Source organism: Lingula anatina, chromosome 2 (assembly GCF_051362555.1).
Source record: "Lingula anatina isolate TDL-2025a chromosome 2, LinAna3.0, whole genome shotgun sequence".
NCBI classification, from domain to species: Eukaryota; Metazoa; Brachiopoda; class Lingulata; order Lingulida; family Lingulidae; genus Lingula; species Lingula anatina.
Genome location: NC_141768.1, coordinates 17,406,879 through 17,535,199, shown reverse-complemented (window position 1 = coordinate 17,535,199; position 128,321 = coordinate 17,406,879). Strand labels below are relative to the sequence as shown.

Here is a 128,321-nt window from a genome sequence, read left to right as displayed (position 1 = left end):
GGATTCATTTTATGAGCGACTTGAAATAATTGTTCTAAATAATGTTTCTTTAAAATCATATCTGCAGATATGCTTACATTTTGCAAGGAAAACGTAGCTCATAGGTTGCTTAAGAGGATAGGATGAAGACAAAGATAAGATTAAAAGATGATCATAGATGATTCTTGTGTCAAGTTTCCAGTCTAGTTGATCGAACCTAATTTGATACGTCCTATCCCAACAGGTAATCCGATTACAATAAGCTTACTACTGGGATAAAATCTCCCATTGTTGTCCTGCCTACCACCACTGTAATAACGGTAAATCATCTAATTGCATTCTCACGGTACGCTTCTCGCACCCGGGTGTTTTATGCAACGTGGCAGTAAACAGGATGATTCTAGTGTCACTTTCATTATATGATCAGATGTTGCCAGATGCTTCAAGAAATGCAAATTGTTAGAAGAGGGGATTTAGAAGATCTTTGAGTACCTCACTGAATATCTCTCGACTTTGATTGCTACGTGTGCTTGTGCATTTCATAATTGTAAGAAAGGGTGACCTTGATGGGCCACGATTAAATTGAGATTAGATGGACTGGCGTGTTAATTCGCCCTACAGACGAGATGATACTATAAATATCACGTAACTGCCAACACAATAAATGAACAGAGTAATTGGCTACTTGCGTCATCGCTTTTCATAGAAAATCAAAATGGATTTCAAATCACAGGTTTGAATATTCTTTAAGTAGACAGAAACAAAATATTCAGTTTCTCTCATCATGTGAGAACTACACCATAAAAGGAACATGTAATGTTCATCTGGCAGATATTAGTCTCTGTAACTTTAAATCTACCACCCCAGTTTGATAAAAAGATCTGGATGTACATGTACACCTTAGATGTACACCTATAAATTGTGTATACAGTATGTAAGCATACATAATTGATCTCCGAGGTCTCGATACAGTTCATGGAATTCAATTTGTTCAGATGTAGACTTTTAACTTTAAGGGGAAGTAAAAAGCTTTCATCCAGCTGCTACATCTCTTTTGAATAGGAAAGATAATGATTTTAACAATTGCTCTTAACCTTTATTTTTATTTTATTTTTTATCTATTTGATCTTAAACCGGAGATAATAAAACAATTTCCGTTTTCTGTATATTTTATATTTTGTTACACACACACGCACGCGCGCGCACACACACACACACACACACACACACACACACACACACTGACTGAATAAACTTGTACCGAGACTGTATCTCCAATGAGGAAAGAATTCAGCAACCATAGGTCCCTGCGAAGACCCACAAAAGGTCATTAAAAACTACGCAAGTCAAAATGGTACGGGCATATGTGACAAGATCTTTGGGGTTTGCCAAAGCCGGGCTGCAGACATTTAAGACTTTTTAAAATGTACCTAGAAGTACCACTGCTGTGCCTAGACATTTTATCCTCATGTCACACACAGCTAAAGCAGGTGATGCAGCAGGCTGCAGTGAGTGTGGAGGAGAGGCATAGTGAGACAGACACTGGCGACTGGCAGAAAAGAGACACATATCAGAGGACAACGTCCAGGAGTGAGCAGAAATGGAGCTGGTTGCAGCCATGTGGAAGACAGAGAGGTATTGGTTGTCAGGTGATGCCACTGAAGGTCCAGCAGAATATGGAATAGATCGATTGAAATCATCGATGACGTCATGCAGTGCCACGGGTCTCGTTTTAGGCTATCCGTGGTGAATCCCATCGGCAATATATATCAAACAACAATAGCTCTTGAATTAAGTTCGGAAATGCCCGTCTTTGAAACACACTAATTATCAGTCTTATCGTATCGGTCTTACGATCGACATACTGGTATGTACAGGTAGAGACTACCAGATCGATAAAGTCGTCCCAACAGGAAAACGCAGTGATCGGTTCATGTTCTGAACGTAAAATAACTCAAGTTAGAAACAAATAGCTAATATAATATGGAACAGTGAGCGATGACGAAATCGGAACAAGGGACTGTGACGTTGCTTATTGCAATAACGGCAGTAATATTCGTTAGCATACTGAACACTTGACTTTCGATTTGTATCCACAGCGATTATACTTGTCTTGACTTTTCATTACCCTCTACCAGGGTGACAGATTGACAACAGACCAAAATGACCGTCTATTTATCTAGAGACATATCTGTGAATATCTGTGGAAAATCAATCTGTCACCCTGGTAGAGGGTAACTTTTCATTGAGCCAACTTTTTGTTCCAATAGCTTTTGCTGTTTCACATATTTTCCTTGATTAATCTTGATTGCACTCAGGGGCGGATTGAGGCGGTCTTCTGGGTCTTCCGGAAGACGGTCAAATTTCTAAGTTTGCATTGATGAGTACCTAAATTTTTCTGTCGGAAGACGGTCAAAAATTTTAGATGGATCAACAAAGATAATGTGGAAGACTGTCAGAAAATATCTCTGGGTCCGCCCCTGGCACTCATCAATCTACTTTGTTAATAATAAATTATGGCAGTTATATAGTATGGGGGGTATGATAATCCCCCATTTTTGTTACTTTGTATCTTATGATTTTTTTACCTTAATAAATGACAATTCAGTCATATGGACTTTATCTTATTAACCTTTGAGCAAAACAGAGCCTCGTTACGCTTGTGAACATTTGGCTAATTTTCAGCTGCTCCTACCGAGTTTAAAAACTTGAAAAAAATCTATAATAGCTAATAGGTAATTTCAATTGTACTTTTATCTACGTCTTATAGAAGGCTGTGGGCCTTTCAACATCAAATGACAACGTTTGAAACAAAAATGATTTTTATTTATCTGCACGACAACCGGGTATGGCTTTGTTGTTGAAATTCTTTGTTTGGGAATGTTGTCGATTTTAGTAGAATGAAATATTCTGCTTTTAAGAATGACAATAATTATCACGTAAGAGTAATTTCATAATTGAGCTTTATGCTTAATTTCATTAATGGCTATACAATTATCATTTCAAAGGAAGAAACAAACCGCTTCAAAAGGGACACATATTGGAATCAAACCTGAAAAATACATTTATGTCATGAAAATTTGATATATTTCTACAATGTACTCAGCACCGTGGACTCTCAAAGAATACTTGTATTGAATGGAATGATATTCTGTCCACGTGATGAATGTCTATAACACGATTTTTTAATAATGATCAGGTATTAAGATGGAGTATGAGCTTGGCTCATTGTTGCTTCTCTATTCTTTTTTTATTTGTACAGTGTGCGTCCCAAGCGCAACCTTGACTGTCAGTAATTTTATTTATTTTTCAGATGTAATTATAACTATGTAGGTTTAAAGAAATCGTATATATATATATATATATATATATCGAGAGAGAGTGAAGCTCGCAACAGACTAGCGTTAATACCAAGTGGACAACCGCCTTTATTGTAGTTCGTTTACTCGAGCAAATACGCTCATTAGACAGAAGTATTGAGTTTGTCATATATCCGATAGCTGTTTTAATTGTTTTTGGCTGCAAGTGGTAATTGTCAGTGGTTTGATTGAAAGAAAATATTCACAATTTCCGTATTTCTGATAGGAAACCTCCATAATTTGATAGCTTAATGGCAGCTTTGTGTATTCTTGTTGCCAGCTGCCGATCTGTCCCAAGTGGACACGGTAAACTGTTTGCTTCACTGATCAAAACAACAATGGATGATACATATAACAGGTAAAATGATTTCAACAAGACAAAAATGTAGTTTGAAACTCAGTATCTTAAAAAGAAGCCTTCGTCAAAATAATTTGCATGGGTGTAACTTTAATTGTTCTTCATTTCAATGTCATGTGCCGTTCGTCACGTTTCCAGTTACCACAATGTGGGGAATGATATACGATGTAAGTGGAAGACACATGTGCGTTATGAAATTTTTAGTGAATCATCTTCACATATCTTTCAAGAACGAATATTTTTTTATGTTCCGGAGCAATCCAAAATTTGACTGCAGCAACACTGCACCATCCTTTTTCTGTCAATTTCACGTGATAGACGAGTTATGGATGTTTAAATTCAAAGGAGTTGAACTCCCAAGCCTAAAATATGTTGAGTAGAGAGATAATTCTGGCATTTCACACACAGTACACTTTAAATAATAACGTGCAAGGCACATATATGGCACATGTGCTGAGCTTACATGTACATGTATATCCCGATTTTAACATTTTAGCGCCAAATGTCTCCGAGTCACGGACCTCACACTGTACCAAAACAATAATAGATTGATCTCAGTCCTTTCAAAATACTATACGTGTACGTTTCCATTAGATTGTTCATTTGTTACTACCTTTCCTTGTTATGAATGACGTAAGATATCAATTTTTGACTGAGGACACGAAGATCTACAAGCCGTAAATACACTGTCTAAAAATTCTATCAACGGCATATAAAATGCCAAGATGATTCAACTGAAATGCGTGTTTCACAGATTAAATAATTAATAAAAAATTGCAGTGAAATAATGACAAACCCGTGCTCTTGGAGCTTTTCAATGCCTTTTGAACCATTCCCTGGTCTGCCTATTCCTCAATTTCAGCACGAAGGGCACTTAAGTTTTCGTTGTTCTGAGGGTGATTTGTGTCGTCTAATTATTATTTCTGCCATTTCCTTAAGTGGAAATGGCCGACATTATACAAGATTTAAGGAAATTGGCGGATTCACAGGAGAGGGGTTTACTAAAAAGAGACCTTATTGGTGAGAATTGATTGTAACTTTGGCTCACCCACAAGTGAAGTTGGGCAAATAATATAGGATAATTGTTCTCCGGAGGACCATTACTGAGAAACGGCTTCACATTAAAACAGAACGATTCAACTTGAACATATCCGAAAGCTTGATGCGTTTGTTAAAAGCTTTCCAGGAAACGCATGATTAGGTTTAAAAAGGTAAATGCCGTGTCATTCTAAAATGACAGCCATTAAAATGCATCATTTTACCCAGTTGTAGCAAGCACTACATTGAGACTTCGAGAGCTAACAAACCGCTTAGTAAGAGTGATCCAATCCAATCCAATCCAATCCAATTCAATGAATACTTACAGTTGTATTTATATTACATTTATATTTCTCATTGTATTTCCCTTGCTGCATCACAGCATTTCAAAAATACTTGAACATTATTATATAGTAAATATAAAGAAATTTGACCGATAAAAAAGACTTTGAAAATGAATAGGAAACTAATACCCATTACAAGCAGCTGCACATACATGCATCAAGCTACGGTAACGTATATATTTCAGAGCCGCACTGAGAACTATTGGCCACGCCTTTGACAATCATCAGGAACAAAAAACGGGTGAATCACACCATTACTCTGTTAGATAACCAACATCTCCCCATTCTGGCAATACGTCACCAATATCGTCACGAGCATCTTCAACAATTCTTCCTGATCAGCTTAACAAAATGTCAAAAAGCAAAGAGCTAAGCACGCTCAGCACAGGACTGCTCTGTAACGGTTCTCAGTCGTGTGTAAAGCCCCCTTTACACTGGACAACGTCCTACCTGCGTTCCGTAGTATGGCCTCGTTTGGGATTTAAAAAAATTATACTTTACGTGCAGACAACTGGGCGATCATCGAGCATTCTTTCTGCTACCAAAGCGATGCTTTTGCCTCCTTTCTACGAACAGCGATGCCAGTTTCATGGTTGCACAAAGGACGCAGAAAGAACGTCGTCCATTGAAAAAGGGATTTAAGGGACCGGTAACACTTGTACTATCGTGTACATTGTACATGCAGGTCCGTTTCACAAAGTTTTGCAATGAAGCAGAAGACAACTGGTCGCTTATTCTTCCTGGTATTATGATGGATTTACCACCCACACCTGACACTCAGTCTACCATAATTTCTAAACTTAACATGATGATTTTTTTTCAGGGAAATGAACCCTCTTTTGAGATATGTTCTCCCCCCCTCCCCCCCCCCCCCCCCCCCCATAACCCGACCTATTGCCTAACCCGCTGGAACAATACAATATATTATGCACACGCACATCTACCGGTACACATGATAAAAAAAATCACCCTTAATTCACATAGGAGATCAAACCTAATGAATTAATATGCCTAAATATATATATATATATATATATATATATATATATATATATATATATATATATATCCAACCGAGTGTCCAGTTTTACTTAGTCCGCGTCCCCGATCATACTTGGATAAATACCGGTACCTTTGCATGTCCCTATATATAGGATAGTCCGTTATGACCCCATGCCCCAACCAACAGAAGCTGATACCAACCCTCACGCATTTAATGGCATGAATGCGCCAAATTCTGATGAATGGTTCAGGTACAGGTACAAAGTAAATACGATTGGGAAATGTAAATATATTTGGAACGTCGAACATTACTTAGTCTTGTGGAAGAGCTACGCTGGGAAATGTTCTTTTAAGTAGGATACTACAGTCCATCGGCCATGGAGACAATTTATAACGAGTGATCACGGTGCTGGTCTTTTTCACTTTGTTGTTTCACGTCTCCTGCATCTGCTTTCTCACATCCTTCAAATCAATTATCTTTGTCACTCTTCTCATAAATCTTAAGATCGTCTGTAAAAGGTCAGTTAATAAACAACTCGCTCTAGTCCTTTCGCATATCATTACTTTTCTCTTCTGGTCACTAATCTACATGATTAGGTCATTCAACTAACTTTCTGATGGGAGCTTATAGAATCTTTATGTAAGTGGTTGAATCACATTTTCACGCATTTTTCAAGATATATCCTATCCACTTCCATCTCAGCTAACTTCACACAATTTGGCCAGTTTTTAAGGCGCACAAAGAATGCACAAGGGTCGCGTAAAGGTGTCAAAGCGCATTTTAAAAAAATTTTTAATTCATAATTTTATTTTTTTTATAAACAACGGAACCATTCTACGCCTGATGCACGGTTAAGTGGTCTCATAACAGTATATCGCTATCACATTCACGAATTAGTTGAGTCCAAATTCAAAATTTACAGTCGCCACATTGAAAGCTACGCAAGGAGTAATGCTTGTACAATGTTTCATTGAGGTTTGCAAACAGTTAAGAAAGGCTGACGCTTAGGTTGGGATCTTTGCTTTCACAAACAGCCCCCCCCCCCTCCAAGCAACATACATATATACCCACTCCCGCAACACATGGTGCTTTCTATTCTTAATTGCCTGCCACAAAATGATTGACTTCTGCAACTTCACATTTTATTTGAATTCTATTCATCTCCCCGTTCATTATCTTACAGCATAATCTTTTTAGTAATCGAAAATGACACATCGGTATGCCACTGCCCCTGTGATCATCAAACCTGGTCAGTCATTTGGAATCATTATATAATTTTCTTGCTGTCTCCACTGATATGGCATTCATCCGACCTCGTCCCTGTGCTTTTATTTTTTCATCAATTCAGTACGCTATGGGCTTTATTGAAATTGTCCTTGATCACTTCCTTCTAATATTTTTTTCATGTTTGGAAATCTTCCTGTATTTAGATTAAAATGATCATATCAGTCATTTTAATAATATATCCCATTAACCGTAACTTGAATGGCTTTACACGCAGACTCGGATTTCGTTACTCGGTCGCCGCGCCACCACGCGGGAGTGTCATAGACTAGATCCACACCTGTATAAGTCTGTGTAAAGAACGTATAATATTAATGTATTGATATTGATAACATGGCCAATATGTGTGAAAATTTAACCCTTTTTTTTAGTCTCAGTATACATTTAAGTTTATTTGGTGATAGTCTACTCCCAAAATAAACCAATACTGCGATCCTCCAAATTATTACCACGCAGCGTCACAACAATGATATAATTGCTCAGCGTTAAAATATAAAACCATCATGACACAAAACAAAGCCACGTGTCATATGGAGCTACTAAACGTGTTTGGGAGTTCCACACGTATAGCAGCTCCATATGTTTAGCTACTCCACGCACTTAGCAGAGGAAGTGCTTAGCCAATGTGTTTAGCCTCGTGATAAACATTATAGAATCATATACCGGTGAAGCTAAACACATAGCTAAACATGTAACACTGCCAAACATGTCTGGCATTTTCTACTGTGAAAAGCTTGAAAAGCTATACGTGTTTAGCTTTTACACGTATTTCTAATTGTGTTTAGGTGCTAAACGTGTGTTGTATGTGTTTAGATGCTAAACACTGTTTTTTACAGTGTAGACATCGAAATATTGGAGGTAAAAACTATTTCAATAATAAGCTGTTGGCTGAAGAAAAATGACTTCATTCTTAGTCTTAGTTCAGATTGTATCGTTGATAAAGCAAAATAATGTCTTTGTTTAATAAAAATCTGTAATTAGGGGTTCGTAACTCCATAACAAAAACATTCAAACCAAAATGACGGCACGGGATTGTACCCTATGCACTCCTAATCAACTCTGCCAATTTTCGTTATAAAATCTTGCTCAGGGATGAAGTAACGCCCATACCGATTGCTATCTCACCTCAAAATAGAAAGGTGTTAAATTGACGATTAAAGCTTTGAGTTGCCTATGCTTATACATTACAATGAAGAAATATTAACGCCGATATTTAATATTTTTGAGGTTTTTTTCATTGTTTTCAAGCAGTACAAATATAAATGCATTACTGAGTAATAAGAAAATAGGATACAGGAAAAACTTATTTTCGGTATCCGGATGATAATAAAGGGTTACAATATCCTTAAAGTAATGCCGTTTTCTTTTATATATAACAGACATTGATCAACACGCACACATTCAACTATATAATGTATATGCTTGAATATATCATGAAACACACCCCTATAGTAACTCATAGAAGGAACAAAATCCATTCCTTATCCAAGTAGTCCACATTTTGTGAAATGTTTGTGTAATGACAAACTACGCTTTGCTGTCTTTGCTTCCAATCAGAAAGGCTTTTAAAGCGTTCGCTCGCTGAGACACCATACCCGTTTATGTTATTTTATCATCATGATGAGGGTTCATCGCTGTTAATCTTGTCTATGGATGAAGTAGCAGACAGTTCAGTTACAGGAACTGAATTTGTTCTATCTGAAGGAGATATTTTATTGATGGACTAGAATTGAGTGATGGTTCGGCTTTTATCAGACTACCACAAAAGATTCCCATTAAAGGTTCCCCTTATTAGAGTACTTTCTTTGTCTTGAATCTCCTCGCTTTATATTCTCATATTCCCAGAGTTTTGTTTATCAAAATTAAAAAAAATTGCATAAACATTTGCATAGACAAAGTCATCGAATCTTCTGCTAAAATACACATGGAATCCACAAAATATCCAAGAGAAACTTACAACTTACATGCACAACGTACACACTCAGTAAAGACGTTTGTAGATTATTAAGATGAGGAGTGGTTGACAAACTACATACACAACGCTACAAGGGATTAAGCAGGGTCATGGTAAGCCCAATAATGCACAGAATGATTACCTAATGCGTGTGAAGAAGGTGTGTTTCCAAGCAATTGAAAAAAAATTGCCTGCAAGGTGACAAGTAATGGACATAGCCCAGTGTGTTACACACCATGCTCGGCACCCGTGGTGACGTTTTTTACCGAAGCAGTCTCAGATGATAAAGGTGTTCATGCCATACAATTATAGTCTGACAGCTTTTCTGTCAACTCAGGCACGCGCCAGGCACTCCTCCGAGACTATGAAAAAAGAACTGGATTGATGAACGAGCTTTCAGATGCGACTGTATGCTTTTTATGAAGGCCAGAGGCTCAAATTCATAATGGTAGCTGTAAATCATTTACGAGAAAAACTGAGAATGGGAATTGCGCCTGCATCATTAAAATGTATCATTAAAAACAAGTAGGCAATACACATACATACGTACATGACGATGTTCCAGAATACTATCAACCAGCTTGAAAGACGTCATTAGTGAAATAAAGTCGATAGCAAGACAAGCGGCATGTTTTAAAGTAAGAACCAATTACTATAATAACACGTGTGATCACATCTATTCCGCAAAGTAACTGGCAGTCGTTTAAGGCCTTAATTGTAGTGCATGTGTCTAAACGTGTAAATGTCTTCCTCAGTCAGGTATTTTTCCTGTAAAGGTAACGTTAGATATTATACACTTCTTTGCATCCCGCGTGATCACCTCATGCTACACGCACAACACGCATTCCTGGAAGATAATTTTTAGAAACAAGCAGACAGAATTTCAGAATAGAATATCTTTTTTGTTAGAATGTTCTACTGCCGCTCCTTTGTCCTTAACTGACAAAAAGGCTGCACTAAAGATTATTGATTTGATAACGAAACGTTCCACATATAACATAATATTTTATATGAGACCCATCACAAGAGTTGTTAGAAAAAGAGGTGTGACAAATGCAATATCAGAGGACATCTACATACAAACACACACGTACAGTGTACACACACACACACGCACACACACGCACACACGTACATATTAGCCAGCTCTTACGAACACAAGCACACATGCAGAAACATTACAATAAATACACAGACGCACACGACTCACAACCCATTTGCTTTCGATTGAGTACAAATTTTATACACTCAGTGTTCTTGATTGATAACTCAAAAAGCCCTAGTTTTTGAAAATTAAAAAAAAAAAAAAAAAAAAAAAAAAAACATGAGAGTACAGTACAGGTAGAGTATGACGGCAAATTGCAGTTATCGAATTTGTTTGGTAGGATAGATAATGAGGATAATATGTACTTGAAGTTGTCATGGGAACTTATCTGCTTTTATTACTACTAAATAATGCATGACCTTTTCCAATACGCATTAGCTCGTTGTGTTTGTTTTTTACGATTTGTGGATAAAAACATGACTTCTAAAAGAGTATGAAATGCTCACTGTTAAGGAAAATTCGGTACCTATTTTTTCATCTTTATTTTAATCTCTTACAGGCTTATTTCGAACGTCTTGATCGCGTGTTCCTGTTTTTCTGTAAAACCTTATATGGCAAACATTTGATTTTGCAGATTTTGAGCGTCTCTTCTTCTGTGTATGCGCGAACTGACAGTGATCAGCAACAAATTGATGTTGACACCGTTTTTGTGACATGTGCCATGCTACTGGACACGACTTATGATGATTAAAGACGTATGCATTATCTCCGATGTGTGTCACTTGCCTTTATGTATTTGAAATCATTGTTGACTAGGTTAGTTACGGCGACCATCACTGGATCCGAAAAGAAAGAGCTAATGCATTTTGAAATATCTCTTCATTAAGTTTTTTTTATTTTTTGAAAAGTTGTTTATTATGTTAAATGTCAACTTTTTATGCATTTCTGGGATCCATTCATCCATCCATCCATCCATCCATCTGATCTCATTCCCAGTGCTTAAACAGATCTCCAGTTTTCACTGGTATGGCGTCTTTACAGTGAGTCTTCAGGAGGTCAAGACTTTGCAGGAAAAAAACAACAAGCTCTAGTGTTAAAGATCACGTACAGCAAATTATAGGTCTCGGGGAAATAAAACCGCTTCAACCATGACCATTTTTATTTTAAAGACATTAGCAATAAGAATGCATCTGTGCATCATCAGTAAGACAGGCAAATAACAAATGCGGTGGAACAAATGCGGTGGTTGAGAAAGCAAAATGCTAATTATGCTGACGCCTTGTGCAATCAGTGTGTTAGGTGAGACACATGGTGAGTACAGGTATTGATGTGCATCATTGTGTTCGTGCATGAGTTTGATGTGGACTGAAAAGGAAGACGGGAAATGTTAAGATGGGCACTTTTTCTCTTCTAGGGGCAAGAGCATATATATATATTTCGATCTGTTGGCTATATATTTACTATATATATATATATATCAGCATGGAACAGATAAAGCACCGAATTTTTCTTTATCAGGTGAGGAGTTTATAACTTTAAAAATAAAATATGTTAAAAAAAATATATATATCATAAAGTTTGTTGTTTATTAAAGAAATGTAAATCATTGCCAAGACAGTATGGAGAGGTCTATATTTGTGTATATACCTGTATTTTTTGATAAAAACTATTTTATCCCAGAGGTTCGACATAGCGTTTACCTAAAAAGGGTGCTTTTGATACCAATATTAGACGCCTCTTACAAAGAAACAGGCTTATCAAGTTGGACTCAAATATTAAATACATTGTGTGCATGCAGGAAATGCTGATTTCATAATTTACGTTTTACGATGCAGTTGCACACTGACAGGGAGATTGCATTTGGCCAGGACGAGCTAGTAGAGCGACCTGGCCTTCAACTTTTGCTCTGAACCCATCTCCCTTTTAATGCTAAAAGTCCAAGCATACAGATCATATTCCAGTGGTCTAGTTATGTGAAAGGTGGGTGAAACATGCTGTCCATGTAAAAAATGTGGCAGTTTAAACGGCTTCATTATAGTCCCTGCCATCATTCCAAAACCATACCGACGATTTTGGCAATCTAACCTCACCGTTGCATATTCGAGTACCATGCAGCAAGTTCATTTTCTAAATGTTATATATGGAGCTTTTGCTGGTGTCTAATGAGTTATAAACCAATTAAAAAAAAACACAGTCGATAATAACTATGCTTCTGACGCGTGAATAGCTTGTGATGGTATTTGGACTTCCCCGCAGTTAACCACACACGACATCCATGGTCTTCGTTTTATTTATATCTGAACAACTTTGGCAAGACGATGATAACAAGAAGGCAGCACAAATAAGGAAATGAAGCAAGCTGAACTACAAACATGCATGCTTCACTCCGTGTTGAAGTTTTTTCTACTTTTTTGTCTACTCTAATCATATGTGATAAGTTTCAGGAATATAGGAACTTTTATACAAAGTTAATAGCGCTGTTTCAGTTTTTTTTTCCTATTTGTAGAAAAACCTGCGGGTCAATTGAGGTCCTCGTTTGCACTTCCACAACGTAGCGCCGGTTCTCGCTTCAAAGAACAAGTTGCTAAGGTGGGGTGCAATTGATCCGTGTAATGCTAAGTAAGTTAAAATTTTAATAAGTCATCTTTCTTATCAGTTTGTAATTTTTAAGTGTTTTTGATGTGCAGCGGGGGGTGGGGGAGATCCTGTGTTCTTATCAGGCAACGATGTGTGATCTCTTCACGGCGCGTTGAGCATCACCTTAGAATGTTTGCAAAGAACTAGTGAAACGCGCTGCTCGCACTGGGACAGCGCAGGTGCCTAGAAATTCACCAAGGACCCATAGGCAATAACCTTATGCAAACGAAGATAGTGAAAAGATAATTTCGCCGCAAGAATTCGATCCTCAGAGAGGAAATACTTGGTTAAATAACATGGCAGAAAAAATGTTGCTGAATTCATAATTTATTGCTTTTCCATATCTTAAGAGAGAAAGAAAGCAAAAGAGAGAGAGAGAGAGATAAAGAGAGAGAGAGAGAGATGCTGATACTTCCTCTATAAAGTTAATCACGTGGACTGAATCTCATTAAGTTAACATTCTCCCGATGGTTGTCCTTTTTTTTTTTTTTTTTTTTTTTTTTTTTTTTTAGAAAAATCCAATGGTTTTTTTTCACAGATAGCTTAATTACACCATTTGTAATGAAGCTTACGATAGTCTTCAGGGAAGAAACTGTTTATCTTTTTAATATGCTGGGGAGATGTTTATATCATGTTGTGTAAGACAAGTATTCCCTGTATGCATGAAAACTTTCCTTCTAGAACTTTTCACTGACAACTTTTTATCATATATTTTCCAAAGGTGTTTCTTCTCTGTATATTCATAACTTAAATTCCTAGGATATTAAAGGGAAATCTGAAAGAATACCCCTACACTGCGTTTATAAAACATATCGTTCGCAATCTGCGACACCCTTTCTCTTTCATCCTTTCTTTAATTTCGTTTTTTTTTTCTAATCCGCTCTTTGGGTTGCCAAGACTTACTCGATAGAAGCCCGGTCAGCAGTGTTCTTCATGCCACTAAATTGAAGGAACTGGCGCATTTAGACAGCAATTAAGGAGATGTAAATCTCGCAACAACAGCAGGTGGGCTTTTATAATAGGTAAGCATAACGGTTAACTGAGTACGTGTTATGCCCTCAATGATACAATAATTGCGCCACACCCCGACAAACACCTGACAAATCACCTGAACAGCGTGTGGAGCGTGTGCCTCGAAACACCTCAGCGTGTCATGTTATCGACTTGGGATTGGACACGATACCGTAAATATGACTTATCTGTCATGTTGGGTTGCCTTTCGGATGCATCTTTTTTTTCCGCAAGAGAATATCTTCTAGTTTATGTGTGAGCTCGAGGTTACGTATGTACCTTAACTATCTACCGATCGTAAAAAAGTAAATACCCGCATTCTAGTTCCTAGATTGGCAATGCGAGTATCACCAACAAATGTTTCTGTATTTATTCATCAAATATACCAGTTGCTTTGCCAGAAAACGGGAAAATCCATCTCAGACTTACACGCTTGTCTATCAAAGAAAAATGGTTCTTACAAATTAAAAAGGTTTAATTTAAGCAACACCAGCCGACCACTTAAAAAGTTCAATTATTGAAAATCATGATGAGCAGTTAAGTGAAATTCTTCATCATTTGATTGATTTGTAAAGAGGGAAAGGGAATTCCCATAAATAACTTGACAAGATAAAAGCACCCATTTCTCTTATACAAATTGCATCGCATACATGTGTTTTCGGGTTAATGCATAGAGTTAACCCCTCTCACACGATAAAGAGGTGTTAATGCGTCTCTGGAAGACCTATGGCGATGGATCAGAAAGTGATTAAGAGTCCAAAAAATTGTTTCTTTGAACACTTCGGAGACAACTTGGCCCTAAGTTAACCCAAATGTTACCTACCTCGCAAAAAGCGATTTACTTCTACTCCCATCCCTACGCTTGTATTCAATATTTTGTGGTATTTCTATACTGATTTTAGAGTCTTTTTAATCTTTTCAAAGTATGAAATGGAAAATATAAGTAGCTTTTCAGGATGTTTAGATACAGAATGCACGCCTTTGGGGTATTTGCAAATGCACATTTAGTCATTATTATCGTCATCATTTAGAGCCGAAAGTATTCATCCGCTGGACCAAAACCCCAGAATGCTTCGTCTAGAGTATTCTGTCTCAGGCCTCGGCTACGGATTTGTTTTTTTAGTACTCGTTTAACTCATCCTGTCATCTCCCACGAGGCTTTCCTTGTTTTCTCTTGGTGACCATTCTGTCGGCCTTAATGTCCATCTGTCACCCTTGATTCTACTGACATGTCCCGCTCATTTCATCTCTTTAATTGTAAACAGTAGTAGTGGTATACTGATTGTGACTTGCTTCCAAGTGCTAGTATCTGTTCATATAGACAGGAAGCGTTGGGACACATTTGCAGAAAAATCGAGGCAGGGTTCTCTTTGGAATGCTTTATGATATTTAATCATGTAGTGCGTTTTCGGTGCTGCCACTGGACCCTCTTTCCACAACATCTTCCGTGCGGTACATGGACGAATATCCAGTATGAATTCAAGTAATTAATTTTACATTTCAATGAATAAGACCACAGGCCAAAAGATGCATTGTGTTCAAAAGAACACGAAGTAAGCATCTGCACTGCATGATTATTGAAAATAAAACTGTTGCTATTCATGCATTGACCTAGATGAAATAACCATAACCCGCAAATTTTTGATGCAGCATACGGACTACTGATATTCATGAAATTAAAGTAAACAGCGCATTTCCATCCTTCTTCAAAACGGAATGAAGCTATAATATATCATCCACAGTTTGTTTAAATATTCATACATATCATGGTAGAAGTATGCCATCTAGTCATAAAATTTGTTAATAAATGTTTCATTGATTGTTGTTGATTTACGATCATGTTATATTTAAGAATGATATTTAAGAATTAGCTATAGCAAAACTAATCTTGGAGACGAACACTGGCTTATTTTTTCTCACTCAGCACGCAGCAGGACTTCTCTGGCAGTGACCAGTATCATAGTTAATTATGTCACTGAAACGATGCTAAAAATAATGATTGGAAATCTCCGTGTAAAAAGGCATACTTGACATGTTTTGTTTCAATAGTGCCAGTAAAACTCACATAAACGTGTATATACAGCACAAGCACATGTACATTTACTCGTATAACGACATTGATCACTAAGGAATCGTATATAGAAAACAAAACTGTACAAAAAGATACAACTGGGGGCATATGTTTATGGCTGAATGCACTGAGTGCCGTTTTAAACAATAGAACACTAAGTTCAGTGTCATCTCTGGCAACAATAAAAAACGCGGTTATTGGTTAGAGTCAAGAGAACGTAACGCATGATAATTATAAAGCATGGCACACCTGGCGCCTCTATTCAAGACGAGCTATAAGCCTCCAGTGTTCGGAAGAAAACGAGTGTAAGAACACGATTACTGGAGTATCATCTCCAGCTGCTATTACAAGAGGCCTATTTGCAAGACAGGTAGGTGGACAACTTACTTGAATCTCTACACAGCACGCGTTACATTAAAACATGTGCTTCTCGTGGGTACATCTCTGCCGAGTTCTCTCCCGTTGATTCTGGCTCATGATAAGCCATACACTAACTTGATCAGGATCAGAACCTGCCGAGAGTGAGTGTAAGGGCAAAAAGAAAGTTTGGAAAAAAGAATGGTAATAATCCCCCTCTCTCTCTTTCAGAAAACGTTATCAGTGAAAACACTAGTATTCAGAGCTTTCAGTTCTTTGTTTCGTATTATAACATGTACAAGGGGTCCGTTCCGGAACGCTCTCAGCCAAACTTAAAACCTATTGAGGCAAAATGTCTAAATGATTGCAGAGCGCAATTACAATGAATACTGCCTGAAAGCCCTTTGAAACATGATATAATTTCCTGGATATGTGCACTAAATAGAAATAGATAAATAACTTTAATTAACATACGTGAGCAGTCGGGTGGTTATGTATACGTTTTAAATACTGAAAAGGGCTCGGAAAGATAATCCCAATACAGTTTCATATTCTACTCTATTTCTGATATGTTTAATCGACACTTTCTATGTTCAAAGGTGTCAGTATAAGAATATATTTCAATTTTAAACGCGATTATACTGTTTTAGAAATCATAAGTAAAATTTTCAGCTCTCTTTGCAATATAACACATATTTTATTCACAGTTGGAAATCCAATTTTAAAAAAAACAACAACAATGGCAGTTGGTTTTCGGCCGTACCGTCAATATCTATCTGGGGGAAAACTAACTATGGCTGTTTTCAGATGACAAGCAGCACATAATATCCATGACAGATAGGTGGTGGTGATAAGTAGACGTTTTGATAGCTGAAATGTTGTTTGGTATGGGTGTTCTTTGGTCCGAAGGCTCATTGAATGTATTAATTGAATATATGCTCAGAAGCCCTTTGTTTTGATATTCAATTTGATATCCATGGTTTCTTAGCATCCTGACTTTGAGGGGAGCACCGCATGCAGTCAGAGGCAGGGCACAATACCAAGGCCTAATGTATAGTCACAGTTGTGATATTTTGTCAAAATTTTGTATCAGTTTTAAAATATATTATGTGTGGAATTAATCACTGGTAAATGGTTCTCCACTTGTCTTAACACATGAATAGCATGGACTTGACTGACCTTCACTGACCAACTGAGTAAAACGCGACCATGACAACCGTATTGTTATGTGCATGTAGGCGCCAGTTTTTATGTTGCGTGCTGTTTATATGTGGTACTAGCATACTTCCCTCCTGGTCTACATCCCTGCTTGGTATATGTATTAAAATGTGTTCTACATTTTACCCGGAGAATGCTTTGTTCTGAACCCTTAACAGTACACGGTACATGTATTAAGATATTGACATTGGAGCTAATTTCTCTTTATGATGAAGTTGTTCTTTCGTAAAATATTGGGACACACTTTGGTCTTGGGTATTCGTTTGTTAAAAGTCGCAGACCAACGAGAAAGAAGTTGTGAAAAGCATATATAACTGTGCTTGGCGTTGATTTGGTAGAGTGTACGTAATCCATTCGGCCGTGAAAGACAGAGGCATTTCCCATTCGTCGGATTCTACATTAGCAATTTGAACAGCAGGTAATGTTCAATCTCACTCTTGATGGAGAATGCTGTGATGGTACACGGATTAGATCAAGAAAAACAATTTTCGGACATAAACAACAACAGTGTACAGGTAGAAGCTATCATTCTTCACTCTAGGAAATAACTCCGGACATAACACACGTCAGAGGTAGAGGAAGGGAACAGGAAGACATGGCGAAGCAGGTGCGTGATGTTTAACCAGCCCTTATTATTTTCACTTTGAGGTTCGTTTAAACTGAGCAAAGATTTAATGAAATGCACGCTGTGTTTTGATTGATGGGTTTAACATAATGGAAGACAGCGTTTGCCAGTGGGCGGGTTAACGTATTTTTCATAGTAATTTCTTCTGAAAAGCAGTACCCCACTGTTTGGTTCACTCTTTAATTTCCGCCATGCTGTAAGTACGTCCGTGCCACATAAACCCGACCTTGCTTTTTAAATGAGTTAGTTAATGATATAGTCAGGTCAGTGACTAAAAAACTTTACCTGCATTATACGTGAGGTGCCTGTTCAATTTATGAATGTTTATACTCGTACATGAGAAGGCTATTGTTCATGAAAATTACTTTTTCGCTCGTTCAGAAACTGTTTTGATACCACATTTTACTCGCATCTATTGATCTGTTAAAGAGTATACGTTCTGTTTTACTTTCACTCGACATAGTAATTATATATAGAGAGTCAAATGTCCGACCAGAAACCGTTTTGTTACCATATCTTGCTGGCATGTATTGGGCTGTTTAAGAGTAAGTTCTGTTTTACTTTCACTCGACATAGTTTTCATAAAAAGAGTCAAATGCCCGACCAAATGTGTTTGACATGGGGCAGGTAGCTCTATCAAAAATGAAACCGAAACTTTCTAATAAAAGCTATTGTAAATCTCAGCATTTAAAAAGAGTCTGCGATATGAGGATCATGAATGCAGGAATGGATGATTAGATGAATACAATGTTCTAAGAGCTCAAACTGACACTCACATACACGAACACGTGAACACGCCAGTCGCAATAACATAAACATTCCATCTCCTGTACAACATTCGACCCCGCGTAAACCAAGTAACACAATGCCACTGAACACCAAGTCTGCTCTGATGCAATTTGCGCTGTTTTTTTTTTTTTTTTTTTTTTTTTTTTTTTTTTTTTTTTTTTTTTTTTTTTTTTAAAGAAGCCCGCGTTCATTAGTTATAATTGGTGCTTATGCTGCACTGGGACTGCACAATAATGCAGCTATTTCCTGCAGTAAGCTACCATAAAAACGGAATGTCTTAAACTTCAATTACCAAACCGCCTCCGCAAAAGCAGCGATTTGTCTATTGTCTATTGATCCTCACATAACTGTGTCTGATCATCTAGAGGTCCTAAACCAACGCCAGCAATTCCCAGAAAAGTCAATAATTGTTTGATTGTCCTTTTCGATGGGATTTGTGGCGATATATTACCTTTATTGTATATCAGTTGAAATGGATCACGATAGACTTATGAGAAGTCCATTAGAAAACAACATTAAACATGGTCACTGTGATGTATGGTTTCGTAATGGTGACTGCGTTTATTTTGTCATATACTTATATTATCGTATCGATAAATCAAAGGAGAAAAAAAAATAAATCAGCAATATTTTCAGTGGGTTTGGGAGGGCACAAAATAGATTCCACTCCTTTTCATCGCTAATATTAAGGACATGCATGTTGCTACCTGTCTTTAAGTTAATGAGTTATACTTAAATCATATATGTTAAGTTAATCGCAATCATCTTACAAATCTTTATTTAACCATTAGTTGAGTTGCCAGACAGGTAGCAACATGCGCGACACTTGTACTAATTAACAACGTAACCATTAGCAAAATATCAGTCCTGCCGCAAACTCCCTTGCAAATTTGCTGCAAACTTAAAATGCTCTTGCAAATTTACTGCAACCTTTTCATTTTGCTGATCATGAGGAAAGTCACCTAAAGAATTAATTTTTACCTTTGGATAACTGGATAAATCACAGGTGAAAATGAAGACATTGGGATCAGAGAAGAATTCCATCAGCTTTGTTATGATATAAGAGTAAGGTAAATTTTCTACAATCAACAGCTAATATTGACAGCTGATATTACAGGTTATTCACCTGGATAGCTTCATTCACTGATTAAGATGCTCTGAGAGACATCGAAATATTGGAGGTAATATTTGCTGTTGAATAAAGAAAGTTACTTTATTTTTAAGGCATTGGATTATTCTCCCAGCTATATGGCATTCTCAAAGTCCAAGATGAGTAACATGTACAGCCTTCAGATAAACGATGATAATGAATCATGAACAGAACAGATAAAAATGATGTACTAGGAAATATTCCTGATTTGAGTATACAGCAGCACCCTAGGTCTACCTGGTTTCTTTACTGCTATATTTTCTACTTCAAATTTTAATCTTTCGACTAGGGATTCCCATGGTATATGGTAGTAATCTAGAAAAAACACCCTGTGCATAAAGGCCCTGTATCAAAATAAATAAATAAATAACATTACGGTTGGTATATAACATTACGGTATATTTCCTTATATCTGAATTGATATATTTTTCATTCGATGGCAGTTTGCTGGTTTCTTTGTCATGAGATGTGTTCTGTGTTCATACGCCTTTCATGTTCAGTTATGTACTTATTCAAATCTGAAAATGGAAGTTAAGGTGTCTTGGTAAAGGCATTTTATGAATAGGAAAGTCAAATATTGGTTCACAGTGCTGTGTGAAGTCTCTTCTGTCACAAATGACAAAAGCTACACGTATACGTAGATGTATACCCGCTCATTAATGCCGCACAATTTGCTTCTATCTACATCTTCATTAGAGGTAGACGTGTATTTTGATCAATATTTACAGACAAAAGGCATATCGTATGAAGCTCTAATTACCAGTCTCACCTGACGCTGTCACTTTGCTTTTACCGGGTGACAGACACCTTTTTATATTGGCAATCGAATTCGAGAAAAATTTGCTACGCATCTCATGTCAAATTATTTGTGCTACATGTACCGGTATAAGACCATGATTATTTACAAAATATCTCCCTCCAGAAAGAAAGCTATGAGGAACCGCTTAGTATTGTTTCTATTACTTTGCTGCTAGTTGAAACCCCAAAAAATAATATTTTAGTGGTGATCTTGTATTTGCATTTTAAGAGAGACTGATTAGATCCCAATGCATTTGACTGGAGAAGACATGGAAGACCAAAGGCAAGATGGCTACACGACAAAAATATATGGCCTCTCACTGTCAATATCAACAAAGGACAAGCATTTGTGGAAGGGTTTCTGGTATGGGTGTCTCCAAAGGGAGTGACACATGTACCAGGCCTAAGGTAAAGACCATAACAAAAGGGTTTTCAAGTTTCTAATATTGCTCGAATGAAGAAAAACTGGTTTGGCGTCAATATCGAACCCGAAGATGCTTCACACTTTTCTCTCTTTTTGGAATGAAAGTGCCCTGGAGAGTCTACATGTACCTGCACCCTTAAGGTTGTAATTGGTCATATATTTAAATGCGTTTGAATAACATTTTACTGTCATCCAATGGACGGTCTGAACCCGTGTGTTCCAGCATTATCCGTTTAGAGATAGGGCAAATAAAAGGAAGATCACTCCTCCGACAATTTGTTTATGTTATCGGTGTCATCAAAACATCAGGGGATTGTTTCAAAGAACTTAGCCTGATAATTGACCCTAAGTTACTAATATATTCGTCTCTTCTGATCCAAAATACAAATGTAGTTGTTTAATAACAAGAGAGATGTTGCTTTTGTTTCAGGCCAATTATTATCTTTTTAGTGGACTACTACTAGATTTATTTTGAACGGAAGCAAACTAAAGTTTTGGTCTTAAAGCTTAGACCTAGGGCTAAACAATTTTGTGAAACTGGTATCAAAGCATTGGAAATTCTACTGAAACATTTCAAAACCGACTATCAGAGGTTAAGAGAGTTTTGTATACACTGTTCATATGCATCGTACACACAAAGTTTTAAAACGCACGTTTATTTTTGCCAATTTATTTTTCCTAATTTTTATACACTTAAAATTTCAAAATTTTTTTATAATATTCTTCCAGTTTTGGGATTTTCCTTCTGGTGTGCTAGTCCTTTTAGAATAAAAAGGTAAAATATTTTTAGCAAAAGACAGATGGGAATACTTGTGAATCTATAAAACTGATTCGGATGTCGTGAAGTCCTAGAATCTAAAGGAGGATTTCACTTCATATTTATATTCCTTCATTCGTGTGCTGTTTAGGTATATTTTTAGCCTTTGATATTTATATCTTAATAAGAAAGCCAGTTTCCATTCTAGGACAAATAATCGGAATGCAATAGATAACAACAGTTGAGAAAATATTCTAAATATTATCCTGTAAAGGTCAATGCTGTTGGAGACTAATGTCTTGGAATCGGAAAGGCATGCGCTGAGAAAAACCGAAATGCTTTGAAGTATATTTGATTACAAGTGTTTTAAAGACCGCATTTGTATTCATTCTTGTGATCATCATGTCACAGACAATGAGAGGCTTCATTAATCAATAAGAGTTTGCGGATCAAGATCCACTAAATGTTATTAAATCTACACTTTTCGGAAGGTGCCCTCGTGAGTTTTCTTCATGGATCTGAACGAGGATGCCGAGGTTATTTTTTACTATTAGTCAAAGTATGTTTTACTCAAGTCAAACTGTTTTTTCAAGACCAAGATTCGTTCGTCATCATTGCTTGAACAGTTTTCTAAATCGCCTAAATAATTGGCATTTCTTTTATTTAAAATATGGTACCTGCCACTTGGCCATGTAAAACCAGGATTTTCATGCAAAATTTGCTGTTATACTTGTTGAATAAAAATCAGGTTTTGATTTTACCTACTCTAAGTTATAAGTATTAACTCAAAATGCAGCCGTATCCGACAAAATTGATTTCTGTTTTACGTCACAACAATCCACAGTGTACGTCATATGAACACTAGCGTGTGTCTGTGCATGTGTTTGTGCGTGTGAATTGTGTTTTGATTCAATGAAAATTATTATTGCTGTCTTTCCTATAGGACCTACATTCCTAAAACGCCCATGGCTCATATTGGTAGAATCAAGGCTTGTTTGACAGAAGATTATAATTCTATCTGAAGTCGTTGCTAAGCACAGTCATGTCGGATATTTTAAAAGGACATGAAGCATGCAGTTAATATCATTGACCATCATTAATAAGAGATGATTTTCATTTATGATTACGCGTAAGTTTAGAAAATCAGCATGTTTTAGCTTGAAGCTTGGAGTATAATTCCTCTTCGTAGTGAACGAAATTAACCTTTAAAATTCAGAAATTTTAAGATATCCCATGAACACAACCGTCTCGTCTGGGGAATGGATATATCTTCACCATATATGGGTAGGCGAGGTAGCTAAATCACATAATGTGGAATACGTCACAAGTAGCCAATTTAACACGTAATAATAGTAATGTCATAATTACGATATAAGTCAATTAGCATACACGTGGCCTAAAAACTATGATATTTACCAAAGCACGCTACATGGAGCAGTTAGAAGTCATGGAGATGGTGTACTCGCATGTAGACAGCTATACTACAAGGGGATTTTTTTGATCAACGGTGAGGTAAAAATGAGATCTCGAACATTCGGTTAGGCATTTAAATGACTGGTATTGTGAAGTATTTATTTGTTTTTTCAGTGTTAGGTCGTTTGTGTGAAAGAAGTGCATGCTGTATACATGTATGTACGATACTGTATCTTTTCCCTATTCTTTCAATTATTTTGACTTCGCCGTGCACAAATGTATTTGTCTCCTCATTAACCCAAGCGAAAGGATAAGGAAAAACACAAATATAGTGTTCGAAATTTGGCCGATAGCGGCCGCTTTTATTGGAAGGTCTTTCTAGTAAAGAATGGCGTTAGTTATTATATAGCATAAGCTAATGTTAAATTAATTGAAATTACGTAATGCTATAACATAAAAATAAATATCAAAACAAATAGTGCACATATTTTCATTTGTGGGGTTGTATTATTGGATGAAATGGCAGGTAAGAGTCACGGTGTTGGTAAGTTTACACTGCTTCGCGTGCCGCACGTCTCAGGTGCACTTTGGTGTAGTACTGCAAATCTCCTACCTTCAGCAGTGCGTCTCTCTCTCTCTCTCTCTCTCTCTCTCTCTCTCTCTGGTAATTCTTTCTTGTACATTTAAGTTTTAACCATCAGTTCTACAATGTAAGTAAGTATGGACTGTACTAGAGTAGACCAGTTCACGCGATTAGATATTTGAAGCTTATAATGAAGATAAGTTTCAATTTGATACAAGTGCTTGCCATTGTCAGTGCAGCTCAATGTTACAAAGATACAAAAAAACGCATTTCTGTTAAACAACTGGGCGTATACTTTTTAAAGTACACAGTATAGTATATATCCGTCTAAGCTACGTTACCACCTGACTCCAAGAATCACTTGACATATAACGTGTTTGGACATCAGTTCAACAAAACGTCGATATAAATTATTTCTACCCATGCAATTGTGGGTTTATTAGGAGAAATGTTTACTTCTAAGAGAACTTCCCATTCATTAGGGAAATATCAGTCGAGTACTGGTTGTAACACAGCTCCAGCAATATTAGCGGTTCTTTTCGAAGAGTGGTGTTAACTGTCAGTAACCCACACATGCGCAATCAACTGGGCTTCTCCCACCTTATTCTTTTTTTTTTCCTTCTAGAACATGAATTGAGTATCCTTCCTCGTGAATTACGATCTAGTGCGGAATCCGAGCGCGCTGGGAACCGAGGCGGCCCATGCCCCTTTATCTTTCTACGTGTAGATGCAAAAGATGAAAATGTTTTACTTACATCGTTCATCTTGGGCGTGTAAACTTTATGCGACCACAAATGACCTTCATATCATTTACGGATAGTTAAATTTGCCTTCAAGCGCAGAGGGATCGTTATTCACAGCAAACTGATTGTTGTTAAGTGCGTTCTCTGTCTGTGTTTCCTTCTGGATTATTAGTAATATATATTATCTAGCGTGAACGAGCCTTTTGCAATCCAGAACCAACGATGAAACCGTTACTAGGAAATGACTCCAAAATCACGGTAAGTTTCCTCCTAGTTAATCGATTGCATCATTATAATTGCCTGATTTGCAGTAATACTGACGGGTCGAAACGATCAAAGAAGTCATCTCAATCACCATACTGTCGAGAATAACATTTTACGAGCCACGAAAGAGATTTTGCTAAAGGTTACAGATGGAAGCAAATGCTACGCCTTTTAAAGCACATGTTAAATAGAAATAACTGATAATAAATCAAATCGTTAAAAGAGTATCAGACAGGATGAGATGGCAGGTTAAGTGTGCACGATCTTTCCATTATTTAGACTTAGCATTCACAGATACGCTGTGATAACATGTACCTTAAAATCAAATCGAAAAACCGAGTGTCCAGTTATTATGGCTCACTTACCGTTTTACGCACAGAAGACTAAGCAGGAACAACAATTGGTGCGTTCATGTTGTACACCAAGGTACGTTTGCGCGCACACACACACACACACACACACACACACACACACATTTGACCACATGCATGTACACTGAGAGAGAGAGAGAGAGAGAGAGAGCACCTTGAAATCAGCACCAGATCGCCCGAAATTAATCTATTATGATATCGCAGGGGAAAATTCGGTAGTTTACAATGTCACTAAGTATAAAATGCATCCTGTATCATAAGATTAGAAAGAGAAAAAAACTGAGTTGAAAATAGGGACATTTTCAGGAAATCGGAGTCCAACAACTAAAACTATAAGAATATGTTTTTTTTTTGCCAAAAATTATTAGTTTTGGAAAGTTATGGTCACTCTTCCCAGTGTGTGCTTTTCTCTCCTTTTTGAAAAGGGTGGAAGCTTAATTCGCCATTTTGTATTGGAAAAGAAGATAAATCAATGATGAGTTTGTAACTTAGTATGACCTAACGGTATAGCGAACCACTGAAGTTTCAATGACGTTGATATCTAATTTCACGATTTCTATTTAGAGACATGATGCGTGCGTTTGAATAGATGATATGATTGGGCGTATGCTATTGAGGCAAAAATGATTTGATAAAATCAATCTTTCTACGTGTAAACCACCGTGCTAATAATATTGACAATCTCTTGTCGTGACAAATAAGATTCTACTGGAGATTACAACGCTGACATCTATATAGAAGAAAGGAGACAACATGAAAAGTGCAAATTAGCTTAACATATATATTTCTGTGGTTGGTCAAAAGACAAATTTTATGTGATAGATATTTGCCCACAGTTCATTATCATCATTTTGGCGAAATGTGTTTCTATGAATTAATGGCGCAGAATAAGCTCGGAAGAAGCATTTTATATGCCTATCTGAACATCTAAGCGCCTCGACAATTCTGAAATTGCTGAAGGTATAATACATGTTTCACGCATCTGCAGAGTTAGTTTCACGATCGAAATAAATTTTTAGCACGCCGAGCACTAGTATTTAGTATCTAGTATTTATTTCTGTTTCAACAACTCGTGACAATATAAGTTTGAACAATTACAAAGTATCTCAGTAAATAATGCAAGGTTGTATTTCACCACTACTTTTTTTCTAATTTGTAGACATATTTTTTTGTAAGAGACTTGTCCCTGTTACTATTACTGATATAGGAAGTGGACATCAATAATTGCGTAGTCAGGAAATCCGCTGACATCATTGACGCAGTGTTGGCAAATTTTAACGTTAGTCTTTACGCCATTTTCGCAATAAACCATGCGTTCCAGCATGGCAAGCTCGGTTAATCCTTCCAACTCGTTCATTAAGCGAATATCCCGTTTCTTTGTAAAGCATGGCGGTATTTAAGTAATAGGGCAGAATCAACGACTGAAAGCGTTACACTGGACGTATATTACGGCTCTATCTTGTTCCTCAAATATTGTGTGTCCAGGACGGGAAGGTCAAGGGCACTTTCACCTGTGCTTCAAAATATTACTTGTGTGGCGATATTTTAGTGCGTTTTTTTTCTGTTGTAAAGTCCATGTGGGTCAAGCTAAATTCCACCATGGAATTCAACCAAAAATGAACAAACACAAACGTTTTAATAACCAAACGTTAACGACTACCCTAAACTTTGCAATCGTAATGATTTTTTAATGTGACATGTACAACTTAAAGTAGTCCCACGTGGTGGTCGTAATGAATATTTTGCGTTCTTTCTGATTACTTTTACATGTTTATAAATCGGGCAGAATGTCAGAATTATTTTACGAAGATCCTTTATTTGTGGATTTATGTATGTGTCTTATATGGTTTCAGGTACTAGCAATATTTGATATTGATACTGCGTGATTAGAAAGTGAATGAAGACGATAGAAGAACAGCTTTCACAGACAACGGTAAGGGAGTGATGATCTTAGATAAACTTTACATAGATTGTTTTGGTTTCACTTTCTTTTTATTTGTGAAGTTTTTTCGTCACAATATTAAAAAAAACACCAGAATTTAATATCGTCTGCCATGCCAAACGGCTTAAATGTGCCTACCACTAAAACGCCGCTCTGGCACCTGCAGTGATAAGCCGAAGTTTTGATACCGTGGTTAGTTAAAAGCAATTGATTAACCCAAGAACTGCTTCTATTCCACGTCATTAGCAACTAATCACCTGCATGTTACCGGCGGCAAGGTATAATATCTAATCATTAACATTAACGTGCGGATATCCGGAATTCTTCATCCTATCGATTCTAATGCATTGAGAATGTGCAGAGACACTTTTTTCTGTTTTTCTATCTGAAGCACGGTTTAAACATTCTGTCCGTTTTCCAAGTTTCATGGAAATGCTCGAAGAAGTACACAACAGTTGGGAAATGGTTATCTGAGATGAAATAGAATAAAAAATCTTCGGCGAAAATAAGCGTGCTGTATTACAAAGCCTTTACCAGTTTTAAATAAATCTTTCTTTCTTTCTTTCTTTTTTTCTTTCTTTCTTTACTGGAACCCCTTGCCAGACATGAATGTCATCACTAAACGTTTTCTAATGTGCGTGCACAGTTTGACTGAAAAAGAAACTACCTGTAGCTGTTAATACTTGATAATCTCGTAAGAAAGGTGTGTCCGCTCTGTCATTACAGATAATGTTATTAGGCCCAATGCCAAATCATTTCTAATGAGCATGTTTCTGTAACTGTGTGTGACATATAATCTGTATTCCCGCTGATGCCAATCAAACAAGAAAGGTGACAAAACGTCGATCCAGTGCTTCAATTGTATGGATGAGTTTTCCATACCTGTTGGTTTCTAAACTTTCGTAAAAACGAAATGACGGTGATGCTATTCCAGACCTGAGCTTTTGTTTTCAATTTTGCTTTGCAATGTTGTTCTGTTCTTTTTCTTCTTTTTCCTCACGTTCTTTCGATTCTTCTCTCTCTTTCTCTTCTTCAGCTTCCATTTATTCTTTTCTTAAAAGGCCTGATTCAATGAACGGTAAGGTAGAATAGGCCATCTGAAAATAAATAAAACAGAACCTCAACATATACACCGATGGTCAAAAAGATTGCCCCACCTCCAACTGCGAATGTTTTTATTTACAAATGACCTCTGCTATCTGTGATATTAACCCTACAGACCGCCCGCGGCAGGAATTGGAGAGTGCAATGCAGAGGAGAAACAACTTCCTAATAATCTGGACCAAAGTGTGGACCAATATCCCACACAACAGAATTATAACCCTTGTTTAAGGCAGGCCGCGCCGCCTACAGGAGATAATTGCAGTACGCGGTAGACACGCGCTATAAGACAAGTGACCTTTAACAAGCACGGGTTAATATTGTGTGTAAATTTGGTGACATTTGGGGGTGTCTTTTCAATTTAATGGACATTTTTTTCTGTCGAAATCACAGTGAAACATTGGATTTGAGGGGGTAAACTAAATATGAATAAATGGTATAAAACATGGATATCTCTATCACTATTATGTATTCTTTGTACAATTAATCTTGTGTATATGTTGTCTGGGATAAAAAAAAAAAAAAAAAAAAAAAAAAAAAAACTCTGTTTATAACAATTTGCACCTGTGGAGTGATCATTTGTAAATAAAAGCACATGGTATTGGAGGTGGGACAACCTCTTTGACCAGTGGGGTATTGTAGGGAGATTGAAGCATAAAAGTTCATATGATAAGCCAAATTGTCCCATACAATTGCCTTCTGAGGTCCACTAGATTGAATAAAGTTTATTTAATAAATTAGATTGGCATCTATGCTTTCACAGAAGATTTGATTTGAACCACCTCCGTCTTAATTATAGGAGCAAATGTATTCAAAATGCATACGATACACTGTATAATGTGTTTCGTATAAAGAAATAGGCATTGGATAACCTAATCCCCCGGACGATTTTTTAGCACTCAAGATTTCGAAAACATAAAAACAAAATACAGTTTTTGTTCCAGTGTTATTATTATGAAATCTCAAGTTTCTATAACATCAGTGCAACTGCGTTACAACACGTTTTGTTGGACATCTTGTACTAGAAAAGGTTCATTTCCGCATTGTCGTCTATCAAAAGAAGAAAAGAAAGTAGAATGACTACTTCAAGTAAATTCAAATGCAAAGGTTTCAACTGACTTAATACAAAAATAAACCTAGATAACCTGCAAGTGGCCCCACATGGGGATTACTAATAGACTGGAGCCAGAGTAGGTTACGCAGAAGTCCGCCTTACGGATACCAAACACCATGGTTCCTGCAATGCTTTCTTTTGTTATCTGATGTTCATATCGGATGAAAAGACATGAGACGGGGATTTAATCGACCTATGGATCTCCTTCATTATTCTCTGTGTGTTTTATTAGATTAAACTATACGTGGAGGGTGGGCCGGAATAGTTAAGTGAAGTTGAGGCCTGACCCTTAATGATAATGTAATCAGTCCGCCCTCAATTATGTGATGCCTTCTCTTTGTTTTGTTTTACCCGTGGGGTTGTAATCCTTTTTGTGGATCAATTGCTGTTTTTTTAAAGTTGTTATGGCTTTAACTGGACTTTTTGAAAATTGCAAGTACATGATAAGATTTTTTAATTCAATACTTATGATCATTTAGGCTTAATTACATTCACATTGAACCCAAACCAATAACAAAGCTGCAAGTTCGTTAGGCCACTGTATACCAAGAGAACAACACAATCTATATAGACTGCATGAGGTAAAGATAAGAACATTTTGTAAAAAATGCTGCTTAAATGTTTGATTAAAACTAATCAGTTCCGAGAAATTGACTTAATCAGTGTATAGATATAGCTTTACGTGGGCTAATGCGGCTTAAGCCTCTTTTGTTCACACGGAAACAGGTGGGCAAATAGCGTGCAAGCGAAGGCAAGAGTTCTATGTACGTTTTGCATTTGTCTCACACCTCTCGCTTGGCTGGAATGAACAGACTTCAAAGTTAACTCTTAGAAATGCTTTTGGCGTTGCCAACGACGCTTTGTCAAAATTTTGACACCGTGGCAGTCGAGGTAAACATCCAAACAGGTCTGTAATCTACCAGGACGAGATTGCAATTGGGATTTCACGTAGATGAGACTGAAATTCAAATCTTCAAGATATCCAACTGACTTACTGTAAGTCTGAAAGTTCAAAAACTGACATTTATTTTCATTTTGTACATAACACCATCGAAATGCAATTACAGAAAGCATATTTTCCATCACAATTTAAAAAAGGGAAAAATAAGTTGAAAAATATAGCACTAGCCGCTGTTTTTATCTCCCAGTCTAAGCGGATTTACGATCAGGCCTCATTATTATTGTTATAATTTCCACTGTAACATCTACACGTAAGCTACGTGCGTAAGCTACATGTAGATCTATATAATTGTCATTTGTCATCCCTGTTTGATAAGATGATTATTCTGTGTAATGGACATGCAGGGGGAGCCCAATGTTTTCTTCAGGTTTGAATTTTGCTTATTGAATATAGAGGGAAGCCGTCATTTCCCTGTGTGCAGTCTTCCAGCAGTTAGCATGTGTACCCTTGTGAAACCCCTTTAGTCATAAGCTCAATGGTCTGTGAAGATTGTTTTTTACAACGTCCTCCATTGCGTTATCGACAAACAGCACGGTCTGATGAGACTTTGGGGGAATATAAACCTTATTTGTTTTACCGTTTAACCCCAAGGGGACATTAATTGGAAAGGTTCGCTTAACGTAAAATACATAGTTGTCATGTTTCAAAAAATAAAGAAGACATTTCGGTAGAATCAACGTTACCCAAACCTTATTTCCTTGCAGTTGATGGGATAAATTATGGGGCTGTTTGTTTCCCTGCTTTTAAATGTTTCAGATAAAAAAGTCAATTGGCGTTTGATATCGATGATGTGTGTATGTGTGTGTTGGGGGGGGGGGTATCATCGGTTTATGCCATCAGCATATACAGTACCTCTTTATTTGAAAGTTTTTATTACCTTTAGTTAGCCCTGAGGTTTTCTATTGCACGCGTTTGTCAAAATAAGTCAACTAATCGAATCTGTGGTACATTGTTTCTTCAACTGTTTATACTGGATTCTTTAAACCTGAAATTATTTATTCATATGTCCGTTCTGAAGCTTAAACATGTGCTTTACGCCTCTTAATTACACATGTTGTTAATGAAAAGAAACACTTTATGACATTGGAAAGGGACCTTCATTTTTGTTTTCATAAATATTCAGAAAAGTGTAAATTTAGTGTCGACAAGAATCTTCATCTTGGGGTCTAGATATAATATAAGGATTCCAAATTTAAAGCGTGGCGGTAGAATGTAAAATATTCCCAACAACATTTTTATTGTCCAGGAATTTCGTCTGTAAAACAAAGAATTCACGTTATAAAAATAACCATCTGCTCACATGTAAAAGCGGGCTATGGTCATAAGCAGTCCATTTTAACAAATCGTCCTCCTTTTAAATTTTTTTCAGTTTTCCTCAGTAAATCCCCACATTTCTAATGCCTGATCTAACAACATCAATGAGCTTTTGAAGTGCAATTTCTCGTTCGGAAATACCCGTCAGTGCATGCAACGGCATTGCATGGTTTCTAGTTCTTGCAAATGTAATGACCAGCTTCACAGGGTTCTTGTTCACATTCAATTGTAGATGCTGTAGTGAGATTTGATGATAAGGAATATTTAGTCGGTATTGTGGTTTCTTGTTGGGAAATCAAATCATTAAAGATGAAAGGAGCTTGGCTCACAATTCCACTTTAAAGGGCAAAACGCACAAATGCAAAATGCACGAATGCCAAAATTCCTTTTTTGCACAAAACGGTGTTTTTCTGCTATCGTTTCGACTCGGTAGGAAATTATATTGATACTGATATAATAGTTTAAGCGACTATAACCATAGCCTATATGATAGGTCTAGAAAATATCGAACAACTAGGTTTCAACATACGCCCTTGCGATATTCGTTTATGTTCTCACCCTCCTCTGGTTATGGATTCCATCCCCACCGCTCACTTTCTCCAGTCTCATGGTCACCAAGTGGCCGTCCCGCTCTGAACCAAGTCGCGCAAGATGCAGGTTTGGTGATTTACGTTTTTGACGTTGACCGTAGGAATCAAATATCCAATTTAATTAAAAGAATTATAAAGAGACTGCCAGCGGAATAATCATTTTTTTTAAAAACATGAGGTGCCTCTCTGCATAAATGTGCCCAGCATTAATAACATGGTAACCTAGTAAAGTAGGGACCAACATGTCGTGTGTATTTGTAATACAGTCTTGGCCAACCCAGATATGATCTTATTCTCATAGGCTTCAATTTTGCTGAACAACAGAAGATAGTAACGAGATCCTGATTACCAACCTTCCTGTCTCTACCGGGCGTTTTTCAGTAATACAAAGCCTAAATAATTGCGTTTACTGAAGGTTGGATACACATTGATCGCGTCTAACTCAATAAAACGCCACCCAGTCACCCTCTCCAAAGAAGAAGATTGATAGAATTTCCAACGCACCAACATAAGAAATGGAGTTTTCGACTAAAATGTAGGTTTTGCATAAATTTGATCTGTTTCATCTCCTGGGTTTGCCAGATGACAAGCAGTTAAGGAAGAATTCAATGGGCTATCTTCTGTTTCCCATTTAGATCTAACTGAGGTCTGGAGTCGCTGGGATCCCACCGTAAGTTTGACATTCATTAGCTTGAGACACCGATCAGGGTGGATTTCTAACCCATAATAGTGGACAGCACGACCGACCATCTAAACCTTTAGGTCACCTATGGTGCGGTATGTAAGGAAATTAATTATACAAAAGGTCAATGAAGCTGATGCGGTCTTGATATGGCGAACGCCGATTTATCGATCGACTGGTCAGTGCAATATCGATTGCACAAGACACCTTGAAGTGGCATCAATACCATAGTACTATTAATTAAACTGGACGCAGAGCGAATTGTTCATTTAATATATTTTCATTTGAACAATTACCAAGTCTCCCCCCATGGTCGTGTTATATAAAATCAGCTTTGCACAACAGCTTTTCTTTTCACGTAATCGTCTATTAACCACTGTTGGACGTTGGGATCAACAAGTCATTATTCATTCCAGAGAAGGTAAATGTATATCTCATTGCAACTCAAACTTTGAAAGACAGAATCCCATCAATTTTATGAAACGCGTTTGGCTATCAAATCAAATGCATGAAGACGCAGCATTACCACAGGTCCTTTTTCCCCTCATGAGTAAGAAAGTTATGCAAGTAAAGTGCTCTCATATGTCAACCATGAAACCCTACAGAAAAAGATGTTAAAATCAATCGAATCATTTATATATAGCACCGATGTCGATTTATGGGTATTTCAATGCACATAATTTGCCTTTGGAGCCTAGAGAAATGTCTGTTAAATTGTTTTCCTCTTTCAAATCTACATGTACCCTACATGCAAACTGGGCTTATGTCGGCAGTTGGCCCGTTGAAGGCTTTCTCTGAAAGTTCCGAAAAACGAGCAAGAACTTTCAGATATGCATTCAGATCCGGTGTGGTTCTGGGAAAAGGTCCCCTCTCAGTAAAATTTTATCTAGGTACATGAAAAAGAGCTTCCCTCTTGAAATTGCTGGCCACGGGCCTGGTATTATTCTGCTGTGTTGGCCAACTGTATCTTCAATGGATCAGTAGCGTACAGGAGTTTCAATGTGTAGAATATTTGACTTGAAATAAGCAGTTCCTCTATACGTTAACACATAGGTTCTACAGTATTTTAAAACGTATAGCGCCGCCATAGCCGGAGTAATGAAGCATCATTACAAACATGCACAGTCGGATCAAAGATCAGTTTCAGGTGGCCCAGTCATGCTTTGCTATCCAGCTTTGTGTAGTGAATGCATCCTCTTCCTGTATGCATCTTTATGACTCTTGTGTCATAGGATATATATATATATATATATATATATATATATATAGAGAGAGAGAGAGAGAGAGAGAGAGAGAGAGAGAGAGAGAGACCAGGTTGGGAGTTGTTGTCTTTTGTTAAAACAGACATAACCTATGGTAAAAAAGCTAGCCCTAATGAGAACTTTATTGCATTACATTTTTACGTAACAGGCATTTTTTAAAATTATTTTAACGGTGTATTCTATTTATCATTTGTTAAATATATATAGTTTAAAACAAGGTGACTCAGAAAAAATACTTTATTTTTATTACGAAAGTCTTTATGGGCTATTTGTTCGGTTTTGCAATGCGTTCATTTCAAATTACAGTGCACTTTAGTGTTTAATGTATACAGCATTCTGTATCTGTCATTGTTAGCAAAGATATACATGTCACACTAATACATCTTCATACTGCTTGCTTAATGGCGTTAGAATGGAAATTAATACATCACCCTACATAATAAATTTTCAGCCGAGGCTCACTTCAACTCTTCCTGTATGCATCTTTATGACTCTTCAAATGGAGCTATTAATAAATGATACTTATAATGCTTACTCATAAATCATCTAGATTTTTATCATACTTAGCTTTCATGGACAATGTTAGAGGGAACAAGCCTCAAATGACAGATTGCCCTTGCCAGGACAATGTCAGGAAATGTATATTCCAATTTTACTACGGTAGACTTGCGGTACTGATATTTTTAAACTTAAGGCAACGTTAGTGCATCTATAAGAAAACATGAGATATGCAGTATGTGTAAGAGCGTTTCTTTTAACATGGGGGTGATATTTATTAGAATACTGTGGTGTTTGTCATATTCGAAATGTGTTTTGATTATCCACACCTTAATGCATAAAACAGGTGTGCTGAAACAGATATGCTTTAATATTGGCCATACATTGTCTTGAAGACAAACAAGGACAAGTAGGTTGTCGATAATTGCATTCATGACATAACGTATCCAAGCTTGTTTAAGTTGCAGTTGACCCATCATCTATAATCGCTCAAGTGCTTGCATGATCTTCTCCAGCGAAAATTTTCCATGGCATGCGAAATACACATCGGTCTTACTTAAACTAACTGCAAGGATACATGGCGTAAGTGCCGCTGAGTGCTCTGCTGTGTAGAAGGCACTCTGTAGATAACATTAGCTCGAGTAATAAAATTGACGTAGCATTAACTAGTGTGTTAAACTTTATTCGCAAATACGTGTATCGTGACTGATGACAGCTGGTTTAAGTAATGAGCAATTACTGATAGGTTTTTCGGGAGAAGGCTGGAAAAATTAAAGACGCATAGTTGACTTGCATTACGTTCCAATAGGACACGTGCGAAAAGTAATGACGCTGGCCTTAGCAATAAGAATAATAGCCATTGGTGACTTCACAAATTAGCTGAAGATATATCTTATTGATTGGGCAAATTTTCGTCATGTCTTGGTCGACGGTAAGAACAAACCATTTCCATTAGATGTTATTTATAACCAAATGTGTGACGCGTGCTACACGGAAAACAAATGGTGATGATTCTATTCGCTACCTTCACGTAAATTTCATTGAAGGCCGTAGAACTCAACTTCATGCGAGTAATGCTTCATTTCCTGGATCCAGACGGAGCACTGCATGCGACGGTCATTTAAGTCCGGTTAACACGGCCGGCAAGGCTTTTCTAACATCACGAGAGAGAAAGAGCGTCCACAGTGGCACCAAAGCTGTCTAAGCGATTACTTTAGCGTCTCCCATAGAACGAGGACAGATTGAATTTGGTAGTGCATGGTGTCTTTTGCGATTCGTTTTATTGATTTATTGTGCAAAGGGCACATGGGGACTTTTGTATTAAGAAGTGCTTTCACAAAGTGCTGTTTGTTAACAGGAAAGAGTGTTTGTTGCGAGGAGTAGCCGGAACGACAACAACAGTTACGATTAATTTCATCTACATGGGGAACTCCAGTGTCATTGTAAGTAGAGATGTTTGGGAAAAGACAAAACAGATTGCACAATCTCATATTTCAAATGTAGGAAGACTGAAACATATATTTGAACGTTAAGGTATACTTCTTAGAGAATGACTTGTGAATAGAAATATTACCGGCTCAGACCATTTGCATTTTGTGGCAGTTTCACCTCGTAGAATTAATAATAAGAATTTGCACAAAGATTTCTGGAATGGTAATATAAAATGCAAAAGATATGAGAGAGGTGAAATAAGAGAAGATAGACAATTATATGAGAGAACAACATCAGTAAAAGATTGTAAACAATTCAGTAGCGCACTCTAGAAATAACGTCTTATGTGCAAAAATGTGTCTGGAGGCCAGGTCCTGGTGCCTCTCGAAATCCGTTGAAAACATCACTTAAACGCACTAAAATCGCTTTCATTTGCAGATTTAAGACTTTAGTAAAAATTGACGACGGATAAAGTATTGGTTGCAGAGAAGTATGCATGGGAACATTTGCAATTTAAAGATCAATGAGCGCAAACCACATCAAAATATGAAAAAAAAAAATCCCAGAGATAGATATGGAAAAATGTGGAAAAATAAAAAAATAATGTCATTGAATAATTACAATACAATATAAAAAGAGGGTACCAAAACCAGATTATAAGCGTATGCAAGTGCAGAGAATGTGAAGAGACAAGAAAAACAACACACATGAAAAAGTGAAATGGATGTTGATGTGAATACTTGTATTACATGTATTGCTTCATAGGATGTGCATGTGTGTGTGTGTGTGTGTGTGTGTGTGAGTGAGAGAGAGAGAGAGAGAGAGAGAGAGAAAAAGAGATTCACATGTAAGTTTCATGGTAATTACCAATTACATGGCATGTCTGTTTATTGCTGAAAGCTTTACTCAAAGAAATGAGCGCGACTTAGGTTTTGGTTAGATTAACTTTATTTGCAGGGTAGCACCTCCCAGAAGAATCGGTTGTTTTAAGATAACTCCTTAAATACTTGTTCTAGTGCAAAGATATTTATGTAGTCATTCACAGCAGGGCCATCCTGCAGCAAAGATCTAAACCCTGAACAGTTTCGTTTTACCGTAAGTGATTAATAAAACAAGTGCTTGATGTCATCTTGTTGAGACTATAGCATTTTCATTTAAAATGATTGTGGCTTATAAAAATCTATATATCACTGGTTTTAGAATGTACTGTTAAAAGATACATGCACAAAATCGACTTTTTTATAAGTGGAAATAAGCGTTCATAGGTTAGTCACACGGCACCATCATTTTAGAAAGGTAGTTGGTTGGACACAATGCACAACTGACTTATTATGTGAATATTTGCCAAAAAAAAAAAAAAAAAAAAAAAAAAAAACAATTCACAAACTTAGCCTTACTTGTTTTACGTCATACGGGAAATGAAACCCTCACGATGGGATCAAAATCTGTCCGCCCTGACTACATGGGAATATTTAATGTAAGTGATTTATTCTAAGGAAAGTATCTTCATATCAATCACAGCACTAATGTACATCAAGCGTCCCATGGGTTGAAGGCGAGGTGGGACCTACCTCCGAGCTGAAATGGATTAGTATGGCGTTTGGCTGACTAACAGCCCCATTTGCAGGAGCTCAAAATGTCACAGGATGCCGAGCCCAATGGGGCATGAGCTTGGATAACGAAATCGTGCTTTTCGAGATGCAAGCACACTTTTTTGTTCACTGCACCAAATTCGATATTTCCGCTTCTTTCACCCCTTAATGGGACACTTTGGCTTCATTGAAGCGTGATGCAGTGCCATCGAATTTTGAACATTAGCACGCGCTCAACCGCGAAAAAGTGACAACAGCATTACTGAGCTTTCGCCAAAACCCCTCAATTTCTGTCGAGTTAATTCATTTTGATTTAGAAACTTCTACAGTTTGCGGACCCTACATGATTTGATTACATGCCTATGATAACGGTAAATGTTTTTGAATGACGGGGTGGAGTGGTAGGAAATACGTGTCTGCTTTTGGAGACGATTGAGTGAAAATGGAAACCATACGAAAAAGCCCATAAATAGACTGCTGGAACTGCATCACGTCATTAGCGCGAGAATCCGCGTGAGGTGGGGTTACCTTTTCAGTGATTAGGGTAAAATGTCGTTTTAGCAAACATGAAAGACATGGTGAAATCGTAATGGTTTGAAAAAGACTGCATTTCTGCAGAACTTCAGAAAAACTAACCAGAAAAATACGATATCATAAATTCTGTCCGTTTTCATTCGTTGTCGCACTCGTTAGCCTGCCATTATTTTTGACCACACTCACCCACAAATCCCGCAAGAATCGGTAAGTCGCGAGACTTTCGGCTTTCTCTGGTGATTTCCATTTAGTTGTAATTCAGAATGATAGGAACAAATTGTTGTCGCATTTGAATGACGCTAAAGCAGACGATTATCAATTATTTCCTACACAAGCAAGGATATTGGCTATTTATATCTCATTAGTGATAGAGGTCTTTTCCAAACAAGGTATCCTACCCTATTTAAAAAGTTTTTCTACGGATGTTTCAGTCTGGTTTCAAACAATAAGATAGGAACATGAAACCACACATTTTGTATTCTTGCAACAAAATGTAATCATGTACTTCTAAGGAGAAAAAATGTTAGTGGGAATCGATCTAACTTGACTTTGGTATTTTATCAGAATTGAAGCCACTGCATAACGACCAAAGAATCCAACCTGATTTAGATCACGGGGGAATTTAGTCCGTTTGCAATGGTAAATGATCTAATAGCCTTGAATTTAGAAGACTTCTGTGATCTACTAATATAGATTTCACTTTTAAATACTTTAGATTAGACGTCCTTTGAAAACCTGGTTATATCAGGTAATGTTTGAAATCGACCAAGGGAAATTCTTGAATAACTGAGTTCCAGTTCAAGTTGACTGAAAAAAGAACTTGCTGCACATGGTGATATATGTATTTGTCTTGTATGTATATCAGAGCCAATTTTATTCTTTGTACCACAAGTACACGTTACTACATACTTTCAGTATCATATCAATTTAATCTCAGCATATTCAACTTGTATGCCTTGTAATCCAACCCAAGATTGCAGTCCTTGTAATCCAACCCAACATAAAGTAATCAAATCCAAGTTAAATCTCTTTTAATCAGTAATACTAGTGCGTCAGTTATATAGATCTTCCAATTTTAGATTCTATCTCATGACATCTAAATGACGTAACTTCGTATGATATTTAGTGGCTGTTAACCGTTTACTTCAATTGGCATAAAATGGTAGGAGGGTTCAGACATTTAATTCAATAGAGGCACCAAAGCAGAACGTCACTCTTCAGGTGTGCCGTTCATAAGATTGTGTATGGAGTTTGAGGCACGAAAGAGCAGTTAGGAAGTACACTGTGCCCCACTGAATTCTGAAATAAAATCACAGTGTGTCTACTTCCAATAAAATATGAGAAACTGCAAATGAACTGTAATGTAATAAAATGGCACAATGTCAATGACAGGGTATTTGTTTTCTAGCTTTTCAAATGCACGACCACTGCTTCATTTTGCGGTCAAATTTGATTTCATGCTGTTGTGTTAACCATGTTCTTGATTGAAAATTGAATGGAAAATCTCCATGGATATACAGCCAGCCTGCGGCAGCATAAAATTATGAATATGGATTTAAAGCCTGCCATTTGACATTAGTGCTACAAAGGCCCCGATGTGAATTACCTGAATGTAAGCCTGCTAGGTATACTTGATGACAAGTGAGTCTAAACAATTGACATGTGCATGTACAATGATGGACTTTGCTGTCGTAGTCTAAGAATTTGCTTCTTAACAGTCTCCGATTGTTTTATTATTAATAGCCTCATCATACCTTCTCTGTTGATGTATTAAACTTTTGTCATTATCCAGAAGGGCATATATACGTAACATAATAGGAATGACAGTAGAGAAATATTGTTTTCCGACACCAAGTGATCAGCTGCCGTATATTCTTCATACGAAAAAGTTAATCTGTTAGACCCCAGCAGATCAATCAGTGTGCAGCCTGTTTTTGCTGTGCCACGGCACACTTATTATTTCCCTTCAATGCATACAAATGATATCAGAGTGAGCGCGACCAATGCCACTGATGTGCCTTTTGATTGTCTCTACTTCATGCTGCGGGCTAACCTGCTGTGACACTCAGGCAGACTGGTCAATCAGTCCGACGGATTTGTTATTGGCTGTTTCCCGTCTCGCCGTCAACTGCTTTTAGACAATATAGTTAGATAGGCGGTTTTCGAAAGCACAATGGACAAGTGCTCCTACACTTAACTTTCTGTAATATCATTTTGATTCTACCCGTTTGAAGCCTCCCCCCCCCCCCCTTGTTACCCTCACTTCTGACTTAAATCCTGAATTCGTCATTTCTAGGAACCCGGGTGCCGTAATCTGTTGTCTTCCCGTCATGTTATGAGTTACCAGGTGTGACAGGAATGGTGGTCCTCTAGGAACCGTTTACTGTTCCCCATTACTTTGAACAGGTAGAATTTGCCCCATATACTAACCCCAAAACCCCGACTGACTCTAACCTATGCTAACCATAATATGGCACCCCGGACATCCATTCCTGTCACACCGGTTCTGACCCTTTCATGAAACACGCGTGACATATAAACCTTTATTTTCTCTACTTTGGGTATTTCCTTGTAACTTCCATCGCTTCGCCGCCTTTGTGAATGAATTTGATGGATTCCCTGATTGACTAATTGATCAAGCTTTTTAATCATGTCCATCCATTACAGCCATAAAATGAATCTTACACTTGTAATTTCTTCGCATTTGGGGGATGAGAGTATCCAATCGATGCCGTATGTTTCTATTGGAAGTAAAATAATGGACAATATATTTCTTTAAGGGAGATGGTTATGTCTTAAATATGTTAATTCAGCATACAGTCGAACCATGCATGCTCTCGCAGGGGCAGTGGTAAAAAGACCATGGTCATTAGGTAGGCTAGCGGAACTGGGCAATGTCCTTAAGGCTCTGGAACTATTTTCTCTTTCTTGGCGAAATGCATCTGCACCGGGGAGCAGCAGCGGTAATAACTTCCTTGCCAGTTTGTAAGACTTCAAAGCCACATCGCTAAGACTCACTGGAACACCATGCCAAGGAAATCTGAGTTCCACTAATACATTCATCGCGAATTTTGTTTGACTTAAAATAATCAGATTTTTCAAGTACCGCTGCCAGCTGAACCTAATTACTGCAAGATAATTGATGTTTTGCCAGTACATATAATCATTTTATCCTCGGAGAAATGCTGACCAGTTGGAATGATAGGAAAATAATCCGCACATTAAACATTTTTGTTAAATTACATTCAAGATCCCCTCTGGTGTTAACTGAGCTACAAACCCCTTCAGTTAGTCAGCAGGCGATTAGCAGTATTTTAAAACACGAATATACGATTTCGTCCTGCTCCGCCCCTAAGCTTTCACTAAGTAAGCAAATACGATTAATTATTCCCAGAAAAATAATTAATAGTTACTTCAGATTATAGGATCCAACGTGTCACTCGTCTGGTCAAATCCGTTTTATTTCGCGTTTTAATTTTATTTACTGTCGCCTTCATAACCTTGACTGACTTCCATATGAATTTCATAGTAATCAACATTGTCAGACTATTTTTTCAGAGAACCAATTAATTTGCTTTTAGTCCAGATGTAGGGCCGTATATGATTATGCACTGGGCTGAAGGGTAACTCAGTGCAAACGCCTACTCAACACACCTCAATGTGTGTGTGTGTGTGTGTGTGTGTGTGTGTGTGTGGTACATATTTTTCTTATTTTTTACACAAAACAAAGTAGTTGCACGTATTGAGTTATTACCTTTATGTTGTTTTGTTTTTGGTGTATGAGATTTAACATCACTACGATGGATGAATGTTTTCGTCTTGAAATTTGTTTTTGATTTATGGCTAAGTGGCAGCTGCAGCTAGGGATAACTCCGTGTCAATTGCAATAATGAGACTTCTGAACCAGTGCTACCATTCAACATAAACAACATAATTACATAAACGAGGGTAATGCTTTGCGTAGAATGTCATGAAGTATGTGTATGCCAGTATCATCGGCAAACAATGCACTAGATTTCTCCCCCCCCCCCCCCCCCCCCCATTCCATGGTTTTGGTCACAACTTCATTGTCATTTACCTAATTACCTGAAAACAGACACGAAAGTGGTTTTGGAAAAGTAGTATAAGCGACAAGTCACACAAGTCGGTGTGTAGATAATCTGTTTCCCTATGTTTTGATCAATCGTTTAAGACTATATATCAAAGAAAACTAGCTATATCAGTATGCACTGAGACATTCGTCCAGTGTTGGTTAATATTCGCGGATCAGTGAGAAAGCATCAACGGATAGGATTGGTTTGTGGTGTAATTCATGTTAAAACACCACAATTTACAGCAGTCAATACAGAAAAATTTTAGACATTTATATTTGAAGTCCACTCATAAACTTCACCCTGGAACTTCATTGTTTTACATTTGATATTACTGTTCACAAATTGTAGCAACTGAATGCCATGCGCCATTAGACGGACACAGGGACTTCATAATATGGCCGTACGTGCACTCACGCTTGCTATCTCTGTATTCTTATAGAAAAGAAAGATTATTTTGAAAAGAAGACATGTAGAAGTCATAAATCTGCTAACTGTTTCTGATGAGCATCAATGGCAGGTAGATCCTATGAAGGCCCTCAAATGTAATTTGCCTATTTGATGACCATGGAGTGCTGTCGATATGTGAAAAAGCGGCTTGGACAAATTTGAAATGGTAAAACCGTCTCTACAACACTGCAGATGCGTGTTTGTTGCTTTAGATCAATGGTTTCCGAGCCGTTCTCACATTTTCTAGTACTTTCCTGTTTTTCTGGTGTTTTCACTGCGGCACCTGGTTCCAATTAAGGGTAATGTGACAAGGTGACTCGGTCGTCAAAAGAAGGAGAATAATCGCCTAATTCATTTTCTGTTCTAGAAAGTATTAGGCTAGAATACTGAAAAGTTGCAAAAGGGAACTGTTAAAGTAATATCACTAAATCGCTGGTACAAAGTGTGTACCGCTGTAACGAAACTGAGAGTCCGTGTGACATAAAGTTATAATGGTTAGGGTTAGCCTTACCTAAGTGTGTCATAATCCAGGGCGAGGCTTACCTGTACCAGTAAGAAAACATTTTCTTGTTTAATTAAGCAGCCCAATTTTTAAAAATTGGTTTGTATTTCTGATGAATGAATAAACCGAAAGAATGTGTTTTTTTTATTTGTTTTGGATTAGCGTCACGCTGAGATGGGGGGGGGGGGGGGACAATACTCTTAACATGGGGTGGTTATATTGAGGCTCACAATCAACAAAACACATTCCACACACATATCATTGAATAATAAATGGACATTGGTTTATTTTTTTCTGTTTAGGATTAACAGTATAATGAATATACACATGAAAAAGAATACGGCACAGGAATTTATGTTGCACATGGACATAGGAGATGGGGGCCATATATATGTGTGCAAGATCACACTGTCATAAAAATGAAATACACGACGATCATTTTGGGAAAGATTTAACTAAAAACAGGCATTTGCACTCTTTAAAGTCAATATGATGTGTATTGTAACTAAGTTATGAACAGTACTCCCATCGCGTTTTTTATTCAGTTCTGTACTATGATTTATTTTGTATATATGATTGAATGCGACGAGTCAAATTAAATTTCCCGTGAGATTACGGGAGTTTTATAATTGCAGACTCGAAACGTGTATTTAAAATTAGTATTTTAAAGGTATTAGCTGGATGATATCCGTTCACGGCCCTAATGAGACGAAAACGCATATTGTGATAAGTTGAAGCCGTCACTAACTTGGTGAAATTGATGGGTTGATGTAACAGGAATGAGAGAATAACACCTCTCGTTAATTATATATCAAATAATGGGCCTTTAATAGGGATAGATTTCCTGGTATACGTGATTAAATGAGCTAGATGCGCTATAATGTCGTTTCCCAAAATTACTATTCAAAACTGTCTAACAGAGGTTCGCATTGTTCCTTTTTTTAAATAATGTTTACTATAGTTTTGAATCGAACCATTAAGCCTGAGGCCACCCTTCATGGTATCTCCAAGAGAGGTTATTCTAGAATGTATGTGAGGTAGTTTAAGAGATCTACATAGTCTAAGGATTAAGTGTTCTCAATTCCAGCTCAATTAATTGTGTTTATTGTTGGCAGCATACAAAGTCAGCTTCGTGTTTAGTTTTGAAAACAGTCATGACACTCCGATGTTGTCAAAAACAGAGATAACTGTAACTGACTGACAAACATGAAATGAAACAGATTTAATGTGTTTGACAATATTCATATATATTAGATGACATTTATTTAATTCATAGGTTTATTGAAAAAACTATTTGTGATAGAATCTTGCATTTAATTCCGTGCACGGCATGTTGTGATATGTTGAGGGTAAAGCATTTCAAATGCATTATATAAAATACAATGCAAAAGCATTAAGTGAATGATAAAGATTAAAAAAATCAGAATTGGTGAAAATAAAGCACTAGTTTGAGTCCATATCTGCCTACATTCTTTATTTCTGTATGTGTCAGGATATTAAAGCCCGTTACACTGGCGACCTGGAAACCGCTCGGAAAACGAAATTTGGCACACTCTATCAATGGTCCTACAGGGGTTTAAAACACACAAAAGCGATCATCGGATGGAAGGTCCATCAGCATATCATCATATATCCTCTCTCCCATCCAGCCTTTTTCTGTCCCTGTGTAGGTTCGTATTAAATTCGAACTTATTCTTAGTGAAAACAGCTAAGGGTGCAATCTGTTAAGAGTGTGGTACATTTAAGTGCTGAAAGAAAGTATTGGATATGTGATAATTTTTCTTATAGTAAAACGTTTTCCCTTATAATAGTTGGAAGAAATAAACCTCACTCCAGTTATGTGCCTCTTGATACATGGTATGTAGAGTAGGGATATAAAAAGAATACATTTTTCAGTTAGGGTTATTGCATTTGAGTAACAAGACATTTTGTCTTTACCGTATAAAAAGGTGCACCATAAAGATAAGTTATGCTTAGGCTAGCAATAATGAAAGTAGCATTCAAATGCATATGCAAGAGAGAGAGAGAGAGAGAGAGAGAGAGAGAGAGAGAGAGAGAGAGAGAAAGAGAGAGAGAGAGAGATCATGACTAATAACAAATATTTTGATTCTCCCAATTGACACTGACATGTATAGAGTGTTAATGTCTTTCCGATTCAAAACTTCTATTTCATATATTATCATTATCATTTTGGTTGAACTTTTTTCCTGGCCAATGTACTAATCATATAGTTCAAGTTTAAGTGCCCCATGCGCTAAAAGGATACATCTAGAGCCAAGCAGTGACCTTCATTACGGTAGAAATCGGTTTTGTAACTCTTTGACAGCCATACACCATGTACCGGATGCACGTGTATGGTCGAAATCTTCAAATCTTTGAGTTGACTGCTGTATTGAAAGGAACACAAAGAAAATTCTGTCAGCATCATCATCATCATCATTAGCGTCATCATCTGCCACTCTGTTCCGAGTCACTGAAAGCAACCTTAATGATATCAATAAATTGGGTTTTACCTTATATGTGTCATCTGAAAGTTGAGAAATAATGAGAAGCAAAGAAGGAGGTCATGGCGAATGTCATCAATCATTCCCAGAAACAAAAAACTAACCACTCGGCTGCACAAAGGTAGTAATTAATACAGCGGGGCTTATGTATGTCAGTGGCCTTTAATTTCAAGGAATTGGGGCAATAAACGAAGAAGTACTGGTACATGTACATGTAGGCAAAATACAGTGTCGTTGCAACAGATGAAAATCAATAATGAAAGCCAATGGTATCAAAACAATTTCATTGCCAAATCCTATCACGGGATATCGATGTGGAATGGAAAGACTGAAGTATTTCTATACAAACTGGAGTTTTATGGTTGCAACATTCTTTAAGAATGGTAAGATTGAATGTAATACTTGGCAAAAATGAAAATATCGTATTGGCAGAACGACTTAATTCGAGTAAATGTATTATCAATCTCGAAAATTGATAACAGTGATATCGTTTAGTTTGAATAGGACGCCTTAGGGGACCGAATGGTTTTCCTTAGAAGCTTTGTAATTTACAACGACACGAAAAATAAATCTTATTAATGTTAAAGCAATATTGTTTATAGTCTACCCACCACTCCGTGGGTCTTATATAGATATTATATTGCGCTATTAAGTGAACACCAAGATCTGTCACTTATTGTTTTTCTGGTGCACATGTTGAAGGTGCTTAGTTTTATTAACCTCAATTTTTTAAAATTTCATTATAATCTTTTTTTTGCTTGATTTACCCAAACATATCGTTTTATTACTATGCTTCCTACACCTTTACCATTGTTGTCTTCTGTGTCCTTTCAAGAAAACCCAATTATCTTTTAAAATATCATTGAGATTCTGGTGGCGTATCTCTGCTAACTTAAATTGCTATATTAATCAACTAAAAAGCACAATTTTCATCTCAGTTTCGTCTTGATTAATTCAATAACACAGTCAGCTAATCATGTAAAAACGATTCTCATTTATTCAGATTTCATAAATTCATCGGTAAAATGACTAATTGATACAAGTTGAATTGCATGTAAATTTGATATCTTCACGTTGTAAACTGGTTCATGAAGAAGTGGCAGGAAAAAGAACCGTGGTTTCTAGAAGGAGGTTGATTTATTACCATGTTTCCCGAAGCAGGGAAGCATCATTCGTCTACATCAATTATATGTATATAATTTGATAGGTTTAAAAGATCCCCATTCAGAATCAATTTGTTTCCAAATGCAAAAAACAAAAAATCATTTTGTTTTCCACAGAAGGTTTTTTTCTATGATCGGTAAATACCGTTTGTGTTATGGCAAATAACATCGAAATTTAAAAAAAGTTGCAAAATTACATAGTTGCAGTGTCTTGCTTCGTTCAAAAAGAAAGGCGGCTGGTAGGCGTCGGTCCTTCAATAGGTCCTTTCATTAACATGCTTTGTCACCACTAAGAGCTGAACTGGCTCTGTGACCACAGTGCGCGATGTAATAGCTGGGGTTATGTTAGCTTATGACTTACATTATCTAGAGGCCATGATTCAATAAACGTGTTTAATAATAGGCTAATTAAACTGATTGCTATAACATAATCGCTTGACGATACATATATAATTTGGTCAGTTTTCTCTTATAATAATGCTGTATGTTTTTAAAAAATTAAGGGAATATTCGACATTTGTATTAAGCAACCAAATAATTTGAGATCAAGATTTTGTGAAAAGTCTCAAGTATCCGAGGGTCAATTCACATTTCATGGCTATTACAGTATATCTATCGACACAACAAGGCGGTGTTGACGCATGGTACATGATTAAAACTATAAATCACTTTATTTGCCGTGGAGTGGGCGCTGTTCGATAGCGTACTCATCTTTCATATTTATGCCCCTGATGTCCTCGGTGTTGCGCCGCTATCTCATAACTTGTGTTGGATACAGGCAGTTCTGTGGGGACCAATGAGAAGCCCCCCTGGATGCGATTAGACTCCGGCTCTTGCATCGAGACCCCTGCTCCGGGGTCCTATGGGATACCGCATCCAGTAGAAAAAATGCCATTAAGGCCATCTGGTACGCCATTAGCTTCGTCTACCGTGTAATTGGGATGCGCTCGGTATCATATGTATCTATTGCAAATGCATTTTAATTTAGGTATGGAAAGAAAAAAGATTATGCTGTTTGGGGTAAGTCTTTCCTTTAGCAAGCGTACTTGTGACAACTCACAGGTAAAAGAAGACAATTAAGGAGAGAAGCTTTAGTAAGAAAAACAGCCGACGATTCCATGTATTTCAGTGGATTTTTAAACATCAGCAAGTTGAGTAATTAAGTCGTCAAAAACCTTTACCTGTTTTGCCTGGTGTGAATATAACATTAATTGTGGTTCCCTGGATACATGTGACGCGTTTCATTATATTGGATTTACCGAGTTGGGCAATTAGTTAAAAGGTAACTTCAACTCGACTAACTGGCAAGGTTTTTAATTTGGATAATTGTTTGTGAACGTGGTCCAAGATCAACGCCTTGATGATGACGTTAAACCACTGGTCGCTTTAGGAACATGCAGAGAAGCCACAACCAGTCTCACGTTGGCCAAGAATGGTCAGTAATCACAGAGTAATCGGGTCTTATAAGTTCTTCATGCTCTACAGAATACGAAATGGAGGAAACCTACCAACGGTATGCTGTCTTCGCTTACTGGGGGAAAGATGCAAACGCGCGTTATTTTGATTAAAAACGCTCCGGTAAGATTTTCTTTCCTTCCATGCGTTGAAAACACTACATTCTTGTTGAGTAGCACAAAAATATAGAAGAGAACGTCAAGAAAATATAGGTGCCATATGGTATATGATATAAAAACCAGTTTCGTTACGCTGTCAGCATATTAAACTGACGTGGTACATGTAGCTTGTCCTCTTTCGTTACTAAACATTTGCAACATTATTTCTATCAAATTTGCGGAGTCCTGCCCTGGCGTACATTACAAGCGGTGATTATTTCTGTGCTTTTGACCAAAATTGCCTGTTGCAGTGCCTGTTTGGTTTCAGGAAAAACATTATGTGTGTTATTTTGTGTTCGTTAAACAGAGAATGTGCGCCTTTTCTGCGGATGTTTACTGTGAAAAAAGGCAACCCTCGAAGATCTTAAGTGACAAAAAAAAAAAAAAAAAAAAAGTTACATTATAATCATGGCGTTTTTATCTTCAGCTGCAGACATGTATTTTGGGTAGAAGATTGCAGTATTTGTTAACGTTATGAATTTTTTCTACAGCGATAAATGCCAGTGTTGGATTGCAAAAAGGATCATTGTATATGTGTTATCTTGAACTTTGTGAAATTCCAGGACTGATATTTTTATCAAACTTATATATGTATCAACACCTTATTAATGTAAAACCATCTCTACCTTTTTTTCTTTCAGATTATCTGCAAGTTCCCAAGGGTAACACCAAGAAGTGGATTGACACAACAATTGGAATTCATTTAAAAAGTGATCACTCAGTTTAATTTCAACTTCAAGCATGGACACCTGAGAAATTCCTTCATCCCGTGTGCATCTTTATCGTAATGTAATATGCAAAGTCAATATGGCGCGCAAGATGGACGTTTGTTAACAGACGTTGACCTCTAGACGTATCAAAACTTACTTGCTTACTTGCGTTGCCAGTAGCCACATAATATACTTGCCATCCTGGCTCATACTTCACAGACTGCAATGGAGGACTACATAAATACCACTTTCTTCACAGCAGATAACTCCACGAACAACACGGACTCTGAAGATTCCTACAGTGAAACGGCGTTACATGTGGCCGTCGGTGTGGTGTTCTCTTTAATAACAATATGTGGTTTTGTCGGCAACGTTTTGGTGCTTGTAGTCGTCGCTGTCAACCAACAAATGCGGAATACCACCAATATTTTGATAATGAACTTAGCGGTGGCTGACTTATCTTTTATCATTCTCTGTGTCCCTTTTACCGCACTTTCATATATCTATAGCTATTGGCCATTTGGGAAACTTTTCTGCAGTTTAATGTATTATGTGGTTCATGTCACTGCGTGGGCCAGTGTATGGACACTCGTACTTATGTCTCTTGACCGCTACCTGGCTGTAGTTCACGCCGTGAAGTCTATGACCATTCGGACCCAAAAGAACACCATCATAGCCATCGCGATTCTGTGGGCCATTATTCTAGCTGTGAACATACCGTCATTTCTTCAGTACAACTTGAAATACTACGAGTACGAGGGAGAAGAAAGGGCAAGATGCGCGGATTGGACACTTCAGCTGTCTCCAAACGTTCCTACAGAAACAGAGGCTTTTTACTGGTGCTTCTTTATATTTGCCTACGCAGTTCCTCTGCTTATTGTGTGCACGCTTTACTTTCTCATGCTCCGCCGCTTGCTATGCGGTCGCTCCGTGGGGACTCGGTCTGCGGAATCCACCCGTGCCAAGAAGAAGGTGACCAGGATGGTGGTGGTCGTGGTGGTCATCTTCGCTCTGTGCTGGCTGCCGATCCAGATTTTATTCCTGGTACGGCTGAAGTCGGTTCCCGAAGGGAGCAACTTTACCTTGCAATTAGTGTTTCTAGTTTGGCAGATCATCGGGATATGCCTGGCCTACATGAATAGTTGCGTTAATCCAATTCTCTACGCATTTTTCTCACAGAACTTCCGAAAAGCATTCGCTAAAATCATCTGTTGTGGACGAGCGCCCGTGTCTCTCAGAGTGGAATTTGAACGGACAAGTTTTCATCGCAATGACTTAAATGACGAGGCGAGACAACAACTTAACATTGATTGCCAGAAAGACAATGGGACCTGTACAAATGGCAGGACCTATGTGACCGGCGTTGAAGACGAGGGACTGTAGTAAGCATCAGTTCAGATAATGTTCAAGAATTGAACTTTCAGAAAATGGCCATTACTCTTTGAACCGTGAGAAGTAAGTGTCCTTGTGTGTTAACCTATAACGGTTGCAATAGTCGTAAGAGACGAGATGTTTTCATTTTGAAAAAAGTAACTGCTCATCATACGCGCCAAAAGGTGTATGGATTCCATTCAGTGGAAAGAAAGTGCAATCAGCCTTCTCTTGATCAGCATTACGAAAACTGTTATCTGCAAGGAGAGGTAAATTTTATGAAAAACATTTTACGTGGTGCTACGTAATGAAGTGAAATGTTACCTCATGGAGTGCCGGAGACAGACTTTTGTGAATAAACCCAACTTGAAATAAACTTTAAACGTATCATGCGTGTGCAGGGCGAGAAGCTAATTCTGCGTGGGTGAATAGGCCCTACATTAAACGTAACAATCCATCTGTGTGACTGTGCAACGCGCAGTAACTATAACAAGATGGAATATATGCGTTCCTATTCACCGACTGCCTCAGCCAGGCAGGCATTTTCTTTGTTTGTTTGTACGTGATTAGGAATATTAACTGTTTGGATGAGGTACTTCACCATGATAATATACATGATTATATGTGTCTGAATATATGGGCATAGTTGCCAGGGACAATGGGACTTAAAAAAGATTTTAAAGTATGTTTGCCCAGACGTTATGAGTGATGTGTACTACATGTCGTCTCTGAGAAGTGTAGATGATCGAGGACGTAGACTTTTATTTTTTCCTCATTGAAACTAATAATTATACATGTATTCACCGGTGGACACAAGTAGGTTTTTTGTTCTCTCCATTTAGTTATTCAAAACACAGCTTCCAAAAACGTTCACTTTGGCCAATGGGAAAATTCAGCATGGATTTTAGTAATCTTTTTTATTTAAAGTAAACCTAATACTGGTCCTACAGTAGTCAACAACTGAATTGATTTTGTTTACTTTTTTGGATACATTGGGATGTGGTTCCAAAAAAAATTGCTAATCAACTCAGATATTACGAGATAGATAGGCAATAGGGTAGAGATTAGTTAATGCTGAACCTGGACCATTCAGTTCTTCAAGATGCATGTCATTAAAAACATGAATTGTCGTCAGAAAATAGATACTTTTTATGTGTAAATGAGTTTAGGCAGAACAAACCTGTCTTAAAATCCCATGTACATTTAACAGTGTATGGTTAAAATTGTCATGCAAATAATTTTTGATGTAATTGCACACTATTTAACGATGTTGAAGCAAGGATGTTAACCCTATACCCAGCAAACACAAAACGTTTAACAACGTTACCATAACGTTGCCATTTTTGTTATATAAACATTATGGTAACGTTTTAATAACGTTCTGTGTTTGCTGGTTAAGCGCCCAACCCCCAAAGCAATTCAGAACGCCTACCAGTACTGAAACCCCTGGTACTTGGTCACGTGTGAGCAAATAGGGCATGGGTCTCAGAACTATCTAGAACAAAATACTAAATTGTAGTCTATTACTTTTCAATACTACTTTGAGAACTTGGGGAGGGGGGGGGGGGGTAACCATCACAGTGCTGTGGAGCAACTCTCTGAAAATAAGGTTTAAATCATGAAGATATATACACATATTTCAGAGAACGTCAGGCACTAACTTGAGCAGTTTTAATTTTAGTAAAAGATAATACGTCCAAAATATTTTCCATAGGCAGACGAAGAGTATCGCTTGGTTCATATCACACAGTAGAATTCTAATACAATTATATCCTTGTTTTCCGTTTCCACGGGCTTATTCTATAAAGACATGCTGCTCATTAGCCAGCCTAAGTTGTAAGACGTTTGTGTTTAGGTAGATTGAAAATTAGTGTTTCATAACGTTCATCTAGACACACTGCCGCCAAACGTTGAGCAGAGGTAATACGGAAATGAGGTATGGTGTGCCTAAAGTAAGAATATCGGTTAATCTCGAAGAGATTTGCTGCTGGTAGCTGGTATTTAATCTAATCAATGTAATTGTATTATACTGTGGAAAGGTTGCCATGAGATGGGCGATAAACAGAGTAATTGTCTTATGATAGAAATATTTAGTCTTAGTAATTCAATCTTCACATGTTGGTATATTGCCCATTATACTCAGCGTTTATATGTAGAATATTATACATAGAAATGCACCTGTTTGTTAGCACAAGTCGAGACATCAAATGGGGTTATATTGTAATACGGTGTATATGAGTAAAGAGACATGTATGTTGGAAGTTTGCGTTGTGAGTCTTACAGACATGGTTTAAAGCGATCGTACGTGGGATTTTTTCAACGTAACTGTAACTCTTTTCTTTGTGGGCAGCACGTGCTACTTATATCACAAAAGTGACGCATCCTTTACAATAATATCCCTGTTCAAAGGCCACCAGGCAATATCATTCAAAGCATTTCTTACACCAAACCCCCTCACACGAACACGTCATAAAAAGCATCTTAACACGTCGATTTATAAATAAACGTAGTTCATTTACGGCGGATGTGGTAAAGTAACAGAACGGCACCCTTAACGATGGCAAGTGACGGGTTTTCTCTAAGTTAGAAGACTTCATTTTCCATTTTCCTACACGAAGTACAACAAAATGGATGAACATGCATTGGCATTAAGAGAAAATGCAATGTACTGTCGCAAATTAACCAAGATAATTACTCCAACGAGTATTGCAACGTGATGAAGATAAATTAATGGGTAATAATTGTTTTAGGGAGTCAATTGACAGGTAACAGCAACTTGCCATTGTTGCAGGAAGTTTCCCTTTCAATGATGAACGGCGACCCATAATACAAACAGGAAATTTTGCCAATGAGGCATAATGGTGTTATTGTATAGAAAGAAGTAATTGATTAAATGGATGCAGAGCTTAATCTGTATAGTCATGTAGACCTGATTACCCAATCCCTCCATTTTGGCACCAAGAGAGTTTGATCCGTCACACGGTTCAACGCTGATCAGATCATTTGATTTGACATAAACCATTACTTATCAAAATATCTATAGAATAAGCCAAACAAAGAAAAACAATACTCAAAACGTGAGAAATCCATATCCTTAATTGTCATGACACGCAGACGACATCAAGAACGATATTCCTAACCTATAACATTTGGTAACGGCATTTGATCTCCGAACAAAAGTGGTTATATTGTGTCTGGCCAGACATTTAGAACTGAATTTTTAAATTAGAATTCAACATTGAATCCAAGTCGGTGACAGGCCAAGCAATGCATATATAGGTTCATGTGTTGGAGAAAATTGCTTATTTTCTCGAGGGAAATTTCGATTGGGCGCAAAAATCTAGGATAGAATACCTTTAACTTCAGTGGCCTCGCCTAAGGTGAGACGACACCTGTGACGTTGACATTATTCCATATGAAGGATGCACGTAACCTTTGGTCAACTTTGAAATATGGTTCAGAAAGATAAACGCCATTTGATAATAACAACCTCACTGCAAGACGCGAGAAAAAAAGAAGCGAAGATCTTTTCTTACGTTATGAGTCAATTACCCTTCATGCGTTTCAAGGAAATTAGAAAGAAAATATATCAAGTATTTTCTATCAAAAGCAGTCTGACAAAGAGACATTTTTCAACGGTATACTTTTCATTTTGTAAAATAGATCGATAACGACACTGGTTTGAAGAGTATGATTGCCCTAATTAACTTTATTAAATTGATAACTGTTCATTATCCATGATCTATGGCAGAAAATAATGGAGTTCCTCACAAACATCTATGGCCAACTGAGGATATGCGATTGAAATTATCAGTAAGAAACCCGTTTCACTTCTGTTCAAAGACAAGACCGTACAGCCATGCGCCACGCCCCTCGCTGCAGATTTCAGTGTGCTGCCAGAACCTCGCTCACGTTTTACTACTGCTCAGCATTTGCTCACAGTCGCCAGTAAAATTCTGGATAGGCCTAAGGTATTCTGATCATAGAGATGAGGTTGTGTATTAAGTTCAGGGAGACGCATCTAGAATATGGATTTCATCTTTTTAAAAAGTCCTATCCCTACAATTGGCCAATCATTAAGGCTGATAAAACCTTAGCATGTGGCACGTTAATTTAATGATTTTCCTAATTACACAAATTACGTGGAACACACTTGGGACCCCCTCCCCTAACAGAGAAAGAAAGCCCGTTAGTTTAGTCGGAATCCCGCCTACTGCCAACCCAAATGCCAATCAAAAGTTATTGTTTTTACTTATTTCCTTTCAGCTGTTTTCGTAACCAAGCCATACATTCCAGATCCACATGAGATCGTTTGCACTAACAAAAATAATTGACTCACCTGGAAAATACACGAAGCGTGCAAGCTACGCTTAATCTTTGAATATATTAGTATATTGGACATATCATCGAGATACTTTGGTTTCAATTTTACCTGTCTAGAAAATGAGAAAAACGCATTATCGCTTTCACGACTATCAAAATAAGACTGGTTGTGGCCATCAATCTTGAGCTTCATTATATACTAGAATAAACCATCTGCATCACTGGACAGGTATGCGCAGTCAACTCATCAATACACAGGCTAAAACTTTTTTTGAAACTGAGAACAGTTTTCCCTTATAATTGCTGACAGCTAAAATTTAAATGCTGAACGGATATCTGCTTCTTCCGAGCATGTCAAGAAGCCAGGTGCCAGTGCACTGTCTGGGTCGACTCTAAACAGAATATTTGACAATAGACAATGTGCATCGGTCTCTTCTGTGAGCCAAAATACTTCTGAATTATAGCCTTTTATAACAATGTTTCACAAATTCAAATGTCATGGAAGGCGTTTTATTTGACTTTTTTACTTACTACCTATTCTCATACATGTAATACAATTTCCCTTATAGCCACTGTGATTAGAAAGCTGTAACAACTACTAAGGTCCCCACTGGTTCCAAATGACATTTTTAAAGAAAACAATTCAACGAACAATAATCAGTTCACCGTGCGCCAATAGATAGAATCCATCTTTCAAACCAACAGTTGTTAAGAATATATTTAACCGGTTATCGCGTTTATTTACAACAAAGATATCATCATTAGTCTCCGATATCAATCAGTCCCTTGAGTTCCCCTGCTCCTTGTTTCTATCTCCAAATTAGGGATAACTTGCACGTTGGTCGATATACTGTACATAGAATGGGTAATTAGTTCACAAGACGCTACAGATGTCTTAATGTTGTTTTATGAAGGAAAAGATCGAATTTATGTTCATTGAAGTTGACAGAGCGTACCATCCACTGTTAACTAGCTGGTAATTGTAAGGGACGTGTTTGCTGTAGGTTTTGCTTAAATATTCAACATTACAATAAATATCATCTTCCCCCGTTGTTATGTTTCGTCTATCCCAAAAGGTCAGGCAACAGTTGCATGAAAATGAAACAATAAAAAAGGATAAAGTCGGCAGCCTAACCTCCAAACTTAATCCCAATATGGATCAATAACGAAAGAAAAAACGAAGGGAAATGCCATTTTGCTCTGCTTTTGTTCTCATGGTGTGCGCTTTTTAGCCTCTATATTTGAGGAAATCGCTGTGAAACTTTTTGATATGAAGGAAATGGGCATAAAAGCTTTGTCATTCAGATAATTCTGCCCTTTTAAAATACAATTTCCTTGTACTCTACCTTGCATTTGGTCCACCTCTTTTTAAAATCTGAGCGAAGGTGATGCACTTCGACCGGGGAACAAGCGACAAAGGAGAGAAGGATATCAGGGATGTGGTTTTACAAAGCTATGACGTGGGCCGCACAAATCAAATGATGCAGTATTATGCACGTTCCTGAAATCCAACCGTAAAACTGGGCATTAAATGACAAATTTCGGGAAATGAACAGCCATAAATATGTTAGATAGGTTACAAACACAATTAATGATAGTTTTCGACTCTGTGCAATATAAAGTGGTAATGGGTTTTATTAGCAAAGCCTAATACAATCGATTTTAACCACAGACGGGTATATCCAGATTTCTGTACAATTTCCATTTCTTTCATGCAGCAGAATTATTAACTGGTATATCAGCTACGTATGCGACTACATGTTTCACACAAATTAACACGTGAACCATTATTTTTCTTCGGTTTTTAGACTACGGGTGGCCTTACGGGATTTACTTGAGAAACAGACAGAAACAGCATTTATTGTGGTACGTTTTTTCATTTGACAACCGGTGTATCATCAATATATATATATATATATACATGTATATATGTTTGCATCCTGGTAATATAAATCCAACCTCCTTGTTCTTTTCCTGATTAGGTTTTATATTGGTTTCTCTGTCCATATTTGCCTTTTCTTGTAAATGTTGATATTACAAGGTTTAATATCATAACGGTCCAGGCACACTATCCTATGATATCACAGTTAACCTCGTAAAACATTCATTCCATCATTGTCATTTCTTTTTCAATCAAACAGGTTTCTCTAAAAATTATCCCATCAATGAATGACATTCTTTTAACTCTAAGAAATCGACCCCTGCTGTTCAATATAGCATCAGAATGCCACATTCGTGCAACAGACCAACTGAAAACTAAGAGAAATTTACCGAAGAGAGTAGGGAGTGAGAAACTAGCAATTCTTTGCATAAATAAAAAAATTCTCGCCCAATTTTTGTGAAACACAAGTTACATATACCTCTGTGTATTACGTTAATTAGTACAACCAGCGCTAATTATGACGCAGATTAGTAAAAGAAGATTAGGATGTGTTAATTAGAGTAGCGTGAATTTCAGTTTTCTTTTTCTGATCAATACTTTGGCTGCGAGAACACGGAGTTGAGCCAGTGCGTGTGACCAAAAATGTTTTCTTTAAACAAGACCAAAAAATTCTAATAGGTATTTACATGCATAAAAATAGGAGATTTTATAGAGTCCTTTGAAAAAATATTTTTCTCTCTGCGATCAGTGTACCTATTGAATGATATCTAATTAGTTCATGACACTCATATACGCCAGCTCCCTGCCAAGATAAATCCCTAGTAATGAAAAAGCACTATTTTGCACAAGATCTTAAACATTTTGATAAATGTTCCATATGGATGTCTAAAAACAGTTCTACATCTGCAGTACTCAAATGACTTTTTAAACATCACTATTTTACACTCTAGTTTTTATTTTAGCATTGATCAATAAACAATATTCAAGCTACGAAACTTGCCAATTCTTTGAGTAATGCAAAATAGTTGATTGGAATTGTGTAACCTGTATAACAGATTGACAGGTCACATCTACATTTATGCCATTGCAAGTCAATTTTGTTCAGCATATTTAAAGGGTGACAATGACAATATCTCGCCTTAAAACCCAAGGGAGAACTTAGTTAATTTTGTGGATGTGGAGTTTTGGGCGCAAACAAAAGGATATCGCGTTGGAATCGTAAAATTACAGCCTGGTAGGCCTATTACCTTACCAAAAGAGAATATTGCCAGTATCTTTTCTGAAGGACAGAAGCAAAAACGCTCTAAAGCCCTAGTTTCCAGAGGATCAGTCAAGAGCAGATTTCAGATCCCTGGCCTGGACCAAAGAGTACTAAAAACTTTTTGACCTATTAGAGGAAGAACCGTCGCTAGGAATGGGCCCGACAACTTCACTGCCACTAAATGCGTCACTGGAAGCATGCCTAGTTTTCAAATAAAGCAAGATTTCTTTTCCGTGGTGTTGTTGGCAGACTCAATGTTTCATGTCAAGTTCAGTAGAGATTAGCTTAAGACTTTGAAGTGGGAACTGTCCAACTGTGGGATGCCATTCCTTATGGAGGTCGAACCAATTTGGTGATAATCATAAAAAGTGTAGCTGCCAATGTGCATATGCAAATTCTTGCGACAAAAATGGTGCCATATGCTATTAAAGTCCGTTTTGGTCGTAACTTTCTGTTTCGACATGACAATGCTCTACCTCATAGTGCTTGGAAAACACAACAATTTTAAAGACCAGGAATTTGAATAAGTAGTACGGTCTGCTTTTTCTCTTGGCCAGAATACCAATACAATAGACCACAACTGGGATGCTCAAGACCGCGCTGTGAAGAGCAGAGGTCCAGTCGGCTACTCTGGATGAGCTGAGACAGGCTCTTGTCGAGGTGTGGACCTCGAAGAATAGATGGCATCATCCGGGTTCGTGGCAGCTACCCAAGATACTAACCCTGTGATTAAATTCGTAATGGCACAGCATTGTCTTTGTCGTTGAGTCTGCTACTCCTCTCTCGTCGATGTATCCTAGAACATGACGTATGCATTTTCCTATAAATTGCAGTTAATTTTTCCAAACTTACAAACGAGCACCAAAAATATATATATACTTCAACGGGTAGAACAAGAAATTAAAACACTTATGAGCTGGATGAATGACGTTTTTGTCTAAGTTTGAACTTGCAGATGCAACATTCTGTTGGAATATTTCATCAATTTAACAAGTTAACAAGTGTAAAGATGAAAAGGGTTAATCCTCATTTTGGCAACCTCAGATGATCCAAAAGTGACCAAGGGGTCAGTCGGTCAATAAAGCTTTCAGCCATGGGAATTGTAGATATTAATTGAAACGACTTGATACATAATTAGTAACATCAGCTGTTAGTGGGTTTAGCACTGCATATATCGTAACTGTCGATGGCAGTTTTCCAGCATGAATTCATACAAATCATGAAGAGAGCATAATACAGCGGGGACGAAAGAGAGGGTGTTGTCTGATAATTTGAACGAGTCGCTGATGGTCAGAACCCGATGACTAAACACATGGAGGTTTCAAAATGAAGTAGCTGGTACGCATCGAATCTGAACCTCAGGGTAAATTCCGCGGGAATTGTGTGAACGGATGTTGGAAAACATCACTGACATTGCGCGATGGTCGTTGTTAAACCTATCGACAACTGATGAGCTTTTCCATCAATAGTTAAGCAAAGGAGGCGGGAAGGGCTGAAGAAATGCGTCAAGTAAGACACTGGATTCCTTAGTTCCGTAGAAGGGCACATTACATAGTTAACTCTTCTGAGATTTGCGGTATGCGATCAGACCCGGCAAGTAGGGAAATTGCTACTGAAAAAGAGTTGTAACAAGAATTAAGAAAATTCTCAAACCCTTAAGAAACCAAAATGTTAAGGAAGTTATATTACCTTTATTTATTTGAATACTTTTATATCATGCACCAGTCTTCTTGTTTTGTTCATGTGCACTACAATGTCGATGAAGACAGACATTACAATATATTTACAACAGCAACAAGACTAATGTGAAGTTATGAACACTAAACGGTCTATTTGGTATTTACATTATTTTCCTACTTGCTACATGAATTAACAGTTAATACGTAAGATGTATGCAATTACCACAGAAAGACACTTGAAAAAGTTCAGAGTAAATGTGTTTGTGTTTACAGTTGTACATAGCGCTGGGACCTCCGGAATCTATAGGGTGAAAACACATCTAACACAATTAAATGTTATTCTCATCTGGCACAATCGATTCCCATATTCCAGGCATCTCAATTATCTATTCCCACTGTTAAATACCAAAGCAATGGTAGTTTGTGAGTCTATATAGTCTCACTTGTCGTTAAACTGTTTTTGTAAACTAGTGTTGCTGACAAAAATTTGCAAACCTTTTTCTTTTTAAGAAAACATTGACAAAGGCAAGTTATCTCTCCTACAATGATGATGAAAATGAGCAAAAAGCTGGCATACAAGAAAATTACCAATGTCATTCATTTACATGATGTATATTTCATATTGCATCAAATAAATGAATCACAGTAGTCACATGAGTTTTGTTACATTTCACTGTGATATAACATGGAACAAAACCATGTTCACAACAACCTGTGTTACAGTGTAATCAAGATGCTCTTTTGACTTCACGTATGAAATAAGGATCTAAATCTATCATTTTCACTACACTTCTTCCATATCCTTCTCTTTTTCCTTGGGTCTTTTTTCATTGGGAGATCCTGTACTGGGGGTATTCTGAAGAGGCTTTTTTGATGAATAAAACATTTCTAATGGCTTGTTCACTTTCCAGTATTTTTCATTGACTTGCTCCAAGGTCAGGGCTCCAGAGAGGAGGACGTGGGAGCCAGGAGTAGGGGAGATGTATATCGTGTAGTTTTTATCCCCAGAATCCTCTGTGGAAGTACCTGAATTGGTCAAATATAATTTGATTGCATTTCATTTCCAAAGGTATGAATACACCACATAAATTTTAAAATGGGTAAAATATGTACAATTATTTCAAATATATGATAACATTCACACACATATGCACAAAGAGGCACTAAAAATGTTACTGGTGTTCAAAAGAACATCAAAATAACAAATATCACTAGAGGATCAGAGAGGCGATACCGCCTCCGGATATTGTACCACCAGCTGGAGTAAGCGCATTCGTATGGACCCCCCCCCCCTTCCAAAAAGGGACACCATCACCAGTCTTGTGCTTGACAAGCTCTATAAGATGCAATCAATAAGAGTTCTCAAAATATGCAAAAAAATATAACTAAAAATGGTACAATCAAGCAGATTTTCGAATTGACTTGCATTTTCCTACCCTTGATCACTCCTGAATTCTCTAGACGAAAGGCCTATTGGTTTTCCTTGAAAAGTGTTGTTAATGGTGCATATATGCCACCCTGAGCTTCAGAGATAACTTGACACTAACCTCTTTACTATAGCCTATCTTCATCGCGTCAAGTTACCTCTGACGAAAATAGTTTGACCTAGTTTATATAAGCCAATCGAATCCATGTTTCAAAATTTTTCACCAAAGTTTGGTGAAAACGCTGATTGGTTGACCGTCAATCGGCAATCCTCGGCTGATTCCGCAAGCTCCATACTAACAACATAGTTATTGTCGAGTGCGGAGACATCCGAGTAGTTCCGAGTGCATAACCGTACACAAAGAAATCATGGAGTATATCGGAATTGAAACCAGAGCAGTTTGATGCCCTGCATAATTATCTACTGAGGGATGATGTATTTTGCATGCTTCCCACAGGTTACGGCAAGTCCCTGATATTCAGCCTTATCTTTGATTGGTCCAGATTTGAACAAAGCGCGCTTTGACTCGTTCGCGTTCATTGGCTAGATCGTTCAATGAGTCATTGAGTGCGGGCTTTAAATTTGATTGGCGGGCGGCGGAGGCAATCGAATGTGGTCAGAGGTAACTTGACACGATGAAGATAGGCTATAGTGAAGAGGTTAGTGTCAAGTTATCTCTGAAGCTCAGGGTGATATATGCTGACAAAAGAGAAAACCTATGGGCAACAAGGGGCACATCTCTGCTAGTTTTAAAGATATGAGAGGCAAGAAAATATGCAAAGCTCAGTTCATGGTGAAAAAGTAGGTCAAAGGTCAATTTCAATATCATAGTTTATGAATTTCTATTCAAGTTCAATAGCAACCATGGGCATTTCTTTGCCAATTTTGCAGATTTAAAGGCCTGAAAACATGCAAAAAGCAGTTCATCATAAAAAGTAGGTCAAAGGTCAATTTCAAGGTCACAGATTGCTAGTTCATTACTTCCTATTCAAGTTCAATAGTAACTATGGACCTATCTCTGTCAGTTTTAGAGATAAAGGAGAAAGAAAATTTGCAAAGTTCAGTTCATAGTAAAAAGATGGTCAAAGGTCAATTTTAAGGTCACAGTAAATTGCCAGTATATGACTTACTACTTAAGTTCAATAGTAACTATGGACCTATCTCTGCCAGTTTTGGAGATAAAAGGGAACAAAAATTTGCAAAGTTCAGTTCATGGTAAAAAGTAGGTCAAAGGTCAAATTTAAGGTCACAGTAAATTGCCAGTATATGACTTCCTATTCAAGTTCAATTGTAACTATGAACCTATCTCTGCCAGTTATGGAGATAAAAGGGAACGAAAATTTGCAAAGTTCAATTCATGGTGAAAAGTAGGTCAAAGGTCAATTTTATGGTCACTGTTTAATTGCCAGTAAGTGACTTCCTATTCAACTTTAATAGTAACTATTGACCTATCTCTGCCAGTTTTGGAGATATAATGTTACAATTCTGAGTTACAATAATGTGCCACCACAATGTACTTTTTAATACAGCATAACACGAAAACCGTATGAAATACAAAAAAACGGAGACCATATGCGATGTTGGGCTTTACATGCTCTACAAAATGCAAAAAAGAACAGGTCGCTAGCATTAACGGTTCCCGAATTAGAGACAGTTTTCAGTTTCGGTATCTTATGGCCGCTTCTCCCGTGAAAATGCACCGATTGACCCCAAATTCACGGAGATAAAAGATGACCCAAAGGGTAACACTTTCCAATAATATTATTGGTTAAGTCTGTGTAGTGTCTGAATAACAGCGCAAATAATATTTTTTTTGTAAAAAATTTCATTTTTTTGAAAATTTTGGCCTGTTTGACCTTGAAATAGAGGTCAAAGGTCAAATCCAAGGGCATATTTGAAATCTACACATATGACTTTTGGAAAGCCGTCTGTAGAAATTTTTCCCATAATTCCTTCCGTAGGGTAGATAATTGGCATTGAATTTTCAAAAATTTTGACAAGGGTGCATTTCAACAAGCGTCACGCCCAGGTTAATGTACCGACTGAGACAAAAAAATCTGGGGGTTCAAGTTGAGGTTATATGTGACCTTGATCCAAGAGATGGGGACAGGGGTCCTTGCGGTCTAGGAGGAGAAGCGGTAACGGTGACTTGTATCCGGCGCCAGTACGCGGAGCCGGCGGAGCTTACGGAGCCGGCGGAGCCAACGGAGCCGGCGGAGCCGGACGAGACGGGTCAGGACTAAAACCATGAGTACCGCCAGCGTACACGCTGGTGGTACTAATAACACATGCACACCACAAACACACACAAAAAGCACAATAAATTAAACTGGTACTCATCAACAGGGGTCGAAATGTTTAGAAAATCATACTTTCCCTGCCAGGAAAGTGATTTTGTACATTACTTTCCCTGCAAGAAAGTAGCTTTCCCTGACAACAAAATCATGAAAACCGATTTCCCTGATATTAAATTAGATTATTTTAATATGATGATGAATTATAAAGGTAAGAACATATATTTGAGAAATGAATGTTTATTGATATGAAATAAACTAACATGGCATCCGAATATAGTGTTTTTTTATAACATCTAGGTATATTTGTTAACATTAAAGCAATAATAACTCTTCGTTTCGGCCAAAAAATGAATTTTCCTGGAGTAAACAACAATTTTCCCATACTTACCAATGGTTAATGAATCCATTTTTACATTCAAAGTTAGTCCCTGGTTTTTTTCTAAAAAGTTTGGTTTTTTGTTAAAATCTCTTAAGAGATTTTAACAGAGTATAGACATCAATGGAGGTCACGTGGTCTAAAGACAAGTTCAAATATCAGAATAAAAGCTATAACTGCTGTTTTTGTGGTAAAACAGAATATATTATATTTCTATGAGTTATTCACAATGTGTTTATTGTGAAATATAGATCTCATACGAAGAGTTATTATCCCTTTAATGTGACTGAAATCTTAGTATCAAATACATATGCTGCATCTGTAGTGCTGACTGAAAGGACCATCACAATGGCCAAGAGAGCACAAATATTAGGGTAAATGTCTTTAAGTACAGTCAGCATTCTACTTAAAAAGGCAACTGTGTCCTGGCCCTTTTCATGGAGTTCCAGCATGGATTTTTTTTAATGAGGCCATTCAGCCTGGCACATGCTTGTTTTAAATCCAGCATTATCCAGTGTCCTGAAATGTTCTGAAAGCCTTTCAATTGTCTCATCTCCATACTCGTCACTGTCTATATTCTCCATGGGTCCATCTTTGGCAGCTAAAAAGTAAGTATTAATGGTAATTGATTGATTAAGATTTTATTGCAATTATATACAGTTACAGAGAAATAAGTGGACATTGTACACTAGAATGGTAATGTGAATACTTTACTATGAACTGAAGGCAGACTACGGACATGTCAATTATCATGTAATCATGGTCAAACCAATAAACAATGGACTTGCTCCTAGTGTGCACAATGAGTAATTTCATTTGAAACTTGGGGCATTTTCTTAATAGTTGGCAATTTCACACCAATTAGAAAAGGGTAAGTTGAAGAAGTGCAGTGAAATTTTTATGTTACAAACACTCCATTTTCAAAATTAAAGGGAATAAAGGTACTCTAAGGTCCTCAATTATAAAGGCTAGAATAACCCATGACATCTTAAAAAAGGTCTTCAGTTTGGTAGGAGTTCAATGAAAAACAAATCAATCACTTCTCAAATAAATTAAATAAGTCCAGGTGGAGCTCTTGAGAAGAGCCGAAAATTCGAGGGTAAGAAAAACTCAGTCGGTGAAAAGGTCCATTTGTTTTTCAATACATCATGTCATCAGCAAAGAGAACGAGGTAGGGCAATTTTTATGAATACTACGTAACAGAAAAGTAAAGACGTCTTGTTTATCATTAAATTTACAGTTCATTAGATATGAAACTTGTTAGACATTATTATTATTATTTACGACGTACCTGTATCGTCGCCATGTGCACCTGCTTCACCCTCATTTCTTATTGTGTCTTGAAGTATACATGTGTCTTGTTTAACGAGTTTGCTTGGTTTTCCCTTGCTTTCGTCATTGATTTTCCACTTGAGGAACTTCATTTTCTGACCTTCAACCTCCATTAGACTTGAGCCCGACTTATGCGCGCAACCTGAATCTTGCATCAGCTGATCGTGCAGAAAATGGCTGACTGATATTCGTTCTCCGTACTACGCTGTCCGGTGCCTGTTATTTGGACGCTGTGTTAACTTTGTTCCCGCACATTAATTTGTTTCCGTGAGTTGCGTATAGGTTCTCTATGTTATACCTGATAGCTGCGCAGCCTTGATCCTTTCTATGTTCAACATTGTGTAAAAGGGATAGGGAACGAGTCAGATATACCACTGTAGATGCCTAGAGACGATTTTGATTGACAACTCTCTTGAAATTCAAAAGGAGGCCCCGTAACAAATTCTAGCTTGTCATGTGCGTGCGTCCTTAGTTTCAGAGTGAGTACTTACGTCGAGCTTACTTGCGTTGTGGAAAATGGTTAAATAATTGACGGCTTGGTGCCAGGAAATAAATTTCATTATAGGGAACAGTTCTTCGGGAAAGCGACTTCTAAGTGCGGTTTCCCCGAGAGGTTTTTGCATTTCCCGGGCATTTCCATTGATTTACCGGACGGGAAAGTAAGATTTGACATAGATTTCCCGAGCTCGCAATAGCTTTCCCACGGGAAAGCGGGAAAGCAACATTTCAACCCCTGATCAAATAACACACATCACAGAATACATTTGGGCAAAACACCAAATTCATCTTACCTGGTTCTCTTGCCTGTCTTTCCAGGGCAAGTCTCATGTACAAATATTTGGCCAAGTGATCAACTGAAACAAAAAACACAAACTGTATGTATTCAAGAGTAATATCATGAAACAAAATTAACCTGGCCAGATGAACTTATGAGTTGAATATCTTCTTGGATAATGGTATATTTTATGCAGAAAACATACACAACATCATCATTATTATTATTAAATATATATTTGTACTTTTTTATTTTTATTTATTTATTAATTCCTTTTTTTTTTCTTTGGGGGGGGGGGGGGGGGATATAAGACCACATATTTACCAGATGCATTTGCTGTTGTTTTAATATATCTAGTGTACGCAGCTATGTCCTCTATTTCATCCATAGGATGTGGCTTGAAGACCAGCTCAATTTCACTGACGGGAAGGGCTACAAGCTCAACTGTTCCTGGAAAACAATTCAAAATTGCCTAATGAATGAATAAAATATTTATAATCAGATAACTTCAGTATATTTGATGTCTCGTCATCAATGAAATATCAGTGAATGCATTAATTCATTACTACTTTATCGATGGATTTATAACTTTCTAAACCCAGGAGGGATGACCCATCAAAATGAAACAGAACTTTTATCTCACTCCCCATTTTCAAGTGAAAATTGTAACTGATCACATCCAAAACACTGAAATGAAAGGCAAATGCAACAGACAACTTGATAGTGAAAAGAGGGCAAAATTACAAAACTCTCCACAAATCTAACACTGGACACGGTCCAATGCTGGTTTCTGGAACAAACAATATCCTGCAATTCAATAACACTTTCACAACAGCACTTCTCTGCCATGTGTACTGCCCTTGTCATCTTACCTGTCTCTGAACCAGTAGTGGACCCTGCTCCTCCTTCATCCTCCACCGACACATTATCCGGGTTAGAGTCATGGGAATGTTCTCTGGCAACACGTTTTCGGGGTTGGATCTCCCCAGACGTTGATCCCTCAACCCTGGGGTCCTCGTTCACCTGTTTTCTCACCCGTTGCGCTCTGTTCATGGCTTGGAGCCGCAGTCCCTCCTCGATGCTGGTTGTTAGAGCTGCGGGGTTGTGGTGTTTATTCAGTTTGGCAAGCACACGTTCCTGGTGCGCTTCATATTCATCCCTACTGGGGTAGATTTTGGATATTAAAGCATCAAAATTTGGATCATGTCTCAAAGACCTTTTTGAAACCAGCTTCTTCCTGCATGTCGGACACTCTTTGTTGCCGCTGCGAAGAGCTGTTATTATGCATTCTTGACAGAATCGGTGCAGACATTCCTTTGTGGTCATAGTATTTTTTAACATATCTAGACATATTGGGCACATTAACTCACTGTGCAGACTTCTTGGAGATACTGCAATCTCAGTATTATCAGTTATCGCTTCTTGCGGCGTCCTTTGCAGTTCGTACAAACTGAGCTCCCATGTTTTGTTAGACGGGGGTGCTGCTTCCGTGGCCATGCTGTGAGCACGATCGTGAAAGTAGTCCAAAATATAACAATCACTCCGCATCATATTTATAACTGATATACAAATTTTTCATATTGTTTCTATTCTAAGTAACTGAATCGGGCACGATTGGGTGTATATCTCTTTGAGGACATTCCCAGTACAATGCACATCTGCGAGCTTATTTGTAACCGCAAAGTTTCAGTAGTAGTTTTTAGGGGCGCAATAATCACTCACTTTCATTTATGAGCAAAATGCGTCACTGTTATTATTTATCTGTATTTTTGCCAGTGACCCTTACACTTTTTATTAGATGTAGTCTGCTGTGTCTGCAGATTGATCAAGTCTTGTTTGTTTGCTTCTTGTTACTATAGTTTCTCACTTATAACAGCGGACCCGAGCTCATTTATTCCACATGCTATTTCGTTTTCATCCATAGTACGCTATGTGCACGGTTATTGAGAGCGAGGTCCTTGCGTGGAGTTGATCATTACAGTCTCGTGTTTCTTCTCGCTTTTTGATATTGAGTGTGAGCGTCATGAATCACATGAAAATGTAAACCATAAAGTGTATTTAGTTGTTGAAGCAAAAAGCAAATGTTTGTATTTGATATGCGAGGAAGCAATATAAAAAAAAACAAAGCATTCTGGGTGAAGAAGCCGGTACGCCATCTTTGATTGATCTGGTGAGAGCGTGACCACTTTGTGTAATTTTACAGATTTTTGGCCGTTGTATTGTTGAAATACCCAAAAGCATTTTACCATCATGTTAACATGTCTTATTTTGTCATTTTAGTTCTAGAATAAGCTGTTTTCTGTCAAGATGGATGGAGATATGGACGTGAAACCAGGTACTTTTTGTCGTTTTCAGTCGGCTAGCAATGCATTAACAAAGCATTTCGTATCAAGTAGAAAGACGTAGGAAAACGAGTACAGCTTTTCCTTTGATATTGTTCTCTTTTTACCATGGTCAACCTTTTATCAAACGTATGTATTTTCCATTCATTTACAACTGTCTTAAAGCAATGTGTGAAGCATTTTCGTTTCTTATTTTATGTCTGTTTATCATTTGACTTTAAAACGAAAAGATGGGAAAAGTTGGTTTTAAATTTTAGTGTAGACATAAACAATAATTCAAAATTTTGTTTAATCTGTCTTGTTCACAACATAATTCAGAAAAAGAAAGGGAAAGGCACAGGTCTAGATCTCGTGAGAGGGACAGGAAACGCTCCAGAAGCAAGGACAGAAGAAAGTCCCGATCAAGGTCAAGAGACAGAGACAGGAAGAGAAAATCCAGAAGGTATTGTTTTCATTTGAAAGTTAGTATTTTGAAGTGGTCATCATGGATGTTTGAGCTATTTCCTTCGCTGTGTTTTCTCTAACTTGTACATTTTGTAAACTCTTTCAAGGCCCTAATCATCACGTTCTCATCTTTATAATTATCTTAATTGTTATATAATTTTTCAGTCGTTCAAGAGATCGAAGCAGCAGGCATACAAAACCTCCAAAGAAAAAGCCTTATAAATACTGGGATATACCTCCAGCTGGCTTTGAGCATATAACACCAATGCAGTACAAGGCCATGCAGTGTACGGATGCGCTTACTGGTAGCTCTGAAAGATACTATCTGTTGAACTCATCTTAATTATGTCTTACACAAAGTGTTAATTAATAAAAGAGGAAAATTGCAGAAAATCTAACATCAGCTTAATTTATGTAAATAGCTATTGCAATTCTATAGCTGTCAAAGGGCAGAGTGTATTTGAAATGCTCTCCCTTGACATTTTATATACCAATTTAGGGAAGAAGCATCACAATTAGCTTCCCAATAGAATTATTAAAAGAAAAAACTTGACTTGATTGGGATTCAAAATAATAAAAACAATGGAAATGCTTTTTTTTTTTTTTAATTGTTTTTTAGTATCATTTGCCAAATGGCTATTTTTAAATTCCCATCACTAAGCAAAGAGCAAGCTGTATAGAATATACACTATTTTTAGGCCTGTTTTTTTTAATACTCTTGCTGGATGTGGGTGTTTTCTTTTTAGTGGAAGAACATTGTTGATTATTTGATTTTCTAGGCGCTGGTCAGATTCCCCAGACTATTAGTGTCCCCACAACAGCCTTGACACTGAACACTACAGTTCCATTTGCTGGCAGTGCCATAAGTAGGCAAGCAAGAAGATTGTATGTTGGGAATATACCATTTGGTGTCACTGAGGTACAGAAGCCACTTATTACTGAGAATGTATTTTGAAATTTAAAACAAACATACTTTTTGTGAACGGGTCAAGATTAAAAGGTCGCTGGTAATATGTAGTGCCCTTCATCTGTCTTTCTATTAATATCTTGTATCTTTTTCAAATATGATTATCCTTTTGTAAGTTTTTTTTCTTCTTTTTTTGAAAATTACAAGTTAAACAACATTTCAGTTTGTATGTTGTTGAATATTATCAGGAAGCAATGATGGACTTCTTCAACCATCAGATGAAGATGACTGGTTTGGCACAAGCAGATGGCAGTCCAGTGATTGCAGTTCAGATAAACCTGGATAAGAATTTTGCATTTTTAGAGGTATGTTAATTCCCAATGCTGTATTAAGAATTTAGAACCATGAAACTTGTTTCCCTTGCTTCTGTGACTATAATGTTACTGGGACAATGGAAATGGCCTCTGTAAACATCATAAACTTGCAAACATGTTCATAACTGGGGAGCTAAGACTACAAATTTCATAACACAGATTTGGCTCTTGTGGGATTCTCAGATGCATGAAAGGGAATGTTGATTTTCAAGGTCACATGGTAGAATCTTATTACCATTTAATATACGTTTATTATTTTGCATTTTTAGAATGCATTGTCTTCTCTTTCTCTGTTTAAAAGTAGTGGTTGGTAAGTTTCATTTGCATTTGCTTTTAAATCTAGGAGCTCTTAAATTTTTTTGCAATGTAAAATGTATGACCATTTTGACTAGCTTTAACTTGGGACATACAATTATATATTGTTATTAACTAATGTATGGCATAGTTCATACTACCTTTGCAGTGTGTTATCATACTGTATTAATTTGTTATTTCTAGTTCCGTTCAGTAGATGAGACCACACAAGCAATGGCATTTGATGGGATAAACTTTCAAGGCCAGTCACTGAAGATCAGGCGGCCCAGGGATTACCAGCCATTACCAGGAATGTCAGAAACGCCCTCAATGGCAGTGCCAGGTAAAACATGTTCCTGATATACTCATAAAAGGACAATGTTTCATTACAATCCCTCTTGCCCTACCTCAACAGCAAAAAAAAAAAAGAGAGAGAGAGAGAGAGAGATGTGAATATGTTTGGAGTATGTTTTAAATGAAATATTGGTTTTGATGTCTTTGTGATAAAGTACAAGTTCTTTTACAGTTTCAATGTTTTGAACATAGCACTTATGATTTACTGCTCTTTCAGGTGTTGTATCAACAGTTGTACAGGATTCCCCACACAAAATATTCATAGGAGGACTACCCAACTATTTAAATGAAGACCAGGTAGGTTGTTATCTGAAAAACAAGCCAATGTGGGAGAGAAAGGCAGTTACTTGAATTAAGATTTTAAAATACTTTTACCTCATTTATGTCATCTCCAAGTTATATTGATGTATTTTTTGTAATAGTTAAAATTTTATCTGCCTTTCTGTCCAATGTTTTTTTGCAAGTCCTGTTATATTACACAGTTTAGGAATAAAAAAGAAGAGAGAGCCAGTAAGAAAAGAACAGAGTCACCATGAAGGGACACATTGCAGTTGTCTTGCAGGGTGTCTTTTTCAGGTTCTTATTTTGCAGCTCTTTTATTTCCTTCATTTATACCAAGCAGTAAAAGCATACACTTTATAAAAGGCAATTTTTCTCAGTGCTAAAAGCAATCTTGCTTTTTTATTTAAAATAGTTCAAAGATTTCCAAAAAAATTACAAAGAAATTCTCACCTGATGCATTTTGAATCAGGCTGTTGGAAACTTGACAATTTTAAGCCATATTTTTAATGAAATATTTGCCAATGTGCTAGCTGCTTGGTATCCAGGTTTGGCAGGTTGATTGATTGAGATGAATGGGTGAATAGTTCAAACTTCAAAGCAGCCACAAGATTGGTAAGATTGCAGGTATTACAGGTGGCAGATATGGAGGACAGAAAAGTGATCACAAAAAAAAAACAACATTGTTATTCTCCAAGGATACTTTGTTCAGAGACTTTTTCAGGAACAGTCATGAAAAAGTAAAAAAAGAAATGAGCTTTTTGGGTTTGTTTAATGCCCTGGATAACCAACACTTTCAGACATAGATTAAATGACAGGCTGTTTTTGTCAGAGGATTTACAGGAAAAGATTGAACTGATGACAGATGCTTTACAAGTTTTGATGAATGAGGGCAATGGACTGACTGACAAAAGTAGGAACCAAGATATCTGTATCACAGCACAAAAAATGCGACAATTTTGTCCTGGATATCATAAAGCAGAAAAGTTTCATGTGGAAGACCACAGAAATGTTTTAAGTTACAGGGAGTCCCATTAGAAAAGTATTGCAGTTTGTTCTTAGTTTTCAAATTTGAAGGCAGGGTCATTTTGTTGTCAAAAAGTTCAAAATTATTTGAGCAAAAATTCCCTTTTTTTCCACCACACTAGAAATGGAAAAGATCTCCATTCAAAATTCTAAAAGCCTTTCAGGGTTTTGTTTCAGGAAGTCTTTTACAGGCATTTCAGGGGTCTTTTTTCAGGAATTAACAGCATGAAATGCTTGTTTTTGAAAATCTCTTAGCATTACAACTAGATTAAACTTTGAACAAAATTAAACATTTTCAATTTTGTAATCTGATAAGCAAGTAGCAAATGCTGAAGTAAAGGAAAATTGAACATTTTTCAAAAGTAGTACTGTTGTACAGCAAGGACATCTTTTTTTATGAAATGGCATTACTCATCAAGATTCTTGTTTCTTCCCCATTTAATTCCCTAGCCTAGGGGAAGAGGTTGAGGCCTTTCCTCCATCTAAACTTATACCCTTAGCAGTTGTAAACTCACACCACAAGAGACAGGCAAGTGAACCTAGTATTTCATGTGAGTGGGAGATGGTCTGTCTCACCTGTGCAGCCAGGTGGAAAGTTTGGTTGATTTTGAATGGTGATCTGGGTGATTCTGACTGTTACTGTGATTATCTTCGCCAGGTCTGATGTTTCTGGGGTAAAAGTTTGTCGAAAACAAAAACCTGTTTCTAGTTTGAAAAGTCTGAGGAATGTGAAAGGTGTCAGAGAGGATTGGGTGATAGTGGTGTGTGGATTTAAGTTAAGTAATATAGGAGGTGGCATACTGACTTGAAACATTTACTCCACTTCAGTGTTGCAAGGACTCTGATGTTAAATGCACAAATTTTATTCCCAAAAATTGGTTGGCAAAAAAGTTACAGAAATATTCTGTGAGGGTGAATTAGCCTGGGGGACTGAAAATTGATGGCCTCTAGGGATATTGCAAAAGAAAGAACATTCTTTTTTGTTGACAAGAAGTCAGTATGGAATCTCTTATGTCCATTTTTGAATATAACTCGATGTTGACAAGTATTACCAACTTTTAGGTTAAGGAGCTTCTGATGTCTTTTGGACCCTTGAAAGCATTCAACTTGGTCAAAGACAGTGCTACAGGACTTTCAAAGGGATATGCTTTCTGTGAATATCTGGATCCTAATATCACTGACCAGGTAGGCAGACACAGAATCCAATATATTACTTTTTTTAACACTATTAAGATGTAAGTTTTTTTCCCTTCAAGTCAAATAACTTAATTTTTTAAGTTTAAGAACTTGTTTAGAAATACATTGATGACTGTTTTACATGTCTTCACTTGATTTAGATACAAGGTGCAAAGTTCTAGTTCCATGGAGTTTGCATGTGTCTTATAAGATCATTTTCTATTATAGGCCTGTGCAGGTTTAAATGGCATGCAACTTGGTGATAAGAAATTAATTGTCCAGAGAGCAAGTGTAGGAGCCAAAAATGCTCAGAACGTAAGTCCATTCATAGTCCAATATTTTGGCATCGTTTTGGAAAACATACATTTTATGCCATGCTCATTCCATTTAATAAAAGACATTTCATAGTGAACGAGAAACATTGAATACTTTTTTTTGGATTGTTTTTATTTTGGATTTTGGAACTGCTAGTTCATGGGTTAAAGGTATTGTGAATATTGGAGTGAGCTCAATTGTTTATATTTTGTAGCAGGCCCCGGTACCCATCCAGGTTCCAGGGTTGAACTTGAACCAGGGCTCAGGACCTCCCACAGAAGTGCTCTGCCTCATGAACATGGTGGTCCCAGAAGAACTGGAGGATGAAGAGGAGTATGAAGGTGAGGCACTAGTGAACTGTGTGTGTAAGAGGAGGTAAAGGTTTATTTGGGTGACATAATTGATGTGAAACAGTTCAGAATACATCCACATTTTAATACCTTGCAGCTTGATTTTGGTGTAAAAAATACGTATCTCATCTTGAATTGTTCTCTACCAATAAAAACTATGTCATAGAACAAAATGCTTCAAGTTTATGCCACTTTTTATTTTGCAGAAATTTTGGAAGATGTCCGCGAGGAATGTGGCAAATATGGTATTGTTAGAAGTATGGAAATACCTCGCCCTATCAAAGGTGTTGATGTGCCCGGGTGTGGCAAGGTGTGGACCCATTTCATTGATACAAATGTTTTAAAGCACTATTTTTAACATCACAAATTATAGTTGTACTGTAACTGATATTAAATGAGACGTGGTTTTTCGTCTTAAAAATAACATATCTACTTTGAAAATAAATATTTTTACGTTTATTATATTTCATGAGCATGTTTCAGTAACCATATGCAACAATTTTTCTCAATTGTTTCAGATATTTGTGGAGTTCAACTCCGTCATAGACTGTCAGAAGGCACAGCAGGCCCTTACGGGACGAAAGTTTGCCAACAGAGTTGTTGTCACCTCATACTACGACCCAGATCAGTACCACAGGAGAGAATTTTAACTCTTGATCTACAATTTACAGTGCACTGTTCTGCTTATATTTACATAGGAATTCCAGCCTAGGAAAATGAACTCAAATCTTCATCATGCGAAGCTGTTGTAAACGTAGTTTTCTACACAAAGGATATTTTTGAAGTTGGGGAATCCAGAATGGATCACATGAAGGTTTTAGGGTTAGAAAGTTAATATCAGACCTTGTGCAGATCTGTCACCAACTTCTGACTCGTTGTTACATGGGACAAATTTCGGACAAAATGTTATTTGTAGAGGCAGTATCATTCCTTCGTTTATGCATGTTAAATACTGCGCCCTTTTAAAGTGCACTTTTAGTCCATTGTCAGTCATCTTTACCATTCAGAATGTTCACTCTGGCATTATGTATATTGTTTTATAATCATTGTATTAAATAAAATATATTGGAATTAGAATCGTACTTTGTCTCAGATAAAGAAGTTTTTGGCACTACATTTTTAATCCTTGTGACATGAAAGGGAGTGAAAAATTCTTAAAATGAGAAGGTATGATTTATTTATCACAGCCAAGCAAAATATAAAGAAATGGCAAAACAAAGTTGAGACGAAAGTGTAACATGATAAAAAAAGATTGGCATGAATGTAGTGTCATTTCCCATGACATAAAACTGAACTACAATATTACCATGCATTTCTCAGTTAATACAGCATAAAGAATCTAGCCACCATGTTGGAACCTTAAAAACCAGTCACAATTTTCACACTGATCACCAGATTAGTCTAATATATTATAACATCTTGATTACGTTAAAAACTTCATTATTTCTGCTCCACTATTCGAATAGACCTGTAAAGTACATTACAGAAGAATTCTTCTTCAGGTTTCTTTGTATGTATAATACTAATGTTCTTCATGCTGATAAGATGTGCACTCACTGGTAAAATGGTATTCTTCAAGATATAATTGAACAAAGTTCCTGCATATTCCATTCCAAATAAGACTAAACTGATATGATTCTCACTGATACCCATTACAATGACATGCCCTAAACTAAACTAAATTTAAGTAGAAAAAATATAATAGCACGTCCACAAATAAGTTAAAGCAATAATAACTCTTCGTTTCGGCCAAAAAATGAATTTTCCTGGAGTAAACAACAATTTTCCCATACTTACCAATGGTTAATGAATCCATTTTTACATTCAAAGTCAGTCCCTGGTTTTTTTCTAAAAAGTTTGGTTTTTTGTTAAAATCTCTTAAGAGATTTTAACAGAGTATAGACATCAATGGAGGTCACGTGGTCTAAAGACAAGTTCAAATATCAGAATAAAAGCTATAACTGCTGTTTTCTTGGTAAAACAGAATATATTATATTTCTATGAGTTATTCACAAGGTTTTTATTGTGAAATAAAGGTCTCATACGAAGAGTTATTATCCCTTTAAATGCCAAGAATATTCTCAACACTTATACAGTTAAATGTTCACACACGTGGGTCAATTTTTTTTATTTTTTTGTACCTCTTTTTCCTTTTGCTCAGTTTGAAAAGTGAATAATATAACTTTGCAGAAAAATGCAAAAGAAGAAAAAAACTCGCCAAGGATAAAATGATGTAATTCAATACATTAGGAAAAGAGAATTTCCATTGTGGTCTTCAGTCAATGTGGCTGTTTCCTTCTAATCTATTTCACCAAGGATTTTCATCCCTTTTTTTTCTGACAAATACATGAAACTTTATTTCAAAATTTCAAAGGAAAACTATTTTGTTTTTTAAGTATTGTTATTATAATTTCAGTAAGCATACTGTTTACAGGAAAAAAGGTACAAAAAAGACTATTATAAAAGCAACTGTACTTATAACCAAATAATGGTTGTGATATATATGTATAAAGGCAAGATTAAGTAAAGAGTTTTATGTTAAAACCATAAAACAAAGAACTTAAAATGAAATATCTCAGAAAAAAAGGAACTTTTACAATGATTAAAAAAAAAAAAGCAATTCTTCACAGCAGAGGCTAAAGAAACTTTTTATAATGGTACCATCTATGTGTAACATGGCACAGCAAAATTGTGTTTTCATTTAAAAATGTGAATCAATGAACAGACAACAACAGATTTTTAAATACTTAATTTTCTGACAACATAATGGGACACCAAAGCTCCAATTACAACAAAAATTAAAGCTCATCATGACTATTTAAGTACATTTGCTTCTCTGCCTTTAAATGCTGCTTACATTTTTCTAGCCCCTGAGGTTCACGCTATCTCAAATCCCCCTATCAGTCAAATCTTTACTTGGCAAAGCAGCAAAACAGGGTGTGTCCTGACAGGCCGAAGTCCAGTGGGTTAACAAGACATCCTGTTTTCATAACTTATAATAGGTTTCTGCATCCCTTTATTTTCTTAAGGCATTTGTCATTGAAGCTTTGTGCTAATGAACATCTGATAGGGCATTACAAGTTGGAAAAAGAATCGCTGGACAAAAGACCCTCCAGAATATCGAGACACACATAAAATAACAGTATTCAATAATATGTCTTACATTTTGCAATATTATGAAATTATAAATGGGTGCCTTTACCTTGTCAAAATCAATATTTTACAGATAATGTTGACATTTCATATTTGTTTGTGAAAGAAAAAAATTAATCACTTCACCTAAAAAGAAGCTCCATATGTGAAGTAGTTTAATATAAGTAATGGGGAAAAATACATCCATTTGGAAACAAAAACTGTACAGTTCAATTGCTAATAATACCTTTGGCTGCTTAAAAGTTAATCATTAGACATATAACTACTAACATTCAGTTAAAACGTGTAAATCATAGTCTTTGAATACTTGAGAAGTATTAACTTTAAGTTAAAACTGCACTTGGATCCAGCCTTGTTGGATCCTAGAACTGCACAACCCTTGGCTAATAAGGGAGTGGTGGTATATATAATTTAATAACTATATTGCCACTAAGTCTACATCTAATGTCTCAGATACTGAGCTTTGTTACCTGAGCGGTGTGGGTATCATCTCAACAGTCCCCTTAGAATAAATACTTTGTCTGATAAAAACTATGAGACAACCTATAAGATGTCCATTAGAAGTCAAAGCACCAGAGCATATTTGATGTTTCAATCAAATTATCAATATTTTGCTTGTGGCTTTTTGTGTCCTATATATATATCTCTTGATATATAAGTGAGTCAGATTAGTGTGCTTTAGCCCATTGTGAGAAGAGGACCATTATAAAGTAAGCCACATAATGTTGTTGGCTTATCGGAAAATTGTTAAAGAAGAGGCTGCTCAATCTGGGGTCATGACAAATTTCTCTCAGCATGATTGTTGAAAGCTGTCATATGAAAGAACTTCGCTCCAATCTGACCAATGTCCACTTGGTCCACTGATAGAAGAATGAGGTTGCGGCATCACATGTGAATTGCTCAAAACTACACATCAGTAGGGGATGCTGTCCCAGTGGCGTATCTGCTTCGGCCATGGTCAGCATAATATTCATACTACAAAAGTAAAAATCCTTTGTTAGTATTTATTAATGAGATTTTATGATCACGCCAACACCAAACTTACTGCATTTTGAATTCAACTGTGGTCATAGCGTAACAACTATCCAAACATTTTTTCTATTTCTTTTAAGAGCATCAAAAAGAAGTTCGAAAATAAACTTACTTGAAGGTTATTATCATCATATGACAGATAATTTACTCTTAAATACCAATTTTACACCTATTTATGACAAAAGCTACTTTGTAATAGATATCAAAATTCTCAGCCAAAAAGAAGAGTGCACATACTGCAGGGGGAGGTGAGCCCTGGTCTCTGTTCTGTAGTACCAGTCTTTCTCTCCTCAGCTGCCCACTGAAACACAGAAGTCAATGTCAAAATTGCTAATACTCAGACAAATGTAATCTGATATATACAAAATATACCATTTATTTATCTAAGTACATGTATTTTATTATACTAAAAACAGCATATAATAAGAAATTTTATTTTGTATTGAAAAATGTGTATCTACTAGTTGTATTCTAAGTTTGATGTAACAGACCTACATACAGCAGATACAAAAATGAAGTAATTGGTTCAATTTGATGTTATATTAATTATGTTACATATTGTGCTGTTAATAACCAAGACATGGTTGGTATTTATAGTAATTGTTATCATTTGAAACAGAGTGGTGACTGTTTCATGTGTTCAAATATAGAAATACTTGTTAAGTTGTTTGTCACTAAAACGATTCCTTTAAAAATGGAACTTATGGTATTGAGCATTGCAGGGACATCAAGCAAGCTATTAAGGCAATACTTTCAATATTCTGAAGAGCAAACAATTACAATAAGCAAGAATAAACTATAAATAATAATAATAACAATAAAATAAACAAAATTGAAAAGCCATTTAATACTATGTAAATACATGTTCAATGCAAAAGAGACTTGATATTAAACATTCCTATTGCATGCTATAAAGACAAACTTTCATGCACAATAGATGTATATGGTCAATTCAGACAAAGACATTTGAGACCTGGGAATTAGACCCCGATATTGCCATTAATTATCTTGATTAATGAGAATCACCCACCCAGTGTCAAACTCTAAATCAACCATAAATGAAATATAAAATGCACTTATCCAAGTTGTATTCCATACAATTTGGTGCCCCCACCTGGATCCAATTTTCCAGACAAAACCAGTCCTCCGTGAACTGACCATACAGTAGCGAAAAGACAACAAAGCAGAGAAGGCTACTCACACAGCAGTACTAACAGACAGAGAAGAGAGGAGACCCTCATGGCTAAGGGACCTATTCCCAAAAGTGCCATACCTAGGAGTCTGTTCGGTTAGAAGTGGGCTAGTCGGGCGACTTTGTTCAGGCCCAAGTCGAGGTAAGAATGGATCATCTTCCTCTATATTTGTATAAGGGCCCCTGGATCTGAGTAAAATATACACAATGCTGTAAGCAATTTGTCCCTTTTCCTCCAAAGCTCTTTCTGCTGAACCATCTTAGAAAAAGACCAATGTCAACTAATTGTCCTTCTGCAGAATTAAGTTTTGCTTTTATATTTGTTTATATTAAGCTGATAATCATTTAATGAAATTATAAATTTCCAAACCAAAGTTCCAGTTGAAACTCACAAAGAAAATGTCTTAAATTAACATGAATCAAGATCTTTTCAAGAAACAGATTAATTGTTGAATCACTGTTTGATTTATAAACAATATGAACAGTTTTGTAATGAGCCAGACAAAAGGACAATGGTTACAATTAGTGAAAATCTAAGATGGTTCCCCAATTGATCAATCCTGGGCTCATCTGCATGCTAGTGTGGTTAGTTGGTTGGCCTACTTAAAAAGTAAAAAATTAATATTAAGTGGTTTACAAATTTCTTTCAGTGAAAGGGTCACTTTTTCACATGCTATGTACAGAAGACTGAGGGAAGTCTTTCAGATATAATCCCATTTTCAAATCTCTGATTTCTCTAAAAAAATTCCCTTTCATAGGGAATTCCGAGACAACTTTGAATAAAACCAGTTCATTCTCTTTGTTCCGTATTCTGTATTTTGCCAAAAACCTTGAAACAAAACTCAAAAACATGCACAAGCACATATTATGTGAAACTAGTGACACCTATCATGCAACTGCTACAATGCCTATCATGCTGCCATACATACAAATACACGTATGTGTACATATACATAGCTATGTCTACAGCACAAAGTACCTATAATATTTCACTGGAGTTTGGTCGGAGTCTTGATCGATGTTAGGAAGGAATGGATCATCTTCATCAATGGAGGAATAACGCCCTTTCCTTTTTAACCTGAAATATTCACTCAATACCTCACATTTTCTTGTCTCCAAAGCAAAATGGTCCATTTGATAACTATGTTGCCTTGCTGGTTCCCATTTAAATAAAACTTAGTCTAGCTAGCCATAATCATGAGTGGCAGGTCCAAAATCAACCCTACATTCAATCAAATATGCGAAGAAAGGCTCATTTATAAATGCTCTCATTCAAACAAGCATACATAGGGTATCTGGAACACATCAAATTGTTGAACATGCCGATCAAAAATAAATATTACAGTTTCTTGAGCAAGTACTAATTAATGTGTATTTGAATTATTTCAAGTCATTTTAAATACCCTACACACATATTGAAATAGGGACATCCTCCAGTATTAAATGTAGTATAAAAATCACTTTGCTCACTAGCATTATTCACAGTTGTAGTTTTACAGAGAACAACTGTTTAAGTTAAAGAGGACATTTGAAATCTATATTTACTGTCATCTTTTAAGACATCCATTTAAACAACTTAACACATGGTAAAAATGTATTAGTATACAAATTAAATTAAAACTAAATGAATCACCTCTTTCCCCAATGCCTCCAGGCTCTTGAGTTGAACACAATTACAAATGCTAGCAGGAATCCTGTCACTGCAGCTGATAACAGCATGAATGCTAGACCATCACTGAAATAAGGAAAAATTAAATGGGAAACTTTCTCTTGTTTGGTTTATACTTATACTTTAAATTACTCTTATTTTTAATATTTTTTGCAATATGAAGCATCCATATCTTTTTTTTTTTTATTAAACTATCTCAACAGGTAATTCAAATGAATGATAAGACTTAAAGAATTTCAAAACAAAAAAAAATCATCATCATCATCATCATCCTCTGAGATTAGTTGGAAATTAATAAGTGCATGCAAACTATCCCTGCCTAACGTTTCATTGCCTTCACTTTTGGAAGGAAAAGATCAAAATATGAGAAACGGTTCTCTTCTAATGGATAAATCTCTTCTTTAATCCGTTTACTTACAGGCCTTTATAACACACCCCTTTCAGTGCAGACACATAGTCGTTGTGTATTGGAGTGCAGTCCACCATTGACTGGAGGTTTTCCAGATCACCAACCAGCTTCTTCAGGTCCTGTCTTATTGGATTGGAATACTGGTCAATCTGCAATGAAGGCAGGTTCCATATGTGTATTTATAAGCATATAACATATAACCAAGAAATGTATACATTCTTGATGTTTCTCATGTTGAGATAAATGTGTGTTATCTAAAGGCAAAGAAACATGATCCTCAATGTTGAAGACATAACACTGACATTTTTTTCATAAATGCATTTGAAAAACAAGACTGTCAAAATACAACAACTTTCTATAAAAACATTTTTCGCAGAAATTATGAGTAATCATGTCACATATTTTGCAGAATAAAAACACGAGTGAACACATCACAGGACTGAAAGGCAATTCTCACCCCATTACTTCTTTAAAAAAAAAGAAAAAAAAAAACAAGTGATCTGTGCTTTAGTGCTGTCAACTTACTTGATACTGTTCAAAGAAAGGTGAAGCCAACCAAACAATGTCTGTCAGCGAAGAATTGATTTTGCTCACACTAGCTGAAGCACTCTGTAGATCCTGATAAATATGGTGAAATTACAAAAGGAAAAATAAAATAAAATGATACTTCAGGTATGAGAAAAAAAAGAAGGCAGAGTCAATGCACACCAAACGGATTGAAAAAATCCTGTCAATTGCAGACAACAAATGAGAGCTCAATTACAAAAAGTCATTATCAGGTCATGGTTGAGATTACAGAATTGTCTACTAATTAAAAATTTACTTTGGTGTCTGAAAAGGAGACTTCTCAAACAAGTCCCCAGAACGGAAAGTCATTGGCTGATGAAGCCATCACGAAAAAGGTCCCAGTGGAAAATGTATCTAGAGAACAACACTGATATGGTTCTGTAAGCAAATTTGTATGGTATGAGTCTTTTTTGTAAAAGTATCTTCCATAGTCTTTACATATCCTCTCCCATATTAAAAATATATGACTTCTGCCCTGACAAGTTTTTTTCAAATTCTTTTTTGCAATACATACTAGCTGCACTAGTGAGATGTGGTAATCAAATATTTCCTGAAATAGTACATGCAATATCACAGTTTTTAAACAGTTAAAATGTTAATTATCATGCAATGTTATATGAATATATCCAATACATACTGGAAAAATTGAACAAAAACAAATTCCTACTATTTTTTCTATATACTTGACACTCGACTATTTAGTACTGTATTCAAGTAAACGAATAGGAAATTTTCTATTGTTGCACATTACATGATTGTATACTCCAACCAACAGTCCTGTTTAATTCTCACATAAAAAATAAAATTCAGGAAATTCTAAAAGAAAAATTGCTTAAATTTCCTTTAAGGATAAAAGTTGTCGCCAAAAACGATCAGTATTATCAAAAATCTATCTCCAAATGGTAATACATATTTGGTATCATGCATACATCACATTGCTCAATGACTGAAATGCCCCTGATATCAGCTATAGTCTGGCTATTTACCAGTGCTCCAGGCAGATCTATTAGCAATGTGTGGATAATTTCCCACAGGGCCCTCCCGCAACTTTAAAAAGGATCGATCAAAATGCCCCCAAACCCCTTATCATGTTATAATCTACACATGCCTCCTATCAATATTGGCTGTGAGGATCTCGGTATATAAAGAGCAGTGTTATACCCTCCACCCTTGATATTTATTCATTATTTTGTATTGAAAATTGTATTATACCTAAACTTATACTAACTAGAAATCTAGTTGTAATTGATTCCCATCAAATAAATACACTAAATATAATAACAAAGAGCAAATGTTGTATTCCTTTCACTGCCACAGATTTCAGCAAGCTAGATCAACATCCTGTGACAGCACATGAATGCAAAATAACAGGTATTATAACATCCTTTGGGTTTTTTCAAAAGATTCTTGCCAATACGTGCAGCATAAAACCCACGTCTAATATTGAACAGTTTCAATGACTAAATGTATCCACTTTTTCCTGGTAAGAGTTGATCTGTGTACTTACGTCTCTGAAAGGATTATCTGACAGTGATGTACAATTGGTAATGTAGTAATGGACTACAGCTGAAATAAAAACAAACAAATCATCAGTCCATTATAACAAATAGATACAAAAGGTTCAACCAAGATACTAAGCCTAAACTACAAGTGGAAGTCACTGTGGGAATCTTCATTCAGTAACAGCTAATGCATTTGATGTTTGTATTAAAAATGTACTAAATACTAAACATTTTTCTTTCTTTTTCCCTGCCATCAGAAATGAGTTTTTCTACCAAATATAACATTACTAAAAGCATGTCCATTAGTTATCTCTTCCATTTTCTTAGACAATCCGAATTCATCTCACCATTTCTGCATGAAAAATAAATTTTTTGTTTGTCTACGTATGGACCATCCATAAAACACATTCTATACATGGTTGAGCTTTACCTTGGTCTACAAAGCCAGATTTTTTAGCTTCTTCAGAAACAAACTGATCTGGATCTACACAGAGGTCACCTGCTCCCTGGTGAATACAAACAAAAAAGTTTTCAGCTTTTCAAGGGCATTCACAACCACTAATCTTCAGACTAACAAGTCCACGAATCAAATATGGCCAACCAACTTGAAAGCTTGCCATGAAATTCTCTAACAGACAGTGAAAAATTCCCCATGGGGATTACATATGCAGGCTTGCAAGTGGGTCAGCCATATTTGATCTGTGGACTAGTTAGACTGCAGATCAACTAGTTGTGAATGCTCTTTAAGCCACAATGTCTGTCATTACCAATTTTTTTAAAATCAACCTTGAAATAAGACAAAAGAAAGAGATCCATTACATTTCTGTTTGTGTAAATATCAAGTTTTTTTCAATGGTGCTACTTAGTTTTAATTGAAACATGTCCTATGGTGCAACTGGTTTTAACTGGCTTGTCTAGCATGCAAAGCAATATTGAACTATCTGAATAGGATTCTCTGTGCAACATAACTTACCACAGACACTCCAAGATAGACTCCGGCAGTGAGCCATGATATGATCAGGTTAAACACAACAAATGCTGTACAGCTGGAAAGGAATAAAACGAGGACCTTTTATTCTTGAAGATGTTTAAAAGTTTAAAATACAATGTTATATTACAGCTAAATAAAATAGTGTTTAGGCTCCTGATATAAAAATATACAACACAAAGTATGTAACTTTTGTGTTGTTCACTTTGAAGACTTCAGAATTTCCTACCCTTTTCACCAATATACAACTTGACGAATCTTTGTCCTAGGCAGAGCTTGATTAAACTCCTTTCAATATTTTAGCATTTGATAAATTGCATCGCTCTTTCTCATAACAATACAATATCACTGTTAACAGTAATTATGTCTTTAAACATTACAACAAACAAGTAAGGTAGGGTGCTTAGCTGGCAGCTGGGGTAGTGCAAGCGATTTTTTTTTGCTTAACCAAATCACAAATTTTTTTTTGTCAATTTGTTATCAAAGTGGTTATAATTTGACTAAAGCAGGTCCAGTCGGGCACTTTTCTTTAGCCAATTTAAGTCAGTTTTAGCATTCGGCTAAATTGGCAAATGTTAGTGCTACCCCTGGGTAGCATTTACCTTTCTTAATAAAATATTTTTTGTGCTTTGGGAGTGTCCAACTACAGCCCCCCCCCCCCCCCCCCCCCCCCCCCCCCCCCCAGGCATATTTCACACTGTAAGGCTTCGTTCACATGCAATGTCTATTTTCTATTTTCTATTTTCTATTTTCGGTATGTCTTATGATCACGGTCTGTGCACTGAATATCCCGCCGCGTAATTACTGGCAGCGCGAGCCAGTTACTTATAGTAACTTATAGTAACTGGCTCGCGCTGCCAGTAATTACGCCGCGGGATATTCAGTGCACAGACCGTGATCATAAGACATACCGAAAATAGAAAATAGAAAATAGAAAATAGACATTGCATGTGAACGAAGCCTAAGTGTGTTAACTTATTTTTCATTTAACTTGTTTATCTAATTTTTTTATATCAAAACACCTTATTAAGCTTTTCATAATAAATATCATAAACCACCAGCTTGTCTCTACTTGACCCTCTTTTTATGAGTATACACTGGACAGGGAAGTAATAAATAAAAATAAAATTTCAATAAAAATCAAAAAGAGTAACTTTTACTGGTAACTGTGATATATATTAACTAAAAACCCACAGAGCTTTCTTGACAAACATTTTGAAAAAAAATTCACAACTGGATATTAATAATCAAAAATATCTAACATCTGATCACAACGAGATAACATGCATATCAAGTATATGCCTAAGTTGTAAGAGCTTGAGCATTTAATAAGATTCTTGCTCTATTTCTCTATTATCTGATTCTGCTAGGATTAGGCCTACAGCAATCTACCCTTCATCCCTTATGTTCATGAACTTAAAGCAATATGTTGCAGTTTGCAAATCCTGTTACAACTTGTAGGTTAAATATATGAATTCCCATAGGTGACTTCTTACAATGCATGACTCTGCAGCAACCAAAACCAATCAATACAGACATTTTCATAGTCGTGCTTTTCCAGTTCCGTCCACTTTAAAATACTGCTGCAAATCCAGCATCACATTCCTATTTACAATTTCTGTTTAAATTTCATGTAACATACAGTAGACAGCATATTTTATTTAATATTTCATAATATAAACTTTTTGTGCTTTAAAACAGACTGAAATCCCAGTCTCAAAATATATCACACAATATAAACATCACACAGGCAACATATTTTCACTCTTAGTGAACATGAGAGGGATAATGTAGATAACAGTTATCTTAATGTATCACTATGATCCTTTTCCAAGATAACGGGTAACCCTTCTACATAACCATGAGTTCTGGCAGTGTTATCCGAATAAAATGCCTTCCATAGCCCCTTTATCAAACAAAAGCCCAATTACATCTAATAATGGATAACTCATTAACAGGTAATTTTACCAAGGTGGGAGGCGTGTCTACTGCAGATTCAAGCACAGAACTAATGACTAATTATAAAAGGCATAATTGCATGCTTCTTTCAAGCAAGAGTGGAGATAAGATGTGACAGTACGTTACTAAGAAGCAAGTTCTGATATAATGTGGCACATGCTCACAAGTCTGTTATCTCACATTGATTGCATTAATCACATTTGTACATGACAGTCACACAATACTACATTTTGACAGCCGCATATTTCATGTGTATGCGTAAAAAAAACTGTGGGCTGTTTGCTAAAGATGATTTGTCAGTCCCATCCATATGAAGGTTTGTTTTCATATGTACAGTCACCAGAAAAAATTGCAGAAAAAAATACAATGCAGTTAATATTTCTAACTGTGCCTGAAGTCAATTTCAAAACCACAACATAACTCTGTTGTCACTTGCCCTGTCTTCGTAACTGTGTGCTAATTATTTTAAGCAATCATGAGTTTTACAGCAAGCAATTAATCTAGGAAATTGTTACTTACACCATCAACAAAGCCTTGGACTCAGTCATGACAGCTATCAGCAGGAGAAGACATATCAAGAGTTCAAAACTAAGTACTACAATGGTGGCCAACCACCTGAAAAGAATAAAGTAAAATAACATCTAGACATTTTCATATAAGTGAATTCACAAGTACACATGCAAGCAAGTACACGTGTGTGTGGACACAAACGCACAAATGTACTGTACACAGTTTCATATTAATATCAATTTTGCAATTTAAATTCAAGTAACATGAGTCTGTATCCTACCCAAAGGTCTCCTCTAATGTCCAACTTTGTTCTTAGTGGTTAGAAATATGAGGAAATCCTCCAGAAGTCAATGAACACAACTTTAACATGAGATGCAACAGGAAACGGAAAAATCTTAGACCATCCCAGTTCCTTCAATTTAATATAATTGGCTGATTAAACTTTTAAAGACAGCAGAAGCTCTTAAAGATTTCAATCTTAAAACAATGTATGCTTCATTATTTTTGTAAATATCCAGGGAGTTCCTTTGCAACATTTTTTGCATTTTCTCTGTCTTGAACTTTTTACCTTACCCCATAGTTAAAAAGAAATAGGAATTTAAATTGATTGCAGCTTCTCATAACCTACTATATTAAATTACTGCTGAAGCAAGTTATACCCAAGTGTTGAACAGGCACAATACATTTGAATAGAAAATGAAAACCTGTTGAAAACATAACCAATTTCAAAATTTATAATGGTACATACATATGTTACGACAATGTTCAATTTTTTTTAAACATAATGCATAACTTTTATCTAGAAGAATACATAAACAACAACAGTGAGAACTCTAAGAAAAGAGCATTCATTTATAAACCATGTGATTCCACAAACCCCTTGAAATCACCTACCAAAATTCAAAATTCCACCCATCAAGGTAATTTCACTTCTCACTCACCTGTAACCTTCATACTGTTTTATATCCTCCAGAATCTTTCTTATTTGTGATGTGTTAGCATCTTTGTGGATTTCTGAGGCATATTTCATGATGTTCCGTCCCTGTTGGACTATGGTTTGGAGGTCCTTGTCTAGCATCAGGCTGATGGTGGCATTATGAACAGGAGACTTTTTGAACAGGGCATCAAAACCATTCACTCCAACAACTATACTATTATTAATGGTGGTACCCATGTCCCCAACCTGAGGATGAGAGAGAAGTTATGTATTATGATTTTACTCTGACTAACATTGCAAATAAATCACACAACATATAATTGCCACAGGGGATATGGGGGATATCAAATTTAAATACATAAAAGCAATGAATGAATTCAATATGTTGAAGCAAATACTAGCAGAAAGAACAAATTAAAATCTAAGTATGATACATTTGGGTGTAGGGGACATTTTCTGTTGTTTATAGTCCCATTATTACTGTTACAGAAAGTCAAAAAGTGTCTTTAAGTTAATGTCTTAATGTATGTCATCTAAAATCAAATGTCTTTCTACTTAAATGTTTATCATGTTTCTGAATATTCATATACAGTTCTTCAATGTAGAAGCATAAACAGTTCTGCTTCAATGATCAAGATTCATTCATGCCTGCACTAAGGTCATGACTGATTACTTCGATTTCTCATATCTTTGACCTTGTGACCACAATCTGTCTCCAAATCAATAAACCTACAATGAATTGAGACGTTCAATAAGAGTGGGTAGACCACACACTGACTGAGTGCCTCAAATCATTGCAGAAAACAGCAAGAGAAAATCTAGGGCTCACACAATAGCTCAAACAGCCCCAGACAATATTTGAAGCTGTATATCTGTACAGAAGACTGCTTGTGTAAAGTAGTTTTTTTTCAGAATGTTCTATATGTTCACTATTTGTAAAATTAAAATAAAAAGATAAAAAAATGAAGCAAAAAAAATAAAACAAATCAAAGGGCTGAATTGAAACCTCCCCATCATTTCAACGAAACCAAGCTGTATAAAACGTATCTTGAGGCAATCTGACAAAATTGCTTCCAATATCTTTCTTCTAGCACCACAAGCATCTGTTCTTGAATAACACCAAACTCTATTGATCCCTTAACATGTAAGTGCATATTACAGATGGACGAAAAAGTAATTTGAACTGATAACTCCCCAAGATACTTTCAAAAGTTTCAATTCTAAAAAGAAAAAAAATTAAGAAGAGACTGGCATCATTCAGTTCCTTCTTTCAGACTTACTTTTTCGCCATGTTATTGGTGTATCACATATGGAAAGATGTAATACTCTCCCAAGGACCAATTCTTTGTTTTCAATTTATTTTCTAACTCAAAAATGCTGGCATAATATCTTATTCACAGTAAGAGTGACAGTCAAAACAACTTGTAGGCAAAACAAGCCAAAGGTAGTTTTGCATACTTTTAATTCACTTTATTGTACCTGAAATATCATACTCTGTACCATAGCAGAACATTTCCTTCTGACCAACAAAAGAGGGAAAAAAAGAGATTTTAGTTGAAAGAGGTACCATCAGAGCTGATGACTGTAAAGGGATTTCTATCAGACACACTGCCAGTAAAAGGTTAAATGAACACATGCATGTAGAGGCAATTTAACTTCCATAGGTCATAGCTGTATCACAAACACACCAGTCTGACAGATAACTACTAGCACTCTGCCAAAGAGTTCAATTATTGAGAAACTGCTGTATGATAAATATGTTGATTTCATTCATGTCTTTGACCATAGCAGCTTTCTCTGAATACCTCCACTATTTCTCTGCCAGTCCGATGAAACCTCATCAAATATGTTGTATGTAAACATTAAAAGCACTCCTATATCTTACCTGTCTCATTAAAAAAAAAAAAAAAAAAACAGCAGAATTACAAAAGTCAGAATAAAAACTGGCTTGGATCAATTGCATGCAACATACCAGTAACATAACCAGTGATATAACTCACCACATCGTTAGCACTGTCTATGGTTTCTGCAGCTGAAGAACCTGCCAGCCGCACCTGTAGTACACCCTTGTTGAACTTTTCATTGCCAAACAAACCACTGGCAAGTACACCACTGAAACAAAACAAAAGACATGGTGAAAATATGCCCTGCCCTTTTACTGATATTTATATGAAAATAAATAAATAAATATTTCTGTACATATTTTTTATCTTATGTAGATTTTTTATCTTATGTAAAAATATGTTCTTCTTTTTTCAACTGACATGAACAATTTCACGTTTTTTTTTTTTTTTTTTTTTTGCCTTGAGGCATGAAAAGACAAAATAAAAGTAAAAATAAAATGGGATTAATGAGTGCCATTATATGCCCATACACTGTTGGTATCACAAACTGTATCAAATTAGGATTATGTATCTTCCAAAAATAAAACTGCTGTATGGTACAATTTATGTAAGCCAAGAGGTCACCAACTATCAATTAAAGCATGAGAATGACATGTGAATTGTTACAAAACAGCAGTGCACTTGACCTCAGTTTATATTCATAGCCACAATGTATCTGTGAGGCACATAACAGGGAAGAGTTGTACCATGCATGTAAACCCTAATGGACTGCCTGTACTAAATTACAAGAGAGACTGACTACTGATCAAGTTGAAATTCCATTGAGTTCAATAACATTTAATCAATTTCTCAGAGCAGTTAAGAACTGAACTGAACTGTCTTTGGGTATATAATATTACATCACAGGACAACCAAATATAGGTAGTATTAACGCATCCAAGATTTGAATGTCTGGTGTTATATCTACTGAGAAAGAGACACCACTGAGTATTGTTGGACTATCAAATCCCATCATAAATGAGACTGGTTGTCTGGTGGCACAGTTAAGCCTCTGAACAGCTTGTCTGAATGTGGCTTCAGACCCAACTTTTATCTATAGTCTTTGCACTGGGATAAACTACAAAGCCAGGTTCCCATGTTATTTAAATGTGTTGGTGGTCCACGGGCACCTAGCTTTTATATTCTCGTGGCTTTGAGGCATACACTGTGCTCTGTACACACCCACTTTTCAATTTAAAGAAAGCAATCAGTTGATCCAATGCGTCTATTCCTTGCCATTCAAATACAATAGTAGTTAGATCACAAAGCCGACTCAATATTGGCATACAAACAGGGCTTGGCATCAAAACAAAATGTTCAAGGGGTACTAAGCCAACTGTCAGAGCAGCGTAATAGCAATTTAAGCCTTTTAAGCAATGCACTACGAGCTTTTAGATGATGATAACGAAATTATGCCATCTATGAAAAGATAATTGCGCAATGCATTACCATTAAAAGATTAGAAAGATGGATAAGCTGAGAAAAGTTATGTGAATTCCCTTCTCCTCCTCCAGCTCATCAGGCAAACCTATCTCAGGAAAGCTCACTATAATAACTTCACAATTGAAAGAAAATTGATACATCTTCTGTCTAGCCAGGTTTCAGATATGTCTGACTAAGAGTTACATCTACTTTTCATGAATGTAGAAAATTTCTAAACCTTGACTGGGGTAGCAATTTTTTTTCGCTTAGCCAAATCACCACATTTTTGTCAATTTGTCATTAAAATGGTTATAATTTGGCTAAAACGTTAAATCGAGCCTTTCTTTAGCCAATTAAAGTCAGTTTTAGCATTTGGCTAAATTGGGGAGTGTTAGCTGTACCCCAATAAGTATTAAAGATCTTAAGGTTTTGAATTTTTTTTGTATTAAACAAAATAAAATTATAACAATTAAGAAAACTTAACACATATTTCTCAAATAGCAGATTCAAATCTCATGTACAGAAACGGCAGTTTATTGATTTCTGTGACTGCAGTCCATATAGCAAGTCTTTCCCTTTGCAAGGTTATACCCTAAACCTTATAAATTAATCATATCAGATTCATCTAATATGGATAACATTTTAACAGTTTATACTTCAAAGGAAGCATTAAAACAAGCATAGAAAGTGACCTAACTTTTGATCATTTGATTCAATCAATAAAGTAACAGAGTGACGCAGCTTGTACACTAACTGTATACTAACTCTGTGCATTATCCCTGCAAGTTATGAAAACAATGTCTCCTTTGCTTTTGTGGGGTGTGTCAACAATGCTTGCTTTGTCTCTATTGAAATCCCTATTCGCAGATCAAACAGTCGTATCCAGGACTCAGGGAGAAGGAATACCTCGATTTCCATTGCACTTTATAAAACACATAAGTACTAGTACAGTAATTCTATATACAACAACCTGTTCAATCATCTCACAAATTCTTCTTGAATATATATATATATATAAACAGAAACTCAAGGCTATCCTAAACAATGTAAACATACAACAATAAAATGTTAAACCCTGTACTTACCATGTTAGAAGAGTAATTATGGCTATGGTCCACTTTAAACAGGGGGTGTTCTTCCTTCTCGGAGAAGCAGCATTCTTGTTACAGCAACTTGAACATCGACAGCAACAGTAAATTGAGAATATGAAGAGCACCAGTAACAGTAGCAACACCGGGAGAGCAGCTGCAAAACCCAGGGACTGAAATAAGAAAGAAACAACCTCTAAATTGATGTTGGAATATATATTACAGTACGTGAAATATATAAATATATACTCTCTGTTCTTTTAGAAACAGGGTGTTGCTGATCTTGTTTTTTTCCTATTTAAACTTCACATGCAAATTACAAATACAAACTCCCCTTTTTTCTAAGTTAAAATTTATTTAATCTAGTATGTTAAACCTCCAATCACCACAACCACCTATTCAAAGAGACCATTCCCAGAGACTATCATACCAACTTTGGATTGATCCATCTCCAAGGGGATTCTCACTAAATTGCTTTCAACTTAAACAGCTTAAATGTCTATCTTGCCTACTAAAGCTGTTAGGGGGTAATTAACTACCGTAGGCCAAGTGTGCATGAAAGTTAATTACCCTCCTAGCTGATTCGGTAGGCGTGACATCCACTTAAGTTGATAACAATTTAGCGTAAATCCCATGGAGTTAGATCGATCCTGTTGGATCGATCTAGGCATGGGAACCCAGTCAAAGAAAGGTCTACTTTTGTGTCAGACCAATTTGTAAAAGTTCACAATGGCAGAGTGATAGTACTCAAGTCAACCCCCAATGCACATCCTCAATAGAAAATGGTGAAAACAACCACTGCATTTAGCTGGGTTACCAAAACTTCACATCTGGTTTTCTAAAAGTACTGTCAACAAAAAATTCTTTGTTGCTTCTTACTCTATTTTTCAAAACATATTTTATCCACCTCCTGGACCATGAATATACATGTGTCAAATATCCAATGTGCTGAGTTTAACCACATGATAACTTTTTTACTCAATACATCATACATAAAAAGACCATTACTAATTCACCACACTACACACTTCTTAATGTCTTACATGGTAAGTGAAGATTAAAGGGATAATAACTCTTCGTATGAAATCTGTATTTCACAATAAAAACATTGTGAGTGACTCATAAAAATATAATATATTCTGTTTTCCCACAAAAATGGCTGTTATAGCTATTATTCTGATATCTGAGCTTGTCTTTAGACCACGTGACCTCCATTGATGGCTATACTATGTTAAAATCTCTTAAGAGATTTTAACAAAAAACCAAACTTTTTAGAAAAAAACCAGGGACTAACGTTGAATGTAAAAATTGATTCATTAACCATTGGTAAGTATGGGAAAATTGTTGTTTACTCCAGGAAAATTCATTTTTTGGCCAAAACGAAGAGTTATTATCACTTTAAGTTTATAATCAGTGCTATGAGAAAACGGAAGCTACCCAAAATGAGATGACACCTGGTATTACACTTTAACTTTATTATTACTATGTACATGTATTTAAACTCAAGTATATTATAATTAGTAGTGTAGAGAGCCTATAAATGTACACTCATTTCATGTGCTCAAATAATAATAATTATTATTATTATTATTATTATTATTATTATTATTAACCTTTACACATATTCTCAAAGATTTTTCAGCTACAAAAACAACAGAATTTATTTCACTCATGATATGAAGCACTTTTATTATTATTATTTTTTAAAATTTTACTATCATTCTCTTTTTTCAGCTGATTTTCCTGATGTCATTGGTTAATAATACTGAAAACCAGAATATGCTGAAGGTCATACATTAACACCAAAATTTCATAGGTTTTACTACTTCAAGTGGTACTATTGCCTTGAAGAATATTACCCTATTACTTATTGCCACAAATGATTCTTTTATAATGAACTTAATTTCTAAAAACATACAAAAGCTATACCACATTTGTAATATAAATATATGTTAAAGTCTTCAGGCAAATGGTGCAATGGTGTTAAGAGGCTTATTTGGGCACCACTGATAGAAAGAAACTAGAAGCAGAATGCTCCCCTAGTAATTAAAATTGGGTTGAACAGCTTGTATTTATTTCACTAATGGTTTCAATGCTCAGCATAATTCCAAATTGCTGTAGGGCACAGTTACATCAATATTGCATTTTATTCACCTGAAACTGGTAAAGTTGAATCTGTGTTGCAGGTGCGACAGCTAATATGCACCAGAACAGCATAAGGTTAACAGGTGGTTGCAATACTCATGTTTACCTTTCTGTTTACTCTTTCAATTCATGTGTAAAACCAATAATCAAATGGAGGGCAAAAAGAAAATGAAAAAAAAGATTAATAGAAACCTCCCGTTACGGTAAACCCCGTGTGATATTTTGGTGAAATAACATGAGTCACATCTAGCCCGATATGGTAAAATGTATGTAAGGATATGAGACATCACTAGTGGAAGAGGTGCCAGAGTGCCCCCGAGGCGCCGAGTTTGTTCAAAACAACACCAACTTGTCAAAATTTATGCGTATTTTAGCGAGATCCAAATAAGAGAAATACAAAAATTATAACATATATACCTGTATATATTCTTCATCATCTAAATTGAACGTCGAATTGGACAACCGGAATTTTAGGCTAATGTGGGGAAACGAGTGAAAAAGTGCAGCCAACCAACTTGGAATATATTCAGTTTTTTCGCCGCCAAGAGTAAGACCTGGATGTTCTGCTCCTCGGCCAGAATTCATTTTGGGTTTTCCAAACCAGCCTGGTATCTACGAGAATATATCCAACAGTACCCTCTCGTTCAGTCATGAATTAGTTGGTAGACGTCACGCTCGGTGGTTTAGCATAGACTCCATTTTGCCTTGGTCACATGATCGTCGATAGGCTGCAAGCGACATCTATTGGCACTTATCTTAATTATTCATGCGAAAGTTGTTTGTTTCTTAGAAATCTAATCCAACGTTAAACCAACGATTGTTGGACATATTTTTCGTTTGTTTGAATCAGTTTCGCATATTGCATTGTTATCTACCTTGCCAATTGATCGAAAATCTCGCGTGCTTATGAGACGATGATTCATCCCGTGACGTCAGGGAGGGTTTTCCCTTGGAATTCGAAGTGATTCAGATTGGGGCCTACTTCCTGTCACAGTTGCACTTGTTTTCTTAGAAAATTACCCAGTGTTGTGGATAAGGGCACGGGGATTTTATACTGCGTTCTTTATAGAGGATTGAAGTTTACCCAAAGCGACGATCAGAGGACCAGAAGTCTCAAACTACAAACTATTTGAGATGTGTTGTGGTTGAAGCTAGCCAAGCATTATGTCTACAGGTTGGTGATATTGAAATGAACATGTGGGAAATTTATTAACGGAATCCCCTATTATAAACCCAAAATAACAAAGCAGATGTGTTCTCCACTGGTTCTAGCATGCCTAGAGTCTGTGTAGAATATTTTATGGAGATGTGGTTGGCAGATAGTAAGATGTAATTTGCTGACTCAATCTCGCCTTCTTTTTGTGCCTTTTCTGTCCAGAGAGGAGAGAATGTTGCCTCGAATACCAGGAATGAATCATGGATGACTCCATGGAAACACAAAACATATGCTGTATTCCCAGAGGAAAGCATCACCTTATCCTTCTTTGGGTGTCTATAACAAAAAAAGCACTTAAGGTGTTGGACATTGCCTTATTATTTGAAATCCATCTATGGTTTGTTTCTTCACAAAATCAGGGTTGCTTTTCAACTGAGTATGTATTGTGTATTTTCTACCAACAATCTTCATAGAGTTACCATGCAGTTTTTCCTGTTGTCAGAGTATGTTTTAACAAGTCAAAATGATATAGCCCGGAATATTTGGGTTAGTCTTAGAGAGAGGTTACTCAGGTACAATGCCATCATTGGTCTTCCCAGCCTACCTGAATCATTTTACTGGAAAAACACACTGACATCATTATGCAATTTTGTGTTACTTATTTACTCTTGATGTAGCTTTGTTACTATGGGTAATGATGCCACTGCTTGAGGTTTGGCACTGCACATATGATATATGCAAACCACACAGGTAGATGCTGCTGAAATTGGTCACATTGGCATAAGTAGTGGGCCCACCACCTGTGTGTTGACCACCCCTTATAGATGTTCAACACTGCTGTATGGGAAACAAAAGAATAGCATTCCTAGTCACCAATAATCGACCACAGCTGTATACTACAGACAATTTGACCTCTGATTTTGGCCTTTATAACAAAACTGATAAATAGTTAAAAGACATATATGCTTGTACAATTGGGTTGCAGCTGGCATATATGACACTTGCTTTTAACCAACCTTATCATCAGTTAACAAATGGGCTGAGGTTGTGTCCACCTGTGTGCTGAAGGTTAGTAATTTAGAAAAAAATTTTGATTCATTGGCATCTGTGGATTTTGACCTCTTGGAGGTTTTCTCTAGGCCATACAATGACCAACATTTGACAACAATGACCTCTGTTCAAAGGCATATCAAAGTGCACGAGTTTGTAGAATTGGGTGTAATTGATTCAAACATATTTTATCATCAAGGACAATTATGACCCTGATTGAAAGACAATAGGTTAAATACAATGTTGGATTTTACTTGAAAGAGAAAGTTGGATAAGTGGAATGACTAAGTGAAAGATTTGCAGGGAATTCCCAAATATAGATGTCTTCCAAAGATTTAATTTTTCCTCAACTTTGGTTAATTAAATCCATCAAATCAGTTCTAGATGACAAGCTAAACATGATAGGGTTCACAATTCTGATAAAGGGCAGTCTTTTTAACCTTTTTTTTATAAACAAATTCCAAGTTATGAAACTGGATGGAACTTCAACTATCAGTACATAACAATCATAACTATATAATGTTGTGTAAATCCCCATTAAGTATAAATCTTTCTTGGAGATCACAAAGCTTAACAGCAACCAAATGCCCTGTAATAGCATTGGGGTGTACAAACCGGTGAATGTTAGTGCTGTTTACACTTACCACATAAAATACACAAGTCAGGAGCATTCATATTTTGCATTATTTTATGTCCTCCAGTCAACATACGTTTGCATCTCAATCTGTAGCTTGAAAATGCTGAATTTGATTCCTAATAGTAGATATGATTTGATATGACAGTGCACTAGATGTGAAAAACATTTATGGTAAGTTTTTCTTGTCTGATCAAATCTATAGATCAATAACTGAAGATGGGACAATTTGAAAAAAAGACACTTCTGCTGATTGACAGGATAGCATAATTAGCAGCTATGTGTTTACCTAGCATGTGTATATAAGCAAGTACCTAGCAAGTCTGTATAAACTCACGTATTAGAGACCATTCCCACAGATATTTAGATCAATCTATCCTCCTGGGGAGTCTCGCTAGATTGCTGTCAGCTTGACCGGCTTAAATGTCTGTCCCGCCTACTAAAAACTGTAACAACTTTTGTGCGCTCTCAGCTCCCGGAAGCTGACAGCAATTTAGCATGAACCTCCAGGGAGTTAGGTCGATCCAGATGGATCGATCTAAATCTGTGGGAACCCAGTCATAGACTTGCAGTTAACGAGGTGAGATTGTTTCAAAATTGGGTGTGCTGAAACACATGAATAATGAATTTGATAGAACTTAATATGATGTAATACATTTTTGATGAAATTGGACAAGAAAAATTACTATAACAGGATGACTGTTATGGTTAACTGTTAGAAAAGGATATTTATGGGGAAATAAAAATCCCTGTTATAAGTCGTTATGAGATCAGTTTCAAACTGTTACATCCTGTATTGACACTATTTTCAAGTGGAAATACATCCTACCTATATATATTAATAGTTGGTTTTTATCTATGACAGGCCCTTACATATCATTATGTCTTTATGGATAGGTTCTAGTTCCAATGTCCATCACAAATAAATATGTCAATATACTTCTTTAAAGAATTGGAAAAAACATGATAGGAGTACCTCCCAGAAGTTGCTTTTTAATTGGCATCATTGTAAACAGTTGCAATCAAACGCCTGCATCACCTTGCTTAACCCTTGCAATTATTCCTTAGTCTTAATTACTAGTAACCTACCCTGCTGATATAAGTGCAGTGTACTAGTACTCATAGCATGATAGGTATACACACATGCACACTCTGGTTGCATGCACTCTTGTTGGACTGTTAATCAGCATTTGTCATTGTTATACAGTTAATTATTAATGGTTACTCCCATGTGATGGAACGATGATTGGTGCATGACCACAAACCACAGAAACCGTCCCGCATGACTTCCACTTTCTCAACTCCAGTCCACATCATGGTTTGTTCCATCCACATTTTGGTTGACTGACTCCATCCACTATCAGTTTTTATAACATAATTATTTGATGTTGGAGAATAGTAACAAAATAATTATCAACTTGTCAGCAGGTGACCACTGGCTTAGCATGCACCCTAGCAGTCATTAATATGTTTTAGGTTTGCATTCTGGTGAGCAACCACATTTGAAAAGAAAACAACAAAGTTCAGTTACCCATTCAGAATATTACCAATATTATATGTATGCATTTATAGGCAAAGCACTATGTAGGGTTTGTTTTAGTAACATAGTAGGATTTCCCACATGACAATCAGACATTCTCGGCACCCACAAATTGCAGTTGTCATCAGTGCACAGAAATTTGCCAAAAAAGAGACAGTGGCTGCAAGAAGTTGAGGTAGGGGGGAAGTGAGTTGTCAGAGGACACAAAAAGTGTTTAGGCATTGGACTAGAAATGGTGGGATGAGGGTAGAGCTGCACACAGGATCTGTTTATGATATGTTTGCAAATTTTATTACAACTCAGTCGCATATTGGCCAGTTGTAAGGGATATCTGCATGTGGACAGATGGTATAGTGTGGAATATAGATTTATATATATATGGAAGGTATGCAACTCACTGCATGATAACTCATGAGCACTGCTGAACCCTGAATATTTCCACAGCTAATGTCCTGCTTAAACTAGGCAACAATGCAAAACAATTTGTCTGTACCAATCTATAGCAATTGATCTCGTATCAGTCTGCAGCGCCTAGATAGGCTACCTCTTCTTAGGCCCTATTCCCAGAGACACCATCGGCCTACATGGATTAACTTAACTCTGCAGGGATTTTTCGCTGAGTGCAATCAGCGTTACAGGTTAACATGCCTCCTCCCGGCCTTAAGTAGAATGCAGAAAAGCTGGTGATTGTACTAGTACCTTGGAAACAAGGGGAACTGTGTCAGTTAAGCTGATTGCACTTAGCAAGAGTTTGGTGGAGGTATGGTCGATCTAGGTAGACCAGTGGTGTGTCTAGGAATGGGGTCTTGGAGGAGGGGTCCTTAGAGAATAGCCCTGACAGGGAGAGGAGGTATTCAGCAGTTCACTGATCTTTCTTTTAATGGATGCTAATAGCCATGCATTTAACTTCCTGGTCCTACCTCACACAGTTGTGTCTTTGTGTGCCATAGCTTTCATAGATTTTGTTTTACTTTGAAAGCTGCCTTATCTATCATAGAGCGCATTCTCAACGAATTAAGCCAGGCTTTACAAAGCCGGTGACCTAAAAATGGCGGACGTACATGAAAGAAAAACCGCCTAATCTTTTAATAGTCTCTCCGCCTCTCACACGCCTCCCCACACGTCGTCCCTGCGGGGTACAGTAATTAAATCTCGGCTCCGAACATTAATATTTCCGTGAATATCTCTGGTGATAATATCTCCGTAGATAGTCGCTTCATTGCTGCTCTACGGGCCAAATTATTCCTTTTTCGTCTCTGTTTTCAAAGATAATAGAACTGAAGAGCTTTTTTCCTTCGATCGCCTTCAGCCGCCATGCTTTCTTCACCACGAGTTTAACTGATGAGCATGCGCACTTAATATTTCTCAGGTAGCTTCCGCATGGCGAACGGAGCCGAGATTTAATTACTGTACCCCGCAGGGACGACGTGTGGGGAGGCGGAGAGACTATTAAAAGATTAGGCGGTTTTTCTTTCATGTGCGTCCGCCATTTTTAGGTCACCGGCTTTGTAAAGCCTGGCTTAATTCGTTGAGAATGCGCTCATAAATGCAGAGAAAGTTGCAATGGATTTATGAAAACCATGGCATGTCAGTGCCAGCCATTTTATCCATTGGCCTGATGTAAGGAAGGTTTTTAATTAATCATCAGTTATGAAAAACAGCTGGGAAGTCATTAAAAAGTGTAGTTGTTTGCAGAGTTTTGCCAGTAAAATAGAAAGGAGCTTATGTGTGGCAGGGATTCACCAGCATGGAGCTCTGGCAGATGACCTAGATGTGGAGAGAAATATTTGGGTCATGGTGCCTGGGAAAGGTGGGTTACAGATACACATGGCAAGGGCCCATACTTGCACTTTAGGAGCACTGATCATGTATGGTGGATATTTGGGTCAAATTGGTTATCTTTCTCAAAAGAAATGGTACATACAATTTGTAGAAGTGTGAATTAAGTTCATTGTGGTGTTTTCATAGAAAAGAGTAAATGCATTTTATCAACCCATATGACTCATTAGAAGAAGACCAATAAATATATCTTGTAAATGTTTTACCCATATTCTGCATGGTCTCATAATAGTGAGGGAATTGTTCACCAGCACTATGGCTATAGTAAACTTAAATAATATTTAGATACATAGCAAAGCTTATTTTTAATTACAAAAGAAAACCCCATAATATTCATTTTTTCTTTTTCAGTAGATATCCATTGTTTTATCAGAAATAAATTATTGTTAAACTCCCAAATCAAAAGTTTGGTGGAGAGAGCCCAGACACTTGACCCAGTGTATTTTTCAGATGCTGCCTTAATATTAACTTTCCTAAAACATACATACTGTAACATACATATATAGGTCTTTAGTTTGTTTTGTTTTCTTAAGCCCGTGAACTGGATTGACATTCCAGCCGAGCTGTATCATTCTGTCTGACTCTGTGGTTTCTTTACCTACCTTACACAGCAGGTGACCTTTACATATGAATGAACAGAGACACACACAATGATATATTGATTTGGAAAGCTGTGAAAGAAATTGATCTTGGATTAAATATGATTTGTGTTGTGCAGCATTTTTCATGAACATAGGTACAGTTAATAGTAAGGTGGCAAGATGTCATTCTTGAAAATAAAACTTTGCCTGCCAGCAGCCCCTAAAGTGTCTTTAAAATGTTTTTAATTATGAATATAAGTACACCTTAAAGTACACCCGGAAGGCTTGATAATGACATTGAGCAGTGAGAAACTCATTGTAGTTTTAACTACAAGATATTGAACCTAACCACCTTAAATTTTGGTCTGATTAAATTAACTTTATCAGTTATAAACAAAGATAATGGCTTTTAAGTTAAACAATTGTAGATATCTCTAGGTGCAGATGTAGTTGCTATTGTAGTTATAAATTCAGTTCCTTGGTTTGTCTTCTTGGAAAGGTGATGTCAATTTTTTTATTGTCTGTAGTAAAACTGACACTTTTTGCAGCATATTCTTCTGTAAGTTTTCAAAACATGAAGTAATATGGGACAAGCAACTCCACCAAAGATAAAATTTCTGAATTATTTAGTGAGATAATTCTTCAGTGTGCAGATTAGTACCATTAAGCAGTAACCTATCAATAGTGCATTTCTGTTCCCTGTTCCAAAGAGTGCTTGGGAAGACCCTCTCTTATGTAGCATTGAAAGAGATTTAGTTTTTTTAATGAAAAAAAATTCCTTAATTAGTCCTAAATAGTCCTAATAGGTGATATGCCTTTTTACCCTTACTGGTAAGTATAAAATCACTAATTCACAAATATACAGATAAATCTTTCCTATATTTCTTACCTGGGGTAGCGCTAGCAATTTTTTTCGCTTAGCCAAATCACCACATTTCTGTCAATTTGTTACCAAAATGGTTATAATTTGGCTACAACATGTCAAATCAAGCCCTTTTTCTTTAGCCAATTTAAGTCAGTTTTAGCATTTGGCTAAATTGGTGAGTGTTAGCGCTACCCCAGCTTACCCCTGATGTTTTTTTTTTTTTTTTTTTTAGTAAACATATCTTTTGAATAATATTGTTTGTACTTTCGAAATTTTTCTGTTCAGGATACACATACCACAAAATGCCTTTTTTTTTTTTTAATTTATGGGAGAAATACAGTCCACACAGTATGGCCTTTAGTTATTTTTGATCTACTTTCCAAGAAATATTATCAACTGTAAAATTCTTCCTGGTTACATAATTTACCTGCAAGTTAGTGTTGTATGAATAATTAAGGGACTTACATTTTCACCTCCTTTGGCTAATTGCATGCTGTTTGTCACCAATCTAATGCAAATAGTTATGGGCCTTTCTTGATGAAAATTCTAGGATAGGTCAGAAAATGGCTAAATTAAAAGTGATTACATTCTGATGGTGATCCAGCTCATCATCTGGATCCAGAGAATTTTTAAAGAATGTTCATGTTTGGAAGATGGAGACAGTTTGGTCATTTTTTCTTATATTACAACAAAAATGGTAATGAATTAGTTGATTAATAAATGGTTAATGTCTTGATTATCATATTAATATTAATTTTTAAAAAATGAGAATTGAGTGGCCTTGGTTGAGGTCTCTTTCTCCTCAAGTCTTTTAAAGTTGATTTTTTTTACTCCACACTGGCATTTGGTTGTTGCAGTTTGCCGCAATTTCAAAGAGGGGGTTCTTTTTCGGATAAAGTGGAACCTTTGCCATGAAAACTGCATGTGCATTGATAAAATTTTACATGAAGTGGACCTTTTTACAGCAAAATGGGCAGTTCATTTGAAACGCTACTTTGATGAATTTATATCTGTTAGTAGCTATTTCATTTTCAGTCACTAAAATTTGCATGAGTATGTATCAGTTATATTGGTATGAACATGTACAGTATGTGTGATTTGTAATCATTATACATTGTACAAGATGTGTTACATTGTGAATAAAATGAGCTTTGGGAATTGAGCCTTGGGAGCCTGGCAGTTGTTTATTTTAATTCCTTTTTTTTTTTTTTTTTTTTTTTTTTTTTTTTTTTTTTTTGCAGGATTTATTTTTGTGCATCATTTATCTGAAGCAAGAGCATTCATTTTTCATGCTTAATATGTACAAGATGTGCACTTTTACTGAAACTGAGCCTGTGATGTGTACTTTTCTGTGTTCTTCCTTTGGTTTTGCGTTCTAGTCTTTCCTTCTAGGAATAAGTTGTTTCATAAATCATAGTCTTTATGCTCATGTTTCAGTTTGTAATTGTACTGCTTAAAATTTCTTGAAATGCTCTTATATCATGAAGAGATATAAGCATGCTTGTGATATATCCCATATGTGGTATATTTTATCACCGCACATATCAATTTTGTCTTTGCTTTCAGGAAGAACCAAAAAACCTCGACCAAAGCTTCAATTTGATCCTGCCCACAATAAGCCTCCTGCAAGTCCACTGTAAGTATTACAGGTCTAGTTTTTTTATATTTCTGTAATTATCACCAAAAAAATAAAATTTGTTTGATTTCTTTCTTCATTGTACATTTTGACTTAAGATGTGGAGTCCGAAATTTCTGTCTAGATAATTTTAAGCCAATACTTTCTGAGTACAACTACATTGGTGTATATGTGTGCCTATGTTTACTAGTATGTGCCAACATATGGGGGCATATGGGATTTGTTGTTCTAAGTTATTGCATTTGTCAGTGCCATTTTTAACAATGTTTTACCTCAAAATTTATTTCATTTTCCTTCTTTCTCTTTCTTAATAATGTTGAGACAAAAAAATTCTTTATTGGTGCACACCATCTGACGAAGTCTGAATCATTCCAGCCCTCCCAGAGATTTGGATTCAAAGGCCACTATAACAATTGATGACAAATCCTTTGTATGTGAAGCTGATGACTTAGAGGCGATAGTTGAACTAGGACGAGGTGCCTATGGCGTGGTGGAGAAAATGCGACACAGACCCAGTGACACAATTATGGCAGTCAAGGTATTTGTGAATAGACAGTGTTTCCCCTGCACTTAAATGAGCGAGGCGCCCGCCTCGATGATATTTGCAAGCGCCTCGCTGAAATTTGTCAAAAGCACCGCCTCGCTGGACTATATGGAACAACAAAGTATATTTTCACTCATGCTAACTGAAAATTATATTTATTTCTAAGCAAATATGGCATTTTCTGTTTACATACGTAATCCCATGCTTCTGAGCACTTGATTTAGTAGTAACGGAAAGACGCATGCGCGTATGCCTAAAAATAACCAGCAGTTACTATCTCCCTGTGAGTGCCTCGTTTTCGCAGTTCTGTGCCTTATTTGAAGTATAAGAAACAGAGCGAAACGAGGCAACTGTTCTTGACACCATGTAATCACGTGTCAAGAATACACTTTCTCTATCACTTCATGTTCCGAAATTCAGACCGCCTGTTGTTTGTTTTTATAGTTTACGAATATTCACTGATAAAAAAGGAGCAAATAAAGTGGACTTCGTTGATTTTATAAACTTGGAGAAGATTTTCTATTGATTTACGGGTGAGTTTTGTGAAAGCAGTAGCGTTGTAAAACTGGGTCACGTCAGTATTTCGCGTGGAAACCTATGCATTGAATATGAATTTCCATGACTGAATAGAACCATATTAATGAATAAAGGAAGAACTAAAATTGATGATAAGTGTGATTTTCATCTCTTTAATTCCGAAGAATTCATTTAACGATGTTTGAAGTCGTTGATTATAAATTACATCTCAAACTACGTATAACTAGTAGCGGGAGTCGCTTTGCGCTGAACGACAAGAGAGAGAACTTTTGCGGCAGTTTTATATTAGGATGAAGCGCTCCCACACGCAAAGTCAATTGACCAGTTACTTTCACAAGAATGTGAAAACGGTAAAAACAACATATTTTATCAACTTTTTGGTCAATTTAAAAATAATTCAATGTAGTAAGCCCTTTTTCTCGTTTCTTGTAAGTATTAAAGTAGTTAACTTTTTTTTTTTTTTGAAAGTATTAACTTTTTTTTTGAAAGAGTATGTTCTATAAACTGAAAAGGACTAAACTGAGTGAATGCACTGACTGGAAAATAAATTTTGTCCGAACCTTTGTTATGTCATTACTGAATTAACTCCTCAAAACATCTAAAACAAGACAATTCAGTGCCACATAAAATGTAAAAAAAATCAGTTCTAAATACCCTAAAATGCACCAAATTGCACCTCGATTTAAAAAATGTTCCGGGGGGGCATGCCCCCGGACCCCCCTAGTATTGCTGGGGTCGCGGACTGCCTACCACCTCACAGAGCTTGAAAGCCAGGGGAAACACTGATAGATATATAGTTAACTTGTAGTGCAAGTAATAACACCAGTAGACATCTTTCTAGGACAGAAAATTATAATCATGGTAAGGATTTTCAGATGACCTTGACATCATTTTGCATACATTTGACAAAAAACTTAGCTTCACATTTCATCCACAAAAACATTTTTATGGATATATGCATTGACATTTCTCTGTTCAACTTTTAGCAGTTTTTTCATTTTTAAATGTGCCAGTTATTTGATATGTCTGTATATAACTAGACTAAGCATTATGTACAAACTTGTAACTTTGTATGTAAGCACTGACTAAAAGAGTGTACATTCCCAGCTGAAGCACCAAATTTGCCTATTAGGTCGTTATCCTAGAAATTCCTCAACTGCAGGTATAATAAGCTATGACCTTTTCCTGCTTATGTTTGCTACTGCTACTGGTATTCCCAGACCTGAACTGGGATCCACATCTCATAACCTGGTTCTTTTATGTCATTAATGATTTCCTTTTCTTCCCCCGCCCACTTTCTCTCTCTCGTTTATTTGGTTGTTCTTTTGTTTGTTTGTTAAAGTTTTTGATTAGATTTTTTCTGTTCATGCAATTACTCTGACTGATTTCTTCTAATTTTAGAATGCACATTTTGCTGTTGCTTCATGTAGATCTCGTTACACAGTTGCAGCTGATGACAAAACTACAGGATGTAACTGTCTAATAATAATAATAATAATAATAATAATAATAATAATAATGTAGTATATGAATTTACCTTCCAGAGGATACCATGCACATTAAACAGTCAGGAACAGAAGCGACTGTTGATGGATTTAGATGTAGCTATGAGAAGTGGGTCCTGTCCATATACAGTGCATTTTTATGGGGCATTATTCCGAGAGGTGAGGTTATTGAAATGTCTGTTTCTTACAATATGAAAACCTTATGCCTTTCCCTACTGTGTAGTATGAAGTCAGTGATAATTTCACTCCCTCAGGATAGAATTCTAGTCTATGGCAGGTTATGTCCCATTTGATGTACAGTGTCTTATCCAAGGCCTCAATAATACTTGATTGCAAGGTGGTTGAACCCAATGCTCAGTGCTCTGTTCTGGGAGTGAGATGATCTTTTCAGTGTGTTGTTTCCAATTGATTTATTTATTTTTATTTTTTTTTTTTTACAAAAAGTATGCAGACATTGACAATATCAGCATATATGATTGTTCAGAATGTTGGTTGAAATTCTATTATTTCTCATTTTCTAGGGTGATGTATGGATATGTATGGAGGTGATGGACCTATCTCTAGACAAATTCTACAAGAAAGTTTTTAATCTTGGGAGAACTATACCCGAGGAAGTCCTAGGGAAAATTGCAATATCTGTAAGTACTGTGTGGTAATGCAGTGAAGGTGCTTTACATTTAATGCCAAGAAACCTAGAATTTTTTTTCTGAAAGAGGGTTTTCTTGTGTAAAATTGCAAGCTCAGTATTAAAAAATGTTAAATTTTGACAATGATTTTTTCAAACACAATTGTTTTTATTGGATTCATAAAAAGTTTATTTATAGCTCATTATTATACTGATTAAGATGCAAGTTATGTGAGATTTTTTGAAAGTTTGTGATCTTATCATTTCATTGCATAAAATAAGACAATATTTTACATCTTGACTACACAGATGACATTTTTCATTATTACATGTTTTAAAGTTGTCATGTTTTTCCCTCCATCAGGTAGTGAATGCTTTGAGCTACTTACAAGTGGAGCTAAAAGTAATCCACAGAGATGTAAAACCCTCAAACATTCTCATCAATGCCTCTGGTGTGGTGAAGATTTGTGATTTTGGCATCAGTGGCCATCTTGTAGACTCTGTAGCCAAGACATTAGACGCGGGCTGTAAACCATATATGGCTGTAAGTTGTTGTTTTATTTTCTGTCCTGACTTTAAACGTGGGGTGTGATCATTAAGGAATTCCTTGTTTACTGGGGGGTTTATTTTGACCAGCAACCTGTGGCATTTGTCACTGGTTTAAGGCAGTTGACCAGTAAATTTGATGCTGGGGTTGAAATAGACCTGTTTTACAATACAACTTAAAGGAAAATTTGGTCTTAAGAGTGCAATGAATTGGATCGAAGATGATCAACTTGCATTTCTCAAAAAATTCTGAAGGACCACTTCTCCCATTTGTGGTTTTTTTACTGAGTCCTTAGAGCAAATTACATTTTCATGACAAAGGGTTTTTCATGTCACTAGTGACAGTAGTTTATTTAGCTGTGTCAGCTACATACATACATTTATTCTGAGTCAGTTATTGATGAAATGTTCTCATGTCAGTATCACAGAATGGACTGTGTATTCAGCAAATACAACTTAAGCAGTCTAAGCTAAGCCGAAATTTCAGGACTCTGTGAGACAGACACCTAAGACTTACTAGTCTGAGTGACCAGTGGACTGAAAATTTTAAGGCACAAACTTAACATGTATTACATTTTGATACTTAAAATTTCTAGACTAATTTTACTGTTTCCTAAATGCTAAGGGTATTTTTTGACAATGTTTCCTTCATGTGGGAAAATTGCCTAAAAGATAAAAATTGTGAAATTATGCAAGCTTAAAGTTGGACATAGTAGAGTATGCAGTTGCTGTTTTCATTATTATACTTTTAATGTTGAGTGTGTATGTAAAAGTTGAATTTCAAACTTTAATTTTAAAAAGCTTCATGCATTAAATGTACAGTTTTTGGTCATTGAAGACAAAATCAAAATAACCATAACCTTGAAAAAGGGCAGCATTTCAAATATGAATGCATTTCTATATTTTATATATTTTAGCCTGAGCGTATCAACCCTGGAAAGGGCCAGAAAGGTTATGATATTAAATCAGATGTGTGGAGTTTAGGGATTACAATGGTAAGTATGACTGCTTTCATGAGTGTTTTGTTAGAGATTATTCAAATTGCCAGCTAGATCAGTCAGAAAAACCTGTATGGTGTATTTTTCAGTTAAAAGTTTGTACATGCTTTTAGATGACTGTCAAGAAGGCAGTTTTAATTCGGACAAGACATATGGTCAAAAAACCTAAAGCAGATAAATTTTTTAAAGCTTCAGTTTTTTCCTAATATTTCACTGAGACTTAAGTTATATATGAAGCGAGCATAGATTCCCTGTAATGTGTATAAACCACTTCATGTGACTCATATAAAGTCATCATACCAAAGGATAAACCAAATTAATCATATGGTCAGCAAAAATAGCTTTAAAATGGCACCTTCTTCAAAATTTGGATTGTAAACTTGACCCATTCATACGTTCCTCTGGTTCGTGAAAGTCCACCAAATGATGTTTTAATGTATGACGCATAACTGCTGTGTGTGCAATAGCATAAATATTCAAATATTCAAAACATTTGGGAGTTATGCTCAGAAAGAATGCATAAAATATCTGATCGAATTACGTTTTTTTGGTAAGTATAAGACAATACCCTTTGGTACTTCTTTAAGTTATTTGCTATTTGAAACTATACTGACAGTGGAATTTGGTGGGGTTTAGTGGCAAAGATTTGACTTCATATATAACTTTTAGTGAGCCTTGAAAAATTCACTCTAAGCAAAAATATACTTTATAATTTCAGATTGAAATTGCTACAGGCAAGTTTCCATATGCTCAGTGGGCAACCCCATTTGAGCAACTCAAGCAGGTTGTTAAGGATGACCCTCCAAAACTACCAGAAGGTGCCTTTTCTCCAGGATTTGATGATTTTATAGTTCAGTGGTAAGTTAAAATAGTTCATTGGTGACTAATTGTGATATATACTAAATTTTAATTTGTGTTCGAAGATATAACTAAAAATGGAGATTTTCGAGTGTCAAAAGTTTCGGAAATGGCTGTAGGATTAAAAACTTTTATTTCAATATTTTTCTTTATTTTCAGTCTTCGTAAAGACCCTGCAGAGAGACCAAATTACCAGAAATTACTGGAGCATCCATTCATTGTGGAGCATACAGCTAAAGAGTATGATGCTGGGCCTTTTGTTAGTGAAATCATTAACATGCCTCCTCCTCAACAACCTTACAAATAACGGGAATTCTGACCCACCCTTACAACATTTTCAAATAGCCCAGTTTCTCCATAGGAAAGAAGGATTAGTACTTGTACAAACTCTTCTCTCTCAGAAATAAAGGTGGTGCAGTTTAAAAGAGATTTCTTCAGAGGACAATTCTGATCTCACACACATGGTGAAACGTTGGACAGAGGATAAGTATTCGAATTGCCATTTGGGAACTTATAAAAACAGACCACTTGATAAGGAAAAAACTTGCATGATGTTTGACTTGAGTAGATATCTGTAATAATTAAGAACAAGTGTAAATGTGGGATTATCCACAGGTTTCTGTACTGCATCACACTGGTTTGTCATTCAGCCAAAGCCCAGTGTCTGTGATAGGACTTCAGAAACTGAGTTATCACAAAGTTTTTCCTGGTGTTGCCCCATAAATGGGGTTTATGAGGTCACTTCCTTTTAGGCCACTACCTGCAAGGAAGCAATTTTCTGGGGTAACTTCCAATATAAGGTTACTTTTTATGAGGTCACGTCAAGTAAACAAGATGAAGAGCTGCCGCAGTGAGGGGATTATTTTTACTTTTGTGAAGTGTCTTGTGTGAAAAGATGTGATTTTAGTATATCAATAGCTATATGAATGCCAGTGTGGAGGAAGAAAGCTTGTGCTTCAACAAGCTGGTAAATAATGTTGTGATTTTGAAAAGACCAAATGCTGTTATTAAAAAAAATTATGAAAAAAATAGTGTAGCTTGTATGTTAGATTCAGTGTAAATCAAGTCAGGGAATTGGTCAGGTGTAAAATTTACTATAGATAGCAATAAAAAGCTGCTCTGTGTCCAGCAAGTGCATAGTGACCATCACAACCTGCATTCAGGACACTGCTCAGTTACATTTGATCATTTACGTTAAAACTATATAAGAGGCATAAAGTACTGTCATAATTGAAAGTTAATATCAAAAACTTTCAATTATTGAAACTGATTCATTTTATTTCATTTTGACCCAAGCAATTGACCAGGTTCTTGCTGGCTTTGGAGGTAGATGATGTAATGCACTTAGCCCAAACTGGCTAGCTGGACACTAATATGGTAGTTTTGTAGTGTGACAAAATGCCAAAAGCCCTTAGTGCAAGAACAATGACAAGAGTTGAGTGGTTTGAAATTAAGGTTATTAATTATTATTATTAAGATTTGGGATATGCTTTGAAGCTGTCACCATGTGTAAAATATGGATTTGAGTGAAAGAATTTGGTAACAATGATAGCCTTTGATTCTATCTAAAAGATGTGTAGAAGAATTGTCACATGACAGGACTTCATATTTGCTGGGAAATTGGGCAATATACAAAACCAGCTTGGTAATACAAAGACTGCCAAAGTGTCCAAGCCTATGATGAAGGGTCAAAAGTTATATGAACAATTGTTTCTGTCACTGACAGCAAATTGTTAGCTCTCTTGCAGCTAAAACACCTTCAGTGTCAGTATTTATTTTCATTAATGAATCTGCCAGATATATCTGCAGATAGATTTTCACCACCATCACTTCTACCATATAGTACTATTTACTTAATTGCAATTTTGTGGAAAGCTTTTTAGTTAATGTCACAATTTGCATTTATGACTATCCAGACACCTGTCAGCTAACCATGGAGATATTTTGTATGCTGTGGTCCAATGCATAAATGTGTGAATTGTTCTGTGGAATTTGAGATTAAATTATGTGAAAGGGAAAGATTAAACTGTTGTACTTGCAGGACCTGCCTCAGATAGAAGTGATTCAATATTTTGTATCATAATTATTATCATTACATAGTTTATAGCACTTAACTACAGTTTGAGAGACAGATGTGTTATGATATTTTATGTCAGATGCAAGCTATATTATATCATTATATTTATTCTTTGAAAAGGACAAGGGAATAAATACAGTAGTTGACAACAATTTGATCGTAAATTTTGTTTTTTAGTCAACATTTGACTGGCATAGGTCACATTATTAAGCAATGTAAATGTTGGCCTTGCTAGCAAATGAGTGTCTAAGAAAGAGTTGTGTGAGGAATTTTACAGTTTTAGACATCTTAATATTAAAAGTTTAACATCGAGCCTTTTTTCCTGAACAAAAAATAAAAATAAATAAAATAAATAAATAAAGTTTAAAAAAATAATAATAAGAAAGAGAGAGAGAAAGAAATAAAGAAAAAGTGGCTTTTTTTTCATTCAGAAATATTATAAACAACCCATAAAAACGCTTTGAGAGAGCAGCTCAAATTCTCTTTTATAGATCACCATTTAAATCAAATAGCTTCCAAATTATCCCACCTCTGACCTGGCCTAGTAATTTTATTATTATCTGCCCGTGAATTGTTAAATAATACAGCTAGGCAACAAATCGACAAAAGTAAGAACGTGAAGTTGGAGGAGGGAATTCTGACATCATTGTTGCCACAATCGAGGATTCTTTATTACAAGCACCTGTCTTGGTATCTTTTCTAACCTTGACCTATAAACGTGTAGTAACCAATCCCGTACAGCAACGTAGTGTTACTGCGGAGACGTTTCAAAATGGTGGACGCAATGCGGAAGCACGCGTCTTTTCTTGTGATTTTACAGATTTATATAAAACTGGCAATCTCTCAGAGTCAAGGCGCATTTCAGTTAAATGCAGACCATGTGTTAGATGCGTTAGACGGAATTCAGGACTTCCTCGAGGGAAAGGGAGAAAACTGTAAGTTCACTTGTCCAAGAGGTAAGTTTGAGGGTGATCTGTGTTGTTGCGGTTGGTTGTTATTATATTGATATTGATATTGATAATTACCGTTATATGTTATGTCACCAGGACTATTACAAATTATGACATATGCACTTTAGACGGATAGGTCTAATATCAACAAATATATCCAAGAACATCCGTATTTAATTTATTTAATGATGTCTCTGCCATTCTTGGCTGCCACAGTGATCGGTTAACTTAATGGATCTGAAAAAAGAATGAAAGAAATAAGTAATAATAATAATAATAATAATAATAATTATAATAATGATAATGAAATTAAGATAGTAAAAACACTAATTGAAACAACTTAAGAATACATTAATAGTCTATCATAAAAAAACTGTTCAGTATTTTTTAATGAATGTTTACTTTTTATTTATACAAGTATGTATGTGCCTTATATTAGGTATATAAGTGTATGACATTGTAAACTATATACTAATACATGTACTTAATTTACAATCTGTACACATGTATGTATGAAATATTTACCTTTCCAAAAAAGGACTGTTATATTATATATTCTACTAATAGGTGCCAAATAAAATAAAACTTTCTTCAAAATTATTTTCTAAAGAGAAACCAAATTTATTTAGTGATTTGAAGTTTAAAACAGAAATTTTAGAAATACGATTACATAGAATGGATAGAAATGATAATTTTTTCAGCATGAAACTGGCTTTCTTTGCTACCGCATATTTGGCTTCTGTAATGTTATAATTATTCCCATGTCGTACCTTCATTTTTACTATCCTATTGCAGTTTTTTATACATACATTTATATAATTTAAATATGTTTCAAAATAAAATTTGACTGAACAAACTCAAAATTAACTACAGTTCATTTATTCTTGTTAATCACCAGATTTACCTATTTACATATATCATCATTCTATTTTGGCATGACGTGTCTTGTGTGTGTGTGTGTGTGTGTGTGTGTGTGTGTGTGTGTGTGTGTGTGTGTGTGTGTGTGTGTGTGTGTGTGTGTGTGTGTGTGTGTGTGTGAGAGAGAGAGAGAGAGAGAGAATGCTGTGTCACACAATCTACATTTCTTTCAAACCACACAAATCACACACTATTAGAAGAGAGTATTTTTGTTAGTTGATACCAGTTTTATTAAAATCCATTCACAATCAGTATCTTGTATTGTTGATGCTGAATTGCTGTTGTTCCTTGCCAATCTTCTCTATTTCAATAAGGCCATTGGCATTAATGATTATTTGGTATGCTATGGTTCTTTCAGATGAAAGTACTCGGTCTTAGCAAACTAAGTACTAGATATTCAGGAGTAACTATAACTTATTTTTATTTTAGACAAATAGTGGAGAATCTTTACCCCAATCAAGCTTTTGATTCAAAACCATATAAATATTTCATACATGATATGCAATATCTTTATTTGTAGCATTTTTATGAAAATTTTATATATGCAATCTTTAGCCTAGATATAGGGATAGGGATATATAAAAAAATTCATGTTGATGCCACAACGGTGCCTACTAGTATTTATTCATAAGATTCTTAGTGTAAATCTAAACTTGTAGTCTAAATCTAAGTCTTCATTTATTTTCAAAAGTTATTCAAGGTCACAAATCATGCATGTACAAGCATAAATTTGATTAATATGCTACCATATGGATTATCACACTGCTAAAGCAACCCGTCTTTATCCATTGCAAATCAATAAATTATTAACCTTTCAAGTTTGGTTTTCAGGACAAAAACAGATTCCCAATCCCCACCACAAAGTGTCATTTGATGGCTGTGGATCTCTGGGAATCAAGGTATGTAACTAGTATAAAGTTTATTCACAGACAATTATCATCCAGTACACAAGCACTCGCTGACCTTTTGGCGCAGTTCATTATGCACACGTGTAAATAGCGTGACAGTTCAATACACCCACACTAACTTTTGACAGTAGGCTTTGAAAGATCCAGTTCAATATTTTTTTCACCTGCCCCCACCCCCAGCTCTGGCCCCATCCCCATATATGCTAGTGGTAAGATAGGCTGTTATACTAAGAGAAGTTTGATAATACAAAAGTAATAAGCTGAAACAGATTATTTGCATACCATGTGCTACAACTTCCTGTGTCATTTCTTGTTAACACACTGTTCCTCTTGTCCATTGTATGGGTACTTCACTCTTAAACACAAGTGTACCTGGTAATGTAAAAGTTAACATTTGTTTATTCAACTGTTTGCCTTTCTTTTTTCCCTTACCTGTCACCATCTTTAATTTGATCAACTATTATGGGTGAGAAGTGAATATGTTTAAGCACTCACTGGCTAGTGGGTCTAAATAGTCACTGACCCTGTAAAATATTATGACAAAGCTCCTCAGGCCAGTAAAATTCAGATTTTATAGTTTGGATTAAATTTTAATAACCTGAAGCCCTAGGCTACTAGTTATTTTTAGAACTACCGATCATTCATCCTTTTGTTTTGTAGTTGTTGGTCTAAATACTAGTTCAGAGATAGTTTAAGTAGAGAATAATTGATATATTTTTTTAATTTTTACAAGGAGGCTTAAACTCAATAAAAACAAAAAGATGATAAATCAGACCTTTTTAAGACTCATAGTTCTGATAAAAATTACTTCAGTGTTATTACCAGAATTTCTTTTGTTTGTGGTGAATCCATGGAATTGTTTAAATTTATTATCAATTTAAATAGTACTTTGTTTATATGTCAGGTGGATACAGATCACCTACCAGGTGTAACCAGCTGTTGCAATAACCATGACATGTGTTATGATACCTGTAATAAAGACAGGGAGGGCTGTGATAGAGCTTTTGAATCATGCTTGGCTGATATATGCAAGCTTTTTAAAAAGAATAAGATGGCATATGAAGGTGAGTGTGTCTGTGATAGTTTTTTTAAAAGTAAAAATGAGACATGATGTGTTGATTGTTTATTATGCTTGCACATGCCTGTAGAGAATAGACAGACTTTTGTGTACTAAGGGAGTACCCCGGTACTTCTAACCTTTTATAGAAATGGTTTGGTATTTACTGTATCTCAATTACACACATCATAATGTTAAATTTGTTGTACTGAAAGGGGTAAGTAAGTAATAGCTTATCATTCCACATTGAGAGGACAATGCGGTGTTCTTTGTAATTTGTTTTAGCTTTTGTTTTCACACACCATTATGAATGAAAGTCAACACCAATTGAATGGCTATCATCACATTTTTGAAGTTTGATTGACCCCACTCAGATAAATCCATTTGTCATACAGCAACAATACAGCCAAAACATGCAGTGATGAAATGTAATCCAAAGCCAGATTCACTTGTTTGTCCTTGACATTTGACACTGGAAATGTTATAGCACGTAACTGCAAGATCACTGGAATGTTCAGACTGTATTATGAATGCCAACTGGACAGCAGGAGTGCCATTGTCAATATCCACACTGCCCCATGAATACTAATTTACAACTTGTACCATGCAAGATCCATGTCCATATTATTTTTATAGCCATTAATAAATAGTGTGTCCATACCTAAACTGACTTTGAATATGTGATATATAATGGACTTTCATTTGCAATTGTTTTAGCTTGTATCATATTATAAGTCCTATGACTTTTTTCTCTATATACAGTATTGGTTGTATTTTATTTCTTGGAAGCAAAAATATTAAATGCTACTGTAACGATAGATCGTGAATTTTTAAGGTTCAAGTAGTTAGGTCTTGTTGACAGACTCGTACTGTACTTCATTGCTTTAAGTTACATGAGATGGTTTTTGATCTCCATGTGCTCCTGAATAACACTAGATTTGCAGTATGTAATAAAAATGATAACAGTTTTTGTCAGCATCAATGAGATTTTTTATGTTTACATTTGTTTGACTTTGCTTTTAGGTTGCAAGGTGACTACACAACTTTTAGCAGCTGGTGCATCATCCATGGGATGTCGTTCTTATAGAAATGCACAGGCCAAAGCCTGTCTCTGCGTGCCTCTAGATTACCATGAAGAAAAAAGGAAAGAAGAATTATGATGAAGAACATTGATATCTGTACATGTAACAGAATTTTGTGTGAGATGTATTAAAAGGAAAAGTGATTTTTGTTGACTGAACAAATGATGTCTATTTGTTATATTCAGTATAATTGTTAAAACGGTCAATGGAAAGTCCTGTTGAGATGCTCGTTTTGTATCATTGTGAAATCTTGTCTTAAGGTAAAGAATCAATGTCCAAACTTAACAACTATTTATATTTAGAAGAAGACATGCTCCCTTGCCATTATTGATTGATAGATTATTTATTATATAACAAACACAAAGAAAATATTTATAAACAAGTGGAGTAGAAATATTTTATGGCCTTAAATATAAATTGCATGTATGTTTGTGTGACTTCTAAGTTACCAGTAGTCTGAAATGACTTCCTGATAAATTAGCAGTAAGCCCAAATGTTAATTATAAATTGAGAACAAATTTCATACAAAGATTTTTATTAGTATTATCACACTGTTAAAGATGATAAAGCATAGAATACTTTAGCTTTACAGTAATGACTCAATCTTTTCAGTGGGAAATGTTGTGAATTTTACATAAGCTGTATTTTTTTGTCATAAAAATTTTAAAAATAACATTTGTATAGGGTGGTTGTAACGAAACTGAAAAGCAGGCTACCCTTTAATTCTATTCTTTATGGTAAAAGCACCACAAATGCTATATAGAAATATAATTATAATGAGTTAATGATCTAAAAGATTGATAAATTTTGCCCATGGAAAAGATTGAGTCATTACTGTATTTAATTTATTGATAATTTAATTTTGCTTCAACATCCTGTGTTTGTCATATAATATAATGTACTGCAGTGCTTAGTTCACCCCAACATCAAAAGTCAATGAAATGCTGAAATTCTGTACCCAATCACCACTTATGTTTATACAGCTTGGTGTGTTATAAGAAGCCTGTTCTTTGGAAATGGTAACTTTAAAAGTTCAAATATTTCTAGTTGCCCCCTATGTGAAGTTATTTTTACATGTATTTATTTATTGCTGTAAACAGCTGTTTATGTTTATTCATTGGTACAGAATGCAATAACAGAGAGATTCTTTAGATGCCAATATTCTGGTAGTACTCAAGATATTCTGTGCTGCCAGTCCTTTTTCATATTTAAAATATAATTTTCCTAACATTTTGTCCCTTGTCAGTGGGCTTTTTAAATGTATGGGTTTACAACTGATCAAATAAAATGATTAAGGTTTTTCTAGATAGTGTTATCACTTATACCAGATGAAATTTATCTTTTACCAGATGCATTCTTTTGTACATAAAAAGTATTTCTTTTATGTGCTGTATTCATGAAGAAATTCTCTCTCAATATACTTTTTTCAAACTCCCAGATTATTACTGTACAACTCACAGAAAATTTAAGTTGTGCATGCGCCTTTACTGATTGCTTACATAAGCCTTTACTGACTTTTAAAAAGTATAAATGAAACATTAATATACTTAGAAATAAATTTTTAAAAATATCAATAATCTAAAAAGGTTTTAAAATTATCTTTAAAAGTGGACAAGAAAATGGTTTGCAATTAACTCTCAGAAGTGTAATTTTTTAGATGATTTCGTTGAATGACTATATATGAAGTGGATAGAAAGGTGTTAATTTGATATAGTTGATGGAAAGACATTGCTGTTTTAAAATAAAACATCCATAGCTCTGCTTTTATTGTTAGGATGATTAGTAAGTAATGCGCGTTTCCATCATTAACTTGCCTCTAACACCTGCCAACAGCATACCTTCCGTGGCATGTGGTTGAGAGGGAGAGAGAGAGAAAGAGAGAAAGAAATGATATTAGATAAGTAATTCTTGAATCTTAAAATGGTGATGTCGCCTGTCAGCCCTTTACTTCCCGCCACCTGGGCAGCCCATGGCGCTAAGAGTTAAAAAAAGGCCCAGTTTTTGTCTGTCTCCCTACTATGTGTGGTACGAAAGTCATAAACTGGACAGCCAAATTGACGACGGCTTAGTAAACGTGTCAAAACAAATAGCTCATCATTACACAGGTATTTTGATAAAAAATGTGCTAATGATGATTAATTAGTCGCATCTATTATGTAAACACCTGTGGAACGATGAAAGTGGGTCATATCCCCCGGCTCTGCGTCATTGCGAGATGGGGCCATTTATTAAGATGAATTTCAGTGATCACGTTGAATCACCTTGGTGCTTGAATGTGGGGCCACTTCGTAAGTGTGACAGAGACACACCCCGTGACTTTGTTATTGTCAGTAAAAAAAAGCCAGTGTCTTGTTTTACTGTTGTGGATAGGATAACAGTTTTATATAATCTTGATTTTTCAGGGGCGAATGTAAATTCTTATTTTAATTCAGCAAATTTTTTTCAAGAAAAAAATATTTGTGCAAAAAAGACTTATGATCGGATTTAATTCAAAGAGAATTAACGGGCTTGAAATTACACGGCGAGGTTTGCTGGTAAATAAGGTAAATGATTTGTCAGTAACCTAAGACGTTGGCGATAAACCATTTTCTATATGTAAAAAATCGAGACCTTTTAAACAATCGTTTTACCGCCTTAATCCAAAATCCAACATGTGTTCTATGGTCTGTGGACGTGATGTTGTTTAATTGATGGTGTGCAGTCACATGTATCTGTTCGCTCCGCCCCACACAGCCTACGGGTATCCGTACGTTAAACATCTATTCTTACGTAAGATGACAAACTTTCAGATACGAATGTGGCGCTTTTGCACACATGAAGTTTTAATATCAAAAACCGAAATACTGGAAACGGCATAATAAAGGCAAAGAAACGCATTGACAAGCCATAAAACATCGTCTCAAAACAACTGAGAAAAACGTCATAGAAACTCAACGAAGCTTTCCTTTTTACAAAACGATTGGCAATTGGATGGTTGACTAACAAAGGCGGAGCACGTTCAATCAAATTGTCAGTTTGATTTCCATTACTCTCGTATGACGGTGCATAATTCGTTTTCGATAAACCAAATGCTTTCCATGTCAGCGACCAGGTGACCATTACTTCCACTGTTCACTAAGTTTTTAATAATATCAGACCTTATAACTTCCTGCCGTCAATGCCACTCTACCATAGTAATGACTGGCACCCATCAATGAGGTATTGCACGTCTAACGCCGCCAGGCAAAGTGAGGCTTATAAAGCATGTGTAGCCCCTCGGCAAGCATGGGGACGAACGTTCTTCTGCAAGCAAGGATATAGTAAAGCGTAGGCATCCAAATTGAGATCCTATTTCTGCGTGTATACATAGCGTGAAAAAAAACTTTATAATTGGAATTTAAAAGAGAGAGGTGCAATGTGATTAAGGTATCTCTACCTGTGACTAGGATGAGAGTGACCGAGACAACAGCGTCGCCGTGGCGTTTTCATGATATATGAGTTAAACTGATGCAAGGCGAAGATTGCGCTGTCATCTGTACACAATGAGAACCAAATATTTCATTTTATACGGCTTTGTATGGGCCATATTACTTGCGAAAACTGAAGGGAGAAAGCGAAAGGTAAGCCCTTTTCTATCTAACAAGCGTGCATGTAGTGAAATGGTAATTATATCTGTCAACAGAAATTTCAGGTGGGCTTTACATGCCCATAAACTCGAACGAAGCTCAACTCTTATAAGATTTGTTAGAAAACCGACCAGTGATTTTTACGAGAAGGAAAGTTTTATGTTTTTGATAGCTTTATTGTGTCATATTTGCCTCCTATTTCGTTTTGTCATGCACTAACTATCACAAGATATAGCGTATCATTTTTAAAATATTGAATATTATTTATCTTTCATTATTAGGTATCGTTTACTATTTTCAAATGTGCTTACATGTTCACGCCCTGGTCATATGAGTCGCATTTTGCTCTCTCTTCACCAAACTGTTTTAGATCATTGCTAATGGGTTGGGATACATAACCATTACATGAGGTGTTGGCGTTACCAAAATTTGTTGAGAGAGAGAGAGAGAGAGAGAGATTAATAGAAGAAGATAGCTTTGATTTGATATTCTTCCTGTCTATAATTCAGGCACCAGTGCGTGGAAAATGATTACGCCTTCTTATACCAGGAATCTTTAAATTTGTACACAAAAGAAAGGATGTCCGGATACACGCACATTATTTTGAACAAAACCCCCGCATTTATCAGCATACGATATCAATTTGATACTAACTAGGTGTAAAAAATAGAAGAAAACAACTTGAATTGTGCCACTGTTTCCGCTTAACACACAGCTGCATGCCAATAAGTAACGCAGATAATTTGAAAACATCATTGCAGACACGTTATTTTTTCCCCTTTTTCCTTTTCGCCTATTCTTGACTTCAGTCTTTTGAAGCACATTTGTGTTTCTGAAAAACAGGATGTCAATTTTGTAGTGGCACCCAATTATGGCTATTTGCTCTTACAAAAAGGTCGAGAATTCCACACCCACCCTTTTTGTTAAACGTCAAATGAATCAAGTTGTGCTAATATCCCACCACTTTTTACCTGTTACCACTCGCCTTCTATAAGTAAAGGGTAAGGGCTGTGAAAATGTTTTTTGCTGCTTTACAGTGCTTAATTAAGAAGGATAGAAACCACGTGGACGTTATTTTATTTCAAGAACAGAGATCTAAATGACTTCCACTTGACTTTACGAAGCAATACCTGTTCGCGTGATCAATCCATAATTCTTCATTACGGGTAAATGACCACTTTTACTGCCGTGAGAAAGCACCCCCACATTCCATCTTAATGAGAACAGTGTCACCCGGCCTTCATTAGATAGCAGTAAAACACTTGTTTTTGTGAACTCCTCTGCCTGCACGTAAAAAGAATAGGAAATAACAAAGCTATCATAGTACTAGAATACATGGTGGGAAAGGTTTATTGCATTTTTTGCCAGTGACTTGTCATTGCAAAATATGCAATGAATCAAGAAGTGTGATAAAACCTTGTCCTCCTGCTTAAAGAGCTTCAGTTTTTTCATTGCGCTATTATATATGTGTCGTTTGTTTACTTGAGTATTTTTACAGTTTTTATGGTACATAGGCAACCCTATATCATAACAATCTATATAAAATGCCTATAGATAAGTATGGAAATACTGTAAAAGCGCAAGAGGGGTAAAAACATTGGGACAACTTTCATGTGAGGGAAATATAGCACTTTTCTGCTTCAGAATAGCTTTACTACTTATTTGAGATAGACGACGAATTTTCTAGCTTCATAGTGTCTAGGTTATTTATGAATTGTTCTTGCAGGGACGGCACAACGCGACATAAAACAATGTACTCGCCCAAAAGCGATATAGCATTGGAGATAAGTGCTAATTTCCCCTCTTTTAATAAAAAATTGGTTATTTAAAGCAAGTATAAGAAAGGTCACACCCAAAGGTTTTTGACGTTGTTTCATACCAAGATACCCAGTAAGCAGATTACCAAGCCTCCTCTTGTCCCCAGCGAACTCCTATATTCACCAGCTTTTTTGTATTCTACTCTACGCCAAGAGGAAGCGTGTTAGGCCCATTGCCATAAAATACCGTTATGGTGTTTATGAGAATGGGGTCTTAATCTGAGTGCATTCAGCGATTACCTCCGCGGAGTTGGATCTATCTACATAAAACGATAGTTTCATAGGGAATGAGCCCTTAAAGGTGATTTTTTTCATATGCTAGACTATGTGATGGGAAGTGACGTCACGTGCACAAGGTCTTTATCGTATTGATAGCTTACATAGCAGCAGGCTCAACATATAACTAATGAAAAAAAGGCTGGACTTTTTAGCCAACTTAGTTGGCTTCATGACCATGTACCTTGCCCTTAAACAGCACACTATCCAATTTCATTACGAGTTCAACAAAAATCATTTTAACCACCAGTTCAGTAAAGTAATATAGATTGTAAGGTAGCGGAGGAGATATTTGACGGTGGAGGTAATAAGAAAACGCGTACTCTGTAATTTTGGATTGTGAGCCTGTGTGCATATGGATTTTTTTTAAATAAATGCCGTTGATAAAACAAATATAATGATGATGTTATCTTATTTGATACCAATGAAGAACTGAATTGCCACGCATACCGTTTAATCACAGCCTTTTAACCGTGACCCCCTTCGCCGGTAGTGACCGAATGGCTCGTATCAATTTGAAAAGATAAGACGTGGAATGTCGTCGACGGCCTATACGCTGATTAAAACATTTTGTATGGCAGAAAAGATTTACATTTTTCATATATATTTTTTTCATTTATCATAGTTTCATTTGAAAGGTTGAAAGTACGCTGTGGTATAGTCAGTCCATTAAATTCATAAAGATCGATTATTTAGATTAAGGGAGTGTCATTCTGAGTACTGTTTTCCGTCAAGTGTTGTTTAAAAACTCTGTCATTTACAATAACTAAATGGAAGACTTTTTAAAAATACAGTGTGATCCATGCATAATATTACTATATAATCGGGAGCATAAAAATGTCCATTCAGTTCAATATCGTCTGTTGTTGGACTACGTTTCGAAAATCGAACACAAGTCTTTTTTTCAGACCAACTACATTTTTTTACTTATGTCTCCCCTGCACAAATCAACCAACAGTTTACTTTTTAGATGACAAATGTGTGGAGGGTGATCCACAGCATCTTCGTCATACGTTATTTCCATGCTTACTTACCTGTGGTACTATTTAATTAAACAGTTTGTCAGACTGCTGTTTTATAGCTAAAGGGGCTTTTTTTTAGCTAACAGAACCAAGCTAGCGATAATAATATCGAAATTTATTTAAAAGATAATGAACTTCTCTCACTCTTTCTAAAATTCTTGCTTTCTTTCTTTCTTTCTTTCAGCCGCGAATTTTGGAAACGGCCCATGAACGTCACCGACTGAGGGCGCGTCTTTCTACACAACTGATGAACTCTCCCATAGTGAACGAAACAGTGAAAGGGATGCATTACTTCATGAATTTCGATTACATATACTCACAATGGAGCTCATGGTCCAAATGTAATAAAAGGTGTAAGGAGAGAAGAACAAGACAATGTATTAAAAAGGACGTCTGCGGGAACAGTGTTATCAAGGAAAGACGAGCGTGTTGGCGCCCAAATTTCCGTTGCAAAATACGGTTGAATAACAGATCACCCCTAGGGAAGCATATGGAAGATTTAATGTTTGATATTTTCTACCGATCGTGGTCGGAATGGTCGCCGTGTTCTAAGCAGTGCAGACGACACAGGACTAGGGCGTGCGCGTTCAAAGCTTTCTGTAAACACACGAGCATCGAAGAGGAGGGGTCGTGTGGAACGCCCGGAAAGTGTGATTTGAGAAATAGTCCTGTGAAAAACGAAGACTTTGAAGTCACTACACACAATGAAAGAAAAAGGAAAGATAGAAGGGGTAAATGTTTACCCGTCAACTTCTGCATTTCTCAAGCAGAAAGAAACCTTGTGATTGTATTTTTTTAAGTGAAAAATGTTTTGAACTCATCGGAAAGGTTAATATTCCTGACATAATGAATCGAATTGCAATTTTTTTTAATTACAGAGTCATAATAAGAGAACAAATATTGAGATACAAGATGTTAGAATCCGTAGATCGTTCATTTAACTTTACCAGCAATTGCTGATTTTTTTTATAGAAAAGGGTTATTTTGGAACTAGTTAACAGCATTAGCATAAAAGTCGTAAATATTAATTCCAACGCAAATTTATATTTTAATTTTCAGAGCGCGATAAAGCCAAAAAGGGGCACATTCCAGCCTGGGGTGGACTAGATTCAATGCAGTGTGGTACTCGGACAGTCCAGGGAGTTTTACGAATTGTTGGCGGACGTGAAGCAAGGAGGGGCAGCTGGCCGTGGCAGGTATTTGTAATGGCGCTCTTCTAATATGTTGTAACTCATTTTGCCAACCTAACGACCCGTTTCAGCCTAAGTAGTGAGTCAGACTTAGAATATTATTGTTCTTGATAATAAAATCTAAATATGTAATTTCTAAAACGGTTAAATATGATGACGTGTGCCCCACCGAAACACAACATGAAATGATTTTATGGCGCAATAGAATCTGGCTGCTTGAAGAAATACTGATGGTGAAGTAGGCAAACGACTGCAAATCGTTTAAATTAATTTCTGACATTATATGGGTATTTAAATGCAAAACTCAGAATTCTAAGGTGTATTTTTAAATACGCATACGTCGACCGAAATATATTACCGCGGTGAGATCCAAACATCGTACAGTATTTCTTCAAGCAGCCAGGTTCAAATTTAGTCTATTAATGGAAGTGACAACAACGTGCAGCCAAGTTTGCGCTGAATTACTAATTTCTCATTTTATCAAGTATCAAGATTTGAATTTTTCCAAAGCGTGTTCGACTGCAAGGTTACCAAATAGCCCAGTGTATTCAATGAATAACATGTTTTGATCAAAATAAAGTAAATAAAAGACATTTGGAGTCTGGAAGTATATTATATCTAGACTACGATATAATTCCCTGTTTGGACCACGGACTGGGTCGAATCATTACCTTATATGGTGTTTCACAAATACATGCTTTTCGAATTCGGATCTCTTGTACGGTCAACTTAATTCATTTCTATTTACTTATTTATTGTCCTTAACTTTATTATTCGTCTGTAGGTGGCTGTATTGAACCGCTGGAAAGAACAGTACTGTGGCGGAACACTGATAGCTCCCCAGTGGGTGCTTACAGCCGCTCACTGCGTCAGAAAAAACGGGCGTCGAAGACGAGTCGTCCTTCGCATAGGAGAGCACGATTTTGAAGAACTGGAAGGAAGTGAAGAAGACACGAGGATAACTCAGGAATTCGTACATCCAGATTTTAATCTTGACACTGTTGACAGTGATATAGCTCTTTTAAAATTAAAGCAGCCTGTTAAATTTGGGACGTATATTGCACCGGTGTGTATTCCCCCAGAAAATTTAACCCTCCCCCAAGGGACACTATGTTATATCACTGGCTGGGGTAAGAAACAGGAAACACACATATACGGAGCAAACGCATTGCGAGAAGCACAGGTTCCAATCGTAGACTTACAAACGTGTCAAAATGCATTCGACTACCATATAACCGGGAACCAGTTTTGTGCAGGATACAAATTTGGAGGAATGGATTCTTGCGCAGGGGACAGTGGGGGACCGCTTCTTTGTGAGGTCACTCATGGAAATCGGTCACGTTGGCACGTGTATGGCGTCACAAGTTTTGGAGAAGGGTGTGGAGAGAAAGGAAAGTTTGGGATTTATACAAAAGTGACTAACTTTGCAAGATGGATTCGGGAAACAATTAAAAAACATAGTTGAGTACTTAAAAATCATCAAACTTTATTCTCTTGATACAATGATGTGTATATATAAATATATAACCATTAAATCGTGATGTCATTTAAAAATGTGTTTGTTGTACTTGTATATTCGTGACAAGAAAATTGTCTCACGCAGAACAAGATTGTGAATACTTTTTAGTGAACACTGCATAGCCATGAAACTTTACTACTGTATAAAGGTAAGATATAACCGTCCTCTCACCTTTTCATGTTTTTTCCTACCTGTCTCATTTTTTATTTGCCATCTTTACTTGTGATCATCTTTGTGGGAATTGGATTCAAAGATTCACTTCCTAAAATATGGCTATCAAATATATATTAATTTTTGTGAATGTGACCCATTTAGTACGTATCTCATAGGACATATGTCTTACAGTCGTCAACAGAATGAACAAACATAGATACTATACGTAATGCAGAAAATAGCAGAGTTAGTTACTTACGCACAACTTCACGAATGGACCCAAAGTTGTGCTCCATGAAATGAAATTTCAATCGAAACAATACTTATTTCCTGAAGCGAATCCTGAATTTATACATGTAGCCTGCAGTATAATTTTACGATGTCAAGGACGCGTGTCCGATTCGTTTTACATGAAGAGTTAGCCAGTGATAATAGATAACTCTTTTTTCGAGATGGTTATTTTTATAACTTTCCTGGAGAAAATATTATTAATCTGATGAACAAACATACAAAAAATATAAAGAGTGAATGATCTTAGAGGAATAAGGACTCATTTTTGCATCTAATATTAGTATTTGAAATTTAGTAACATTATTTGTATTTTGATTACTACGTTTTACATATAAAAATCTTCATAAGGCGTACACAAATAATAAAAAACAAAAGATCACGCAGTTCTTAATGGCAGTATACATGTATACAGTTATGGCAGCGAGTACACGAGAGAGAGAGTACTTTTAATTGAGGTGAGGCGGTGGGTATTCTTTTAAAAGTGTTAAGAGAGCACGTGCCATTTTGCCACTGGATTTCTAGGTGAAGAGAGCATGTCTTGCCAATGCTCAAACCCCCAACCTGAGAGTCGAGAGGGTTAGTAAGACTTCTCCTCGATACAGCTGACGCTGATAAAACATATATTTTAAAAATCCTAAAATTCCAATAGTTAATAAAACATAATATTTTTTTTGAAATCCACTGACGATTAATACCGTGCATATTGGGTTAAGGAAGCTAATTGAACTAATAATGACGTCATCTTCATACTGAGGTATAGTGATGCTAGTTTTAATTTACGCTGGTTTACATAATAGAGAATAAACTAAAATCTGAGAAGTGATCAAAAGCAGTACAGTATTACGCTAGTCATACACAGTATTTTGAAGCTCAATTTGGGCCCTAATTGCAATTCTATCGATGTAAAGCCTTTTGTGTGAACGCAATATTTAGCGTCGCCAGATCGCGATTCAAAATAATATTCCTCACGACACGGGTAGGATTCTATCGACATAAACTTTTTACCGCGGTATAAAAACAATGTTACATGCTGATATGTTTAGCGAATGCGCAGTTTTCTATATGTCCAGTCGAAAGTGAAAGAAAAAACATCAAGTATTTTATACACTTAAAAGAATATTTCGAACATCGAAAACAAAAGCATGGTTGAAGAGGCTAGAAACTTATGCACATGTTCAACAGGACATACTCGATCGCTGTGCTATATGTGATGGGGCTATTGAGTAAAATGATAGAATGGATTCATATCCATGATATGAAGTGACTCCAATGCCCCAAGAAACCGCTAAAAAATAAAACAAAGCAAAAAAAAAAAAAAAACTCGATTGAATCCTCGATTTAATTCCTTGAGAAAATGTGAAGCTAGTATAAATAATAATATTGACAAGTTGCCCTTGTTTTGCTAACTTGATGAGCTAAGTTGCCACGAAAATATTAAAAACACGTTATTTCTTTATTCAGAACTTATATCGATTAACGTTTTTAAGTTAAGCGCGTTCCAACTGGTTTCTGTTTCTGTAAGGATTTAATTCATCTTGACAAAAAAAAAAAAAGATTAAAAGCAATGTTTCAAATGTTTTAGCAGCATTTTAGCTTTTTTCCTGGTGCACAGGGAAAATTTCAAATGCTTTTGAAATGAAACAGGACCTTTTCAAAAGTATTAAGGTCAACGTCACGTGTGTGTGACGCTGTTAATCACTATGTTGGCGCATCTTAAATACTACCCGTTTATATGACATATCCGGATGCTACACTTTATCAAGCCGCTGGATAGCGGTGACGATGGTTCTGGGTCGAGACACGCCAGCGAAGAGTGAAGGGGGCGAAGAGTGAAACCTTCTGTATGGAGTTAATGAACTACATTGGGTTTGGTG

General features: G+C 36.2%; 8 protein-coding genes across 15 annotated transcripts; 5 read left to right on the top strand and 3 right to left on the bottom strand.

The window, feature by feature from the left end:
* Window positions 1-49,854: 49,854 nt before the first annotated feature.
* Window positions 49,855-51,012, top strand: LOC106162656 (allatostatin-A receptor). Its single transcript, XM_087005026.1, has one exon. It carries the CDS (start codon window positions 49,855-49,857, stop codon window positions 51,010-51,012), a length of 1,158 nt encoding a protein of 385 aa, XP_086861152.1.
* A 9,369-nt stretch (window positions 51,013-60,381) lies between these two features.
* Window positions 60,382-67,889, bottom strand: LOC106162687 (E3 ubiquitin-protein ligase RING2). The gene is made up of 4 exons (XM_013540045.3): window positions 67,224-67,889; window positions 66,676-66,801; window positions 66,368-66,430; window positions 60,382-61,171 (listed from the first exon to the last, which is right to left on the bottom strand). The coding sequence occupies exons 1-4, from the start codon at window positions 67,846-67,848 to the stop codon at window positions 60,930-60,932; spliced, it is 1,056 nt and encodes a 351-aa protein (XP_013395499.2). The 5' UTR covers window positions 67,849-67,889; the 3' UTR covers window positions 60,382-60,929.
* Window positions 64,528-65,796, bottom strand: LOC106168505 (uncharacterized). Its single transcript, XM_013547591.3, has 2 exons — window positions 65,536-65,796; window positions 64,528-64,845 (listed from the first exon to the last, which is right to left on the bottom strand). The coding sequence occupies exons 1-2, from the start codon at window positions 65,729-65,731 to the stop codon at window positions 64,706-64,708; spliced, it is 336 nt and encodes a 111-aa protein (XP_013403045.2). The 5' UTR covers window positions 65,732-65,796; the 3' UTR covers window positions 64,528-64,705.
* A 497-nt stretch (window positions 67,890-68,386) lies between the features above and the next one.
* On the top strand, window positions 68,387-75,289 carry LOC106162686 (splicing factor U2AF 50 kDa subunit). 4 transcript variants are annotated; one of them, XM_024075597.2, is made up of 13 exons: window positions 68,387-68,521; window positions 68,632-68,686; window positions 69,012-69,135; window positions 69,303-69,424; window positions 69,917-70,056; window positions 70,293-70,409; window positions 70,917-71,055; window positions 71,284-71,363; window positions 73,434-73,556; window positions 73,776-73,862; window positions 74,080-74,203; window positions 74,419-74,522; window positions 74,731-75,289. In XM_024075597.2, exons 2-13 carry the CDS (start codon window positions 68,659-68,661, stop codon window positions 74,860-74,862), a joined length of 1,320 nt encoding a protein of 439 aa, XP_023931365.1. In that variant the 5' UTR covers window positions 68,387-68,521; window positions 68,632-68,658; the 3' UTR covers window positions 74,863-75,289. The 4 variants fall into 4 exon arrangements, with proteins under 4 accessions (XP_023931365.1, XP_013395498.1, XP_023931364.1 ...); XM_013540044.3 differs by having other exon boundaries at window positions 74,077-74,203; XM_024075596.2 differs by having other exon boundaries at window positions 69,303-69,442.
* An 86-nt stretch (window positions 75,290-75,375) lies between these two features.
* On the bottom strand, window positions 75,376-95,418 carry LOC106162685 (protein tweety homolog 1-B). Of its 5 annotated transcripts, none has more exons than XM_013540038.2 (15): window positions 95,086-95,418; window positions 92,521-92,696; window positions 90,131-90,242; window positions 88,135-88,376; window positions 87,203-87,298; window positions 84,710-84,782; window positions 84,167-84,242; window positions 83,742-83,800; window positions 82,193-82,285; window positions 81,677-81,816; window positions 81,223-81,324; window positions 80,569-80,667; window positions 79,599-79,778; window positions 78,635-78,698; window positions 75,376-78,340 (listed from the first exon to the last, which is right to left on the bottom strand). In XM_013540038.2, exons 1-15 carry the CDS (start codon window positions 95,251-95,253, stop codon window positions 78,272-78,274), a joined length of 1,749 nt encoding a protein of 582 aa, XP_013395492.2. In that variant the 5' UTR covers window positions 95,254-95,418; the 3' UTR covers window positions 75,376-78,271. The 5 variants fall into 5 exon arrangements, with proteins under 5 accessions (XP_013395492.2, XP_013395494.2, XP_013395496.2 ...); XM_013540040.2 differs by having other exon boundaries at window positions 79,671-79,778; XM_013540042.2 differs by lacking the exon at window positions 79,599-79,778.
* A 204-nt stretch (window positions 95,419-95,622) lies between these two features.
* On the top strand, window positions 95,623-111,811 carry LOC106155871 (dual specificity mitogen-activated protein kinase kinase 6-like). The gene is made up of 9 exons (XM_013530896.2): window positions 95,623-95,842; window positions 103,900-103,969; window positions 104,345-104,507; window positions 106,595-106,714; window positions 107,077-107,193; window positions 107,545-107,724; window positions 108,644-108,721; window positions 109,443-109,582; window positions 109,742-111,811. The coding sequence occupies exons 1-9, from the start codon at window positions 95,833-95,835 to the stop codon at window positions 109,887-109,889; spliced, it is 1,026 nt and encodes a 341-aa protein (XP_013386350.2). The 5' UTR covers window positions 95,623-95,832; the 3' UTR covers window positions 109,890-111,811.
* A 394-nt stretch (window positions 111,812-112,205) lies between these two features.
* Window positions 112,206-117,879, top strand: LOC106155834 (group XIIA secretory phospholipase A2). The gene is made up of 4 exons (XM_013530849.2): window positions 112,206-112,615; window positions 114,359-114,426; window positions 115,340-115,499; window positions 116,516-117,879. Exons 1-4 carry the CDS (start codon window positions 112,432-112,434, stop codon window positions 116,650-116,652), a joined length of 549 nt encoding a protein of 182 aa, XP_013386303.2. The 5' UTR covers window positions 112,206-112,431; the 3' UTR covers window positions 116,653-117,879.
* A 1,685-nt stretch (window positions 117,880-119,564) lies between these two features.
* LOC106155837 (acrosin) lies at window positions 119,565-126,538 on the top strand. Its single transcript, XM_013530852.2, has 4 exons — window positions 119,565-120,173; window positions 123,479-124,025; window positions 124,354-124,490; window positions 125,269-126,538. Exons 1-4 carry the CDS (start codon window positions 120,096-120,098, stop codon window positions 125,947-125,949), a joined length of 1,443 nt encoding a protein of 480 aa, XP_013386306.2. The 5' UTR covers window positions 119,565-120,095; the 3' UTR covers window positions 125,950-126,538.
* The last annotated feature ends 1,783 nt before the right edge of the window (window positions 126,539-128,321 follow it).

Bases quoted from the DNA above. Each gene is read 5' to 3' on its own strand.
- LOC106155871 (XM_013530896.2), top strand. The intron at 107,725-108,643 runs GTAAGTTGTTGT...TATATATTTTAG, and splicing joins GCTGTAAACCATATATGGCT to CCTGAGCGTATCAACCCTGG. The intron at 108,722-109,442 runs GTAAGTATGACT...TTATAATTTCAG, and splicing joins GGAGTTTAGGGATTACAATG to ATTGAAATTGCTACAGGCAA.
- LOC106162685 (XM_013540038.2), bottom strand. From the start codon at position 95,253: ATGAATTCTGGCCGAGGAGCAGAACATCCAGGTCTTACTCTTGGCGGC. The intron at 83,801-84,166 runs GTAAAGCTCAAC...TTTTTATTTCAG, and splicing joins ATCTGGCTTTGTAGACCAAG to CTGTAGTCCATTACTACATT. The intron at 82,286-83,741 runs GTAAGTACACAG...CATATTTATCAG, and splicing joins CAGATAATCCTTTCAGAGAC to GATCTACAGAGTGCTTCAGC.
- LOC106155834 (XM_013530849.2), top strand. From the start codon at position 112,432: ATGGTGGACGCAATGCGGAAGCACGCGTCTTTTCTTGTGATTTTACAG. The intron at 114,427-115,339 runs GTATGTAACTAG...TTTATATGTCAG, and splicing joins GTGGATCTCTGGGAATCAAG to GTGGATACAGATCACCTACC. The intron at 115,500-116,515 runs GTGAGTGTGTCT...CTTTGCTTTTAG, and splicing joins GAATAAGATGGCATATGAAG to GTTGCAAGGTGACTACACAA.
- LOC106162686 (XM_013540043.3), top strand. From the start codon at position 68,659: ATGGATGGAGATATGGACGTGAAACCAG. The intron at 68,687-69,011 runs GTACTTTTTGTC...AACATAATTCAG, and splicing joins AGATATGGACGTGAAACCAG to AAAAAGAAAGGGAAAGGCAC. The intron at 69,443-69,916 runs GTAGCTCTGAAA...TTGATTTTCTAG, and splicing joins GTGTACGGATGCGCTTACTG to GCGCTGGTCAGATTCCCCAG.
- LOC106162687 (XM_013540045.3), bottom strand. From the start codon at position 67,848: ATGGCCACGGAAGCAGCACCCCCGTCTAACAAAACATGGGAGCTCAGT. The intron at 66,431-66,675 runs GTAAATATGTGG...TTTTTGTTTCAG, and splicing joins AACAACAGCAAATGCATCTG to TTGATCACTTGGCCAAATAT. The intron at 61,172-66,367 runs GTAAGATGAATT...TGACCAATTCAG, and splicing joins AAGACAGGCAAGAGAACCAG to GTACTTCCACAGAGGATTCT.
- LOC106162656 (XM_087005026.1), top strand. From the start codon at position 49,855: ATGGAGGACTACATAAATACCACTTTCTTCACAGCAGATAACTCCACG.
- LOC106168505 (XM_013547591.3), bottom strand. From the start codon at position 65,731: ATGCAAGATTCAGGTTGCGCGCATAAGTCGGGCTCAAGTCTAATGGAG. The intron at 64,846-65,535 runs GTACGTCGTAAA...CTTACTTTTTAG, and splicing joins TGCACATGGCGACGATACAG to CTGCCAAAGATGGACCCATG.
- LOC106155837 (XM_013530852.2), top strand. From the start codon at position 120,096: ATGAGAACCAAATATTTCATTTTATACGGCTTTGTATGGGCCATATTA. The intron at 120,174-123,478 runs GTAAGCCCTTTT...TCTTTCTTTCAG, and splicing joins CTGAAGGGAGAAAGCGAAAG to CCGCGAATTTTGGAAACGGC. The intron at 124,026-124,353 runs GTAAATGTTTAC...TTTAATTTTCAG, and splicing joins AAAAAGGAAAGATAGAAGGG to AGCGCGATAAAGCCAAAAAG.